This window comes from Erythrolamprus reginae, chromosome 13 (genome assembly GCF_031021105.1).
Source record: "Erythrolamprus reginae isolate rEryReg1 chromosome 13, rEryReg1.hap1, whole genome shotgun sequence".
NCBI classification, from domain to species: Eukaryota; Metazoa; Chordata; class Lepidosauria; order Squamata; family Dipsadidae; genus Erythrolamprus; species Erythrolamprus reginae.
Window position 1 is genome coordinate 6,577,934 of NC_091962.1, and position 121,626 is coordinate 6,699,559.

The 121,626-nt window shown below is 42.9% G+C and overlaps 4 protein-coding genes across 13 annotated transcripts in view; 1 reads left to right on the forward strand and 3 right to left on the reverse strand.

Annotated features, from left to right (window-relative positions):
- CFL1 (cofilin 1) overlaps positions 1-10,346 on the reverse strand; it is a 10,555-nt gene extending 209 nt beyond the window's left edge. Inside the window, exons 1-4 of the mRNA XM_070766336.1 lie at positions 10,061-10,346; positions 5,502-5,809; positions 3,411-3,487; positions 1-775 (exon numbers count right to left, since the gene is read on the reverse strand). The exon at positions 1-775 is cut by the window's left edge and continues 209 nt beyond it. Of these exons, the coding sequence (XP_070622437.1) occupies positions 663-775; positions 3,411-3,487; positions 5,502-5,809; positions 10,061-10,063 (501 nt within the window). The 5' untranslated portion in view covers positions 10,064-10,346 and the 3' untranslated portion in view covers positions 1-662. The remainder of the gene's footprint in view (positions 776-3,410; positions 3,488-5,501; positions 5,810-10,060) is intronic.
- Positions 10,347-31,321: 20,975 nt separating this feature from the next.
- MUS81 (MUS81 structure-specific endonuclease subunit) lies at positions 31,322-60,009 on the forward strand. Of its 5 annotated transcripts, none has more exons than XM_070766339.1 (16): positions 31,322-31,607; positions 34,400-34,580; positions 36,268-36,365; positions 39,729-39,827; positions 41,291-41,371; positions 42,167-42,255; positions 43,438-43,629; positions 45,646-45,750; positions 47,822-47,949; positions 48,065-48,168; positions 48,360-48,479; positions 49,656-49,751; positions 52,755-52,877; positions 56,583-56,686; positions 58,160-58,243; positions 59,513-60,009. In XM_070766339.1, exons 1-16 carry the CDS (start codon positions 31,494-31,496, stop codon positions 59,577-59,579), a joined length of 1,785 nt encoding a protein of 594 aa, XP_070622440.1. In that variant the 5' UTR covers positions 31,322-31,493; the 3' UTR covers positions 59,580-60,009. The 5 variants fall into 5 exon arrangements, with proteins under 5 accessions (XP_070622440.1, XP_070622442.1, XP_070622438.1 ...); XM_070766341.1 differs by lacking the exon at positions 59,513-60,009 and adding an exon at positions 59,212-59,333 and having other exon boundaries at positions 31,333-31,607; XM_070766337.1 differs by lacking the exon at positions 59,513-60,009 and adding an exon at positions 58,936-59,134 and having other exon boundaries at positions 31,333-31,607.
- A 2,570-nt stretch (positions 60,010-62,579) lies between these two features.
- Positions 62,580-89,336, reverse strand: EFEMP2 (EGF containing fibulin extracellular matrix protein 2). Of its 5 annotated transcripts, none has more exons than XM_070766346.1 (12): positions 89,236-89,336; positions 82,976-83,061; positions 81,354-81,402; positions 79,212-79,448; positions 78,331-78,453; positions 76,760-76,876; positions 74,592-74,711; positions 72,608-72,727; positions 69,997-70,123; positions 67,727-67,922; positions 64,862-65,048; positions 62,580-63,334 (listed from the first exon to the last, which is right to left on the reverse strand). In XM_070766346.1, the coding sequence occupies exons 2-11, from the start codon at positions 83,051-83,053 to the stop codon at positions 64,887-64,889; spliced, it is 1,329 nt and encodes a 442-aa protein (XP_070622447.1). In that variant the 5' UTR covers positions 83,054-83,061; positions 89,236-89,336; the 3' UTR covers positions 62,580-63,334; positions 64,862-64,886. The 5 variants fall into 5 exon arrangements, with proteins under 5 accessions (XP_070622447.1, XP_070622444.1, XP_070622445.1 ...); XM_070766343.1 differs by lacking the exon at positions 89,236-89,336 and adding an exon at positions 88,808-88,956; XM_070766344.1 differs by lacking the exon at positions 89,236-89,336 and adding an exon at positions 85,758-85,875.
- Positions 89,337-91,338: 2,002 nt separating this feature from the next.
- Positions 91,339-113,681, reverse strand: FIBP (FGF1 intracellular binding protein). 2 transcript variants are annotated; one of them, XM_070766078.1, is made up of 11 exons: positions 113,597-113,681; positions 112,504-112,655; positions 110,419-110,617; positions 106,647-106,773; positions 105,254-105,354; positions 100,848-100,981; positions 100,557-100,665; positions 98,448-98,511; positions 97,775-97,861; positions 93,468-93,565; positions 91,339-91,659 (listed from the first exon to the last, which is right to left on the reverse strand). In XM_070766078.1, the coding sequence occupies exons 2-11, from the start codon at positions 112,586-112,588 to the stop codon at positions 91,590-91,592; spliced, it is 1,074 nt and encodes a 357-aa protein (XP_070622179.1). In that variant the 5' UTR covers positions 112,589-112,655; positions 113,597-113,681; the 3' UTR covers positions 91,339-91,589. The 2 variants fall into 2 exon arrangements, with proteins under 2 accessions (XP_070622179.1, XP_070622180.1); XM_070766079.1 differs by lacking the exon at positions 113,597-113,681 and having other exon boundaries at positions 112,504-112,665.
- Between the last annotated feature and the right edge of the window lie 7,945 nt (positions 113,682-121,626).

Here is a 121,626-nt window from a genome sequence, read left to right on the forward strand (position 1 = left end):
GGGGGGAGGGAGCACAGTTGCCATTCCACACTTTCTCAGAGGAAAAACACGCAGACCCATTTTTTTTAGTAAAAAAAAAAAGAACAAAAAAACCCCTTTTTCCTTTTTTGTACAAACTGGAAAACTGACTTAATTCTGTGGAAATTAGGGTCCCCGTCGATCCCAACCATTGGCTGCTTACCGCCACCCCCCCTTGAAAGAGGAGAATTTGGAGGAAGCAGGTGGACCAAAAGAAAACCAAGGAGGAGGGCTGAGGAATGGAGACCCCTCCTTTTAGGAATGTCACCTCGAGGGTTTGAGGACGGGTGGGGAAGAGAGAGAGAGAAAGAAAGAGAAGGAAGCAAGGAAGGAGGCAAAGGGGCTGGGGAGGAGTGGAGGAGGGGGTGAGGGAAAGAAATAAGCTGTAGCACGTTTGGCAAATTTGAGCAGCAGGCTGCAGGCCAACTGCTGAGATGGGAGAAAAAAAGAGAGAGAGAGCACCAGGCGAGGGAAGATGAGAAGGCAGGGAAAACAAAACCAAAAAAAAGGAAATAATTGGAATGGAACTGAGAAAAGGACCCCCCACAACCCCACCCCACCCCCAACAGTAGCATGGGGCCATTAACATGGAAGCTCCAGAGTCACTGGCACGACAGGGGACCCGGGAACGGGAGGAGGGGCTCTCACACGGGCTTGCCCTCCAAGCTGATGACGCAGCTGCCTCCCAGCTTTTCCGCTAGACTCTGGCGGTCTTTAATGTCTTCTAGGCCGTTTGCTTGCCACTCGTGCTTGATCCCTGGTGGGGGGGGGGAAGAGAGAGAGAGGAAGGAGAGGTAAGATTTGATGGGGTACTGTACAAATCCAATAAATAAATAAATTTCTCTCTCGAGACACAATGAGACAAAACTCCTCACTGGCGACAGGAAGGGCATCCGGCCATTGAACACTCTGCTAGATGTATTCAGTAGCCCAGGCTCTACCTCATGTAAGGGATTATAGGGCCATTAAATGATGATGATGGAAGGGACCTCGGAGGTCTTCTAGTCCACCCCCCCCCCTGCTCAAGGCAGGATACCAGGGACAGGCAATTTATTTTCGCAAGGGGCCCACCGGAGAAATTGGGACTGTGGCAGAGCGCCATACCGAGACGGCTGAGAAATGGGTAGGCACGCCCGGGTGCACACAGACTAAATTATAAAAAAAATAAATTGCAGTGTCCTTTGTAATAAAAAGCCACCTACACAGACCAGACCAGAAGAGTTACATCTAGGCTGGGGTCATAGAAATGCCTTACAAAAAAGTATTTTTATTAAAAACTAAAAAGTAAAAAAAAAGTATTTTTATTAAAAACTAAAAAGTACAGGTAGCCAAGCCTACGTCCGTTCATTGAGTGATCATTCAAAGTTAGAACGGCAGTTTTAAGAAGTGAGCAGTGAACAATTTCTTTTTAAAATACTTTATGTCCGTTGTAGCATCCCTGTGATCAAAATTAAGACGCCTGGCATCTGACAAGTGGGGTTGCTAATGTTAACAATGGCGGCGATTCACTTAAGTGGAGCAAGAGAGGTTGGAAAAGCGGGGGGAGGGGGGGCAAACCCACTTAACAAATCCTTCACTACTTAGCAACAGAAATGTTAGGCTCAATTGTCATAAGTCGAGCACTACCTGTGAACCATGTAAGTCAATCAGGGCTGGACAGAGACAACCCGAGGGCCATAAAATACCTAGGTCTGCCTTATAGTAATAGCATTTAGACTTCTATACAGCTTCACAGTGCTTTTACAGCCCTCTCTAAGGGGTTTACAGAATCAGCCTGTTGCCCCCAACAATCTGGGGCCTCATTTTACCCACCTCGGAAGGACAGAAGGCTGAGTCAACCTTGAGCCGGTGGTGAGATTTGAACTGCTGAACAACAGCTAGCAGTTATCACTCTAACCACTGCACCACCTTGGCTCTTATACTCTTAGATTTTATATTATAAATACCATTATCTCCTCACTGGCTGTTGACCTCCTTCCCCCCCGCCCCCACCCCATCCCCACCCAGAGAACAGAATCCTGGCTGCAGAAAAAGCAAATTTAAAAGCTAGGAAAGCAAATTATTTTGAAGTGGCTTATATAATAACAGAGTTGGATGGGGCTTCAGAGGTCTTCTAGCCCACCCCCCTGCTTAGGTAGGAAAACCTATCCCGCTTTCTCCTCCGAGCACCAAAGTTTGCACTAGAAAGAAGGGGAGACAACTGTACCCCAGAACTTCCAGCGAGAACAGGAGATAATCCTAAATCATTTCCAATGTTAAACTCCCAGCATCTCCTGAGACCCTTTGGTATTGGGCAGCATAGAAGTTGAATGGATGAATGAATGGGGGCTGGGGTGTCAGAAAGATCCAAACTGGCTGAACAGCTGGTCCTCGACTTACGACACTGGGGACCAGGATTTTCCACCATTAAGCAAGCCCGCTGCTATAATTGTGCCGTGCCCGATTTTATGATTCTTGCCACAATTGGTTAACCATCCATGGTTGCAAAAGTGAATTGCCCGGTTGCTAAGTGAATCTGGCTTCCACCCACTCGAGTTTTTTGTCATTAAGCCACGCATATTGATCGCCATAGCCTTGAGACCCATGCGACGGCTGTAAATAAGTACACGCCGGGGGGGTGGGTGCCAAGTGGCTGAATTGTGGTGATCGCACGACCGCGCAGGGTGCGAGGACTGGCGCTTAGTGACTTCCTTTCAAATGCTGCTGCCATTTCAAACAAGTGAATGGTTATAAGTCGAGGACTTATAACCATTGCAGTAGCAATTCAACAGGGGGTGGGGAGGGAAATAAGGCGGCTCGAATGATTTGGATACTTAAAAGATCCCTCAGGTTTTGGGAAGACGGCTAAATTCAGAATTAGACATTTCGTCAGTTGTCAAAACCTCCCAGAGCCTTTTCTAAAATTAGTGGGTCTTAAAAGTCCAGAGGAATCGGCCCAATTTGAGATATCACAGGTAGTCCTCGACTTACGAGGCCCAAATTTATGCCACTGAAGTGGAACGTTTGCTAAGCGAGCTCTGCCCTATTTTACGACTTGTCTTGTCGCTGTTGTAAAGGGAACCCTTAGCATTTGTTAATAACCCCCATCGTTAAGTGAACCTGGCTTCCCCGTTGGTTTGGCCTGTCCGAAGATCGCAAAAGGGGATTGCATGACACTCCCCCCCCCCCCTTGGCTCAGTTGCCAAGGGTTCCAATTTTGATCCAGGTGACCAAGGGGTTGCAAATGTTATATAAGGGTGATAAACCGCCGCTTTTCATTAACGGTCATTAAATGAACTGTTGTGATTCAGGGACTGCCTGTAATTTCATTCCACTTGCTTCCCGTTTCTAACCGCTGGTGTCAGGGCCTCCCTCCAGCCAATGGGGATTTTCTCCCACCTGCCGGCTCTCACCTGGAAATTTCTTCTTGAGGGCATCCTTAGAGCTGGCGTAGATCATCTTGCTCTTCAAAGGAGCACTCTCGGGCGCCCTGCAGGGGAGAGAGAAAGCAGCTTTCACACAACCCAGGGACGGCCTCCCCACCCCCACCACTCTGCCATTTATTTTCATTTATTAAAGTGTTTTAAACTACCCTACGAGGGGACTTGTGTTGATGCTATGGAAGAAGCAGCTTTTTCCAAAAGGAAGCCAACGTGGAAGAGGTCATTCGTTAATAAATTCCCCCAAACAGAAATGTAAAACTTATGGGTCACTTCACAGTGCTTTACAGACTTCTCCTAAGCAGTTTACAGAGTCAGACCCCAACAATCTGGATCTCCAATTTTACCGACCTCGGGAGGACAGAAGGTTGAGTCAATTTGGAGCCAGTCAGGATCAAACTCCTGGCAATAGGCAATTTACTTGCAATATTGCATTCTAACCACAGGGAGGGGAGGGAGGGAGGGAGAGAAGGAGAGAAGGAATGAATGAATGAAGGAAGAAAAATGGAGGGGGGAAAGAAGGGAAATAGCACTTAAGACTTATATACCGCTTTACCGCCCTCTTTACACCGTTTAGAGTCAGCCTCGAACAATCTGGGTCCTTATTTTACCATCCTCAGAAGGACAGAAGGCTGAGTCAACCTTGAGCTGGTCAGGAATCTGGCAATCGGTAGTCGGGAGAATTAGCCTGCAATGCTGCACTACAACCACTGCACCCCCACGGCTCAAATGGGGGGCGGGGCATTCTCAGGAGGAGGAGGAGGAGCGCTTCACACGAACCCTGCACCTCCCATTAACCCAGCACTTTGAGTCTTGCTGCTTGGGGGATGTAACACGCGAAGGAGCCAAAAAGCTTCCCCATCATCAGACAAGGCCTCGTAACTGCGGTCAAAGAGGTTGACAGGAGGTGCACTTTTAAAATTCAATCGAAAGACTAGAGGACAGAAAGATGTGGGGCCTCCAACCTTAGCCATTTTTAACACTCGTGGACTTCAACTCCCAGAATTCCTCAGGCATCTTGAAATCCAAGCTGTCAAGATTGGAGACCCCGGGGTTTAGACCCTCCCCTGCACACTCTTTTCAGAAGGCCCCCTACTACGATGGCCGAGGAGCTGCAAGCCAGCCCAGCCCCAGACACTCTGTGTTTCCAAGTCCTCAATTATACAGATCATCCCAAGTTAATTATTGTTTTCTCGCCCCAGCTTAACACACTGGGAGCGAAGCAGCCGTCTAGAAGTCTATTCCCCAGCTACGGAGGTTGGCCGGGAGAGGAGATCGGGCGGGATAAGGGGCTTGTCTTCCCACGGTGCTTTTTAATTTTAAAGGTGGGGAGGAAAGCTCAATCTCACCCACACCCAGCTCTTTGCGCCCATCTGGGAGGGGCCGTATCCCACCCCACATGGTGATGGGAGCTAAATCGCCTCCTTAATGGCACACAGCCAACCAGCTTTGGTTACGGAAGGATGAAGCTGCCAATTCAGACAAGAGGCTGGTGATAAGGCGCCAGTCCTCATCCTCTCCCCCCCCCCATAAGGGAGCAGCCTAGGCAACTCAGAATAACAGAGTTGGAAGGGACCTTGGGAGATCTTCTAGTCCAACTCATGCCTCTAAAAGCAAGACTTGGTTGAATGAGCGGAATAGGGCAGAAAGAAGCTTTCCCTGTTCAGTATTCAGCCTTTGGCCACAGAGAAAAGGGTGTTTGAAAGGGAGAGTGGGTGTATAACCATACAGAAAGGAAGGAAGAAGGGAGGAGGAAAGAAGGACAAAGAACGAGGGAGGAGAAAGCAAAGAAGGAGAAAGAGGAAGGGAGGAGAAAGAGAGCAAGCAAGCAAGGAAAAAGAAACGAGGAGGAAGGGAGATGACAGACAGCAAGGAAGGACGGAAAGAAGGAAAGAGGTACAGCTTGATGTAATCGAAGGAAGGAAGGAAGGAAGGACAGAAGGAAGAACAAAGGAGAAAGGAAGGAGAAAGACAAAGAAGGAGAAAGAGGGAAGAAGTGAGGAGGAACAGAGCGAGAAAGAAGAGAAGGAAGAGACAAGGAAGGAGGAGGGAAGGGAGCCTCACCAGAAGAGGAAGACTAAATCTTCCTTTTTGCTCTCCTTGGTTTCATAGGTGGCGTCATAGAGGGCGTAGCGGCAGTCGCTGGGGGGCAGCATGGCGACGAAGTGCAGGTAGGGGTCATCGACGGTGTCTCCCAGGTCGCCCACCAGGATCTCCTTGCCGGCCTCCAGGATGATCTTCTTCTTGTCCTCGCTCAGGCAGAAGATGACGGCCTTCTTGCGCTTCTTCTGCTCCTCCTGGGGGGCGTGTTTGCGCACCTTCATGTCGTTGAACACCTGGATGACTTTGTCACAGACGGTGACCCCAGAGGCCTGGGGGGGGGGGGGGACCAAGGAGAGAGAAACACTCAGTAACTTGGGGGGGGGGGCAAGGAGGTTGACACAATACAGGAAGTCCACAACTTACGATCACAATTTATGCTGCCCAGTGAGCCTTTTATGAAATGAGCCCCGCCCCCTTTACAGCTCTCCTTCCCACATCTGCTGTGAATCACTGCAGGTGATCGAATTAGTCAGCTCACCTAGCTCACCCTTGACTTTGCAGGTAAAGGACGTTACAAAAAGGGGATCCCGTGACCCCGCCCACAACTGTCATAAAGGCGAATCAGGTGGCAAGCATCCCAGTGTAAATCACAGGACCATGGGGATGCTGCAACCGTCGTGTCCTAAATCCCTTTTTACACCTTTTCACTCTGGTCCTGGACTACCTGGAGTGAATGCACCAGTGCTGCTTCTCAACTGGGCAATGGGTGGACTTCAACTCCCAGAATTCCCTGGCTAGGCAGCCCTCGACTTCTAAGCATTTGTTCACAATGGCACGGAAAAAAGCGAACTACAAAAGCCAAAGTTTTTATACAAGTGCAGCAGCATCCCCACAAGCCATGTGACCAAAACTCAGGCCCCCTTGGCAAACGGCGTCTGTGACATGGGAGGGGGGCTGTCAGATGATTAGCATTTGTGACAGTCCCAGCCAGTTTCCGACAAGCAATGGGGGAAGCAGTGTTCCCTTGAACACCTGCAGTGATTCACTTCACCACCACGGCAGGAAAAAGGTTGTAAAATCAGACGTAATAAACCATATTTCGCTTCTAACAATGGGAATTCTAGCCTTAATTGTCATCCCAAGTAGGTGACCACAGGTACAAGATTACGACAGGTAAGGAAGGAGATTCCAGGCACATGCGAAGTTTTACCCATCACCAGATTCACATAATGGGCTAAACTAGAAAGCACAGCTAACAAACTAGTAGCCCGGATGCTCTTCAAATGCTCTATCCTATTTTGCACAATATTCTGATATTTGGGGAGGGTTGCCACAAAGAAGGGGGGGGGGTTTCCACCTATTCTCCAAAGCACCTGAAGGCAGGACCAAGAAGCAAGGGACGGAAACTAAGCAAGGCAGAAAAGCAGGGGTTGGACTAGATGACCTATAAGGTCCCTTCCAACTCTTGTCAAACTTAGACTAAGGAGAAATTTCCTGACAGGAAGGAAATTCATCAGGTTTGTCTCCAGAGATTGTGGGTGGAGGTTTTTATGAAAAGATATTTGACAGCTATTTTGAGCAGGTTGGACCAGAAGACCTCCAAGATCCCTTTCCAAGGGTTATAGGAAGTCAAGGAATGGATTGCCACAAAAGGCTGCACCGCCCCATCTCTGCCACTTCCTTCCCACCAGAGAGTGCGAACTCTGGCTGCGAAAAGGGAACTGATTTGACTGACTGCGGATGACCCATTTCAGGATAGTGGTGGCTAAGTCCGCACAACGTGTTAAAGTCGGATCGGGGCAGGAGCCCAGCCAATTGTGGCAACCAAGAAGCCGGAATTAGGGTTTGTGTGTTTCGGCATTGCATGTCACGGCAGCTCACCACCCCAGGGGCGGAGGGGCATAAAATCGTGATTACAGAGGCCAGGGAAACTTTGAAGAGTCTATTGAGAAAAAGCAGCAGGATGAAAGGGACACCTTCTTCAAGCCGGCTGCACCGTTTCATTAAAAGCAAGCCTTTCGGAAGGACACCGGCCGAAGAGGCAGCTCTTTCCCATCCAGAGGCAAACTCTGCTCTGACTGAAGGCAGGAGAGCTAGGCGTGGCATCAGCTCACAGAGAGAGAGAGAAAAGAAGGGAACCAAGAAATGCCTCTGGCAATCCCCTCTTCCAGATTTCCCTGGGAGGAAATCCTAGCTTGTTATATCGGAGCTTGTTGGGGAGGGGGAAAAAAGTACAAGCTGAAAAGAGCAGGTTGCCCAAAGCTGGACAGATGGTGCTCGGGCTGCAGCAGAAAGGGAAGTGGCGCCCTGCCGCAGAGAGGGGGGCGGGGAGGCTGGCAAACTGGCGGCTGCAAATGTTCCGAAATGGAAGAAAAGGTTTCAGAGGGAAAGAATTCTGGTCTGCAGAGTTGGAAGCAAGGGGGGGAGGGATTCACCGACCATGGGTTGGAAGGCACTTTGGAGGTCTTCTAATCCAACCTTTAGTCGACCCAGAAGCAAGGGGGAGATGGAAAGCGAGGGAGCACTGAAAGGGTGGAGCAGAAAATGGGGGGGGGGGAAATCAAGCAAAGGGAAAGGCCGGGAACCCCATCAGGAGAGACAACCCTAAGGGGGTCTTTTGGCAGGTAGGGACTGGGGAGAAAGGGAGAGAGGTGAAGGTGCAGAATGAAATGTGGGGAGGGAGAGAATGAGGGCTGCCACCCCCCAAATGTAGGCGGCTCCTTGAAACAATAGCATAGGTACATGGGTAATTCCATACTCTTTGTTCTCCTAAGCATGCTCACAAACACAGAGGGCTATTCTGTATTTCTTGTCTCTTCCCATATATGGACTTGTGAACTGTGATCCCCGTCAGAGATCTGAGGGAGGGACTCCCACAACTCACATCACACAGTGGAAGGCTGTGTCCTCCCTCAATTGTGACCGGGGCCTACAGTTCCCATCATCCCCTCCCTCTCCGCAGCAGCTCATGTTCCCCTCCTGCTCCCATTGTACGGCGCACAGCCCTTTTAAGAGGCGCAGACGCGCAAAGACAGCACAAGGGCCATCGTTTTCTCAGCCATGCGTGGCCGGAGATAAGGAGTCCCTTGTCTTCCAGCCATTTTGGGGGGGAGGCCAGTGAATCTCGGGGAAGGGAGTGGAAAATAACCCCAGCACTTTGCAGTAGGTGCCTGTATGAATATATACATACGCCCCAAAAGCCACCAGATTGCCCAAAAGCTAGTTAGCTTAGGACAAAACCAGACAAAATAAGACAGAGAAATGTGGAAGAGGGGAATAGCAGACCCCTTCCTCCCCATTTCAAAATGGAAGGGGGGGAATGAAGTCCCTAAGAGAGGTACAGCTGAGTTCAGTCTTTCCTAATTTTTTGGGAGGATGGTGGCTGGGGGAGAGAAAGAGAAGATGCCCCCCCCCCAAAAAAAGGGTGAAAAGAGGGTAGCTTTGGGCCAGGAAATATGATATGGGGGGGAAGCTTTCAGGTTTAGGAGGAACTCCCCCCCCCAAAGGGAGGATGAGAAAGCACTCCGCTTTGCTCTTTGGTCCTCATTGCTAGGAAGGCGTTACAGGGAGCTTGGGGAATCATTTCTTCTAGGGGGGGGGGGCAGAGGACTCGCATACCTCCTGACATTTGGGGGAAGGGAAAGAAACCCACCCACCCTCCAAATTGGGAGAAACAGATCCTGACAGGTTGAAGAGAAAAGGAACTCAAGATGAGGAAGGGAAGATGTACAACGGCTACGGGGATACGCCTATACGACCACCACCCCACTTCCTTGCGTTGAAATAAATGTGACCCTCCACACACAAAAATTGGGAGAAATAGTGGGGGGGGCACATATGTCCCCTCATATTTGGGAGAGACCCCCCCCAAAATTGGGAGAGAAAAGGCATTGAGGAAGATAATGGGGGGAGGGCACAGAGACCCTTCAGCCCCCTGACGTGCAAGGGGGGGGGTTGAAAGAAAGGAGACCTTCCACACAGAGAAATTGGGAGAACCGATGGGGGGGGGGGCACACATGTCCCCTCATATTCGGAAAACACCCCCCAAAAGTGGGAGAAAAGGCTTGAGGAAGATAATTGGGGGGGCAGCCCCCTGACAAGCAGGGATGTGTGTAAGAAAGGCGACCCTCCACACACAGGCAGTGGGGGGAGCACTGTCCCCCCCATATTCGGGAGACACCCCCCAAACTGGGAGAGAAAAGGCACTGAGGAAGATAATGGAGGGGCACAGCGACCCTTCAGGGTGAGGGGTGGTGGTGAAAGAAAGGAGACCCTCCACTACACAAATTAAGAGAAGCAGCTTTAAGAGGGGGGTAAGGGTAGAGAAAGAAGAGAAAAAAGGGGAATACAAAGGGAATGTCCGGGGGGGGGGCTTGATGAGAGAATGAAACGAATGAGAAACCCCTCAGAAAAGCCAGAATAGGGACCCCCCCGCCTCAAAGGGGGCGCACGACGGCCTCCCCCTCGCCGCCTCCCTCAGGAAGCCCCCACAAAATGGCGGCCGGGAGACAAGATGGCGGCCTAACGTGGGGTGGGGAGGATGTGTGGAGAAAAGGGGGGGGCAGAGCGGCGGGTCTTACCATGGCGCCGGGCGGTTGAGGCAACGAAAAGAAGGGAGGAGAAGAGGAGGAGGAGGCGGCGGTGCTCTTCGGCGGTCCGGGCTTAGGCGGCAGGCGCGGCTCGGTCGCCTCCTCAAGCACGGCGGCGGCTTAGACTGGCACTGCGAGACTGGCGAGGCCCGAAAGGAACTGCAGCCCCGCCTCGCCTTGGCCCTTCCGCTTTAAAGCCCCGCCCGAGAAGCAGCTTCCGGCCCGGCGCCGCGGAGCCCGTCGGGAAAGCGAGTCTAATCGTTCCCCGCCTTCCTTCTCTTCCTCATCTCCAGGCCGCTTTCTTGTTTGAATGGAGTTTTGGGCGGGGCGAACTGAGAGCATGTGGGCCTCGTTTCCATAGGAACGGGAAGCCATTTTCCCCGGGCCTTCTCATTTCCTTCATTCCAACATTTTTTTTAAAAAAAAAACCCAATTATAATCATTATTATTTTTCAAAAATCGATAATTCTGTATAAGTCTCGTCGGGGACAACTAAAAACAAAATATGTCTTTTGTCACGCGCCTATCTCCTCGTGGGCGCTTGAAAAGGCTCATGGGAAGTCCCGGGGTAGATGGAAAGTGTAGTTTTTAAAGGCGAGAAACGGGGGGGGAGAGTGAATTAATGAGATTTTTTTTTAAAGGGAGGGATATGTCACTCGAGGTTTATTTTTTTTAATGAAAGGCTTTCCGGATTATCTGCCAGTTTAATTCCCAAATCTTCATGTAAGGGGCACGGCTAAGCTTGTGCAGAACATTTTAACTGCTTTCCCCCCCCTTGCTAAATAATGCTTGATCTGATGCAAATCCCACCTTACAGAATTGTAATGGAGAAAAGAGGGAGGAAATATTTTTATTTTTCTTCTAGATCTTTGTTCACCTTTCCCCACCTTTGCAGGAATACTAGGAATAACAGAAAAAAAGGGGGGTGGAGAGGCAATTTCAAAAGTCGTAAAACAATTTTTTAAACTGGGTTGAGCTTCTGCAAAGCGCAGGATATATATTTTTTTTACATAAGAAAGAGAAAATTAAAATCATTTTCGTGATGATTTGAGCATAAGCAGTGTCTTCTCTGCTCCAAAAACTGGAACAGCTTTGGGGTTTTTTTTTTAAATTAAATGTCAAAAGGAAGTAGACTTTTATTGATTGTCTTGAATGATTATATTTCCACCAGCAACCTCAGGAGTGCAAAACAGCCCACTTGGCAATTTTTATCACTGCCACAGCTCTAGCTGCAACGAGAGCCGAAAAACCAGCTTCTGCATATTGACCCACCATTGCTTCAAAAGGAAAGCACTAAGCTAATGCTTAATCCAACTTAAATTGTTTTCAAGATTGCCTTGAAGCATAAATGCAGAAAACAGGCTGGGTTGAGGGGGGGGGGATAGTGGAAACCTTGAAAATATCCAAAGATATTTCACCAGAAGAGCCCTTCACTCCTCCACTCAAAACAGAATATCCTACGAAAATAGACTAACAATCCTGGGCCTAGAAAGCCTAGAACTACGGCGCCTAAAACAAGATTTGAGTATTGCCCACAAGATCATATGCTGCAACGTCCTACTGCTCAATGACTACTTCAGCTTCAACCGCAACAACACAAGAGCACGCAACAGATTCAAACTTAATACGAACCGCTCCAAACTTGACTGTAAAAAATATGATTTCAACAATCGAGTTATCGAAGCGTGGAACCCATTGCCGGACTCAATTGTGTCAACCCCTAACCCCCAACATTTCTCCCTTAGACTCTCCACGATTGACTTCTCCAGGTACCTAAGAGGCCAGTAAGGGGCGTACATAAGTGCACTGGTGTGCCTTTCGTCCCTTGTCCAATTGTCTTTCCTTTCTCTCACCTATCATATATATTTTCTTTCTTTCATATACTGTATCCTCTCCTCTAAGTTCACTTTACCCTTATATATATTACAGTACTACGTGCCTATTTTTCTTCCTATGTATTTGTGTATTGGACAAATGAATAAATAAATAAAAATAAATAAATAAACCCTAACCCAAAGCATGACTTACAAAAATGCATTTTGTAGGTTCTTTAGCAGTGATGTTTTGACTTACTCTAAGGGTAGTCCTCAATATACGACCACAATGGAGCCCAGCATGTCAAGTGAGACATTTGTTCAATGGATTATTCTCCATTTTACGACCTTTCTTGCCATAGTTGTTAAGGGAATCCCTGCGGGTGATTGGTTAGTAACCCGACTGTTGATGAATCTGGCTTCCACATTGACTTTCCTTGTCAGGGGATCAATGGGTTCTGGGATGTTGCAACCGTCATTGACAAGTGTCTGAATTTTGATGCTGGAAAGGAATACCTTATGTAAAATATCATAAGTCACTGTTTTTAATGCTGCTGTAACTTTGAACCGGTGATGAAATCCTATCAGTACAACCCAGTATGGGCGTACATATACAGTGGTACCTCTACCTAAGAACGCCTCAACTTATGAACATTTCTAGATAAGAACCTGGTATTCAAGATTTTTTGCCTCTTCTCAAGAACCATTTTCCACTTACAAACCCGAGCCTCCGAAACTGTAACCAGAAAAGGCAGGGAGAAGCCTCCGTGGGGCCTCTCTAGGAATCTCCTGGGAGGAAACAGGGCCGGAAAAAGCAGGGAGAAGCCTCCGTGGTGCCTCTAGGAATTTCCTGGGAGGAAACAGGGCCAGAAAAGGTGGGGATAAGCCTCTGTGAGGCCTCTCTAGGAATCTCCTGGGAGGAAACAGGGCATCCACCCTCCCTGTGGTTTCCCCAATCGCACGCATTATTTACTTTTACATTAATTCCTATGGGGGAAATTGCTTCTTACAGACTTTTCTACTTAAGAACCTGGTCATGAAACAAATTAAGTTTGTAAGTATAGGTACCACTGTATTTACCCTCTGCGCATGCACATGTGTGATGGTGGCAACAATGCATTATTATTATTATTATTATTAATAATATTAATAATAATAATTATTAATAATAATAATAATTAGATTTGTATGCCGCCCCTCTCCGTAGACTCGGGGCGGCTCACAACAGTGATAACATGGTAACAAATCTAATAATTAAAATCTAAAATAACAGTTTTACATTACAAAGTCTAAAAAAAAACAAAAACCCAGTGGATAAAATACATACACACAGTCATATCATGCACAAAGTTACATAGGCAGGGGGAGATGTCTCAGTTCCCCCAAGCCTGACGACAGAGGTGGGTTTTAAGGAGTTTACGAAAGGCAAGGAGGGTGGGGGCAGTCCTAATTTCTGGGGGGAGTTGATTCCAGATGTTCGGGGCCGCCACAGAGAAGGCTCTTCCCCTGGGTCTCGCCAGACGACATTGTTTAGTCGACGGGACCCGGAGAAGACCAACTCTGTGGGACCTAACCGGCCGCTGGGATTCGTGCGGCAGAAGGCGGTCTCGCAGATATCGTGGTCCGGTGCCATGAAGGGCTTTATAGGTCATATATGATGGTGCATAGCACGCATTTCCGAACTGGTATGGAAGGTAAGTAGATTTCACCGCTGCTTTGAACGGTCACTAAACGAACTGTTGCCACACACAAGGACTATTTAAATTTTGGAGAGGGGGGGGTTAGGAAAAAATAGGGAACTGGACTCTTTAACGGTGACTAATTCCTTCCAAATTAGAAACCTAAATAAAAAAAGGAAAGGTAAATAAATGCTAAACTGGGCTAGAGAGCACAGCAAGTTTGTCCAGTTTTCGTGGAGAATAGATGAGCAGTGGGTGAAAAGCCAAGGTTGCCCCAATGACCAGGTGTTCTGTCGGGCTCTCTGGCAGACTCCTCCCAAAAATTCACAGGTACAAATGTCAGACACACACACGTTTGAAAATTCAAAACAATGTTCTTTATAATGAAAATTCAGTTAAACCAAGCCCTCTTTTTGTATAGCACAGAGCACTCGTCTCCAAACAAACTGGTAATTTGTACAAGTCCCTTATCAGTCCTGTGATACTTAGCTTGCAGTGTGAGGCCATTCACAGTCCTTCTTCTTTCACAAAGTGAAACACACTTTGCTCTGGTTTAGTTTCAAAGCGGGGGGAAAATCAGCACACAAAAGGTCAAAGTCAGCAAAGCAGTCACGAAACACAAGGATCAGATAATCCTCCACAATGGCCAAACCCACAGGCTGCTATTTATAGCAGCCTCACTAATTACCACAGCCCCACCCAACCACAGGTGGCCTCATTTTCTTTGATAATAATCTCTCAGTTGTTGCTGCCTATGCATCGCTCTCCGCATGCGTGGCTGTATCATTAACTCTTGTTCCGAATCCAAGGAGGAGCTAGATAGTTGATCTCCTTCTGAGCTGTCTGCCCCACTCTCCTCCTCCCTGTCACTCATGTCTTCTTGGTCAGAGGAGCCTTCATCATCAGATTCCACCGGAGGCAAAACAGGCTTGCAGCATGTGGATGTCTCCCCCACACCCACAGTCCTTAGGGCAGGAGCTGGGCCAGAGCTAACCACAACACAAGGGTTGATCAGAATCCAGTAGAGGCAACTAAACCAGCTCTCCCGACGTTGCAGAGGATAGTTTGTAAAGTATAGAAAGAAAGGAGGTAGCTTTGCAATTTTAAACCCTTTTGCAAAATTCCTACAGCCAGAGACAAAGAAAGAGAGAGAGGATTACTAGATCTTAACAGAATAACAGAGTTGGAAGGGGCCTCGGAGGTCATCTAGTCCAACCCCACCTACACCCTTTCTGACAGTCCAATCTCTTCTTTAAAAGCCTCCAGGGATGAAGTTCTCACAACTTCTGTTGGCCAAGCTGTTCCATGGCTTGATTGTCCTCACTGCCAGAAAATTCCTCCTTATTTCCAGGTTGAATCTCTCTTTCTTCAGTTTTCCTCCATTTATTTTATTTACTTATTTATTTTGTCCAATACACAATGAGAGTTTTAGTGTGTGTGTGTGTGTGTGTGTGTATATATGTCACATGGGTTTTTTTTGCTGAATTTGAAAATTAAGGGAGACTAGGATAGATCTATTTCGGCCTTATTTTGGCCTCATCAGCTAGCCATACCCACTGGGACTTGAACCTGCAACCTTTGCCTTGTAAGGCAGAGAATTATCCTCTAGGCTACAGTATGCAATCCCTTCAGCTCTGCACCAGGGAAGGGTTACATATTTTTGTGTCGAATCACCCTGGTGTATTTGAAGGAACATCACAGCTCCTTATTTGCCTCTCGGCCCAACCCAGGGCCATTTCCAAGGCAGTTAATTTTATTGATAGCCGACAATTCTATCTATATGTGTCACATAGTGGTTTTTTTGCTGAATTTGAAAATTAAGGGAGACTAGGATAGATATATTTTGGCCTTATTTTGGCCTCATCAGCTAGCCATACCCACTGGGACTTGAACCTGCAACCTTTGCCTTGTAAGGCAGAGAATTATCCTCTAGGCTACAGTATCCAATCCCTTCAGCTCTGCATCAGGGAAGGGTTACATATTTTTGTGTCGAATCACCCTGGTGTATTTGAAGGAACATCACACCTCCTTATTTGCCTCTCGGCCCAACCCAGGGCCATTTCCAAGGCAGTTAATTTTATACACACACACACACACACACACACACACACACACACACACACAGTAAAATACATGATGAAGGTTATAGAGGAGATACTCATAGTAAAATATATCTATGAAAGAATAGAAAAGAAGGTATAGTAATAGAACACATCAATGAAAGAATAGAAGAAGAGATATAGGAATAGAAGGAAGGTATAGGAGATATAGGAGAGCAATAGGACAGGGGACGGAAGGCACTCTAGTGCACTTGTACTCGCCCCTTACTGACCTCTTAGGAATCTGGAAAGGTCAACCGTGGATAATCTAAGGGTAAAGTGTTGGGGGTTTGGGGATGGTACGCTGTGTGTATGTTTTCTTACATCATGGGTTTTTAGTTTTAATTATTAGATTTGTATTGTACATTGTTTTTCTATTACTGTTGTGAGCCGCCCCGAGTCTATGGAGAGGGGCGGCATACAAATTTAATAAATAAATAAATAATAAATAAATAAATAATAATAATGACACTATGGTAATGAGTTCCACGCTTCGACAACTCGATTACTGAAGTCATATTTTTTACAGTCAAGTTTGGAGCGGTTAATATTAAGTTTAAATCTGTTGCGTGCTCTTGTGTTGTTGTGGTTGAAGCTGAAGGAGTCGCCGACAGGCAGGACGTTGCAGCATATGATCTTGTGGGCAATACTTAGATCATGTTTAAGGCGTCTTAGTTCTAGGCTTTCTAGGCCCAGGGTTGAAAGTCTAGTCTCGTAGGGTGTTCTGTTTCGAGTGGAGGAGTGAAGGGCTCTTCTGGTGAAGGATCTTTGGACATTTTCAAGGGTGTTGATGTCTGAGATGCGATATGGGTTCCAAACAGATGAGCTGTATTCGAGGATGGGTCTGGCAAAAGTTTTGTAAGCTCTGGTAAGCATCTGGCCTTCGGGTGCCTGGGAAAATAGCTTGACCTCCTCCTCTCTGTGGCAGCCCCTCAAATATTGCAAGACTGCCATCAGCGGTCTTCTGTGTTTTATTTTGGAAAAAATAAAACCAAAAGACATTCTTTCAGACAGGGTGGGGAGGGAGCAGGCACTCATAAATTATATGCCCTTTTTAGGGTGGGGACAGACAGAGAAAAGAGTCCTGGTTTGCCAGCAGGGAAAATGCCCAGCTTAAAAAATGCGCGAAGCCAGAAACACAGCATACCCTAAAATATTTTGACTGGGTTCTGCCCAAATTCACCGAAACCCTGCTTGATATCCATCTAGCTGCATCGTTCTGTTGGGGTTTCCTTAGTTAACTCTTCTTTTCCACGTTTCATCACTCTTCGAATCAGGACAGAAGAGGGGAGGGCATTGGAGATGGGGTAGATGCTTGGAACAAACTTCCAGCAGACGTGGTTGGTCAATCCACAGGGACTGAATTTAAACACGCCTGGGATAAACACAGATCCATCCTAAGATAAAACACAGGAAATAGTGTAAGGGCAGACTAGATGGACCACGAGGTCTTTTTTCTGCCGTCAGTCTTCTATGTTTCTAAGATATCTGTGTTTAACCTAGTTCAAGGCTCAGCTGCTGGCGCCACACAAGTGGGCTGAAACCTTGTAGGGTTGCAATCTTGGGCGCTTTCAAGATGTTATGCAAAACCAGCCGTCTTGGTTCCTTGATGGTTCAGGCTGTTTTCTGAAACCAGGAAGTGGGGTAATTCAGGAACCGAGTTAAGGTATTTGAGCCTTGCTGTGCAATCATTTCTTTCCTAAGCTAGCTATGGCCTCTGCCCAGTTTATGAGCCTGGGTTTTTTTTCACCGAGGTTTTATTCCTTCTCTTCTTTCCTTTCCTCTTCTATCCTCTTCTCTTCTCTCCTCTCCTTTCCTCTCCTCTCATCTTCTCACCTTCTATTTATTTATTTTATTTATTTACTTTACTTTACTTTACTTTAATCAGATTTGTATGCCGCCCCTCTCCGCAGACTCGGGGCGGCTCACAGCAATAACAATACAATGTAAAACAAATCTAATATTTAAGTTAATTTAAAAAACCCCAATTTAAAACCAATCATACATACTAGCGTACCATGCATAAATTTTATAAGCCTAGGGGGAGGGGAAAAGTCAATTCCCCCATGCCTGACGACAGAGGGGGTTTTTAAGGAGCTTACGAAAGGCTAAGAGGGTGGGGGCAACTCTGATATCTGGGGGGAGTTGGTTCCAAAGGGTCGGGGCCGCCACAGAGAAGGCTCTTCCCCTGGGTCCCGCCAAACGACATTGCTTAGTTGACGGGACCTGGAGAAGGCCAACTCTGTGGGACCTAACTGGTCGCTGGGATTCGTGCGGCAGAAGGTGGTCCCGGAGATATTCTGGTCCAGTGCCATGAACCGTAGATAACCAACACTTTGAATTGTGACCAGAAACTGATCGGCAACCAATGCAGACTGCGGAGTGTTGGTGTGACATGGGCATACCTGGGGAAGCCCATGATAGCTCTCGCAGCTGCATTCTGCACGACCTGAAGTTACCGAACACTTTTCAAAGGTAGCCCCATGTAGAGAGCATTATTTTGTCCAATACACAATGAGGGTTTCAGTGGGTATAGGTATATCTATATACACATAGTAAAATACATGATGAAGGTTATAGAGGAGATATTCATAGTAAAATATGTCTAAGAAAGAATAGAAAAGAAGATAAAGTAATAGAACATATCAATGAAAGAATAGAAGAAGAGATAGAGGAATAGAAGAAAGGAATAGGAGATATAGGAGAGCAATAGGACAGGGGACGGAAGGCACTCTAGTGCACTTGTACTCGCCCCTTACTGACCTCTTAGGAATCTGGAGAGGTCAACCGTGGATAGTCTAAGGGTAAAGTGTTGGGGGTTTGGGGATGACACTATGGAGTCTGGTAGTGAGTTCCACGCTTCGACAACTCGGTTACTGAAGTCATATTTTTTACAGTCAAGTTTGGAGCGGTTAATATTAAGTTTAAATCTGTTGTGTGCTCTTGTGTTGTTGTGGTTGAAGCTGAAGTAATCGCCGACAGGCAGGACGTTGCAGCATATGATCTTGTGGGCAATACTTAGATCTTACCTTCTCTCGTCTTCTCCTCTCCTTTTCCCTCCTTCTTTCCTGTCTTTTTTCCTCTTTCTTGACTTTTCCCCTTTCCTTTCCGCTTATTCAACCCCCCACCCCACACGTTTCCTTTGTTTCAGCAACATTTTAATGGAAAAGGGGACCGCCTTCTGCCGCACGAATCCCAGTGACCGTTTAGGTCCCACGGGTCCCGTCGACTAAGCAATGTCGTCTGGTGGGACCAAGGGGAAGAGCCTTCTCTGTGGTGGCCCCGGCCCTCTGGAATCAACTCCCCCCCCCGGGAGATTAGAACTGCCCCCACCCTCCTTGCCTTTCACAAGCTCCTAAAAACCCACCTATGTCGCCAGGCTTGGGGAAGTGGTATGTTTGTGTGTATGCTTGCTTTTAATAGTGGGGTTTTTAGTGTTTTTTAAATTATTAGATTTGTTCTTACATTGTCTTTGTTATTGTTGTGAGCCGCCCTGAGTCTTCGGAGAGAGGCGGCATACAAATCTAATTAATAATAATAATAATAATAATAATTATTATTATTATTATTTAGAGGTTGGGGTTTTTCGGCCACAGGTAAACAATTTGAAAACCATCTCCTGGCCCACTTCCCCAAGGCTGAAGCACAAAGGAGAGAAAGAGAGAGAGAGAAAGAGAGAGAGATGCATCCTGCAATTATTTATTTATTTATTATTTATTTATTTATTAGATTTGTATGCCGCCCCTCTCCATAGACTCGGGGCGGCTAACAACAACAATAAAAACAGCATATAACAAATCTAATATTTAAAATAACTAAAAACCCTTATTAAAAACCAAATTAATGTTCAATTTGCTGCCCCACAACAAAGGCAGGGGGCAGAGCCCTAATCCCCTTCCCCTTTAACCAGCCCCGAGTCCAGGGAGAGGGGCGGCATACAAATCTAATAAATAATCATCATCATCATCATCATTGCAGTTTTCTAAATAGTCCCGTCGACTAAGCAATGTCGTCTGGTGGGACCAAGGGGAAGAGCCTTCTCTGTGGCGGCACCGGCCCTCTGGAACCAACTCCCCCCGGAGATTAGAACTGCCCCTACTCTTCCTGCCTTCCGTAAACTCCTTAAAACCCACCTTTGCCGTCAGGCATGGGGGAACTGAAACATCTCCCCCTGGGCACGTTTAATTTATGCATGGTATGTCTGTGTGTGTGTCTGTTAGCATACGGGGTTTTTAAATAGTTAAATATTTTAAATTTGTCTGATTGCTTATGATTTGTTTCTACATGTTGTGAGCCGCCCCGAGTCTTCGGAGAGGGGCGGCATACAAATCTAAGTAATAAAAAAAAAATAAAAAAAATAAAAAACGGTCCTAAGCACGTTTACCATGTGGGGGGGAAAAGTCGCAAGTCGCTTTTTCCAGGGCCGTTGTCGCTTCGAAGGGTCGCTAAATGAACCCGTCGCAAGTCGAGGACAAGCTCCATTCAGTTCCTTATTTGTCACCGACGTCTGGCCCCCACCGTCGCCCCTTAGAAACTCACACTGACCAACCAACCCTTCCAAAAAGTGCCCACCGCGCAAACTTCGGGCATGTAGGGTGAAACCCGGCCCATCCGTGGGTTGATGAATCAGCTCATTGTGCGACCGCAGCAAAATGGAGGCGTTCAGCAAGCCGCCTAGCTTTTGTGGGGAGGGTGACTTCAACGCGCCGAAGGGACTTTTTAATTTTTGCTTCCATTCGTTCCTTTATTGTCAAAACCGCCCCCCCCCCCCCACACACCATCGTGCAATGCCTAAGAAGGTATTTCGCTGCAAAACCTTGTTGTTCCTTCCCGCAACACCGCTAGAAATAAAAATAGAACAGACGGCACCAGCGAAGGAACGGAACCCCCCCCCCTCCGCCTATCGCTTTTCAGTTAAAAGAGCGTTGGCTTTCCTGGTGGTGCTGGATTCTTTCCTACAGAGCTCCACTGTCCACTGTCTCCAATGAGGTTAGTTGGGGGAAAGATGAGAAGCAACATGAAAAAAAAAAATGAAATGTTTTTAATAGGAAAGTGAACCCAAGAACAAGGGGGGCACAATCTGAGGTTAGTTGGGGGGGAAATTAGAAGCAACGGGAGAAAATATTATTTGACTGAAAGAGTAGTAGATGCTTGGAACAAACTTCCAGCAGATGTTGGTCAATCCACAGTCACTGAATTGAAACATGCCTGGGATGAACATAGATCCATCCTAAGATAAAATACAGGAAATAGTTTAAGGGCCGACTAGATGGACCAGGAGGTCTTTTTCTGCTGTCAATCTTCTATGTTTCTATGTCCCTCCATCTCTCTCTCTCTTTTCGTTGCAAATACAGTGATACCTTTGTCTTACAAACTTAATTGGTTCTGGGACGAGGTTCTTCAGGTGAAAAGTTGGTAAGACGAAACAATGTTTCCCATAGGAATCAATGGAAACGCGATTAATGCGCGCAAGTCCAACATTCACCCCTTTTGCCAGCCGAAGCGCCCGTTTTTGCGCTGCTGGGATTCCCCTGAGGCTCCCCTCCATGGGAAACCCCACCTCCGGTGTTTTTTCGATGCTGCAGGGGAATCCCAGCAGGGGTTTCCCAGCGAAGGGAGCATCAGTGAAATTGCAGCATCACTGAGGCTCCCCTCTCTGGGAAACCCCACCTCCAGACTTCCGTTGCCACCGAAGCGCCCGTTTTTGCGCTGCTGGGATCCCCCTGCAGCATCACAAAAACACGGAAGTCCGGAGGTGGGGTTTCCCATGGAGGGGAGCCTCAGGGAAATCCCAGCAGCGCAAAAACGGGTGCTTCGCTGGCAACGGAAGTCCGGAGGTGGGGTTTCCCAGCGGCGGCGGTGGGTTTGTAAGGTGAAAATAGTTTGTAAGAAGAGGCAAAAAAATCTTAAACCCCGGGTTTGTATCTCGAAAAGTTTGTATGACGAGGGGTTTGTAAGACGAGGTATCACTGTACATATACATTTTCCTCGCACTCCTGCCAAGCTATAAAGGAGGTGGGCTTCTTTTCTGGAAGTATTCGGCCCCCCCTCCCTCAAAAGGGGCCTTGGGTTTCCATTCTTGCAGAAAAGGCAACATATGTCTTGAGTTGTGAGTTCTTGAGTATCTCCTCTATAACCTTCATCATGTATCATGGAGGATGGGAGGATGAAGGGAGTGAGGAAGAGAGATGGATGGAGAAATGGAGAGATGAAGGGAAGGAGGGAGAGAGGGAGAGGGAGGGATGGAGGGAAGAAAGACGTAGGGAGGGAAGGAGACATGGTAAGATGAAGGGAAGGAGGGAGAGAGGTGGGTGGATGGATGGAGAAGTGGAGGATGGGAGGATGAAGGGAAGGAGGGAGAGAGATGGATGGAGAAATGGAGAGATGAAGGGAAGGAGGGAGAGAGGGAGAGGGAGGGATGGAGGGAAGAAAGACGTAGGGAGGGAGGGAGACATGGTAAGATGAAGGGAAGGAGGGAGAGAGATGGATGGAGAAATGGAGGATGGGAGGATGAAGGGAAGGAGGAAGAGAGATGGATGGATGGAGAAGTGGAGAGATGAAGGGAAGGTGGGAGAGAGGGAGAGGGATGTATGTATGTATGTTACTGTGTGTGTGTGTGTGTGTGTGTGTGTGTATATATATATATAGAGAGAGATTGTTCTGAGTTCGGGTTTTGCAATATTTTGAGTGTCTATGTGACGTTTCGGTGAAATCACATTCACCATCATCAGGCTGAAGTTATAAGCTTCGTGCTGCTGTAAATCTAAACTATATTTACAGCAGCACGAAGCTTATAACTTCAGCCTGATGATGGTGAATGTGATTTCACCGAAACGTCGCATAGACACTCAAAATATTACACGGGGCAAAACCCGAACTCAGAACCATCTACATACATATACCCGTGAAAATCTACGAAAACACACACACACACACATATATATATATATATATATACCCACTAAAACCCTCATTGTGTATTGGACAAAATAAGTAAGTAAATAAATAAAATAAATCGCACACACACAAACACACACAGCTCACAACCCAAGCTGCCCCATTGATTCTCCGCCCCGTTCCTAACACCCTAATTTGTGGGTGCTCCATCACTGCAGGCTTTGAAGAAGAGATCGGACAGTCACTTGTCTGAAATGGCACTATAGGGTCTCCTGACTGAGCAGGGGGCTAGACTAGAAGGCCTCCCCAGGTCCCTTCCAACTCTGGTTCCTTGGATGCTCAAAAGGCCCCGAAGGAATTGTGCAAAGTTGCACAGTGGGGAGACTGGGTTCACACATTAACGCTAAAGCTAAACCCCCTTCGCACTCTTCCTCGATGGAGTGTGTGCAAAAGATGGGCAGGAGTGTGTTGAAGGAGGGAAAGAGAGAGAAAGAGGGAGGGAGAAAAAGAGGGGAAGGAGAGAAAGAGATAGAAAGGGAGAGAAAGAGACAGAAATAAAAAGACAGAAAGAGAAGTTCGGGAAAGTGATAGAAAGAGAAAGGGAGACAGAGAAAGAGGGAGAGAGACAGACAGAAAGAAAAAGAGAAAGGGAGACAGAGAGAAAAGAGGGAGACAAAGAGAAAGACAATGAGAAAGAGAAGGGGAAAGAGAGAAAAAGAAAGAGAAAGACAGAGAAAGAGAAAAGGGAAAGAGATAGAAAGAAAGGGAGACAGAGAAAAGCGGGAGAGAAAGAGAAAGACAGAGGGAGAAAGAGAAAAGGGGAAAGAGAGAGAAAAAAAGGAAGACAGAGAGTGTGAGAGAGAAGGGGAAAGAGATAGAAAAAGGGAGAAAGAAAAAGGAGAGGAAGAGAAAGACAGAAGGGAGATAGAAAGAGAAAGGGAGACAGAGAGAGAAAAGAGAGAAAGATAAAGGGGAAAGAGATAGAAAGAGAAAGGGAGACAGAGAAAAGAGGGAGAGAAAGAGAAAGACAATGAGAAAGAGAAGGGGAAAGAAAGACAGAGAAAGAGAGAAGGGAAGGAGATAGAAAGAGAAAGGGAGACAGAGAAAAAAGGGAGAGAAGGGAAAGATAAAGAGATAGAAAAGAGGAAGAGAAAGAGACAGAGGGAGAAAGAGAGGAGAAGGAAAGAGAAAGGGAGACAGACGGAGAGAAAAGAGGGAGAGAAAGAGAAGGACAGAATGAAAGAGAAAAAGGGAAAGATGGAAAGAATGAGAGAGAGGGAAAAGATGGAGAGAAAGAGAAAGACAGAGGGAGAAAGAGAGAATGGGAAGGAAAGAGAAAGGGAGAGAAAAGAGGGAGAGAAAGAGAAAGACAGAATGAAAGAGAAAAGGGGAAAGAGATAGAAAGAATGAGAGAGAGAAAAGAGAGAAACAGAGAAAGACAGAGAAAGAGAGAAGGGAGAGAGAAAGAGAAAGGGAGACAGAGAGAAAAGAGGGAAAGAGAAAGACAGAGGGAGAAAGAGAAAGGGAGAAAGAGAGAGAAAGAGAAAAGAGGGAAAGAGAGAGGCGGGGGCGGGAGGGGGCTTGTGCAACCCGAGCAGCGGGGCAGGCGAAGAGCGGGGCGGGCGGGGACACGCTCATCCCAGCCCGAGTCGAGGCGGCCGGAGCGCCGGGCGAGCGCAGGGGCGGGAAACAAAGCGGGGCCGGGCGGGGAAGGTGCCGCGCGTCCGCCTCCCCCCACCACCTCCCTCCCCGCCAGGCTGCGCAGTCTCGAGTCCAAATAAGGTGCGCTGGAGCCCCGTCCGCGCCTCCTTTTCCCCGCAGCCCGATTTGCCCTTATATGGGCATTTGAAGCGAGGGCGCGGAGAAGGAGGAGGAGGAGGCGCAGCGCCTGGCACACGGGCGCCCTCCGGCCGCCTCGCCCGGGTACCGCAGTCGGCAGGGCGGGCAGCGCGCGGGTCGGAGAGGGCGGCGAAAGGAAGGGCGGGGAGGTAGCGAGGGAGAGATGGATGGATGGAGAAACAGAGGGAGGGAGAGATGAAGGGAAGGAGGGGGAGAGATGGATGGAGAAAGGGAGAGATAAAAGGAAGGAGGGAAAGAGGGAGAGAGAGATGGATGGATGGATAGATGGAGAAAGGGAGGAGGGAGAGATGAAGGGAAGGAGGGAGGGAGATGGATGGAGAAAGGGAGAGGTAAAGGGAAGGAGGGAAGGGAGAGAGATGGATGGATGGATGGAGAAAGGGAGGGAGAGATGAAGGGAAGGAGGGAGAGAGATGGATGGAGAAAGGGCGAGATAAAAGGAAGGAGGGAGAGCGGGAGAGAGATGGATGGATGGATAGATGGAGAAAGGGAGGAGAGAGAGATGAAGGGAAAGAGGGAGGGAGATGGATGGAGAAAGGGAGAAATAAAGGCAAGGAGGGACAGAGGGAGAGGGATGGATGGAGAAAGGGAGGATGGGAGGATGAAGGGAAGGAGTGAGAGATGGATGGATGGAGAAATGGAGAGATGAAGGGAAGGAGTGAGAGAGATGGATGGGAGGATGAAGGGAAGGAGGGAGAAGGATGGATGGAGGGAGGGAGAGAGGGAAGAAAGATGTACGGAGGGAGGGAGACATGGTAAGATGAAGAGAAGGAGGGAGAAAGATGGATGGATGGAGAAAAGGATGGAGGAAGGGAGAAATGGAGAGAGGGAAGGAGGAGAGCTTATGAAATGAAGGGAGGAGGATGGAGAGAGGGAGGGAGATGGATGGCTAGACAGGGATGGAGGGATGGATAAATGGAGAGAGGACGGATGAAGAATGAAGGAAGAGAGATGTGGAGGTAGAGGAAGAGAGGAATGGCAGCTCAACTCCCAGAATCCTCCAGTAGGTTCACTTGAAGATGGGTGGACTTCAACTCCCAGAATTCCCTAGCCCTCATGCTTTAAGATGGGCGGAGTTCACCTGCTTAATGACCACCTCATTCACTTAACAACTGCTGGGAACCCAGGCACAAAAAGTTGTAAAACTGGGCACAATTTACTTAACAGCCGCCTTGGAAAAATTTACCATACAACCCCCCCACCCCATGACTCCAAATGCTAATAATCGCTGATCCCCATTTTTTTTTTTTTAAAGTAAGATTTATTATTATTATTTAAAGGCAGAAGTGGGCATTTTTCCACCCCAGAGATCGGACTGGGGGCAAACACAGTGCAAAGGTGGTGAATTTTGGCAGCCTTGCTGGGGGAAAGCATTCTCGACAGGAAATCAAGCGTGTTAGTCTACCGTATATTATTTAAATTGAGAAATAGACTGAGACGCTCCGGCAGGTTTCTCGGGAGAAGAGAAAGCTGCAGGGGGAATGACAGCTGTCTGAAAGGCGTCTGTGTCAAAGATGGGATGGATTTGTTCAGACCTGTTCCAGAAACCCAGGAAACCAGTTTCAATTACAGAGGAAGGTGATTTTGGGTGAGAAGTACAGAAGAACTGCTTCAGGGGATAGGGCTGTTCACCGGCGGAACTGCCTGCCTCAAGAGATAGTGGGGTCTTCCTTGGATGGAGGCCTTGGACAGAGGGGCTGGGTGTCACTTAGAGGTGGCAAATTTATTTGTATATTTATATTTATTTGTATATTTATATTTATATTTATATTATTTATATTTATATTTATATTTATATTTATTTATATTATTTATATTTATTTATATTATTTATACAGTATTTATATTTATTTATATTATTTATATTTATATTATTTATATTTATATTTATATTTATTTATATTATTTATATTTATATTTATTTATATTATTTATATTTATATTTATTTATATTATTTATATTTATATTATTTATATTATTTATATTTATATTTATAGGATTTGTATGCCGCCCCTCTCCGTGGACTCGGGGCGGCTAACAACAGTGGTAAAAACAGCATGTGACAATCCAATACTAAAACAGCTAAAAACCCTTGTTATAAAAACCAATCATACATACAAACATACCATGCATAAATTGTAGAAGCCTAGGGGGAAAGAGGATCTCAATTCCCCCATGCCTGACGGCAGAGGTGGGTTTTAAGGAGCTTACGAAAGGCAAGGAGGGTGGGGGCTATTCTAATCTCTGGGGGGGAGTTGGTTCCAGAGGGTCGGGGCCGCCACAGAGAAGGCTCTTCCCCTGGGTCCCGCCAAACGACATTGTTTAGTTGACGGGACCCGGAGAAGGCCCACTCTGTGGGACCTACCTGGTCGCTGGGATTCGTGTGGCAGAAGGCGGTCCCAGAGATATATTTATATTTATTTGACTTTTATTTATATTATTACATATCTATTCTCTTCAATGTGTATTATGTATTGGACAAAATAAATAACTAAAAAATAAAAATAAATAAACTATCCGTACGGATCTCTCTTCCTCTCTCTGCTTTTTTTAAAAAATTGCCTGACTCTGTTTTTGTTCTACTTGCATTAAATCCAACCCCATATCCCAGTTCCTGAAAAAGGCACTCCATTCCATTTTTTTGGGGAGGGGCTAAACTTTGCATTCTTCACCTCATCACAATTGCTGTCCTGAAAGTAAACACACAAAAATAACAATGGGGAAAAATTTGTCACACAATTTCTGTTGGGTTTTTCTTTTTGAGCCTTTTTTTATAGTTAATTAGGCATTCTGGTTTCAAAATTGGTTGTTAGTTTTCTTCTACCACGTCAAGTTTTTTTCTCTACATCTTAATTATTATTATTATTTATTATTTATTAGATTTGTATGCCGCCCCTCTCCGAAGACTACGTAATCCTACATAGCATCTGCTATGGTAATCTCACACTACTAACCAGAGCATACAAAACTTTTGCCAGACCAATCCTTGAATATAGCTCATCTGTCTGGAACCCGCACCACATTTCGGACATAAACACCCTAGGAAATGTCCAGAAAATGTTGTTTTATTGTACGTTGGAAGAAAAATAAAGAAAATTTTATACCCCCCAAAAAAGAAAATGTCCAGAAATACTTTACGAGAAGAGCCCTCCACTCCTCCACTCGTAACAGAATACCCTACGCAACTAGACTTACAATCCTAGGTTTAGAAAGGTTAGAACTACGTCGTCTTAAACACGACCTAAGCATAGCCCATAAAATCATCTGCTACAACGTTCTTCCTGTCAACGATTCCTTCAGTGTCAACCACAGCAACACACGAGAACACAACAGATGAAAACTTAAAGTAAACTGCTCTAAACCCGACTGCAGGAAATACGACTTTAGTAACTGAGTAGTTGATGCGTGGAACTCATAGTATCATCACCTAACCCCCAAAACATTACCCTTAGACTATCCACTGTTGACCTCTCCCAATTCCTAAGAGGCCAGTAAGGGGCCTGCATAAATGTACCAGAGTGCCTTCCATCCCCTGTCTTAATGTTTCTCTCTTACTAGTATCATGTATATAAATATTATCTCTTTGTATATACAGTATTTGTATATATTTCTGCATATTTAGATTGTTCTGAGTTCGGGTTTTGCCCTGTGTAATGTTTTGCATGTCTATGCGACGTTTCGGCGAAATCACATTCACCATCATCAGGCTGAAGTTCCAATCTTTGTGTTGTTGTAAAAATGGAATATTTGTATATATATTTGTTATATCTTTGTATACCATACCTATGTGACAAAACAAACAAACAAACAAATATAGTTAATTGGGAACATGAGCATCAAACTGCATTTTTTATACAGCCATCTTGCTAACTTACCAGAAAATTTTGGTGCTGTCAGTGATGAGCAGGGTGTGCGATTCCACCAAGATTTGAAAGTCATGGAGGCATCGTATCAAGGTACATGGGATGTACATAGGATGTCTGGCTGTTGTTGGAGCATCAAGCGAGAATTTCCACAGATTTCCAGAAAAAGCTATAAGTGAAATTTTTTATCTTAATATGTATAATTATTGTTCGATAAAAAACAACTATTTGTAGGAACATAATTTAACTTGCAGTAATAATAATAATAATAATAATAATTTGTATACTGCCCCTCTCCGAGGACTCGGAGCGGCTCACAACAATAATACAACATGTACAAATCTAATGTTAAAAAACAGTTTAAAACCCCTTATTATAAAAAGGAAAACAATCACATAACCTAACAAACCATACATAAAACCATAGTAGCTGGAGGTATATTAATTTCCCCATGTCTGGCGACATAGGTGGGTCTTCAGGAGCTTTCGAAAAGCAAGGAGGGTGGGGGCAGTCCTAATCTCTGGGGGGGAGTTGATTCCAGAGGGCCAGGGCCACCACAGAAAAGGCTCTTCCCCCCGGTTCCCGCCAGATGGCATTGTTTAATCGACGGGACCTGGAGAAGGTCAATTCTGTGGGACCTAATCGGTTGCTGGGATTATATGCTTTCCATTATATGCACAATTTGTATGACCTTTGAGGGTATCCTGTAGCTTAGAAACTTGATGTGATAGACAAAAAAATGTGGGTATTTTTGGATCCAGAGGCCAAAAGCTAATTGAAAACAAGTCACAGTTTTCAGACAATGAAATTGCTATTCCCCAGTGTAACCCATCCCTCTTTTTCGAGCCCACAAGCAATTTTCACTCATAATCCCTTTGCGGAGTTTTTAATTTTCCCGTCGGGCTGGATAATCCCATTTCCCCCCCAAATCACTTCTAGGGTTAAGCAGATTTAACGCCAAGCCGGTGCCCCTCTACGGAAGGAAATATCTTGTGCCAGGAAACTTTGGTAAATGTGATTTCTGGCAACGCCCTCCCACCAAACTTTTAAACTTTAGTCACTGCCCAAACCGATGAAAACATGTTTTAAACAAGGCAGATTAAAACCGAACAGGGCAAAAAAGGCCAAATATGGAGAAATTCTACTAATGTTGGGCGTGGCTGTGAAAGAGTTAAAAGCATAATTGCTCTCAGGGGGAAAAAACCTGGTGTGCCAGTAAACAGGGGCTTAGATTTCGTAATGGTTAATAATCCAGGTTGGCTTTAAATGTGGATTTTTCTCCCAAAGTACAAATTGGTAGAGCTTAAGGCACTAAATAAGATCAAAGGCCGGATTTAGTCTAACATGCTGTTTCGGTAATAGTAGTAGAACTAGTTTACAAAAGCTGGTTAAAGCATAACTAATCTGTAACTGGAGAATCTGTGGGGGAACAGAAAAAGGGTTATTTTAGTGAAAATGCTTGGAATAATATTTCTTATTTGTGGTTTGTTCAGGATCTTTTAGCAGGTGATGGGAAAGAGACCTATCTGCTGAAGGGTATAAATAGATTTACTATTATTACGAACAGGAACAAACAGCTATGCTTTTAACCAGGGTAAGCAGCTTAGCCCAAAAAAACCTTCTCATTCCATCCCATAGTTACTGTTTGTCCAGAATATTGCTAATTCTGCAAATTGGCTCCACATTTTTGAAAATACAATATTTAACGCAGACATTTTAGCGATTGAAAAAAATAGAAATATACAGTACATATAGAGAAATATATGGCAGCTTTGCTCTCTAAACTTGTTTAGTTTCAGTACCAGATTGGGTGACACCATCTGCAGGACTTTCTTGTCCTCTTCTCCTTATTTTATAAATTAGTATTTGAAGCAGAAATTTATTTCCAATAGGAAAGCAACGCGTGCAAAAATATTTGATGGAAGGGAATGTGACTTTTACCATTTATATGTTCTACCTGTCAATGACTACTTCAGCTTCAACCGCAACAACACAAGAGCACGCAACAGATTCAAACTTAATATTAACCGCTCCAAACTTGACTGTAAAAAATATGACTTCAGCAACCGAGTTGTCGAAGCATGGAACTCATTACCTGACTCAGTAGTGTCAACCCCTAACCCCCACCATTTTTCCCTTAGACTATCCACGATTGACCTCTCCAGGTTCCTTAGAGGTCAGTAAGGGGCATGCATAAGTGCTTCCGCCCCCTGTCCAATTGTCTCTCCTAATCTCATTTATCTTTTTTTCCTTTCAAATTTGTTCACCTATACTTTTTTTATCTTTTCTTCTATTCGTTTCTTTAGTTATATTACTACATATCTATTCTCTTCAATGTGTATTATGTATTGGACAAAATAAATAAATAAAAATAAAATTCTAGAGCAGAGAAAATAGCTTTACGTTTTGATTATGGGCAGACGTGTTTATATGAAGTAGCTACTTTAAACTGTTGCCCATCGTAAATATTGAACATCCCTCTAAGGCTAGTATTTTAAGCAAAAAATTCAAAATTCAACTCCCAGAATTCCCCAGCCAACATGCCTTAAGTAGTATGAACTGATTCCCAGAATTCCCATGCTGGTTTGGGAATTCTGGGAGTTAAAATCCATTCATGTTAAAAGTCGCAGATTGAGAAACACTGATTTAAGATCCTGAAATAATTACCAAATGCCTGTTTCCCAGAATGCCCTGCTTCAGTGTGACATGCTGCTTGGGAATTCTAGGATGTGTGTGTGTACTACTCAAAAAAATAAAGGGAACACTTAAACAACACAATATAACTCCAAGTACATGAAACTTCTGTGAAATCAAACTGTCCACTTAAGAAGCAACACTGATTGACAGTCAATTTCACATGCAATTGTGCACATTCAACTTCGTACAGAAGTATTCAATGAGAATATTTCATTGATTCAGATCTAGGATATGTTATTTGAGTCTTCCCTTTATTTTTTTGGAAAAGAGCTATTTAGAGATTGTCAAAATCAGCAAGGCCCTCTCTAGTTTGTCTCTATGGCTCCCTCCCACGGAAGAACTGCGCCTGCGCCGTCCAATCCGGCGGACAAATTACGCCTGCGCCGACAGCCGCTCTGCCCGCCTGCAACTCTTTGGTGCAACCCCCCCCCACCCACCCACCCCATGATTTCCTGTTTTTAAAAGAACGAGAGCGCGAAAAGGAGAAGAAAAGAAAGCCGCCGCCGGCCCTTTAGAGATGCCGAAACCGTCGCAGGAAGGGCCGAACCCTTTATTTACGAGATGGCTGGAAGAATGGCGCGACCAGGCCGGGGAGAACGGACGCCTCAAGAGCCAACGCGCCTATGAACGTGTAAGCCCCGCCCACCGCGGCAAGCCCCGCCTCCAATGAATGTCTCCAATGTTTGATTTCCTCTTAAGGCTGCAAAATAATGAGCAAAACTCTTAATAATATAGCAATTATTAGAAAAATATTAAGAATAAAAATGCAATAATTAGCCCAGCTTTTGGTACAAGGTCATTGACAGTAGTTGTCACTATAGAAATCAATGTAATTATGCAGGAATTAGCATATCTATCAATACCATTCGCTGAATAAGAGCAGAATTTTGAGTTTGAAAGTAGCATAACTGTTTTAATTAGTGTATTAATTAGATGGGTCATGAGAATTGGTCGTCCTGCTTATATTATCACCATTAAGCCAATAATTAGCAATGTGTTAATGTTCATGGTTCATAATAACTGATGTCAGTGTGGATCAGAAAGGCAGGGCTAATAGAATAATGGTGATACATAGATGACTGCTTATTAATCATGAAATTAAAATTCATTAAGTGGGATAGGGTTACCTGCCTAAGCAGTGAGTCGGACTAGAAGACCTCCAAGATCCTTCCAACCTTCTCTACTCTATTTCTATTCCTATTCCCATTCCTATGCTTCTATAATTCTCCATGGCAGTTTATTATTATTAGGTCCCACAGAGTGGGCCTTCTCCGGGTCCCGTCAACTAAACAATGTCATTTGGTGGGCCCCAGGGGAAGAGCCTTCTCTGTGGCGGCCCCGACTCTCTGGAACCAAAACCCACCTTTGTCGTCAGGCATGGGGCAACTGAGGCATCTCCCCCGGGTATATACAATTTATGCATGGTATGTTTGTATGTATATGTGTTTAGTAAATGGGTTTTTTAAAATCAAACCGGGTTTTTTTAAATATCTTAAATTATATTTGGATTTGTTATAAATTGTTTTACAGTATTCTGTTGTGAGCGGAGAGGGGCGGCATACAAATCTAAATAATAATAATAATAATAATAATAATAATAATAATAATATTGTTGTTGTTGTATGCCGCCCCTCTCCGTAGACTCGGGGCGGCTCACAACAGTGATAAAAACAATACATAATGACAAATCTAATAATTAGAATCTAAAATAACAGTATTACATTTAAAAAGTCTAAAAGCAAGAATATAAAAAGCATACATACAGTTATATCATGCACAAAACTACATAGGCAGGGGGAGATGTCCCAGTTCCCCCACGCTTGATGACAGAGATGGGTTTTAAGGAGTTTACGAAAGGCAAGGAGGGTGGGGGCAGTCCTAATCTCCAGAGGGAGCTGGTTCCAGAGAGTCAGAGCCACCACAGAGAAGGCTCTTCCCCTGGGTCCCACCAGACGACATTGTTTAGTCGATGGGACCCGGAGAAGACCAACTCTGTGGGACCTAACCGCCCGCTGGGATTCGTATGGCAGAAGGCGGTCTTGCATATATCATGGTCCGGTGCCAGGAAGGGCTTTATAGGTCATGAGTTTAATGTGAAGGATTACCTTATTAGGAATTAATCATATATTTGTGAAATATTATTCTATTCTATTCTAATTCTTGGCTCAATGACAGTTTAATGTGAAGGATTAATTAGATTTTTTTGAAATATTATTCTATTCTGTTCTGTTGTTTCTATTCTATTCTATTCTTTTTTTTTAAAAGTTTTTTTTAGAGTTTTACAGAATAAAGTATATACCTCACAATATTTTTTTTTCCACAGATCTTACCCATTTTATTATATTTCTTACGTTATATTTCTTACGTTTCCATTTTTACATACATAATATAATAATAATAAATAGTAATAGTAATAATAGTAATAGTAATAATAATAATAATAATAATAATTTATTAGATTTGTATGCCGCCCCTCTCCGCAGACTCGGGGCGGCTAACAACAACAATAATAATAACAATGTGAAATGTAACAAATCTAATATATAAAAGAAAGTATCTAAAAACCCGACATTTAAAAACCATACAACAGAAACATACCGTACATAAAACTATATATTATACTTGCATTTATATACCTATTTGTTTATATTTACCTTTACGTAGTATTTATTGCGTTATATATGTTGATCTGTTTTTGTATGCCGTTTACACATTATATCACTATACCTTGTTTCTAGTCTCCATCCACTTGTACCATAAATTCCAGATATAGAAACATAGAAACATAGAAGTCTGACGGCAGAAAAAGACCTCATGGTCCATCTAGTCTGCCCTTATACTATTTCCTGTATTTCATCTTACAATGGATATATGTTTATCTCAGGCATGTTTAGATTCAGTTACTGTGGATTTACCAACCACGTCTGCTGGAAGTTTGTTCCAAGCATCTACTACTCTTTCAGTGAAATAATTCAGTGAAATAATATCGTAATATTCCCTTGATTTCCATGGTCATTTTCTATTCTATTCTCATTCTGTTATTCTATTCTGTTCTGTTCTCATTCTGTTATTCTATTCTATTCTCATTCTGTTATTCTATTCTATTCTGTTCTCATTCTGTTATTCTATTCTATTCTCATTCTGTTATTCTATTCTATTCTACTGTATTCTCACTGATAGTTTAAGGAAGCCAGCTACTTCAATGCACTAACTAGGAGCAATTTTACGGATCCTTAGTGATCCCAATTATCTAGAGCAGGGGTGAGCAAAGTTGGCTCTTCTATGACCTGTGGACTTCAACTCCCAGAATTCCTGAGCTAGCATGATTGGCTCAGGAATTCTGGGAGTTGAAGTCCACAAGTCATAGAAGAGCCAACTTTGCCCACCCCTGATCTAGCGTTTACCTCTCTTTGTCGTACGCAGGCACTGAGCTCCCTCCGCAAGTATCCCCTCCCTTTGCGCAGTGGCCGCGAGGCTCGGATCCTTATGTATTTCGGGGAGAAGATCTGCCGTCAACTGGATGAACAGCTGGAGAGACACCGCAGCATCCAAGATGGCACAGCCCTGGCCGGTATGGAAGGAGAGAGGCCTGTGATCGCATTAGGTAGTTCTCAACTTACGACCACTTGCTTAGTGACTGTTTGCTACTTATGCCCCAGATTCAGACATACAGTATACGTAACCATATCGAGGTGATTGTATTTGGGGTGCTTGGCAACCAACCACGTTTATGGCAGTGTGCCAGTCTCGTTCGGTTGCGATGGATGGATTTTGTCAGCTTTAATTTTTAATATTGAGGCACTTTCTAAGTGCAGGTCACTGAAATGGTTAGCCAAGAACAAAACAGCCTTTCAACTAGAAAAATACCGGACAATGAGTCTGACTCAATACCATAGGACAGCACTCAGTAGAGCAAGATTTGAGCAGTTAGATTCTATGGTCAAATATGGACGATTTCCACCAAGTACCATATTTTGAGAGAACATGCATTTGCGGTGCACCAGAAATTATTATTATTATTATTATTATTTATTAGATTTGTATGCCGCCCCTCTCCGCAGACTCGGGGCGGCTCACAACAAAACAAAACAATTCATAACAAATCTAATAATTATAATTTAAAATATTTTAAAAACCCCATTTACTAAGCAAACATACATACAAACATACCATGCATAAATTGTATATGCCCGGGGGAGATGTCTCAGTTCCCCCATGCCTGACGACAAAGGTGGGTTTTAAGGAGCTTACGAAAGGCAAGGAGAGTAGGGGCAGTTCTAATCTCTGGGGGGGAGCTGGTTCCAGAGAGTCGGGGCTGCCACAGAGAAGGCTCTTCCCCTGGGGCCCGCCAACCGACATTGTTTAGTTGACGAGACTCGGAGAAGGCCCACTCTGTGGGACCTAATCAGTCGCTGGGATTCGTGCGGCAGAAGGCGGTCTCGGAGATATTCTGGTCCGAAATAGAAGACATTGCACATGTGCTACTCAATGGTAAAATATACTCCTCAGTAAGACCTCAGTATTTACAGCCCCTACTTGACAAAATCATACACTGGGACTGTAATAAACAATTATCATATTTTCTTCAGGGTACAAATATATATGAAGTTTCTAGAACCGCTAAGTTTATAGTCAGGGCTGTTCAGATGAGAATACGTTTTATAGAACATATTGGGGTGGCATGCAAAGGAGATGAACTCACTTAAGAATATTTTATATCAATATCTTAGATTTGTTTAATATAATCCTTTGCACGAGTTATATTCTCATGTTTTACTACTCAATTTTAGCATATTATACTGCATTTTAACTTATAATTTACTCAAATTCCCTCTATTTTAGCCAATTTTATTGTATTTTAACCAGTCACAGTTTTATGACGACCGATGTGGTCCTTTTCCTCGCTTTGATATGGTCGATTGACTAATCAAATAAAGTTGCTATTGCTATTGATTGATTGTCAGCTTTAATTTGAATTAAATTAAAAGCCATTTTAATTTTGACTTATGAAGGCTTTATAAAGCTCACTTAACCAACGTCTCCGTTAGCGACACAACCTTTGGGCTCCATTGTTGTCCTAAGTCGAGGACCACCTGAAATAATAATAATAATAATAATTATTATTATTATTATTATTATTATTATTTATTAGATTTGTATGCGGCCCCTCTCCGAGGACTTGGAGCGGCCTTTGTGCTCCTTTTTAACCTTCTTTTTAATGAGCTTGAATAAGAATCGCATATCTCCTGGCTCAGAACCTCAATTGAAAGAGCTTGCAACATCCATTCCAGGTGAAGAGGTTGACGATCCAACATACAGCGATAGGCTGATGCCACAACCTGCCCGGTCCTCTCTAGAACCAGCCCAACACCAAGAGCAACACGCAAAGGTGAGAACGTCGGTATGGATAATTTTTGTCCATTCTTTTTTTTGGGGGGGGGGTGCTTGCCATATTTTGTACGTGCAGGTAATTCTTGGAGGACAGGGGAGAAAGGAGGAGAAAACTTGGAGCCTCCTGAACCCCGACATGGGCGGCAAATAAATTTTATAACCACAACGGGCATCTTGTGTGCAACCCTAAAATGACTGGAGCGCCTCTTGATCACAGTTGGGCTAGGGGTGGTTGGACCAAGAAGCCAAATCTTGTACACAAACTAATTTATTTATTTATTATTTAGATTTGTATGCCGCCCCTCTCCACAGACTCGGGGCGGCTCACAACAAAGTGTAAACAATTTACAACAAATCTAAATTACTGTTTAAAATTTTTTTAAAACCCCATTTTCTAAACACACATACATACAAACATACCATTCATAAATTGTATATGCCCGGGGGAGATGTCTCAGTTCCCCCATGCCTGATGACAAAGGTGGGTCTTAAGGAGCTTACGAAAGGCAAGGAGAGTAGGGGCAGTTCTAATCTCCGGGGGGAGTTGGTTCCAGAGGGCCGGGGCCGCCACAGAGAATGCTCTTCCCCTGGGGCCCGCCAACCGACATTGTTTAGTTGACGGGACCCGGAGAAGGCCCACTCTGTGGGACCTAATAGGTCGCTGGGATTCGTGCGGCAGCAGGCGGTCTCGGAGATATTCTGGTCCAGTGCCATGAAGGGCTTTAAAGGTCATAACCAACACTTTGAATTCTGACCGGAAGTTGATCGGCAACCAATGCAGACTGCGGAGTGTTGGTGAAACATGGGCATACCTGGGGAAGCCCATGACTGCTCTTGCAGCTGCATTCTGCACGATCTGAAGTTTCCGAACACTTTTCAAAGGTAGCCCCATGTAGAGAGCATTACAGTAGTCGAACCTCGAGGTGATGAGGGCTTGAGTGACTGTGAGCAGTGAGTCCCGGTCCAGATAGGGCCGCAACTGCTGCACCGGGCGAACCTGGGCAAACGCCCCCCTCGCCACAGCTGAAAGATGGTTCTCTAATGTGAGCTGTGGATCGAGGAGGACGCCCAAGTTGCGGACCCTCTCCGAGGGGGTCAATAATTCCCCCCCCAGGGTAATGGAAGGACAGATGGAATTGTCCTTGGGAGGCAAAACCCACAGCCACTCCGTCTTATCCGGGTTGAGTTTGAGTCTGTTGACACCCATCCAGGCCCCAACAGCGTCCAGACACCGGCACATCACTTCCACTGCTTCGTTGACTGGGAGTAGCGGAGACATTGGCAAAAGGAGACTGGTCAATGTGGTCTGGGAACAAGAGAATTAACTCGGTGGAGTTACAAGCGGTGTGCCACAAGGGTCTGTTCTGAGTCCTATTCTTTTTAATATGTTTGTGAGTGACATAGGGGAAGGTTTGGTAGGGAAGGTTTGCCTATTTGCCGATGACTCTAAAGTGTGCAATAGGATTGATATTCCTGGAGGGGTCTGTAATATGGTAAATGATTTAGCTTTACTAGATAAATGGTCAAAGCAATGGAAACTGCAGTTTAATGTTTCCAAATGTAAAATAATGCACTTGGGGAAAAGGAATCCTTAATCTGAGTATTGCATTGGCAGTTCTGTGTTAGCAAAAACTTCAGAAGAGAAGGATTTAGGGGTAGTGATTTCTTACAGTCTCAAAATGGGTGAGCAGTGTGGTCGGGCGGTAGGAAAAGCAAGTAGGATGCTTGGCTGCATAGCTAGAGGTATAACAAGCAGGAAAAGGGAGATTGTGATCCCCTTATATACAGCGCTGGTGAGACCACATTTGGAATCCTGTGTTCAGTTCTGGAGACCTCACCTACAAAAAGATATTGACAAAATTGAACGGGTCCAAAGACGGGCTACAAGAATGGTGGAAGGTCTTCAGCATAAAACGTATCAGGAAAGACTTAATGAACTCAATCTGTATAGTCTGGAGGACAGAAGGGAAAGGGGGGACATGATCGAAACATTTAAATATGTCAAAGGGTTAAATAAGGTTCAGGAGGGAAGTGTTTTTAATAGGAAAGTGAACACAAGAACAAGGGGACACAATCTGAAGTTAGTTGGGGGAAAGATCAAAAGCAACATGAGAAAATATTATTTTACTGAAAGAGTAGTAGATCCTTGGAACAAACTTCCAGCAGACGTGGTTGGTAAATCCACAGTAACTGAATTTAAACATCCATCCTAAGATAAAATACAGAAAATAGTATAAGGGCAGACTAGATGGACCATGAGGTCTTTTTCTGCCGTCAGTCTTCTATGTTTCTATGTTTCTATGAGTAACCCACATGACCTCCGATTCGGATTTCTCACAGATGTTCCAATCTGGCTCTGCTAATAAATTGGAACTTTGAGGAAGATTATACCTTGGATTCTGATTTAATTTTGGATGCAATTTGGAACCCTGGCACCAGTGGCAAGTAGTTTCCCTGGTTCATTGTGGTCACCGTCAGGAAATTTCTCCTTAGTTCTAGCTTGGTTCTCGATCGATAGATAGATGGATGAAAAGTGCCACATGCAATCTAAATATGTGGAAAAAACAAAAGTCATAACAATGCCCAATTGGATAGTTGAAATAATTGCCTGTAAATTTGAATAGACGCACAATTTTTTTAATACCTATCCCAAACCAATTAGATTAAATCACGCCTCGAATCACAAATGGGATAACATACTTAAGGACTTAATGAACTCCATCTGTACAGTCTGGAGGACAGAAGGGAACGGGGGGGGGGACACAATCGAAACATTTAAATATGTTAAAGGGTTAAATAAGGTTCAGGAGAGAAGGTTTTTAATAGGAAAGTGAACACAAGAACAAGGGGGCACAATCTGAGGTTTGTTGGGGGAAAGATCCGAAGCAACGGGAGAAAATATTATTTGACTGAAAGAGTAGTAGATGCTTGGAACAAACTTCCAGCAGACGTGGTTGGTAAATCCACAGGGACTGAATTTAAACCTGCCTTGGGATAAACATAGATCCATCCTAAGATAAAATACCGGAAATAGTATAAGGGCAGAGTAGTTGGACCATGAGGTCTTTTTCGCCCGTCAGTCTTCTATGTTTCTAATTATCGATGTGCTATCTAAATTGATCTCTCTTGCACTTATGCTTTCTGTACATGTGTTTCGTTTAATGTATGCCTACTGTTTTTTTTCTATTTTTTCCTTTTCTCATTTCTCTTTTTTCTTCTTTTTACCCTTTGTTGTGTATTGTATTGTTTTTAATGTATATATTTAATAAAGTTTAATTTAAATAAAAAATAAAATAGCAGTGCCCTTTAACTATCCCAAAAGACATTCCTGATATTTTTATTTATTTATTTTCCTTTGCAGAAAAAGCAGACCGTTCCACGGCATCGGGCTCGGGGTTACATGCCGACTCTGCGATCTCCAGCTTATGCTGTTCTGTTGGCACTCTATCACAACTCTGCGGTAAGACCCAGCCGATGCCAACCCCGTTGGTCTGCAGAAACGTTTGAGGGCTCCAAGCAGCTGGTTGCAAACTGGATCTAAGTTAGAATAGGATAGGATAGGATAGGATAGGATAGGATAGGATAGAATTCTTTATCGGCCAAGTGTGATTGAACACACAAAGAATTTGTCTTTGGTGCATATGCTCTCAGTGTACATAAAAGAAAATATACACTTGTCAAGAATCATGGGGTACAACACTTAATGATTGTCATAGGGGTCAAATAAGCAATGAAGAAGCAATCAAGATTAATAAAAATCTTAGGATATGTTCTGCAGGGCTCTCTGGTATGAGCCTCCCGAAAATTCAAGGGTACAAATTTCAGACACACACATGTTTGAAAATTCAAAACAGTGTTTTTTATCACAAAATTCAAAAGAAACAAAGCACCCTTTTTTTGTATTGCAAAGAGCACTCGTCCCAAAACAACCTTGTAGGCTGTACAATCCCCTTAATCAGTCCTAGCAGCTGTGAAGAAACGTCACAGCCCTCCTTCTTCCAACGAAGTGAGACACACACACTTTGCTCTGCTTTGGTTTCAAAGGCGTGAAAAATCAACAAAGTCCGGAAAACAGCAAAGCACGGCCCCGAAGAACTGCGATCAGATTATCTATCTATCTATCTATCTATCTATCTATCTATCTATCTATCTATCTATCTATCTATCTATCATATCTATCTATCTATGTTTATCATATCTATCTATCTATCTATTTATCTATCTATCTATCTATCTCTCTATCTATCTATCTATCTATCTATCTATCTATGTTTATCATATCTATCTATCTATCTATTTATCTATCTATCTATCTCTCTATCTATCTATCTATCTATCTATCTATCTATCTATCTATCTATGTTTATCATATCTATCTACCTATCTATCTATCTATCTATGTTTATCTATCTATCTGTTTATCTATCTATCTATCTATCTATCTCTGTTTATCTATCTATCATTGTTTATCTATCTATCTATCTATCTATCTATGTTTATCATATCTATCTATCTATCTATCTATCTATCTATGTTTATCTATCTATCTGTTTATCTATCTATCTATCTCTGTTTATCTATCTATCATTGTTTATCTATCTATCTATCTATCTTTATCTATCTATCTATCTATCTATTTATCTATCTATCTATGTTTATCATATCTATCTATATATCTTTTTATCTATCTATCTATCTATCTATCTATCTATCTATCTATCTATCTATGTTTATCTATCTATCTATCATATCTATCTATGTTTATCATATCTATCTATCTATCTATCTATCTATCTATGTTTATCATATCTATCTATCTATCTATCTATCTATCTATCTATGTTTATCTATCTATCTATCTGTCTATCCTATTTATTTGTTTGTTTGTTTGTTTGTTTGTTTATTTATTTCTTTATTTCTTAGAAACCTGAATCCCGGGGTTATCTGACCAAACCAGAACTGCAGAAAAATGCTCAGACCCTCTGTGATAAATCCTTTTATCTGGTAAGCTGATCTTCTCCCTGCTTGTTACTACACCAATAAATGAATAATTAATTGATTAAATTGTATTGAAAATTGGTTGATTGATTGATTTTGTGTGTATATTGTGTGTCTTCAAATCAGTTTTTCTCTGTTGGTGGCCACTTGGAGTAATCCCTATAATTTCTTTGGCAAGGTTTTTTGGTTTGCCATTGCCTGCTACCTAGGGCTAAGAGAGAGGGACCGGCTCAAAGTCATTCAATTGGCTTTGGGCTTAGGGAGAAACTAGAACTCACTGACTCCATGTGATTGGCCCAATGGGCTTTCATAGCTAAGGTGGGACTAGAACTCACCCTCTCCATGTGATTGGCCCAAAGTCACCCAATGGGCTTCATACCTAAGGCGGGACTAGAATTCACCGTCTCCTGATCGGCCCAAAGTCACCCAATGGGCTTTCATATCTAAGGCGGGACTATAATTCACTGTCTCCTGATTGGCTCAAAGTCACCCAATGGGCTTTCATACCTAAGGTGGGACTAGAACTCACCATCTCCTGGTGATTGACTCAAAGTCACTTGATGGGATTTCATATCTAAGGCGGGACTAGAACTCACCGTCTCCTAGTTTCTAACCTGATGCCTTAACCACTGGACCAAACTGATTTGTTTGATCACCGGAATAGCATTATTGTATGATATTGTATTAGTCTCTTGGGATTGGGATTGGGCGTCATAGAAGTTGAATAAATTAGATTAAATTAAATTAAATTAATAATTATATTGCTATTTAGCAATTCACATGTGGATTCCTCCATTACAGGCCGATCCTGGAAGTAAGAACACTGCCTGGTCTGCCGTCAGCACTCTGATTCGCAAGGAGCTAGTCCTCAAGACTAACATTCCAGCCAGGTGGATTATGTTATTGTAAAGCGTTTGGGGGAGGTTGGGGGATCTACCTGTACCCCATTGATTCTCTTGAACTCAGAGAGAGGTGGTGTTTTAAAAGAGTTGGCGCAGTTGTTGACCATCTATGGTTTTAAGTCGAAGAGTGAATGGGGAGATGGATGGATGGATAGATAGATGTAAGGATGGATGGATGGTTGGATGGTTGGAAGGAGAGATGGATGGATGGATGGTTGAAAGGACAGATGGATGGATGGAAGGATGGATGGTGGATGGAAGGAAGGAAGGATGGATGGATAGATGGATGGATCGATCAATCAATCAATTGATGGAGTGAGGTTTTCGAAGCCTCAAGAAGATTGTTGAAAGTTCCATCATGAAAGAAGCCCCAATGTACAGTTATATTTGCTTTAGGATTATATTTATTCCCCCTTTATTTAATTAATGTTATTTATTAAAGTTCTAGACCAGTGTTTTTCAACCAGTGTGCCGTGAGACATGGTCAGGTGTGCCGCGAAGTTCAGAGAGAGAAAGAAAGCAAGAGAGAAAGAAAGCAAGAGAGAGAGAAAGAAAGAAAGAAAGAGAGAAAGAGAACAAGAGAGAGAGAAAGAGAACAGGAGAAAGAAAGCAAGAGAGAGAGAAAGAGAGGGAGGGAAGGAGAGAGAGAGAGAAAGACATAGAGGGAGGTAGGGAGGGAGAGAGAAAGAGAGCAAAAAAGAGAGGAAGGAAGGAAGAGAAAGAAAGAGGGATGGAGAGAGAAAGAAGGAAGGGAGAGAGAAATAGAGTGAAAGGGAGGAAGAGAGAGAGAGAATTTTTTTGTCCAAACTTTTTTTAGCCCCCACCCTCCCCCCCGCTCAATGTGCCCCAGGGTTTCGTAAATGTAAAAAATGTGCCGAGGCTCAAAAAAGGTTGAAAATCACTGTTCTAGACAACCCCCACTCCCCCATCTCTCCTAAGTGACTTTGGTTGGCTTACCATAACATAACACATAAAACCTTGCAAGCCCTCAATGAAAAGTTAAAATCCCAATTAAGAGCAAGGTGTATACCAATGCACACGTTAAAAGTGAAAAATCAAAGTTTAAACATTCGGAAGGCCAAAAATGGCAGTGGCAGTTGAGAGTCGAGATTTCAAGAGAATTGCTCCCCCCAAACCCAATTTTGACGTTGGCAAACTCTTTCCAACCAGATATTCTCTGACCGAAGCAGGGCTGGATATAGCCCGGGAATTGTGCGCCTCCCAAGAGCTGAAGGAAAACAATTCCAGCACCCCAAAAAATGCAGCACCCCAAACTGAAGGAACCGTTGAGCTTTTGGAGGAAAACAGCGGAAGCTCATTGAGCTCAGAAAATTCAGACTGCAGCCCCACCAGCAAATGCAGGTCACTGTATTTTTTAGACATTCACTTTTTGTGTCTCCCAAATGGGGTGAAAATATCTGTGTATCTTACGGGCTGAATATTACCGAAGTCCCACCAATGTACCAGCCATGTTTTGGCCTTTGCACACTCCATTTTTGGGGTTTTTTAAAAACCTTTTCCAGGGATTTTTCCCGGCCCTTTTGGGGGGCTTTTTTTGGCTTGCTTTTGAGGCTTTTTTTTCCCAGCCCATTTTTTCAGCTTGTTTTTTTTCTGAAAGAAACAAGCAAAAAAGCTTCAAAAATGGGCTGAAAAAACCCCCGTAAAAGACAAAAAATGAGCCAAAAAACTAGACTGAAAAAACTCCCCAAACAAGCTGAAACCTTCCCCCCAAAACAGGCTGAAAAAAGCCTCAAAAACAGGCTGCAACAAGGCCCAAAATTGGGCTCACAGAGGCCAAAAACGTTTTGCTGTTGTTTTCCTCTCCAAAATGTAGGTGTGTCTTATAGTCTGAAAAATACGGTAATCATAGAAACATAGAAGACTGAAGGCAGAAAAAGACCTCATGGTCCATCTAGTCTGCCCTTATACTATTTCCTGTATTTTATCTTACAATGGATATATGTTTATCCCAGGCATGTTTAAATTCAGTTACTGTGGATTTACCTACCACGTCTGCAGGAAGTTTGTTTCAAGGATCTACTACTCTTTCAGTAAAATAATATTTTCTCACGTTGCTTTTGATCTTTCCCCCAACTAACTTCAGATTGTGTACCCTTGTTCTTGTGTTCACTTTTCTATTAAAAATACTTCCCTCCTGGACCTTATTTCACCCTTTAACATATTTAAATGTTTCGATCATGTCCCCCCTTTCCCTTCTGTCCTCCAGACTATTCAGATTGAGTCCATGAAGTCTTTCCTGATACGTTTTATGCTTAAGACCTTCCACCATTCTTGTAGCCCGTCTTTGGACCCATTCAATTTTGTCAATATCTTTTTGTAGGTGAGGTCTCCAGACCTGAACACAGTATTATTCCAAATTGATTTACAACTGCAAGCGGAATTTCCACAGCAAAGAATTTCCATATTATAATCATTAAAAATTCCATACCGAAAAATTTCCACGGTTTATCGGCAAAAAAATTACCCCTCTCCGGAACCAAACAACCGATTCGCTTTAACGTCCGTGGCATTCGACTTACACTTCGCCCATGGTAGCGATTTGCTTAAAAATGACAACAAAATAAAAAAGGCCGCCGCATTGGAGCCTATTTTATGATCATCACTGTCCCCATTGTGGGCAGGTCTCAAAATGGGTGAACAGTGCAGTCAGGCAGTAGGGAAAGCAAGTAGGATGCTTGGCTGCATAGCTAGAGGTATAACAAGCAGGAAGAGGGAGATTGTGATCCCACTATATAGAGTGCTGGTGAGACCCCATTTGGAATACTGTGTTCAGTTCTGGAGACCTCCCCTACAAAAAGATACTGACAAAATTGAACGGGTCCAAAGACGGGCTACAGGAATGGTGGAAGGTCTTAAGCATAAAACGTATCAGGAAAGACTTCATGAACTCAATCTGTACAGTCTGGAGGACAGAAGGGAAAGGGGGGACATGATCGAAACATTTAAATATGTTCAAGGGTTAAATAAGGTCCAGGAGGGAAGTGTTTTTAATAGGAAAGTGAACACAAGAACAAGGGGACACAATCTGAAGTTAGTTGGGGGAAAGATCAAAAGCAACATGAGAAAATATTATTTTACTGAAAGAGTAGTAGATCCTTGGAACAAACTTCCAGCAGACGTGGTAGATAAATCCACAGTAACTGAATTTAAACATGCCTGGGATAAACATATATCCATCCTAAGATAAAATACAGAAAATAGTATAAGGGCAGACTAGGTGGACCATGAGGTCTTTTTCTGCCATCAGACTTCTATGTTTCTATGTTTCTATGCCTATTGCCGTCGTAAGTCGAGGACTATCTTAAATTTCCCCTTGCCCGGCGGTTATCTCTGCTATTGTTGTTTTTTGCTTTCTAGATCGAGCTGCGAAGGGCGTAACTCGGGGCTGTCAACCCCCCAGTTTGTTCTGCAACCTGGACAGTTTGATGTGATTCTTTGCGTGGATTTCATCGAGACCACAGGGTAAGCAGCTGAGACACCAAAGCCGCATAACGTGGTGGTTTTAGGAGGTGGGCATGGCTAGTTTAGTGAAGGGAAGGACCAGGGGAGACAGGATAGCAGACATCCAATATTTGAGGGGCTGCCACAGAGAGGAGGAAGGCGGTCAAGCTATTTTCCAAAGCCCCCAAAGGCCAGACAAGGAATAATGGATGGAAAAGTGACCAAGGAGAGATTCAATCTGGAAATAAGGAGAAATTTTCTGACAGTGAGAACATAGAAACATAGAAGAGTGACAGCAGAAAAAGACCTCCTGGTCCATCTAGTCTGCCCTTATACTATTTCCTGTATTTTACCTTAGGATGGATCTATGTTTATCCCAGGCGTGTTTAAATTCAGTTACTGTGGATTTACCAACCACATCTGCTGGAAGTTTGTTCCAAGCATCTACTACTCTTTCAGTCAAATGATATTTTCTCACATTGCTTCTGATCTTTCCCCCAACTAACCTCAGATTGTGCTCCAGATTGTGTTCACTTTCCTATTAAAACACTTCCCTCCTGAACTTTATTTAACCCTTTAACATATTTAAATGCTTCGGTCATGTCCCCCCCTTTCCCTTATGTCCTCCAGACTGTACAGATTGAGTTCATTAAGTCTTTCCTGATAAGTTTTATGCTTAAGACCTTCCACCAATCAACCGATGGATTGGAAATTGGACTACACTAAACTTTTATCAGTAAGATAATGGAGTGTGCTGAATTGACAAAAATGACACTAGAATTGCAAGACAAAGAAGAGACACAGTTTTATAAATCTTGGGAAAGATGGTATACTTGTTTAGATTTTAAAAAGCACCAAAAAATACAATTAAATTACAAAAGAAATTATCATTTGAATTTGGACTCCAGAAATCCATTGATAATGACAAGCCAAGATTGGTAAATTTTGTAATACAACAGAATATAGTATTAGAATAGAACCTTATAACCACGATATTAAAACCGAAGATTAATAAACCAAACATTAGTAAATCTAAATAGAAAATAGTAGAATTGTAAAAGAACATGTACAATAAATTACCGAGGCTGTATGACAGGATAGTCAACAGAGAGGTTGCCATCTTTGAAATATACTGCTCAAAAAAAATAAAGGGAACACTCCAATAACCCATCCTAGATCTGAATACTTTGTTCTGTACAAAGTTGAATATGCACAACAGCAGGTGAAATTGATTGTCAATCAGTGTTGCTTCCTAAGTGGACAGTTTGATTTCACAGAAGTTTGATTTACTTGGAGTTATATGGTGTTGTTTAAGTGCTCCTTTTATTTTTTTGAGCAGTGTAGATAGATGTACATACAGTATGTATATATCTTTGATTCGTCTTTAGGTCTTTAATTTCTTTTCTTTTTCCTGATATTTAATACTTATGTAAGAGGCTTAATGCAAAAATTACATATTTGTATTCGTCTATACGTTTCTCTATTTTAATTCTTCTTGTTTCCTTTCTGTATTTACTTTCCATAAAGCTTTATTTTATTTTTTTTAAAGAAGAGATTGGACTGCCATCTATCAGAAATTGTGTACGGTCTCCTGCTTGGGCAGGGGGTTCGATTAGATGACCTCCAAGGGTCCCTTCCAACTCTGTTTTCTTCTTCTTCTTCTTCTTCTTCTTCTTCTTCTTCTTCTTCTTCTTCTTCTTCTTCTTCTCCTTCTTCTCCTTCTTCCTTCTTCTTCTTCTTCCTCCTCCTCCTCCTCCTCCTTCTTCTCCTTTTCCTTCTCCTTTCTTCTTCTTCTTCTTCTCCTTCTTCTCCTTCTTCCTTCTTTTTCTTCTTCCTCTTCCTCTTCTTCTCCTTCTTCTCCCTTCTTCTTCTTCTTCTTCTCCTTCTTCTTCCTTCTTTTTCTTCCTCTTCTTCTTCCTCTTCTTCTTCCTCCTCCTCCTCCTCCTCCTCCTTCTTCTTCTTCCCGCTGATATTTCCTGGTTGGGTCCCAAAATGTCTGCAAGAAAGCAAAAACCTCACTTCAGGGGGGATGGAGAAAGTAATTTCCCTTCAAAATAGATTGTGAAAAGTGTTTTTCCCCTCTCGTGTTCAGCGGCCCTGCGTCGCGTAAACAAGAGTTGGTGCGCGAACTTCAACGTCACAACGTCCCGTTTAGTATCCGGAAGCTCCACGTAGGAGATTTCCTCTGGGTCGCCAGAGAGAGGAGTCCCCATGTGGCAGGTGGGTTGAGAATTCAGGGGTATGGTGGACCCAAACATTGATTCCTAAATGGAGAACGCTCCACCTCCTGTGCTTCCCGGAAGATTAAAATCTTGTCCTAATCTCCCTTTTCCAGAGCAGCTGCTGCCAACCGAGCTGGTTTTAGACTACGTGGTGGAACGGAAACGGATGCCGGATTTATGCGGCAGCATCATTGACGGTCGCTTTCGGGAACAGAAGGTAGCGGCTTCCAAACTCCGGATTTTACACAGAGTCAGAATTTTAAATTTGACGTAGAATTCAATTCGAGCTGGACGTCATTCCGTCGCTAGCATTTAAGGCAAGGGGTTGTATTTGGGTAGTTCACACCGGTTTGGGTGAGCCTGTAGTAGCGACCCCTCCTTCTTTCTTTTGTCATGTCTCGAATCCAGTTCCGCCTGCGGCAGTGCGGTCTTTCCCACCCCATCTACCTGGTAGAAGATTCTGCAAATTCCGCGCAGCACCTTAGCCTTCCCGAAAAGACTCTCCAACAAGCCATTACCAACACTCAGGTGAGGCTTACCTGCAAAGGTAAGAACAATGTTTCTTTGTCTCTGCGCATGACCACCCTATATGATAAAAGGTGCCTTGTTTTGGGCCATGTTTCCAACAGTTTTGGTTCCAGGTTAGAAACATAGAAGACTGACGGCAGAAAAAGACCTCATGATCCATCTAGTCTGCCCTTATACTATTTCCTGTATTTTATCTTAGGATGGATCTATGCTCATCCCAGGCATGTTTAAATTCAGTCCCTGTGGATTTACCAACCACGTCTGCTGGAAGTTTGTTCCAAGGATCTACTACTCTTTCAGTGAAATAATATTTCCTCACGTTGCTTTTGATCTTTCCCCCAACTAACTTCAGATTGTGTCCCCTTGTTCTTGTATTCACTTTCCTATTAAAAACACTTCCCTCCTGAACCTTATTTAACCCTTTAACATATTTAAATGTTTCGATCATGTCCCCCCTTTCCCTTCTGTCCTCCAGACTATACAGATTGAGTTCATGAAGTCTTTCCTGATACGTTTTATGCTTAAGACCTTCCACCATTCTTGTAGCCCGTCTTTGGACCCGTTCAATTTTGTCAGTATCTTTTTGTAGGTGAGGTCTCCAGAACTGAACACAGTATTCCAAATGTGGTCTCACCAGCGCTCTGTATAACGGGATCACAGTCTCCCTCTTCCTGCTTGTTATACCTCTAGCTATGCAGCCAAGCATCCTACTTGCTTTTCCTACTGCCCGACCACACTGCTCACCCATTTTGAGACTGTCAGAAATCACGACCCCTAAATCCTTCTCTTCTGAAGTTTTTGCTAACACAGAACTGCCAATGCAATACTCAGATTGAGGATTCCTTTTCCCCAAGTGCATTATTTTACATTTGGAAACATTAAACTGCAGTTTCCATTGCTTTGACCATTTATCTAGTAAAGCTAAATCATTTACCATATTACAGACCCCTCCAGGAATATCAACCCTATTGCACACTTTAGAGTCATCGGCAAATAGGCAAACCTTCCCTACCAAACCTGTTTGGATAGATTTTTAATTTTAAGGCCGGCTACTTCTCCATATTTCTCTCTTGCCCTTAATAAAATTTGTCCTGTCTCATTTGGCACTTCCATAAAAAAATACTAGGTTGTATTTTTTTTATATGAACCTCCTGGAGACATCTTTATTTCCTGCAGGTGGTAGATGGTTTCTTCGTCAAACGTACCAGTGACATTCGTGAGTCCGCTGCATATCTGACTATCATGACCCGTCAGTTGACCAAACAGTATGGGGTAAGTTTGGAGCAATATGGACTCTTGAACCTCATGAGGACTAGCACCTTGCCTTTATCCTTTTTTTTTTTTAAACTCCGCATTAAGACTTCTACTTTGGGCATGAAACCTTTCCAGTTTTTTAATCACTTCTTTTTCAGTGCCATTGTAATTTCAAATGGTCACTAAATAGAAGTGTTGTAACTCAAGGACAATGGTCTGGTTTTTTGAGCGAAGCCCATTTCTACAGATTTCTTGTAAAACTATGACGGGAAAATAAAAAAACGAGGGTTTGCTAATATTAAATTAAATTGATTGAAACAATATTTTAAAATATGAGATCATTTGAACAGAAAGTAATAAGGATAGAATAAAGTACAGGATAGAATATGGGATAGAATAGAGAATAGAAATAAGAATAGAATAGAATTCAGAGTAGGAGATAGAGAATAGAGAAGAGAATGAATAGAATAGAATAAGGAATAGAATAGAATAGGGAATAGAGAATAGAAATAAGAATAAGAATAGAATAGAATAGGAGATAGAGAATAGAGAACAGAACAGAATTATTAGAAGAGAGTAGAGAAGAAGAGAAGAGAATTCAGAATAGAATTCAGGATAGGAGATAGAGATCCAAGAACAGAACGGAATAATTAGAATAGAATAGAAAAGAATGGAATAGAAATGTATAGAATAGAGTAGCGCAGAATGAAATGAAATGGAATGGAATATAATAGGATTCTGAATAGAACAGAACAGAATAACAGAATGGAATAAAATGACTATATCCTCTTGTATCATTAAATTGATTTTATGTTTAAGTTTTTCTTTTTCTTGACCTCTGACCTATGTTGTTCTGTGGATCGTTTTGTAGTTTAATTTCAAGTTTTTTAAATTTGTTCTTGTAGTCCTTGTAGTTTTTGATTTTTATTTCTATTTTTCCTACTTGCGTAAGAAATTGTTAGACCCCCTAATATAAGCCTCAGTAGTATCCCAGACGTTTTGTAAAGTAGTGTCCTTGTTCCAATGGTCTTTTAGGAAGAATGTCAGTTCTTTCGTCGTGTATTTTATATACTGTATTCCTTATCCTTTATTACATGCTTGTCTTTAAATTGCTTGTTTGCATTGTCCATCGTTTATGTGCTTGTTCGTTTGTATTGTCTATTGTTTATATGTAAATAAAAACTTTTTTTTAAAAAAAGAGTGGAATAAAATGGAATGGAATGGAATAGCATTCAGAATAGAATAGAATAGAATAGGTCGGAAGGGACCTTGGAGATCTTCTAGTCCAATCCTCTGCTCAAGCAGGAGACTCTATACTTATACAGTGATACCTTGTCTTACAAACTTAATTGGTTCCAGAACGAGGTTCTTAAGGTGAAAAGTTTGTAAGACAAAACAATGTTTCCCATAGGAATCAATGGAAAAGCGATTAATGCGTGCAAGCCCAAAATTCACCCCTTTTGCCAGCCGAAGCGCCCGTTTTTGCACTGTTGGGATTCTCCTGAGGCTCCCCTCCATGGGAAACCCCACCTCCAGACCTCTGTGTTTTTGCAATGCTGCGATTTCACTGAGGCTCCCCTCGCTGGGAAACCCCACCTCCGGACTTCCGTTGCCAGCGAAGTGCCCGTTTTTGCGCTGTTGGGATTCCCCTGCTGGGATTCCCTTGCAGCATCACAAAAACACGGAAGTCTGGAGGTGGGGTTTCCCGTGGAGGGGAGCCTCAGGGGAATCCCAGCAGCGCAAAAACGGGTGCTTCGCTGGCAACGGAAGTCCGGAGGCGGGGCATCCCAGCGGCAGCGGTGGGTTTGTAAGGTGAAAATAGTTTGTAAGAAGAGGCAAAAAAAATCTTAAACCCCAGGTTTGTATCTCGAAAAGTTTGTATGACGAGGTGGTTTGTAAGACGAGGTATCACTGTACTTAATTCTAAACCTAAACCTATACTATATTTTATTTTCTCTCCCCCCCCCCCCCGTTTCAATTATCAATTGCTTTTAATATAAATGCAAAATTCAGAGAAAAGAGGAGGAGGGGAGAGAGCACTGAAGTTCAGCTATTTCTCTGTATAAATCAATTTATTTATTTATTTATTTACTTACTTACTTACTTACTTACTTACTTACTTACTTACTTACTTACTTACTTATTTACTTATTTACTTATTTATTGGATTTGTATGCCGCCCCTCTCCGTGGACTCGGGGCGGCTAACAACAGTGATAAAAACAGCATGTAACAATCCAATACTAAAACAACTAAAAAACCCTTATTATAAAACCAGACGTACATACAGACCTACCATGCAGAAATTGTAAAGGCCTAGGGGGAAAGAATATCTCAGTTCCCCCATGCCTGACGGCAGAGGTGGGTTTTAAGGAGCTTACGAAAGGCGAGGAGGGTGGGGGCAATTCTGATCTCTGGGGTGAGTTGGTTCCAGAGGGCCGGGGCCGCCACAGAGAAGGCTCTTCCCCTGGGTCCCGCCAAACGACATTGTTTAGTCGACAGGACCCGGAGAAGGCCCACTTTGTGGGACCTAATCGGTCGCTGGAATTCGTGCGGCAGAACGCGGTCCCGGAGATAATCTGGTCCGGTGCCATGAAGGGCTTTATAGGTCATAACCAACACTTTGAATTGTGACCGGAAGCTGATCGGCAACCAATGCAGACTGCGGAGTGTTGGTGTGACATGGGCATATTTAGGGAAGCCCATGATTGCTCTCGCAGCTGCATTCTGCACGATCTGAATATTTCAATAAATCAATATTTTGCAACCGCTATAAGACCACACGTTTTAAGACTTTCAAATTCAAGAATTCCCAACTAGGCTGCTTTAAGGCGTGTGGATTTCAACTCCCAGAATTCCCCTTGGGGAGGGGGAGACAAATAAGGCATAAGACAAGGACCAATTGTAAGTCAGCCGTAAAGACTGCTTGTAAACATGCAGAGCAATGGTGGAGAAAAAGACAAGTTTAAAGATAGGAATTTCTCTCTTAAGAATTATTATTTTTCCTATTTTTCCCCTGTAGGACAAAATGCTTTTGAGCTGCACCAAGGAGGAGCTGGAGGACGAGCGCCCCCTGCAGCCCAGGGAAGGTACCTGCAGGCTTCTGACATTTGCTGAATTTAACGAAGGAGCTATAAAGAACAAGGTGAGAATAGGTGAAATTATAACGACGGGCAGGACCTCAATATTTATTTATTTATTTATTTATTTATTAGATTTGTATGCCGCCCCTCTCCGCAGACTCGGGGCAGCTAACAACAGTAAAAAGACAATATCAACAAATCTAATATTAAAAGTAATTTTAAAAAACCCGATTTAACGAACCAATCATACATACAGACATACCATGCATACATTTTATAAGCCTAAGGGGAAGGGAATATCTCAATTCCCCCATGCCTGACGACAGAGGTGGGTTTTAAGAAGCTTACGAAAGGCAAGGAGGATGGGGGCAACTCTGATGTCCGTGGGGAGTTGGTTCCAGAGGGTCGGGGCCGCCACAGAGAAGGCTCTTCCCCTGGGTCCCGCCAAATGGCAATGTTTAGTCGACGGGACCCGGAGAAGGCCCACTCTGTGGGACCTAATTGGTCGCTGGGATTCGTGCGGCGGAAGGCGGTGCCGGAGAGATACTACTAAGGCTTATATTAGGGGTCTAACAATTTCTTACCCAAGTAGGACAAATAGAAATAAAAATATGCTTTCCATGTGCAAAAGCCAAGATTAAACAGAAAAATACAGATTATCCTCAATTTGCGGCCATTCATTGAGTGACTAGCCCTTCAGTGACCGTTTGAAGTTAACAACGGGGCTGAAAAAAATTGATTTATGACCCTTTTTTTTTCAAAACCTTACGATTGTTTCCTGCTCCTGTGATCACTTGATCAAAATTCCATCGCTTGGCAACTGACTCGCCTTTATGACGGTCGCAGTGTTATCCTGGGATCCCGGGATCCTGCTTGTTTTATTTTTTATTTTTGGTTACCTTCTGACAAGCAAACACAAAAAATATCAAGGGGATCCACTGAAAATCAGCATAATTAGGTCCCACAAAGTGGGCCTTCTCCTGGTCCCGTCGACCAAACAATGTCATTTGGCGGGTCCCAGGGGAAGAGCCTTCTCTGTGGCGGCCCCGACCCTCTGGAACCAACTCCCCCACGGACATCAGAGTTGCCCCCACCATCCTTGCCTTTCGCAAACTCCTTAAGATCCACCTCTGTCATCAGGCATGAGGGAATTGAAATATCTTCCCCAGGCCTATACTGTTTATGTATGGTATGTTGTGTGAATGTTTTTAAATTATGAGTTTTTAGCTTTCTAATTATTGAATTTGTATTTTACACTGTTTTTCTGTTGCTGTTGTGAGCCGCCCCGAGTCTGTGGAGAGGGGCGGCCTACAAATTTAATGAACAAACAAACAAATAAACAAACAAATAAATAAACAAATAATAGTTTTGTCAGGGTTCCAAATAGCATCAGAAATTAAATCAGTGTCCGAGGCAAACCCATTTATTAGCAGAGCCATGTTGGCACATATGGGAGAAACCCTAATCTAAAGTTACAGAGGTTTCTCCACCCAGTTTAAAGTTCATTTCCCTTGTTCTCACACGCACAAGTTCATCACGTTGACCCGTCTCCTTCATGCCAACGTGTCCGTTACTCCCACCAGCTTCCGGGCAGGTGTCGAACAAAGGATGACCTTGACAATCTAGAAGGAATTTGCTACGGCTACATCTCTACTTTCCTCATGCAACAGCCCCTCCCAGGTTCCCTATAAGCGAGATAGATATTTGTTAAGCGAATTTTGCTCCGTTTTTACGACTTTTCTTCTCACCGTTGTTAAATTAATAACACGGTCATTAAGTGAATCCGGCTACCCCTTTGAGTGTTTGTCAGGGGATCACTTGCCAAACGTCTGAATTTTGATCACACGACTGTGAAGCAACGGTCGTACGTGTGAAAATTGGTCACAGGTCACTTTTCTCAGAGCTGTTATAACTCCGAACGGTCACCAAATGAACTGTTGTAAGTCAAGGGCTGCCCCTAGACTGACCCTGGAGAATTTTTGTGTCTGAAAGGATGGGTTTATTACACATTAGCCCTAGCTTTCCGTAAATCCTGACCATGATTTGTTTGCAAACCACAGTCTTGCAGCTCATTGTGGTTTGTTAGCCCGGGAATCTTAGTCAAAACAAACAAAGTTAGGTCAGAACCTGAGCTATGAATAGCAAAAGTGCAAATAGCAAAGCCGATTCTCTATCTGCTTTTTTCCAGTCTGCAAACCTAGTGAGTAACAAACCTAGACAGAAATTTTCAACTTTTCCAGGATGCTTATTATTTACGGTATATTTATTTTGTTTTCTTTCATTTGGTCAGGCCTGATGGCCTGGCTAAGCCCTTGCTTGGACTTTATTCTTTGGAAATATTTTTAAATTGGGTTTGTCATTGCCTCCTTCCTGGGGCTATGAGAACGTGGCTGGCTCGAAGCCCCGAAGGCAGGATTTGAATTCAGGGTCTCCCAGTTTTTCACGAAGAGCCGAGGTGGCGCAGTGGGTCGAGCGCAGTACTGCAGGCCACTAAAGCTGACCGCTAGATCTGTAGGCCAGCGGTTCAAATCTCATCACCGGCTCTAGGTTGACTTAACCTTCCATCCTTCCGAGATGGGTCAAATGAAGACCCAGATTGTGGGGGGCAAATACACTGGCTCTGTTAAAAGGGGCAATTGCTAACATGTTGTAAGCCGCCCTGAGTTTAAGGAGAAAGGACAGCATTAAAAAAAATCAAATAAATAAAACAAAATAAATAAATAAATAAATGTGAATTTAGTCCAGATATTTAACCAAAAAGCAAAGGTAGGGAAGGTTTGCCTATTTGCCGATGACTCTAAAGTGTGCAATAGGGTTGATATTCCTGGAGGGGTCTGTAATATGGTAAATGATTTAGCTTTACTAGATAAATGGTCAAAGCAATGGAAACTGCAGTTTAATGTTTCCAAATGTAAAATAATGCACTTGGGGGAAAGGAATCCTCAATCTGAGTATTGCATTGGCAGTTCTGTGTTAGCAAAAACTTCAGAAGAGAAGGATTTAGGGGGAGTGATTTCTGACAGTCTCAAAATGGGTGAGCAGTGTGGTCGGGCAGTAGGAAAAGCAAGTAGGATGCTTGCCTGCATAGCTAAAGGTATAACAAGCAGGAAGAGGGAGATTGTGATCCCCTTATATAGAGAGCTGGTGAGACCACATTTGGAGTACTGTGTCCAGTTCTGGAGACCTCACCTACAAAAAGATATTGACAAAATTGAACGGGTCCAAAGACGGGCTACAAGAATGGTGGAAGGTCTTAAGCATAAAACGTATCAGGAAAGACTTAAATGAACTCAATCTGTATAGTCTGGAGGACAGAAGGAAAAGGGGGGACATGATTGAAACATTTAAATATGTTAAAGGGTTAAATAAGGTTCAGGAGGGAAGTGTTTTTAATAGGAAAGTGAACACAAGAACAAGGGGACACAATCTGAAGTTAGTTGTGGGAAAGATCAAAAGCAACGTGAGAAAATATTATTTCACTGAAAGAGTAGTAGATCCTTGGAACAAACTCCCAGCAGACGTGGTTGGTAAATCCACAGTAACTGAATTTAAACATGCCTGGGATAAACATATATCCATTGTAAGATAAAATACAGGAAATAGTATAAGGGCAGACTAGATGGACCATGAGGTCTTTTTCTGCCATCAGACTTCTATGTTTCTATGAGAAGAAGATTCCCTCTTCCTGAACCGGGTTGCGAGCTGCGTTCGCCACAATCGGCCAACCGGCTTCCTTTTAAACTCCATTTTTGCTTCTATTTCCCCAGGCACAGACGGTGTACGAAGTCTTTGCGCGGCAATTGATGCAGATCAGCGGGCTCAGCGGAGAAAAGGCGGCTGCCATTTTGGAAAAATACAAAACGCCCGACAGGTATGTTAGTTCCGTTAACCGGGATTGCGCATAATGTGAGAACTAAACTAACACCTACAGTTTTCCACACTCCAGGGAACAGCGAAAAGAGCTCGGCTGTCCACAATCACCTCCTAAGGCTGTTTATTTTAAAATAAATTTTATTTATTTTAATAATAACAGATACATGTTACCTAAAGCACCCAACGTCATTCTTTCAGAATGAGGGTGTACTTTTTAATATTATTTTAAGCCAAGAACATCACCATATTTACAAATTATAGAGTTATTCCAGTTTATTCTTTATAATCTCGAATTCTACTAACCATAAAACTTCTAACCCTGTCCCATCTTCCCATCAGTTCTTTCACTTTATTTTCATTAATCGTATTCATCTTTGTATCCGTAATTTCAAAGTGAATGTTTTCCACCATGTACTGGTACCAGTTTTGTATTGTCCATTTTGTTCCATCCTTCCAACCTAAAACAATTACAGGAGGGAGGGAGGGAGGAAAGGGAAGGAAGGAAGGAAAATAGCAATACTTTACAGTACTTTATAGCCCTCTCTAAGAGGTTTAGAGTCAGCCTCTTGCCCTTAACAATCTGGGGCCTCATTTGACCCACCTTGGAAGGATGGATAGATGGATGGATGGAAGGAAGGAAGGAAGGAAGGGAAAAAAATAGCAATAGACATATACCACTTTACAGTACTTTATAGCCCTCTCTAAGCGGTTTACAGAGTCAGCCTCTTGCCCCTAACAATCTGGGGCCTCATTTGACCCACCTTGGAAGGATGGATAGATGGATGGATGGAAGGAAGGAAGGAAGGAAGGGAAAAAAATAGCAATAGACATATACCACTTTACAGTACTTTATAGCCCTCTCTAAGCGGTTTACAGAGTCAGCCTCTTGCCCCTAACAATCTGGGGCCTCATTTGACCCACCTTGGAAGGATGGATGGAAGGAAGGAAGGAAGGAAGGAAGGAAGGAAGGAAGGAAGGAAGGAAGGAAGGAAGGAAGGAAAAAATATGTATACCACTTTACAGTACTTTATAGCCCTCTCTAAGCGGTTTACAGAGTCAGCCTCTTGCCCCCCAAAATCTGGGTCCTCCTTTGACCCACCTCGGAAGGATGGATGGAAGGAAGGAAGGAAGGAAGGAAGGAAGGAAGGAAGGAAAAATATCAATAGACTTATATACCACTTTACAGTACTTTATAGCCCTCTCTAAGCGGTTTAGAGTCAGCCTCTTGCCCCCAACAATCTGGGGCCTCATTTGACCCACCTTGGAAGGATGGAAGGTTGAGTCAACCTTGAGCTGAACAACTGAACAACAGCTAGCAGTTTAGCTGTAGTAGCCGGCAGGGCTGTGCTCTAACCACTACGCCACCCCATCTCATCATGTATGATGAAATAAGGGAGGGATTCCTCCCCCCGGCCCTTTGGCATGTCGACGTTGGGGGTTGATGACCTTTCCTATCATTCTTCATTCCTAGCTTGATGAAAGCTTATGCCGCGTGTCCGGATGCAAAAAGCCAAGAGCATCTACTGAGTAGCATCAAGTGTGGCCAGCTGCAGAGGTGAGGATTCGAACTCGTGGTCTTTCTTCCCTTCTCCCCTTCTCCTCTTTATACAAGCTCCTTCAGCCCCCCCTCCCCTAAATAGGGGTAATCTGCAACCAGTGAGTGGTGGTCACTTACTTTCTCTACGGGTTTGCAATAGGAGGACATAGCACCCGCAGGTCGCTACTGTCCGAACTGGGTGAATATTTATTTATTTTATTTATTTATTCGGGGTGGAAAAGGTGCGTCATATACTGTACTCCAAAAAATACGATATGTGCCAGTTTGCTAACCCTCCAAAATGTGGATCGTGTGACTTCGGGTTTTTCAGCCAAACCACGCCTGCGGTTTGCATAACGACTTCCACATTTGCTTAACAACCGCCACAAAAAACCCCTCAGTCCTAAAATCGGGTCGCTTAGGTGACACAATTTAACGACCACAATGCATAAGCTCCCATCGCGGTTCCAAATCCAGGACTACCAGTCAACCGATGGGGGATTGTTAAAGTTAACACCTAGTCACGGCTGAATTGTGAATTGACTTGGTATGTGTGTGTGTTGGATTCGATAGTCCGCTAGGGTTTTATAATGGGCTTTTTATTGTTTTTTTATTATTTAGAAACATAGAAACATACAAGTCTGACGGCAGAAAAAGACCTCCTGGTCCATCTAGTCTGCCCTTATACTATTTCCTGTATTTTATCTTAGGATGGATCTGTGTTTATCCCAGGCATGTTTAAATTCAGTGACTGTGGATTTACTAACCATGTCTGCTGGAGGTTTGTTCCAAGGATCTACTACTCTTTCAGTAAAATAATATTTTCTCATGTTGCTTTTGATCTTTCCCCCAACTAACTTCAGATTGTGTCCCCTTGTCCTTGTGTTCACTTTCCTATTAAAAACACTTCCCTCCTGGACCTTATTTAACCCTTTAATATATTTAAATGTTTCGATCATGTCCCCCCTTTTCCTTCTGTCCTCCAGACTATACAGATTGAGTCCATGAAGTCTTTCCTGATACGTTTTATGCTTAAGACCTTCCACCATTCTTGTAGCCCGTTTATATTTATATTTGACTTTTGCATCACTGGATTGCATTTATTGTGGTAAGCCCTGACTGCCATGGGATTGGGCGGCATTGAAGTCAAATGAATAAAAAAGAGAGTTAATTAATTAATTAAATTAATTCAAGAGAGTTGTGTGATTGAATGAATAAACAAACAAACAGATTATGCTCGGAGTTTTAAGAACAATCCCTGCCTGTCTTTTTTCCCCCCCCCTACAGAAACCTGGGTCCTTCTCTTAGCAAGACCTTGGCTCAATTGTACTGCACGCCTGGACCGCTGCCTTGAACATCGACAGGTTGTTGTGACAAGTGTGCAGTTGGCTCTGTGTGTTTGTGAGAAAGAGATAAAATAATGACGTTTCCTGGGCTGCCGATGAAGAAAGTCACCCGCAATTCCTCCCCGTTTTGTAAACCAGGAGAGGAGCGTGCATCAAGTCACGTAGGCAAGGGTTGTGGTGGTTTTTTTTTTGCCAGATTGCAGTTTCTTGCACAACCTGGAAGAGTTGTGCCTGCACTCAATCACGCACACACATATACACTTTCCCCAGCAAAGGGTTTGGACACATGCCCGTCATTGTCAGTTCCCTTCAAGTAGTTCAATCCTGCCTAACTTGGTTTTGTTTGACTGAAAAGAGCCTAAGGAATGTATTTACCTCTGATGTTAAAATCACAATTGTCCTGGTACTCCAATAAAGTTTCTGGTGGTTTTTTAAAAAGAGTTCTCACTTTTCTGCCTGCCATCCTCCCCCTCTTTCCTTCCTCCCTCTCTCCCCCTTCCTTAATAATGTCTCCTTCCTTCCTTTCCTGCTTTACTTCCCACAAATTCCTTCCTTTCCTTCTCACAAATATCTTCCTTCCTTCTTCACTCTTTCTCTTCCTTTCTTCCCTCCCTCTCCCTTCCCACAATTTCTCCTTCTTTCCTTCCTTCTCCTTTCCTTCCCACAAAAACCTTCTTTCCTTCCTCCCCCCATTCCTCCTTTTCTCTTCCTTTCTTCCCAGTCTCCTGCCTTCCTCCCTTCCTCCCCATTTCTCCTTCCTTCCTTCTCTTCCTTCCCTTCCCACAAATACCTTCTTTCCTTCCTCCCCCATCCCTCCCTTTTTCTTCCTTTCTTCCCAGTCTCCTGCCTTCCTCCCTTCCTCCCAATTTCTTCTTCCTTCTCTTCCTTTCCTTCCCACAAATACCTTCTTTCCTCCATCCCTCCCTTTCTCTGCCTTTCTTCCCAGTCTTCTGCCTTCCTTCCTTCCCAGAATTTCTCCTTCCTTCTTTCTCCTCCTTTCCTTCACACAAATAACTTCCTTCCTTCCTGGCTCCCTTTCTCTTCCTTTCTTCCCACAATGTCTCCTCCCTCCCTCCCTCCCTCTCCCCTCCCACAATTTCTCCTTCCTTCCTTCCTTCTCCTTTCCTTCCCACATATATCTCCCTTCCTTTTTCCTCCCTCGCTCCCTTCTCTTCCTTTCTTCCCACAATTTCTCCTTCCTTCCTTCTCCTCCTTTCCTTCCCACAAATATCTTCCTTCCTTCCTCGCTCCCTCCCTCTCCCCTCCCACAATTTCTCCTTTCTTCCTTCCTTCTCCTTTCCTTCCCACATATATCTTCCTTCCTTTCTTCCTCCCTCGCTCCCTTCTCTTCCTTTCTTCCTACCATGTCTCCTTCCTTCCTTCCCTCCTTCTTTCCTTCCCACAAATATCTTCCTCCCTTTCTTCCCACAGTGTCTCCTTCCTTCTTTCCCTCCCTTCCTCCCTTCCCACAAAGTCTCCCTCCCTCCCAATTGCAGATATTTTGGTCCTAAATTGAGGATGACCTCTGCAGGGAAAGAGAATTCCTGGCATAACCCAGATGGGCCCTTTTCCTACAGTGTGCTCAACCATCATGGGTGAAGTCAGTCAACCTAGGCTTTCTTTCAGGGATATAAATGCTACCGGTTTGGGACGGTTCAGTGTTTTAGGATCTCCAGTAATATTCAGATCGAGTCCTTTGTCTCCTTGATGCTTTCAAATATTACAGGTGGGAAGAAGAGCAAAAATAAAACAGCTCCCAATCCTTCGTTAGCCCCGTGACCACTGGAAGAATTTAGACTATCCAAAAGGCAAATATTATTATTATTTATTTAATTGCTAACATCTGTTTTTAGTCATGATGCTCTAATTCCACCCAGGACTTTCCATACTTGGGGAGAGAAGAAAATAAATTGAGGCTCCAAGGCTATTTTGAGTTCACCTCTTAAAAGTTGACTCCTGAGCCCTCATCGATTCCAAAATAGCAGGCCAGGAATCTATGAAGTCAGGTTAACAGAGTTGGAAGGGACCTCGCAGGTCATCTAGTCCAACCCCTTGCCCAAGAGCACCAGTGATGGTGAATTTATGGCACAGGTGGCACGCGAGCCGTTGCCCTAGCTCAGGGGTAGGCAAAGTTGGGTCTTCTATGACATGTGGACTTCAACTCCCAGAGTTCCTGAGCTAGCATGATTGGCTCAGGAATTCTGGGAGTTGAAGTCCACATGTCATAGAAGAGCCAACTCTGTCTACCTCTGGTCTAGGGCAACTCCAATGTGCATGTATGTGCCGGCCAGCTGATTTTTGGCTCATATGGAGGCTCTGGGAGGGCGTTTTTGGCTTCCAGAGGACAGGGGAGGGCGTTTTTACCCTCACTCAGCTCCCAGGAAGCCTTTGGAGCTTGGGGAGGGCAAAACATGAGCCTACCGGGCCCATCAGAAGTTGGGAAACAGGCCTTTCCCGGCCTCCAGAGGGCCTCCGGGGATGGGGGGAGCCGTTTTTGCCCTCCCCAGGCATTGAATTATGGTTGTGGGCACTCGGGCATGCGGGGTAACATGCGCCCGCGCTCTTTCGGCACCTGCGGTATCGCCATCACTGCCCTATACCATTTCTGAAAGACGGCAGTCCTCGACTTACAGATTTGGTGAAGATTTTTGTGAGGTGAAGTGAGTTGGGCCTCATTTTATCACCTTTCTCGCTCTGGTGGTTAAGTGAACTGCTGGGGTTGTTAAGTGAATCAGGCGGTCGTTAAGCAAATCCAGGCCCGCCCCACCCCTCCGTTGACTCTGCTTGTGGGAAACCCCCAAACCAGCCAGCGACGCAGACCCCACAAATCCCCTTGTTCGCAATCTTTCCTTTTCCAGCAAAGAAACTTTTACTAAACCTTGTTTGTTTCCTTTTTTTCTTCCCTTCCTTCCTTCCTCCCTCTTTCTTTTTCTTTCTCTTTCCTTCCTCTTTCTTTCCTTCTTTCTTTCCCTTCCTTCTTTCCTTCCTTTTTTCTTTCTCTTCCTTCCTTTCTTTCTCTTCCTTCCTCCCTTTCTTTTTCTTTCTCTTTCCTTCCTTCCTTCCTCTTTCTGTCTTTCTTTCTTTTTCTCTTCCTTCTTTCCTTCCTTTTCTTTTTTCTCTTCCTTCATTTCTTCCTTCCTTCCTTTTTCTTCCTTCTTTCCTTTCTTTCATTCTTTGTCTTCCTTCCTTCTTTCCTTTTTTTCTTTCTTTCTCTTCCTTCCTTCTTTCCTTTCTTTCTTTTCCTTCCTTCTTTCCTTTCTTTCTTTCTCTTCCTTCCTTCTTTCCTTTTTCTTTCCTTTTTTCCTCTTTCTTTCTTTCCTTTCTCTTTCTTTCTTTCTTTCTTTCTCCTCTCACTCTCCCCTCCCTCTCTCTCATCTTCTCTTTGAACCAGAGAAATTAAAAAAAACCAGAACTCTAGTGTAAGGTTCAAATGTCCACCCCAAGGGCAGGGATGGGTACTTCTATCCCCGCTTCACAAATCGTTCTTCCCACAAGGTTGCATTATTGGCCAGTGTTACGGGGTTGAAGGAACGGTGCCAAGAAAGGGTGGGTTGGATCCAGGATGGCTGAACAAACATCTTTTTAAGCTACGGGTTTGGTTCTGTGTGGGATGGGTCCAGATCTGGCAATGGGGGGGATTCTGGTAGACAGTTGTTGTTGGCGGAGAATCCAGGAAAGCATCTGACTCCGTTATTTTTTTTCCACACCTGTAGAATTGTGTCCCTTTGTGGGTTGATTGTTTCTCCGGCTTGGACAGATGTTTCTGCAAGAGAGAAAGGTAGAAAAAGCAACCAGTCAGACTCCACATACTCCGAACTAAATTTATTTTGTCGATGTAGAACAGGATGCGCAGGTAGAACAGCTGGCCTCCAGAAGTTGCAGGGGCTCCGTCACTGGAGGTTTTAAATAGCAGTAGCAAAAGCATTTAGACTTATATACCGCTTCGTAGTGCTTTTGCAGCCCTCTCTAAGCGGTTTACAGAGAGTCAGCCTCTTGCCCCCAACAATCTGGGTCCTGATTTGACCCACCTCAGAAGGATGGAAGGCCGAGTCCACCTTGAGCCGGTGGTGAGATGGGAACTGCTGAACTACAGCCAGCAGTCAGCTGAAATAGCAGTCTGCCCTGCTGCACTCTAACCGCTGCGCTACCATGGCTTCTTCCACCAGTCTTCCTTCCTTCCTTCCATTACTTCTAGCTGTACCTCTTTCTTTCCTTCCTTCCTTCCTTCCTTCCTTCCTTCCTTCCTTCCTTCCTTGCATTACATCAAGCTGTACTTCTTTTTTTGCTTTCCCCTCCCTCCCTTCCTTCTCCCTCCTTCCTCCCTCCCTCCCTTTCTCCTTCCTTCCTTCTCCTCCCTCCCTTTCTCCTTCCTTCCTTCTTCCTCCTTCCCTCCCTCCTTTTCTCTTTTCTTTTCCTTCGATTACATCAAGCTGTACCTCTTTTCTTGCTTTCTCCTCCCTCCCTCCCTTCCTTCTCCTCCCTCCTTCCTTCCTCCCTCCCTTTCTCCTCCCTTCCTTCTCCTCCCTCCTTCCCTTCCTTCCCCCCTTTCTCCTCCCTCCCTTCTCCTCCTCCCTCCCTCCCTTTCTCTTTCCTTCCTTCTTCCCTCCCTCCCTTTCTCCTTCCTTCCTTCTTCCTCCTTTCCTCCCTCCCTTTCTCTTTCCTTCCTTCCATCCTCCCTCCCTTCTTCCTTCCTTCCTTCGATTACATCAAGCTGTACCTCTTTTCTTGCTTTCTCCTCCCTCCCTCCCTTCCTTCTCCTCCCTCCTTCCTTCCTTCCATCCCTCCCTCACTTTCTTCTTCCTTCTCCTCCTTCCTTCCCTCCCTCCCTTTCTCCTTCCTCCCTTCTCCTTCCTTCTCCCTCCTTCCTTCCCTTCCTCCCTCCCTTTCTCCTTCCTTCCTTCTCCTCCCTCCTCCCTCCCTCCCTTTCTCCTTCCTTCCTTCCTTCCCTCCCTCTTTCCTTACTTCCTTCTCCCTCCTTCTTCCCTCTCTCCTTCCTTCCTTCCATCCTCCCTCCCTTCTTCCTTCCTTCCTTCGATTACATCCAGCTGTAGCTCTTTTCTTGCGTTCTCCTCCCTCCCTTCCTTCCTTCCAGGTTTTTAAGAAGAGACTGGACAGCCATTTGTCTAAAACGGTATAAAGTCTCCTGCTTGAGCAGGGGGCTGGACTAGAAGACCTCCAAGGTGCCTTCCAACTCTGACATTGGGCTCTGTTCAAATCACAGACCCTAACTCCAGGTGCCTCTTCTCCACTCCACAGTCCTCCTTCCACCCGATTCCCAAAGCCGCCTTACCCTTTTTTCCTTTGCCACGCCACCCCTAGAAGGGATGAGCCCCCACGAAGACGGTGAGGCGGAGCACCGAGCTGGCCTGGTAGCTCATCAGGTTATTGACGGTCACCATCTCTAAATCCAGCACAAACTCCCGGGGACCCACGACGGCGCGAGACAGAACCAACATGGCGCTGATGTTGCTGATTTGCTGCGGAGGAAACGGGAGGCGAAAAGCGCGTTGTGGTTTCCGGAGAGAAGAATTTTTAAGTTTCAATCATCCAACCAACCGAAGCTCACCCACCAGCCCACAACAATAGAATAGAATAGAATAGAATAGGTGTATGAATAGAATAGAATAAAAGAATGAGTGGAGTGGAGTAGAATGGAATGGAATAGAATAGAATAGAATAGGTGTATGAATAGAATAGAATAAAAGAATGAGTGGAGTGGAGTAGAATGGAATGGAATAGAATAGAATAGGTGTATGAATAGAATAGAATAAAAGAATGAGTGGAGTGGAGTAGAATGGAATGGAATGGAATAGAATAGAATAGGTGTATGAATAGAATAGAATAAGGGAATGAGTGGAGTGGAGTAGAATGGAATGGAATGGAATAGAATAGGTGTATGAATAGAATAGAATAAGGGAATGAGTGGAGTGGAGTAGAATGGAATGGAATGGAATAGAATAGGTGTATGAATAGAATAGAATAAAAGAATGAGTGGAGTGGAGTAGAATGGAATGGAATGGAATAGAATAGGTGTATGAATAGAATAGAATAAGGGAATGAGTGGAGTGGAGTAGAATGGAATGGAATAAATAGAATAGAATAGGTGTATGAATAGAATAGAACAGAATAGAATAGAATAGAATTCCTTATTGGCCAAGCGTGATTGAACACACAAGGAATTTGTCTTGGTGAACATGTTCTCAGTGTACATAAAGGAAAAGATAAATTCGTCAGGAAGGAAGGTAGGTAAGAAGGAAGGAAAAGAGAATGAGAGGAATAAAGGAAGTAAGGAAGGAAAAGAATGGAAGGAATAAAGGAATGGAGGGAGGAAAAGAACAGAAGGAAGGAAGGAAAAGAGAACGGAAGCAATAAAGGAAGGAAGGAAGGAAAAGAGAACGGAAGGAATAAAGGAAGGAAGGAAGGAAAAGAGAACGGAAGGAATAAAGGAAGGAAGGAAAAGAGAATGGAAGGAATAAAGGAAGGAAGGAAGGAAAAGAGAATGGAAGGAATAAAGGAAGGAAGGAAAAGAGAACGGATGGAATAAAGGAAGGAAGGAAAAGAGAACGGAAGGAATAAAGGAAGGAAGGAAGGAAAAGAGAATGGAAGAAATAAAGGAAGGAAGGAAAAGAGAACGGATGGAATAAAGGAAGGAAGGAAAAGAGAACGGAAGGAATAAGGGAAGGAAGGAAAAGAGAACGGAAGGAATAAAGGAAGGAAGGAAGGAAAAGAGAACGGAAGGAATGAAGGAAGGAAAAGAGAACGGAAGGAATAAAGGAAGGAAGGAAGGAAAAGAGAACGGATGGAATAAAGGAAGGAAGGAAAAGAGAACGGAAGGAATAAAGGAAGGAAGGAAAAGAGAATGGAAGGAATAAAGGAAGGAAGGAAAAGAGAACGGATGGAATAAAGGAAGGAAGGAAAAGAGAATGGAAGGAATAAAGGAAGGAAGGAAGGAAGGAAAAGAGAACGGAAGGAATAAAGGAAGGAAAAGAGAATGAAAGAAATAAAGGAAGGAAAAGAGAATGAAAGGAATAAAGGAAGGAAAAGAGAACGGAAGGAATAAAGGAAAAGTGGAAGGAAGGAAGGAAGTAATGAGAGGGAGGGAGGGTCTGAGGGAAGTCCTGCCATAGCACTTGCTGACCACAGGTGCCCCCAATGAGTGACGTTTAGTTGGCCAAGCCCACCCATCCCAGTCGCCCGGCGGTCAAATAACCCTGATGTGTTTGACTCCCTCGCTCTAAGTCTTCCTACGCGGGTTACTCCTCGAGTTACAACCGAAAGGCAGTCTAAGTTGCAAGTCGTCAAATGAGCTGGCCATAGGACTGACCTGATTTTATGATGGGTTTTTATGGGTTTTGGTCCCAGCTGTGGTTTTACCAAAAAACAACAACGGAAGAAACATCATTCATTGAATAAACGCCTTGCTTAGCAAGGAATACTCTGGTTCCAATTATGGTCGTAAATCCAGGACTACCTATAATCTGAACATTTTTCCCCTAAGGATGCGGGGGGGGAAAACCCCTCCCAACAACCCAGAAACTTTGCGATAAACATTGTTTGATTAAGAGCTGACCAAATTATTATTATTATTATTATTATTATTATTATTATTATTATTAATTAGATTTGTATGCCGCCCCTCTCCGTAGACTCAGGGCGGCTCACAACAATAACAAAGGCCATGTAAGAACAAATTCTCATACCATGGTGGTATGAGAAAGCCAAATTAAACAATTGAACACTTAAAATCTATCAATAATCCTAAAACAAGGGGGTTCTTCAAACTCGGTAACTTTAAGACTTGTGGGCTCCAACTCCCAGAATTCCCCAGCCAGGGGGAATTCTGGGAATTAAAGTCCACAAAATTTTGGCTGCCATGTTTGGAGATAATCATAATTATAATAATAATAATTTATTGGATTTAATAATAATTTATTGGATTTGTATGCCGCCCCTCTCCGTAGACTCGGGGCGGCTAACAACAATGATAAAAACAACATGTGACAATCCAACAATAAAACAACTAAAAACCCTTATTTATAAAACCAAACATACACATCCCTGAATCTAAAGCATCAGCGTTTGGAAGCCGGGTACCAGAGTAAACCTACCTGCAGAAAATGGACTGTGATTGGCTGTTGCTAGGACACGGACTTACCCGGATGTAAAACTCTCCATCCTCATTGCCTGAACGGATCTGGAAGGTGTTGTAGGCTCCTGGGTAGAAGGTGGTGGCTTGAATTTGGAAAATATCCGAGGGCACCGGCCGATCCGCCAAGATGCTCATATACCGGTAGATAACGGAGGAAGGTTTCTCATGGCAAAGGGGGTTCGTGTTTGGGCACAAACAGCGGCTAGAAGAGGAATAAACTGGTTGAAGGAGGCAGGCTGGGGTCGACCTTGCGCTGCGCTCCCTCAGCCGGTTGCTAAACCTGGGTTTCTCTTTCTTTTTTTTCCGATCACCAGTCAGACATTTATTCTTTGTTGATTATTTTTCCTGCCAATCACAAAATAACCTTTTCTCCTAACCTAGGCATGCATTATAACTTTCATCAGTTCACTTCCGAATGATTCAGAGTACATCCACATTTTTATAAGGAAATATTGGACATGATGCAGTATTATTCTATCTATCTACGAGACCGCCTTCTGCCACACGAATCCCAGCGGCCGGTTAGGTCCCACAGAGTTGGTCTCCTCCGGGTCCCGTCAACTAAACAATGTCGTTTGGCGGGACCCTGGGGAAGAGTCTTCTCTGTGGCGGCTCCGACCCTCTGGAATCAGCTCCCTCCAGAGATTAGAACTGCCCCCACCCTCCTTACCTTTCGTAAACTCCTTAAAACCCACCTCTGTCGTCAAGCGTGGGGGAACTGAAACACCTGCCCCTACCTATGTAGTTTTCTGTGTATGATATGACTGTATGTATGTTTTTATATATTGGGGTTCCTTGTTTTTTAGACTTTTTAAATGTATTATTGTTATTTTAGATTCTAACGATTAGATTTGTCATTATATATTGTTTTTATCATTGCTGTAAGCCGCCCCGAGTCTACGGAGAGGGGCGGCATACAAATCTAATAAATAATAATAATAATATTCATTCCTTCGGCAAACCTTTGCCTCTGGTTTGGTTTAATTTAAAAAATAATAATTCAGAGCTTGCATTAATTTCTCATTGCCTGTGACAGAACACTTGAGCAAGAAAAATGTGTTCACTCAGGCATTTATACCTATCAGTCTTGTTAGTGATATAGCATGGTGCGCATAATATTTCACTTCCTTTATATCATTTATTTCCACAACTTAACAATGTGGGATGTTATTATTCCCATCAGAATGGATAAGGAATAATGACTGGGGGGAAAAATCACTATGATTTGCACAATCCATTTTTTTTTTTAAAATGATGAAAAGGATTCCAAAGATGCCTGGAATACTCTGGTTCAGATCGTATAAATCTTTCGCCTTTTGCAGGTAAACCTGGGTTTCTCAAACATGGCTGCCTTGGGATGAATGAACCTCAACTCCCAGAATTCCCCAGCCAGCATTCCTCAAGATGGGAGGGGCTTCAACTTCCAGACTTCCCCAGCCAGCTTGATTTAAGACAGATAAACTTCAATTCCCAGAATTCCCCAGCCAGCTTGATGTAAGATGGATAAACTTCAATTCCCAGAATTCCCCAGCCTGCATTCCTTAAGATGGGAGGGGCTTCAACTCCCAGAATTACCCAGCCAGCTTTTTTTTAAGATGGATAAACTTCAATTCCCAGAATTCCCCAGCCAGCATTCCTTAAGCTGGGAGGGGCTTCAACTCCCAGAATTACCCAGCCAGCTTTTTTTTAAGATGGATAAACTTCAATTCCCAGAATTCCCCAGCCAGCTTGTTTTAAGATGCATAGAATTCACCTCTCAGAATTCTCCAGAAAGCATGATTGAAGATGGAGAAATTTCAATTCCCAGAATTCCCTAGCGAGCATACTTTAAGATAACTGGACTCAACTCCCAGAATTCCCCATCTAGCATGCTGACTGTCCAGTTATCTTAAAAGTACGCTGGTGGGAGAATTCTGGGAATTGAAGCCCGTCCATCTTACAATTGCAGAGGATGAGAAAAAGTGGTTTAAAAGCAACCCAGGTAATTTTATTCTTATGATCTTTCATATGAACGTGGGAGATTATTATACAAGCACCTGGTTTTCTGAACCTGGGTTCTGGACGCTGTGTGAACCCATTTTATGGGATGTAGGAGTTCTTCTTCTTCCTCATTCTGCAAAGTTAGTTAATCACGGAACGGCGTTTACAAATTGCTGCGTCGGCTTGACTGCAGGCGGTATAAAGGAACCTCTATGCCCCAATCTAAGCCCAACCAGGTTTGTTTATAATTCCACTCCCTCCTCTCCTCCCAATCCTCCAGACCTCTCCCCACTCACTTCTCGGAGACGTGGACGTAAGGCTCTTGGCAGAGTTTCTTCTCCACACACCGATACCCTCCGTGAAAGTTCACACAGTTCTGGGACTCCGTACACTGATTGGTGTCGGATTCGCATTCGTTAATGTCTGTGGGGGGCAGAGATAGACAGAGGGAGGAAGGAAGGAAGGAAGGGAGGGAAGGAGGGAGGGAGGGAGGGAAAGAAGGAAGGAAGGAAGGGAAAGAAGAAATGGAGAGAGGATGAGGGAAGGGAGGAAGGAAAGAAGGAATTAGGAAAAGAGAAGAAAAGGGGGAAGAATGATGAAAGAAGGGGAGGAAAGAAAAGAGAAGAAATGGAGGGAGAATGAAGGGAGGGAGGGAGAAGAAGGAAGGAAGGAAGGAAAAAAATTGAGGGAAGGAGGATAAAGGGACGGAGGAAAGGAAGAAATGGAAGGAAGGAGAGGGATTGGAGAGAGGGAAGAAAGAGTAAGAATTGGGAGGGAAGGAAATTGAAAGGGAGAGGAAAGAAGGGAAAAAGAATTGGAATGAAGGAAGTTAGGAAAAGGGAAGAAAAAGAGGGAGGGAGGGAGGGAAGGAGAGAGGGAGGGAGGATGAAGGAAAGAAAAAGAAGAAACAGGGAGGGGGGATGAGGGATGGGAAGAAGGAAGGAAAAAATAGGGAGGATGAAGAAATAGAGGGAAGGAAAGAAAGAAAGAATTGGGAAGGAAGGAAATTGAAAGAGGGAGAGAGGAAGAAAGAAGGGAAAAAACAATTGGCAGAGGAAGGAAGGAGAAAATAAGGAAAAGAAGAAGAAGAAAGGAAGGAAGAGGAACAGAAAAGAGGCAAAGAAGAGGAGGATAGGAAAGAAGGAAGGAACGTTTTAAACCCAGCCTTAAAATGCTGCCAACATTATTTTGGCCCTGCCTTTGTTTGGCATTTTTTCAATAAATATTCCCCAGCCACCATTCTCGGATTTTCTCTTGAGGTTCCTTCCCTAAATGGTCCCAGTCCAGCTGAACCCTGGGGCAGAAAGAGCCACAAAGATCTCAATACCGGACCATCAAGCATTTTGATCTGAAGAGGAGAGGCTTCGTTTATTTTTTAAATTGCAAAAACCCAAGTGGTGCCAAAACGAGGGCCGGGTTGGCTCAAATAGGGCATCTCCGCCCCACTCCAAAATTCCCTTTTCTTGCTTTGGCACCCCAAACTGCCAGCAGCCCCCCACAGCCAAATCTCCCCCCCCCCCGGTCTCCAACCCACGCAGACTCCTCTTTCAAATTATGTTTTGCAAACTTCAGGCATTCCTTGCCAAAAATATTCTCCTGCTTGGGCTATAAAGGTTCTCTTCTCTCTTCTCTTCTTTTCTATTTTCTATTCTTTAATTTAATTTATACATGGTATGCTTGTGTGTGTGTCTGTTAGTATAAGGTTTTTTTTAAAGTTTTAAATATTTTAACTGATTGGATTATTTATGATTTGTACTACTTGCTGTGAGCCGCCCCGAGTCTTCGGAGAGGGGCGGCATACAAATCCAAATAATAAATAAATAAATAAATAAATTCTATAGTCTATTCTATTTGCTGTTTTCTATTTTGTATTATTTTCTATTTTCTATTCTATAGTCCATTCAGTTCTATTCTATTCTAATTCTTCAATTTTATTTTCTATTTTCTATTCTATATTCTGTTATCTGTTCTATTTTATTCTATTCTATTCTCTGTTCTATTATTCTATTCTGTTCTCGTCTATTCTCTATCTGCTATTCCATTCCATATTTTCTATTTTCTATTAGTTTTCTATTTTCTATTCTATATTCTATTCTATTCAATTCTAATTCTTCAAATTTAGTTTCTATTTTCTATTCTCTGTTCTGTTATTCTATTCTGTTGTCGTCTATTCTCTATCTTCTATTCCATCCCATATTTCCTATTTTTTATTAGTTTTCTATTTTCTATTCTATATTCTATTCTATTCAATTCTAATTCTTCAAATTTAGTTTCTATTTTCTATTCTCTGTTCAATTCTATTATTCTATTCTGTTCTCGTCTATTCTCTAATCTTCTATTCCATTCCATATTTTCTATTTTCTATTAGTTTTCTATTTTCTATTCCACTATTCTATTCAATTCTAATTCTTCAAATTTATTTTCTATTTTCTATTCTCTGTTCTATTCTATTTTCTGTTCTGTTTTATTATTCTATTCTATTCTCGTCTATTCTCTATCTTCTATTCCATTCCATATTTTCTATTTTCTATCTTCAATTCTATATTCTATTCTATGCAATTCTGTTCTAAAATTTAATCAATTTTATTTTCTATTTTTTCTTCTATATTCTATATTCTTTTATATTTTCCATCCTCTGTTCTATTCTAGCCTATTTTCTGTTCTATTATTCTATTCTGTTCTCGTCTATTCTTTTATCTTCTATTCCATTCCAGTCCATATTTTCTATTCTTTATTCTATTATTCTGTTCTGTTCTCTATTCTCTATTTCCTATTCTATTTCCTCCTTCTCCTTCCCTTTCTTCTTTTCTCTCCAAACAGATTCAACTGGGTCCTGGTACCTGGGTTTAATTTTGTTTTTCCATCCACCCTGGTTCCCCGGTGCCAACCCCAAATCTGGCCAGTTACCTTGGCAAAGCCGGGTGTTCACGAGGTTGTAACCTTGAGGACACACGCAGGAGAAGTGACCGGGTTCATTCACACACTCGTACTGGCACAAATAATTTGAATAGCTGCATTCATCCACATCTGAGCAGAAGAGGGAGGGAAAAGGAAGATCGTTACAGGTGGCTTTCTTTCTTTCTTTCTTTCTTTCTTTCTTTCTCTCTTCCTTTCTTTCTCTCTTCCTTTCTTTCTCTTTTTCTTTCCTTCTCTCTTCCTTTCTTTCTCTCTTTCTTTCTTTCTCTTTCTTTCTTTCTTTCTTTCTAGGGTGTGTTCGTTGAGTGTTCCCTTTATTTTTTTGAGCAGTGTACATCACACAATCCTAGACGCTTGGGAAGAGTTTGACTTGTGATATTGTGATACAAAATCCAGCATCCAATCAATCTTAGAAACATAGAAGACTGACGGAAGAAAAAGACCTCAGGGTCCATCTAGTCTGCCCTTATACTATTTTCTGTATTTTATCTTAGGATGGATATATGTTTATCCCAGGCATGTTTAAATTCAGTTACTGTGGACTTATCAACCACGTCTGCTGGAAAGTTTGTTCCAAGCATCTACTACTCTTTCAGTCAAATAATATTTTCTCACGTTGCTTTTGATCTTTCTCCCAACTAACCTCAGATTGTGTCCCCTTGTTCTTGTGTTCACTTTCCTATTAAAAACACTTCCCTCCTGGACCTTTAACATATTTAAATGTTTCGATCATGTCCCCCCTTTTCCTTCTGCCCTCCAGACTATACAGATTGAGTTCATGAAGTCTTTCCTGATACGTTTTATGCTTAAGACCTTCCACCATTCTCGTAGCCCGTCTTTGGACCCGTTCAATTTTGTCAATATCTTTTTGTAGGTGAGGTCTCCAGAACTGAACACAGTATTCCAAATGTAGTCTCACCAGCGCTCTCTATAGCGGGATCACAATCTCCCTCTTCCTGCTTGTTATACCTCTAGCTATGCAGCCAGGCATCCTACTTGCTTTCCCTACCGCCTGACTGCACTGTCCACCCATTTTGAGACTGTCAGAAATCACTACCCCTAAATCCTTTTCTTCTGAAGTTTTTGCCAACACAGAACTGCCAATACAATACTCAGATTGAGGATTCCTTTTCTCCAAGTGCATTATTTTACATTTGGAAAAATTAAACTGCAGTTTCTATTGCTTTGACCGTTTATCTAGTAAAGCTAAATCATTTACCATATTACAGACGCCTCCAATCTTGTTTGCTGTGTATTACTAGTTTTTGTGATAATGAATAATAATAATAATAATATAATATAAAAATAATAATAATTTTTTCCAAACGCCATCACTCTACTAAACAAATAATTCCCTCAACACTGTCAGACTTTCTACTAAATCTGCACTTCTATTCTACTAGTTTTTCTCATCATTCCTATCACCCATTTCCTCCCATGTTGACTGTATGACTGTAACTTGTTGCTTATATCCTAAGATTTTTATTAACATTGCTTCTTCATTGCTTATTTGACCCCTATGACAATCATTAAGTGTCGTACCACATGATTCTTGACAAATGTATATTTTATTTTATGTACACTGAGAGCGTATGCACCAAGACAAATTCCTTGTGTGTCCAATCATACTTCTATTCTATTCTATTCTATAATAATAATAATAATAATAATAATAATAATAATAATAATAATAATAAATTAGTTGATTAATACACTTGGTTGATACCTAAAACACTGGCAGCAACCATTTGCACCAGTCAGTGGTATTTGTGACACTTTTTAAAATGGTTCAGCTGTCCAAGTTTCATGTTTAATGAATAAAAGAGATAATAAATACATTAATACTAACTCAAGGCAGCAAATTTATCCTTTTTGCCTTCTTCCTCCTCCTGTTTGACAGTCAAGAGCAAAGAGGCAAAGGGGAGGAGCTTTGTGGGAAGGGCAAAAGGGAGGGGCTAAACTAAGCCCCGCCTACCTTTGCAGGTAAAGCCGTTGCTGTCCAGCTCGTATCCTTGGTTGCACCGGCAGATGAAAGTGCCATAGGTGTTGAAACAGCGTTGCTTGCAAGGGGCCCCCATTTCGCACTCGTTCACGTCTGGAGAGGAGGAGTGGCAAAAATAATTTAGAGTTTGCAATGCATCCCATAATACCTACTCAACCCATTTTCCAGGGGCCCTGAGGGTAGAACAAGGAGCAACGAGTGGAAAGCTGAACAAGGAGAGAAGCAACTTAGAACTAAGGTGGAATTTCCTGACAAGTTAGAACAAATTAATCGGTGGAACAACTTGCCACCAGAAGTTGTGGATCCTCCAACACTGGAGGTTTTTAAGAAGATGTTGGATGACCTTTTATCTGAACTAGTCTAGGGTCTCCTGCCCAAGCAGGGGGTTGGACTAGAAGACCTCCAAGGCCCCTTCCAACTCCGTTATTATTATACTTCACCCTGAGCTAGGAGTGAAATTTTATTATTTATTTATTTATTGGATTTGTATGCTGCCCCCCTCTGTGGACTCGGGGCGGCTAACAACAGTGATAAAAAACAACATGTGACAATCCAATAGTAAAACAATTAAAAACCCTGATTATAAAACCAAACATACATACAAAACATACCATGCATAAATTGTAGCAGCCTAGGGGGAAAGAATATCTCAGTTCCCGCATGCCTGACGGCAGAGGTGGGTTTTAAGGAGCTTACGAAAGGCGAGGAGGGTGGGGGCAATTCTAATCTCTGGGGGGAGTTGGTTCCAGAGGGCCGGGGCCGCCACAGAGAAGGCTCTTCCCCTGGGTCCCGCCAAACGACATTGTTTAGTCGACGGGACCCGGAGAAGACCCACTCTGTGGGACCTAACTGGTCGCTGGGATTCGTGCGATAATCTGGTCCGGTGCCATGAAGGGCTTTATAGGTCATAACCAACACTTTGAATTGTGAATGGAAATACCTCCGGTTCGATTGTGCTTGTTGGTCGTCGGAGAGCCGGTCGCGAAGGGAGCATGAGGCTTCACCCACCTGCCCGGACACCGCCATTTGGATGCTTTTAACCTCTGCACATGCGCAGATTACTTAGGGGACCGCCTTCTGCCTCAGGAATCCCAGCAGCCGGTCAGGTCCCACAGAGTTGGCCTTCTCCAGGTCCCGTCAACCAGACAATGTCGCTTGGCGGGGCTTAAGGGAAGAGCCTTCTCTGTGGCAGCCCTGGCCCTCTGGAATCAGCTCTCTCCAGAGATTCATACTGCCCCCACTCTCCTCGCCTTCCGCAAGAGTCTCAAGACTCACGTAAGTCGCCAGGCTTGGGGCAATTAGATCTAGACTCCATGATGTATGGTTGGGATTGAATTGGTTGGTTGATTTTAATATGTTGGGTTTTTAGCTTGTAGTTTTTAACTAATTAGATTTGTTTGTACGCATTGTTTTATACAGTGGCACCTGTACTTAAGAGCGCCTCTACTTAAGAACTTTTCTAGATAAGAACCGGGTGTTCAAGATTTTTTTTGCCTCTTCTTAAGAACCGTTTTCTACTTAGGAACCCGAGCCCGGAAAAATATTCCAGGAAATTTGAGAGCGGCACAAAGGCCCAGCCAGTTTCCTACCATTAATCCTGGCCATCTTGGGTTTTTCTGGGCTGCCAGAGGAGCCTTTCGGTGGCGCTTAAGGAGGCTTTGGCAGTGCAGAGCAAACAAAGCATTTTCCTTTCTCTGGGCGCTTGGAGAGGGAATAAACCTCTGCCAGTGGCCAGAAAAAAGAAATGCTCCCTTTGCTCTGGGCAGCGACTGTCCACTTCCTCTTCTCCCTCCTCCTCCTCCCACCCAAATTCCGAGCTTTTATTTCTTTCCTAATGGGTTTGCACGCATTATTTGCTTTTACATTGATTCCTATGGGGAAAATTGCTTCTACTTACAAGCTTTTCAACTTAAGAACCTGCTCACAGAACGAATTAAGTTCTTAAGTAGAGGTACCACTGTATTGTATATTGTGAGCCGCCCCGAGTCTTCGGAGAAGGGCAGCATGCAAATCTAATTTATTTATTTATTGGATTTGTACCCCGCCCCTCTGCGAGGACTCTAATAAATCTAATAAAATCTAATAAATGTATAAAGCGTTTTGCGCACGTGCCAAATGGCGACGGGTGGATTTTCGCTTACCCACACAGGAGCGGTTGTTACTGGCGAGCTGAAATCCGGATTCACACTGGCAGGTGAATGATCCTGGGGAATTGACGCAACGGTGTTGACAATAACGGTAACGACATTCATCGATGTCTATGGCGGAAAAGAGGGGCGGGGGGGAGAACGAGAAGTGATTTCTGAATTGTAAAATGGTATCGACCCTGTTCTGAACATCAGAAGAGCCCTGCTGAATCAGGCCAAAGCCCATCGAGTCCAGCATTCTGTGTCACCCAGTGGCCCACCAATTGTCCATGGGGATCTTGAGCAGAAAGAGAAGGCAAGACCCTCCCTTTCCCCTGACCCCCTAACACAAGGGAACCCTGCCTGCCTCAACCAACATAGAGGCGGCACATGGACATCCGTTTCAGTAACCACCTATGATACACTTGATACACTTGGCATCCCTGAATCTATCTAATCCTGCCTTGAAGCTATCCAGGCTGACAGCTGTCACGACCTCTTCTGGAAGGGAATTCCATCAACCAAGGACCCTCTGGGTGAAGAAATATTTCCCTTAGAAACATAGAAGACTGACGGCAGAAAAAGACCTCATGGTCCATCTAGTCTGCCCTTATATTATTTTCTGTATTTTATCTTAGGATGGATCTATGTTTATCTCAGGCATGTTTAAATTCAGTGACTGTGGATTTATCTACCACGTTTGGTGGAAGTTTGTTCCAAGCATCTACTACTCTTTCAGTAAAATAATATTTTCTCACATTATTTCTAATCTTTCCCCCAACTAAACCTCAGATTGTGTCCCCTTGTCCTTGTGTTCACTTTCCTATTAAAAACACTTCCCACCTGGACCTTATTTAACCCTTTAACATATTTAAATCTTTCGATCATGTCCCCCCTTTTCCTTCTGTCCTCCAGACTATACAGATTGAGTTCATGAAGTCTTTCCTGATACGACTGATTTGTCCTCGCTTTCTTACCTGTGAGCTTTAGGGAGGGCCCCCTCGTCCTAGTATTGTGGGATCGAGAAAATAATTTTTCTCCGTCCACCTTTTCTATCCCATGCATGATTTTATACACTTCGATCAAGTCACCCCTTCAACGCCGTCTTTCAAGACTGAAGAGACCAAGGCGTTGCAACCTGGTTTCATAAGGGAGGGGCTCCATTTCCTTGATCATTCCTGTTGTCCTTTTTGGCACCTTTCCCAGTTCCTTCTTGAGGTGCGGTGACCAGAACTGTACACAGTACTCCAAGTGTGGTCTCACCATCGATTTGTACAGATGCAATACAACACTTACCGACTTGAGAGTTTTGACTTTCTTCTCTGAGAAACTGACTTAATCCATTTCAGATTTGGGGCTTTGGGGTTGGTTTTTTTTTTTTTAGTAATTAAAATACACGCAGCTTTATCTGCTCTGGAGGCCATATGGCTGGCGAGCCACACCCACAAAATAAGCCATGCCCACAGCGTGGTAGTAAACATTTTTGCTGTAAATATAGGCAGTTCACCAGCTCTGACAAGCAGCGAATGACACAACCCCATTTCATCTGGGGCCAGTGTGTGTGTTTGTGTGCGAGACTCACTTACCTACACACTCTGTGCCGATCTTCCGGTAGCCCTCCGGACACTGGCAGTGGAAACCACCGACGGTGTTGATACACTGCTGGCTGGGCTGGCAGTCGTGCAAATCGTATTCACATTCATCCACATCTAGAGGGGACACAAAAGGCAAAGCGAAAATTGAAAGAGCGCGAGGAAGAGAATGGGGGCGAAAAGTGAAGGCAATGGGGAAGGGGAGTAAAAGTTTCCAGGAATCTATTTTATTTATTTATTTTATTCATTTGTTTTGTCCAATACACAATAATACACATTCTTAATTTTTTTCGTCCTCCTTTTCATGGTAAAAAAAAATTGGTCACCTTACTCATCGGACCAGAATACATCCGGGACTGCCTTCTGCCGCACGAATCCCAGCGACCGGTCAGGTCCCACAGAGTCGGTCTTCTCCGGGTCCCGTCAACTAAACAATGTTGTCTGGTGGGACCCAGGGGAAGAGCCTTCTCTGTGGCGGCCCCGGCCCTCTGGAACCAGCTCCCCCCGGAGATCAGAATTGCCCCCATCTTCCTTTCCTTTCGTAAGCTCCTTAAAACCCACCTCTGTCGTCAGGCTTGGGGGAACCGAACTACCCTTTTCCCCCTAGGCCTATACAATTTATGCATGGTACGTTTGTGTGTATGTTTGGTTTTAAATAAGGATTTTTAATTACAGTATTTTAAACATTAGATTTGTTATATGTTGTTTACTACTATTGTTAGCTGCCCCGAGTCTACGGAGAGGGGCGGCATACAAATCTAATAAATTAATATTATAATTATTATTATAAACGTGGAGTAATTATTTTTTATTATTATTATTATTATTTTAAAAAACATCTGTATTTCTTGGAATTCAGGGCCCTGGTAACTCACCCACACATGATCCATAGCGGTCGGGCTCATAGCCCTGAGAGCAAGTGTGAGGTTGGATGGAGGGCTGGACCGGCGGAGGAGGTCTCAACCTGGGGGGGCTGTCGAGAGGGGCCCGTTCGGCATTCACATCGTTTATGACGGAGGCGGAACGGGGGAGGCAAAGGTATCCCCCATAATGGTTGATGCATTTCATTTCCCCTTTGCAGGCATGGTGGATGGTCTCGCATTCATTGATATCTAGAGAGGGAGAGAAACCAGTCTGAAGTTAAGAGCTAAAAAGTAAAAGAATTGTCCACTTGCAGTGATTCCGCCTTTGCGGAAGGGGGGCGCGGTGGTTGGAATGCGGTATTGCAGGCTGGCTCTGCCCATCGCCAGCAGTTCGATCCTGACCTGCTCAAGGTCGAGTCAGGCTTCCGTCCCTTCTGAGGTTGCTGGTGTATAAGTTTAGCATTTAGCATCTAGACTTGTATACAGCTTCAAAGTGCTTTACAGCCCTCTCTAAGTGGTTTGCAGAGTAGGTATAGTAAGTAAGTAAGTAAGTAAGTAAGTCAGTAAGTAAGTAAGTAAGTAAGTAGGGAAGGAAAGAAGGGAGGGAGGGAGGGAGGAAAGAAAGAGGGAAGGAAGGAGGGAAGGAAGGGAGGGAGGAAGGGAGGGAGGGGAGGGAAGGAAGGAAGGAAGGGCAATAGCACTTAGACTTATAAGTGTTGGTTATGACCTATAAAGCCCTTCATGGCATTGGACCAGAATATCTCCGAGACCACCTTCTGCCGCACGAATCCCAGCGACCGGTTAGGTCCCAAAGAGTTGGCCTTCTCCAGGTCCCGTCGACTAAACAATGTCGTTTGGCGGGACCCAGGGGAAGAGCCTTCTCTGTGGCGGCCCCGACCCTCTGGAACCAGCTCCCCCCGGAGATTAGGATTGCCCCCCCCCTCCTTGTCTTTTGTAAACTTCTTAAAACCCACCTCTGTCGTCAGGCATGGGGGAACTGAGACATCTCCCCCAGGGCCTATACAGTTTATGCATGGTATGTTTGTGTGTATGTTTTCTTTTTAATAAGGGTTTTTTAGTGACTTTTAATTTTTAGATTTGTTATATATTGTGTTATTGTTGTTGTGAGCCGGCCCGAGTCTACGGAGAGGGGCGGCATACAAATCTAATAAATAAATAAAATAAACAAACAAACAAATAAATAAATACAACTTTATAGTGCTTTACAGCCCTCTCTAAGCTGTTTACAGAACCAGCATGGAAAGAAGGGAAGGGAAGGGGAGGGAGGGAGGGAGGAAGGAAGGAAGGAAAGAAAGAAGAAAGGAAAGAAAGAAGGAAGGAAGGAAGGAAGGAAGGAAAGAAGGAAGGAAGGAAAGAAGGAAGGAAAGAAGGAAGGAAGGAAGGAAGGAAAGAAGGAAGGAAGGAAAGAAGGAAGGAAAGAAGGAAAGAAGGAAGGAAGGAAAGAAGGAAGGAAGGAAGGAAGGAAGGAAGGAAAGAAGGAAGGAAAGAAGGAAGGAAGGAAAGAAGGAAGGAAGGAAAGAAGGAAGGAAAGAAGGAAGGAAGGAAGGAAGGAAGGAAAGAAGGAAGGAAAGAAGGAAGGAAGGAAAGAAGGAAGGAAAGAAGGAAGGAAAGAAGGAAGGAAAGAAGGAAGGAAGGAAAGAAGGAAGGAAAGAAGGAAGGAAGGAAGGAAGGAAGGAAGGAAGGAAGGGGGAGAGGAAGAAGGTAGGAAGGGCAATAGCAATAGCACTTAGACTTAAATACCACTTTATGGTGCTTTACAGCCCTCTCTAAGCAGTTTACAGGGAATAAGTATATTGCCCCCAACAATCTGGGTCCTCATTTTACCAATCTTGGAAGGATGGAAGGCTGAGTCAACCCTGAGCCAACTGAGATTCGATCTGCCAAACTGCTGGCAGCCGGTGATCAGCAGAGGTAGCCTGCAGTGCTTCACTCTAACCACTGCACCGCCTTTGCCTTTGGAAGTTGTGGGGGCTTCATCCCTGGAGGCTTTCAAGAAGAGACCGGACTGCCATCAGTCAAAAACATTGTAGGTCTTCAGCTTGGGCAGAGGGGCTGGACTAGATGACCTCCAAGGTCCTTTCCAACTCTGTTATCTGTATCTATTTTTCACTGTTTCGGGGGGCTGTGTTTTACCTTTGCAGTGCTGGGTTTCGGCGTCCCACTGATAGCCGTCGGTGCATTCCTACAGCGGGGAGAAATTGGAAAAGAAATTAGAAAGAAACTGGTCAGATTACTGGATCTAGGGTGGGATTGCAGCCATTTTTATCCTTTTTTTAAAAACATAGAAGATTGACGGCAGAAAAAGACCTCACGGTCCATCTAGTCTGCCCTTCTACTATTTCCTGTATTTTATCTTAGGATGGATCTATGTTTATCCCAGGCAAGTTTCAATTCAGTTCCTGTGGATTTACCAACCACGTCTGCTGGAAGTTTGTTCCGAGGATCTACTACTCTTTCAGTCAAATAATATTTTCTCATGTTGCTTCTGATTTTCCCCCCAACTAACCTCAGACTGTGCCCCCTTGTTCTTGGGTTCACTTTCCTATTAAAAACACTTCCCTCCTGAACCTTATTTAATCCTTTGACATATTTATATGTTTCGATCATGTCCCCCCTTTCCCTTCTGTCCTTCAGCCTGTACAGATTGAGTCCATTAAGTCTTTCCTGATAAGTTTTATGCTTAAGACCTTCCACCATTTTTGTAGCCCGTCTTTGGACCTGTTCAATTTGATCAATATCTTTGTGTAGGTGAGGTCTCCAGAACTGGACACAGTATTATTCCAAATGGGGTCTCACCAGCGCTCTATACAGCAGGATCACAATCTCCCTCTTCCTGCTTCTTATACCTCTAGCTATGCAGCCAAGCATCCTACTTGCTTTTCCTACCGCCCGACCACACTGTTCACCCATTTTGAGACTGTCAGAAATCACTACCCCTAAATCCTTCTCTTCTGAAATTTTTGCTAAAGCAGAACTGCCAATACAATACTCAGATTGAGGATTCCTTTTCCCCAAGTGCATTATTTTACATTTGGAAACATTCAACTGCAGTTTCCATTGCTTTGACCACTTATCTAGTAAAGCTAAATCATTTGCCATATTACAGACGCCTCCAGAAATATCAGCCCTATTGCACACTTGTGCTGGATTCAGAGTTTGCAGATAGTCCTCGAACGAATCGGGACGAGCGTTTCAATGACCAAGCGAGGTGGTTTGCTCAGTGAATCACGTGCCGCCTTTTCACAAGCTTCTGCAGCTGAAGTTGTTAAGTGAAGCATGCAGTCATTAAGCAGATCCAGATTCTCTCCATTGACTTTGCTCATCCGAAGCCAGCAGGGAAGGTAAAAAAAAATAAAAAAATAGCAATCGCATGATTTCGGGGTGCTGCAATTTTCATAAGACGCATACCAGTGGCCAAACAGCTGGATTTGGATCACGTTGTTGTGACCCACCAACAGCCCGTGCAGCTGGTAGCGTATCCCATCCGTGAGAAGGCCGAGGAAGTGATGCGCGAGTGGCCTGTGCAGTGAAATGGCTGGCGAGGAATCTCCAACCACCTCTTGGCAGTGATGAGTAAGAAAAGGAGGAGCCTATTTTTTAATGCACGAGTGCGCAGAGTTGCCAATAGACAGGAATGGCTACTCAGGAGGAGGAGGTCTCCTCGAGAGTAGGGCTAGGGGCTAATTGGCCATTCCCCAAGCCTACTTAAGGAATAACGGAGATGGGGAAAAAACAGATTCGGCCCCTTTTATTACCGTGTAAGTGTTGGGGTCTTCTTGCGCGAATGCAGCTTTCAGCAGCGTGGCCAGGAAGATGCAGGAAACCACCTTCATTTTCACACCTGGGAGCGGAAGAAGGAGCCATGAAAATTGACGTAGATATTAGGGGCGGGTTCCAACTTACCTCGCTTCCTCAAGGTGGCGACCGCATGCACAGTGCCAGAAACTCGGCTTCTGCATGCGCTCAGGAGATACACAAAATAAAAATAAATAAATAAAATTAAAATAAACGATAATAGTAAGAAAAGAAAGCTGAAAACAAAATTGCAACCACATGGACAATGTCGGAAACTTGGCTTCTGCACATGCTCAGAAGAAAAAAAAATTCAAAAAAATTATAAATTTTAAAAAGATGCTGCCCATGTACTGGCACTAACCGTCCAGTTCAGTGACATCATCATGATATCATCAGCAGGTGGCTACCCGTTGGAGCGAACTGGTCCGAACCCACCCCAATATATATACTCATCACCTCGAGGTTTGACTACTGTAACGCTCTCTACATGGGGCTACCTTTGAAAAGTGTTCGGAAACTTCAGATCGTGCAGAATGCAGCTGCGAGAGCAATCGTGGGCTTCCCTAAATATGCCCATGTTACACCAACACTCTGCAGTCTGCATTGGTTGCCGATCAATTTCCGGTCACAATTCAAAGTGTTAGTTATGACCTATAAAGCCCTTCATGGCATCGGACCAGAATATCTCCGAGACCATCTTCTGCTGCACGAATCCCAGCGACCGTTTAGGTCCCACAGAGTTGGTCTTCTCCGGGTCCCGTCGACTAAGCAATGTCGTTTGGCGGGTCGCAGGGGAAGAGCCTTCTCTGTGGCGGCCCCGACCCTCTGGAACCAGCTCCCCCCAGAGATCAGAGTTGCCCCCACCCTCCTTGCCTTTCGCAAGCTCCTTAAAACCCCCTCTGTCGTCAGGCATGGGGGAATTGAAATTTTTTCCCCTTCCCCCTAGGCTTATAGAATTTATACATGGTATGCTTGTATGTATGAGTGGTTCTTTAAATTGGGGTTTTTTAGATTGTTTTTAATATTAGATTTGTTTACATTGTCTTTTTATATTGTTGTTAGCCGCCCCGAGTCTTCGGAGAGGGGTGGCATACAAATCTAATAAATACAAATACAAATACTGCTCAAAAAAATAACACTTAAAAGAATACATCCTAGATCCGAATGAATGAAATATGCTCATTGAACACTTTGTTCTGTACAAAGTTGAATGTGCACAACAACCGGTGAAATTGACTGTCAATCAGTGTTGCTTCCTAAGTGGACAGTTGGATTTCACAGAAGTTTGATTTACTTGGAGTTATATGGTGTTGTTTAAGTGTTCCCTTTATTTTATTTTTTGAGCAGTGTGTATATGTTTTATACACAATACTAATAACAATGATAATACTTTTTAGATATATACTGCTCAAAAAAAAAAAAAAGGGAACGCTTAAACAACAGAATATAACTCCAAGTAAATCAAACTTCTGTGGAATCAAACTATCCAGTTAGGAAGCAACACTGATTGACAATCCATTTCATTCACTCAGATCCAGGGTGTGTTCTTTGAGTGTTCCCTTTATTTTTTTGAGTAGTGTACACAATAATAATCTTTCAACTTCTAACATTTACCTATACAGTGATACCTCGTCTTACAAACGCCTCGTCATACAAACTTTTCAAGATAGAAACCCGGAGTTTAAGATTTTTCTGCCTCTTCTTACAAACTATTTTCACCTTACAAACCCACCACCGCCGCTGGGATGCCCTGCCTCTGGACTTCCGTTGCCAGCGAAGCACCCATTTTTACGCTGCTGGGATTCCCATGAGGCTCCCCTCCATGGGAAACCCCACCTCCGGGACCTCCGTGTTTTTGTGATGCTACAGGGGAATCCCAGCAGCGCAAAAATGGACGCTTCGCTGGCAACGGAAGTCCGGAGGTGGGGTTTCCCATGGAGGGGAGCCTCAGTGAAATCGCAGCATCGCAAAAACACAGAGGTCCGGAGGTGGGGTTTCGAGGACTTTGGTGTTTTTGCGATGCTGCGATTTCACTGATGCTCCCCTCGCTGGGAAACCCCACCTCTGGACTTCCGTTGCTAGCGAAGCGCTTGTTTTTGCGATGCTGGGATTCCCCTGCAGCATCACAAAAACACAGAAGTCCAGAGGTGGGGTTTCCCATGGAGGGGAACCTCAGGGAAATCCCAGCAGCGCAAAAACAGGCGCTTCGGCTGGCAAAAGAGGTGAATTTTGGGCTTGCACGCATTAATCGCTTTTCCATTGATTCCTATGGGAAACATTGTTTCGTCTTACAAACTTTTCACCTTAAGAACCTCGTCCCGGAACCAATTAAGTTTGTAAGACAAGGTATCACTGTACATTGTTATTTTATGTAAAAGTAAACATAATAATCTCTGCCCAATTTCTACTTTCTACCTCTTTTTTCTAACCCCTAATAAGACAATTCCCGTCTTGAGAGGTATTAGGTATCTGTCCGTCATCGTCCCAATTTTGATCACGCGACACCCCCTACCACCACACGCACAACTGTTGTAAGTGTGAACAAAGGCCACAATTCCTTTAGCGCCGCCTTAACTTTGAGCAGCTACGGCTGACCTGTAGCGAATTACCTGTTGCAGGTGTAACATACCAGGCTGAGCAAAATCTCCTCCGATCCCAAACTCGTTCTGAGATTTTTATTTTTTTGACAGCGTACAAAAAGTTAAAGAAAGGAATTAAAAAACAGACCCAATTTAGCTTTACCCGAAGAGATAACGGTGGGATGCCTTCTTCCAAAACGCTAGTTTTAAATCGGTTTCCTCTACCTGGATAAACCTGAGGACATTGGATTGCAAGAAAACACCTCGGGCGACGTAGGAAGGCGTGTATGTATATTTACCCAAAAGAACTACTGTCTCCAAGGGAGGCTAAATACAGCCTTTGTGTCAGACAAACGTACACAATCTATGTCGAAGTCGACCTGCCACTTAACGTTTTGTTCTTATTTTAAAACCCTGCCATCCCATCCTCCCCTGGCTTAAAGCAGCTTGACAATTATGACAATTCATTTAGCGTTTCCTTCCCTCCCTTGTATTGTTGTTATGTTGTGAGCTGCCCCAATCTTTGGAGAGAGGCGGCATACAAATCTAATAAATTATTATTATTATTATTAGTATTATTATATCATCATCATTATTACTATTATTATTATTATATCATCATCATCATTATTATTACTACTACTACTGTATTACTATTATGATTATTATTTCAACAATACAACACAGCAAACGAGATCACCATTCTGGACTTCGTATTTCATCACCAGTCAGGCGCTTCATGATCATCACCCCCATCATCTATATCTATCTATACCTATCTATATTTATACCTATCTATCTATCTATCTATCTATCTATCTATCTATCTATCTATCTATCTATCTATCTATCTCTATATTTATCTATCTCTATATTTATCTATCTCTATATCTATCTATGTATCTATGTATCTATCTATCTATCTATCTATCTATCTGTCTGTATCTATGTATGTATGTATGTATGTATGTATGTATGTATGTATGTATGTATGTATCTATCTATCTATCTATTATCTATCCTATCTCATCTATTTCTATCCATCCATCATCTATCTATCTATCTATCTATCTATCTATCTATCTATCTATCTACCTACCTACCTACCTACCTACCTACCTATCATCTATCCTATCTCATCTATTTCTATCCATCCATCTATTATCTACCTACCTACCTACCTATCTATTACAGTATATATATTCTTCAAGGTATATATCACTTTAAAACAGGAATATTTTAACAGCAGGATTTTTTAATATACAGGTAGTCTCGCCTAGGTGAGCCTAAAATTTCTGTGCCTAAGCAAGACGGTTGTGAAGTGAGTTTTGCTCCATGTTACGACCTTTCTTGCCACAGTTGTTAAGTGAATAGCTGCAATTGTTAAATTAGGATCACGGGTGTTAAGTGAATCTGGCTTCCCATTGGATTTTGCTTGCCAGAAGGTTACAGAAAGGGGTCACATGACCTCAGGGCACTGCGACCGTCATAAATGTGAGCCAGTTGCTATGCATCTGGATTTTGGCCACATGTCCATGGAGGTGCTGAAATGGTCACATTATATACAACAGTGTGAAAAAATGGTCATTAAGTCACTTTTTAAGTGCACTTTTAAATGCCATTGATCACTAAACAAAGTATTGTATGTTGATCTCTCCCTCTCGCTCTCTCTCTCTTTTCTCTCTCTGTCTCTTTCTGTCTCGCTCTTTCACTCTTTTTTCTCTTGTCTTTCTCTTTCTCTCTCCTGCTTTTTCTTCTCTCTCTCATTCTCTCTTGTCTTTCTTCTCTTTCTCTCTGTCTCTTTCTTTTTCTCTCTGTCTCTCTCTGTCTCTTCTTTCTCTCGCTCTTTTACTCTTTTCTCTCTTCTGTCTTTCTCTTTCCTGCTCTTTCTTCTCCGTCTCATTCTCTCCTCTGTCTTTCTTTCTTTCTTCTCTGTCTCTTTCTTTCTCTCTCTTTTCTCTCTGTCTTTCTCTTTCTCTCGCTCTTTTACTCTTTTCTCTCTTCTGTCTTCCACTTTCTCCAGCTTTCTTCTCTTTCATTCTCTCTTCTGTCTTTCTTTCTCCTCTCTTGCTCTTTCTCTCTTTTCTCTCTCTCATTCTCTTCTCTGTCATTTCCTTTCTCTTCATTTCTTCTCTTCTCTCTCTGTCTCTTTCTCTCTTCTGTCTTTCTTTCTCTCGTCTCTCTCTCTGCGTTTCTTCCTTCCCCTCTCTCTCTTTCAGTCTCTTCTATGTATCTGTTTCTCTCTTTGTGTCTGTCTCTTTCCTTCTCTCTTGCACGCTCTTTCTTCTTTGTGACTTTCTGTCTCTCTCTCTTCTCTCTCTGTCTCTCCGTTCCCCCTCGTCTCTCTCTCTCTCTCTCTCTCCATGTATGCATTTATATATTATAAATGAATGAGTGGAACCCTGAACAATCTGGAAAAGGGCCGCTTAGGTGCAGATGAGGTGAACTAAAACAGTTTTGGGATATATAAACCCAAAGTAACACGGATATCTACCTACGGCAGAGATGAATAAAATCTTGACCAATAAACTTTCGATAGCCGTCAAACTTTCTAGCTTTTGAACCAACGTGTGGCCGAGAAGGAAAACGATGGCCCGGAGCAGAACCAGAACAAACACCAGTTCTAGATTTATAAACATTTCCTCGCAACGACACGCATTCCAGTTTGCTGGCAGGTTTTAAGAGGCTCTCGAGGGGGTACCGAGGCACCCGAGGACTATCCAGGCCTCGGTGCAATATCTACAAATGCCCCCCCAAAACAATTTGGGGGAAGGGGGGGGGTACAGGCCAGTTCTCTCATTTCCCCCAAACTCATCTAAACCATTCGGGGAGCAAAACAAACCAAGATTGGCAAAGATCGTGGCTTAGAAGAGCTGGTACACAAAATTAAGGCCGCGGAAATATATTTCTTCCTTCTCTCCGGTGCAGAAAAATATAAAGAAATCAGAATTGAGCAGGGGCACCCCTAATTATTTTTTCCTCCGGGGCCTGGAGCCCCAGGACAAGGAGTGAAGCCCCTTTGGAGCAATATTTGCGCCGCTTACGAAAATCTTCCATCAACGCCAGAATTTCTTTCCTTCCTTCCTTCCTTCCTCCCCTTCTCAACTCCGGCTCCTTCTCCCAGGCCCTGGTTTGTCCTTCTAGCCCCCCTCTCATTTCCCCCTTTTTCTAAGCCCCCAGCCCCACGCCAGAGAGAAACCTCCCATCACTCACTCCTTTTGACAAGCGCTTGGCACGGCCTCTGGCACCCCGTCTTCACGGTTTCTCTCCGGGAGAACACCCCCCTATTCTGGCTGGGTGCAGAGAAGAGAAAGAGAGAGAGACTGGACGGGTGTGCCCTGGGAGCTCAGCCCCCCCACCCCGAATTCTTGGCCCCGATACAAGCAGATGTTGTCAAAGGCTCGCAGCCAACATCTGTTTTCGCTTAGCTCGCAGTAAAAACACCCTTTCGGGGCCAGCCGTTTGCATCGGGGGGCCGCTCCAAAGTAGCCTTTGTCCCATACCATTTGCTGCACCCCCATATATTTGTCGAGACCCCTCTGGGAATGGAAGACCACCACCTCCTTGTATGGTGGCATTTTGAGAATCTGAGTGTTGGTTTTTTTGGGGGGTAACTCCAACAAATATGCCATATTACATACCTTCCGTCCTCAATTACATTACAATAATTCGTATCTTTTTACATTCGGTGTTCAGCGTCCATCAAATGCTGCCTCCTTTTATTTTTGACACCTGGATTATCAAAAAGATTGTTTTAATTTCCTATTCGAATTTAAAATACTCTTAGCTAATGCATTTTTAAGCTACTTTCTCTCTAATCTCATCTAATACATTTCGGCCGTGTGCTTCAATCCTCTCCATCCATCGTTCCATCCTTCCTTCCCTCCCTCCCTCCTTCCTTCCTTCTTTCCTTTCCTTCCTTCTTTTCTTTCTTTCCTTCCTTTCCTTCCTTCTTTCTTTCCTTCCTTTCCTTCCTTCTTTCTTTCCTTTCCTTCCTTCTTTCCTTCCCTCTTTCCTTTCCTTCCTTCCCTTCCTTCTTTCCTTCCTTCCTCTCTCTCTTTCTTGGATTTGTATGCCATCCTTCTCCAAGGATTCCAGGTGGCTATAATTATAAGAATTATAATTTCATGTATATTTCTTAACCCCAATTAATATAATAATTAAAAAGAAAAAAACCCTAATTATATATCTTCAAACATTCCCATTCATATCAACTAAATCCTAAATTACATCTAACCATAACAATAATATTATGGGGAGGGGGGTTCAAAACTATATCAATTCAAGGGCATAAATCCAATTAATTTCTCATACTGATTAGCATATAGGTATGTGGGGTTTAATCGTGGTGCATCTTCAGCAGTCAGGCCTTTCTATCTCAATTAGCCTGATTAATAAGAATTCCTTTTAGTAGGTAAGAAAATTTGATAGTATCCTGCTCTATTTGTATTTTTTACTGTAAACACAGTGTAATCACCATGTCCTAGTCTATTTTATATCACTGTAAACCCAGTGTAATCATCATGCCCTAAACCAGGGATAGGCAAAGTTGGCTCTTTTATGACATGTGGACTTTAGTTCCCAGAATTCTTGAGATAGCATGGTTGGCTCAGGAATTCTGGGAGTTGAAGTCCACAAGTCATAGAAAAGCCAACTTTGCCTACCCCTGCCCTAGTCTATTTTATTACCACTGTAAACTCAGTGTAATCATCCTGCCCTAGTCTATTTTATATCACTGTAAACCCAGTGTAATCATCCTGCCCTAGTCTATTTTATATCTATTCTGAAAGCGATAGAATAGCCAAATGCAGAGTTTGAAGGCAACTTGGGGGCGTCATCTACTCCAACAACCTGCTCAGGCAGGAGATCCTCTACCATTTCAACAGCAGGGTTACTCTAAACATTTTGAAAGGGAGGTAGTGGGGAGGGGGGTATTTGAGTCAAAAATTGGAGGTTTTCAAAGAGGGGGTGGACGGGTAGGTGAATGGAAAGGTTGGATATGAAGAGGTCAGGGTGATTAAGGTAGTGATTTTTCAACTCAGGTGGGGTGGACTTCAATTCCCAGAATTCCCCAGCCGTCATGTTAAGAGTTGAAGTCTACCCATCTTGAAACATGCTGGCTGGAGGATTCTGGGAGTTGAAGTCCACCCCTCTTAAAGCATAATTAATCATAAAACACTGGCCATGATTAGGATAACGTAGAATTGAAAAGGAAATTTCGATGATAGAAACATAGAAGTCTGGCGGCAGAAAAAGACCTCATGGTCCATCTAGTCTGCCCTTATACTCTTCTCTGTATTTTATCTTAGGAGGGATATATGTTTATCCCAGGCATGTTTAAATTCAGTTACTGTGGATTTACCAACCACGTCTGCTGGAAGTTTGTTCCAAGGATCTACTACTCTTTCAGTAAAATAATATTTTCTCAGGTTGCTTTTGATCTTTCCCCCAACTAACTTCAGATTGTGTCCTGTATTAGTGTATTAGTGAAATTGTATTTTAAGAATTTGTGTTTTACATGTGCATTTTTCTTAATGTTTTGTCCTTTGTGTTTTTACGTTGCGTTGTTAAAATTGGAAATTTCAATTTAATTTTTTTTAAAAACAAAATTCAATTTAATTTTTTTTATTTTAATTTTTTTAAAAAAATTATTATTATTAATTTTATTTATATATATATATATATTAAAAAGACTCAGTGCTTCTAATTCAACCGGGCAGCCAAAAATCAAGCCATGGGCCAGCTTGAAACGAAACAGATTCTTTATTTCATCCAAGCAAAAACAAAAGAACCGACAGCTCAAAATAATTGACTAGTCCTCATTGTCAAAATGAAGGGGAACAAAAAACATGATGGGGAGGATGAGCTTGGGGTTACGGGTGCGAGGAGAGCAGTCCCAGAGGAATGCTTTGGCCTTGAGCGTGCCTCTCCTGAAATAAATATTAATATCTTTTTTTATTTTTTTAAAAAATAAAAAAAATAAAAATTGTGGGGTTTAATCGTGGTACATCTTCAGCAGACAGGCCTTCAGAGTGCTCATGTATCGTTCCCAAAGTACTTGATGCCTGCAAGAGGAGAAAGCCAGAGGTCTGAAAAAGTTGGGAGAATTGAAAACAAATGAAACTAGTCCTCGACTTACAACAATTCATTGAGTGACCATCCAGAGTTACGACAACGCTGGGGGGGGGGGGGATTGACATATTACCATTTTTCACACTTAACAATTATTGCAGCTTCTCCAGGGACACCTGGTCAAAATCCAGATGGATGGCCCCGACTCACATTTATGACGGTTGTGATGTCCCAGGGGGATCACTTGAGTCCCCTTTTGCGACCTTCCGACCAGCAAAGTCAATGGGGAAACCAGATTCACTTAACGTAGTAATTTAACAGCGGCCAGAAAGGTCGTAAAACAGAGCCCAAACCCCCCTCACTTCGCAAGTGCCTTGCTTAGCGTCGTACATTTTGGGCTCGGGGTGGTGGTGGTCGTAAGTCAAGATCTAGCTACGAAAAACAACTTTTGTTTGACCGAAGAAAAATTCTGCCTGCAAAGCAGGGCTTGACTTGCAAGCGACTGTTCAAAGTTATGAACGCCGTTGGGAAAAAAGTGACCAACCGCTGGTCCTCGGACTTATGACCGCCGATGCATCCCTCTGGTCATGTGACAGTGGGATGCTGCAAAATGATTGTACATGGATTTCATGGCTGCAGAGGGGGCCTGCCCTCCAGGACTTTGAAACTGTGTCCTAAGTCCCCTTTTTCGGGGCGAGTCGTAACTTTGAACGGCCGCTGGATGACCAGTCGTTAAGTCGAGGACTTCCTGTGACACAAGAAGCTGTGCCAATACAGATAGCGCTGAATTTGATTGATTTTAAATATACAGTGATACCTCGTCTTACAAACTTAATTCGTTCCGTGACCAGGTTCGTAAGACGAAGCAATTTTCCCCATAGGAATGAATGTAAAAGCAAATAATGTGTGCAACACATCCCAAAATCACACCTTTTGCCTTGCGCCGCTGGGAATCCCCGCCTCCGGACTTCCGTTGCCAGCCGAAGCGCAGAGATTCCCCTGAGGCTCCCCTCGCTGGGAAACCCCACCTCCAGACTTCCGTTGCCAGCCATTTTTGCGGGCGCTGCTGTGAATCCCAGCGAGGGGAGTCCCAGGGGAATCCCCGCGCTTTGGCTGACAACGGAAGTCCGGAGGCGGGGCATCCCAGCGACGGCGGCTCGGGTTCGTAAGTTGAAAATAGTTCGTAGGAAGAGGCAAAAAAATCTTAAGCATCGGGTTCGTATCACGAAAAGTTCATATGAAGAGGGCTTCGTAAGACGAGGCATCACTGTATTGGGTTTTTTAGCTTACATAGTTTTTTAATTAATTAGATTTGTCTTTGTATTCACTGTTTTATATTGTATTCTGTGAGCCGCCCCGAGTCTTCGGAGAGGGGCGGTATACAATAATAATAATAATAATAATAATAATAATAATAATAATAATAATAGTCCTTGACTTACAACAGTCCATTTAGTGACCGTTCACAGTTAAAATGGCACCGAAGAGAGTGACTTGTGACTATTTTTCACATTTGGGACCGTTGGAGCATCGCCGAGGCCAACGTGATTGACGTTCGGATACTTGTCAACCGACTCACACTTACGATGGGTCGCAGACAGTGTCCCAGGGTCATGTGACCCCCTTTGGCGACTTTCGGACAAATCCAGTTTAACAATGGCACCAATTCGCCCCTTAACAAATGGGGTCTCGCGCAAACAAAACTCGCTTTAAAAACAAGGTCACACTCGATGGGAATTTTGGGGCGAGGAGTACCTATACCGTGTCAATGCGGTGTGCAAAAGGCTTTTTTTTTACCCACCTGAACACTTCCAACGAGTGTGCGCAGGCTGTGTAGTGGGTCAGGAACAGTTGCACATCGTTGGAGGTCCATTTGTCGGACCGAAACGGTTCTACAAACTTTGGAATTAAAAAAAAGAAAATTTATTTAGTTATTATTATTTATTATTTTATTGGATTTGTATGCCGCCTCTCTCCGCAGACTCAGGGCGGCTAACAACAACGATAAAAAACAGCATGTACAATCCAATTAATAAAACAACTGAAAACCCTTATTATAAAAAAACCAAACATACACACAAACATACCATGCATAACTTGTAATGGCCTAGGGGGAAGGAATATCTTAACTCCCCCATGCCTGGTGAATCTTGAGTAATTTGCGAAAGACAAGGAGGGCGGGGGCCGTTCTAATCTCAGGGGGGAGCTGGTTCCAGAGGGCCGGGGCCGCCACAGAGAAGGCTCTTCCCCTGGGGCCCGCCAAACGACATTGTTTGGTCGACGGGACCCGGAGAAGGCCAACTCTGTGGGACCTTATCGGCCGCTGGGATTCGTGCATTAGAAGGCAGTTCCGGATGTATTTTTTTAAAAAACTTTACTTTCCTCATAGGAAAAGTGATAAGAACTTGTTGAAGGTATATAACTCAGTCAGCATTAAAATATTTCAAGATGATCTGAATCGACTGAAATATTTTAACGTTGATTGAAACAAGGCGGAACAAGTGTATATATAAAATTAATAACCAGGACAAATTCTTTACACCGACTGTCAGAAATAAGTTTATTTCTGAGATAATACAGTAGAACCCCTAGATACGAGCATAATTCGTTCCATAAGGGAGCTTGTATCGTATTCTGGAACAAATAACTTTTTTCCCTTCCGAGATCACCAAAAGCAAGGATTCTTGTGCCACCTAGTGGATGCTCGGCTCGTATCCCAAATTTGAGCTCGGAACTAGAACAGAAATGTCTCTCCCCTCGTGGCTCGTATCTTGAAATACTCGCATGTAGAGCAGCTCGTATCTAGAGGTACTACTGTATTACAATTCAAGAAAATGGTTGGTAACCATTTATTTATTTATTTATTAGATTTGTATGCCGCCCCTCTCCGTAGACTCGGGGCGGAAAGGCTAGTGTAAGCCATAATAAGTATGCAATCATGGGTTTGCAAATTGTGCTGCAACCTGATTGGCTGTAACCTATATATAAAGAGTAACACCCTTGCATGGGTGTGGTTTGTGCTTTGGTGGTTTGTGCTGGGTGGTTTGTTCTAGTGGTTGGTGGTTTGTGAGTTGAAACATAGGAACATAGAAGACTGACGGCAGAAAAAGACCTCATGATCCATCTAGTCTGCCCTTATACTATTTCCTGTGTTTTATCTTAGGATGGATATATGTTTATCCCAGGCATGTTTAAATTCGGTTACTGTGGATTTATCTACCACGTCTGCTGGAAGTTTGTTCCAAGGATCTACTACTCTTTCAGTAAAATAATATTTTCTCACGTTGCTTTTGATCTTTCCCCCAACTAACTTCAGATTGTGTCCCCTTGTCCTTGTGTTCACCTTCCTATTAAAAACACTTCCCTCCCGTACCTTATTTAACCCTTTCACATATTTAAATGTTTCGATCATGTCCCCCCTTTTCCTTCTGTCCTCCAGACTATACAGATTGAGTTGGTGGTTTAGTGCTTAGTGGTTTGTGAGTGGTTGCAGTGATGGATATAGCATTGTGATAGTTTATTTAGGGAGACCTTTTCTGCTAAGAAAATAATAATAATAATAATAATTATTATTATTATTATTATTATTATTATTATTATTATTATTATTATTATTATTTATTAGACTTGTATGCCGCCCCTCTCCGCAGACTCGGGGAGGCTCTCAACAAGAATAGTAACAATATAACAATGCAACAAATCTAATATTTTAAAAACCTCTAAAAAACCCATCATTAAAACCATACAACACAAGCATGCATAAACTATATAAGTCTGGGGGAGGTGTCTCAATTCCCCCATGCCTGGTGATACAGGTGGGTCTTAAGCAATTTACCAAAGACAAGGAGGGTAAAATGTATTTTTAACAAGAAAGCTTGCTGTAGTGTTTCTCATTAAACACGTCAACTAGGTATAGTTGTAAACTGTGGCTAGTTGGTGAAGTTAGCGCAAAACTCTCCCCCAACAGTAACAGCCGTAAAAAAGCCTTCTCTGTGGCGGCCCCGACCCTCTGGAACCAGCTCCCCCCTGAGATTAGGATTGCCCCCACCCTCCCTGCCTTTCGTAAACTCCTTAAAACCCACCTCTGTCGTCAGGCATGGGGGAACTAAAACATCTCCCCCTTGCCCATGTTGTTTTGCCGTTTGATTGATTGACTATGTGCCTGTTTTTATATATATTGGGATTGTTTTATGAATTTTTTTAAAACTTAAAATTGTAATTAGATTGGTGGGCATTGGATTTGTGACTATGTACTGTTTTTATTATTGTTGTGAGCCGCCCCGAGTTTGCGGAGAGGGGCGGCATATAAATCCAATAAATCCAATAAATCCAATCTAATCTAATCTAATTATTTTCTCACGTTGCTTCTGATCTCTCCCCCAGCTAACCTCAGATTGTGCCCCCTTGTCCTTGGGTTCACTTTCCTATTAAAAACACTTAGAAACATAGAAACATAGAAGATTGATGGCAGAAAAAAGACCTCATGGTCCATCTAGTCTGCCCTTATACTATTTCCTGTATTTTTATCTAAGGATGGATCTAGGTTTATCCCAGGCATGTTTAAATTCAGTCACTGTGGACTGAAATATTTCAACTTCAATACCTTTTTTCTATTTTTTCCTTTCTTTCCCCCCCCTGTTGTTCTGTAGATGTGCTTGTGTTAATGTTTGTTTGTGTGTTGTATTTGTGTATATTATTTGTGTATGGTTGTAAAAAAAAAAGTGATCATTTACGAGCACTGAAAAGCAGCAATTGGGCTCAGACACTATCGCCCCGCCCCGCAGTTTAGGTTTGGAAAAGGGGCAGGGGCTGTGTTCCCAGAAAGAGGAGGAGACTTGGAGAAAGACCCCGGATCCCAGGAAATCAGGGGCCACCCAAAACGAGTCCGGGTGGATTCGACGCAGGGCCTAAAGGGGCCTTTGGGTGGGTTAAACATCTTCTCTTACTTTCATATGAATATTTAAATTATATTTAAAGCCGCCCTGAGTCTGCAGAGAGGGGCGGCATACAAATCTTAATAATAATAATAATAATAATAATAATAATAATAATAATAATAATAATAATAATAAATCCTGAATGAATTGGAGGAAGCCTCATCCGCAGTTTCTGAGATCCTGTGATTCTCTGGGAGAGTATTTCTCAATCTTCGCAACTTTTCCGATGGGTGGACTTCAACTCCCAGAGTTCCCTAGCCAACTGTGTTGACTGGAGATTTCTGGGAGTTGAAGTCCACCACTTTAAAGCATGCTGGCTGGGGGATTCTGGGAGTGGAAGTACACCCATCTTAAAGCATGCTGGCTGGGGGATTCTGGGAGTTGAAGCCCACCCATCTTAAAGGATGCTGGCTGGGGGATTCTGGGAGTGGAAGTCCACCCCTTTTAAAGCATGCTGGCTGGGGGATTCTGGGAGTTGAAGTCCACCCATCTTAAAGCATGCTGGCTGGGGGATTCTGGGAGTGGAAGTCCACCCATCTTAAAGCATGCTGGCTGGGGGATTCTGGGAGTTGAAGCCCACCCATCTTAAAGGATGCTGGCTGGGGGATTCTGGGAGTGGAAGTCCACCCCTTTTAAAGCATGCTGGCTGGGGGATTCTGGGAGTTGAAGTCCACCCATCTTAAAGCATGCTGGCTGGGGGATTCTGGAAGTTGAAGTCCACCCATCTTAAAGCATGCTGGCTGGGGGATTCTGGGAGTGGAAGTCCACCCATCTTAAAGCATGCTGGCTGGGGGATTCTGGGAGTGAAAGTCCACCCATCTTAAAGCATGCTGGCTGGGGGATTCTGGGAGTGGAAGTCCACCCATCTTAAAGCATGCTGGCTGGGGGATTCTGGGAGTGGAAGTCCACCCATCTTAAAGCATGCTGGCTGGGGGATTCTGGGAGTTGAAGTCCACCCATCTTAAAGCATGCTGGCTGGGGGATTCTGGGAGTGGAAGTCCACCCCTTTTAAAGCATGCTGGCTGGGGGATTCTGGGAGTTGAAGTCTGCCCACAATGTTTAACCAGGCCAGACGGGGAATCCTGAGAGTTGGAAGTCTAGTTCTAAAAAGTATAAAAGTTAGGCCGCTCTAAACCCACCTTCCCAGGGCCAGGGAACTGACTCACGCTACCTTTTCCACGAGGTCAATGAAAAAATCCCGGACGTCTTTGCTGTGGGTGAGCTTCGAAGCGATGTTGATCAAAGCCCGACTGAGATTCTGTAATGAGAGATGGGCAGCTATATAAATTTGATTAAAATAACAAAAACAAAATAAAACAAAGTGAAATAAAAATAACATATAAAATAAAATATATGTACCAATGCAAATAAAATATAACAAATGTAAACTAGGACAGTGTTCCCAAACCTTAGCAATTTAGAAGATGAGTGGACTTCAACACCCAGAATTCCCTAGCCAGCCAATGTTGGCTGTGGAATTCTGGGAGTTGAAGTCCACTCACCTTAAAGGATGCTGGCTAGGAATTCTGGGAGTTGAGGTCCACTCACCTTGACACATTGCAGCAGAAAACCCTTTTAAGCGTTTTTGTTTTTAATCTTTTCTACAAAATCCACATTTTGTGGTTCAACTGAAAGATGTTTTCCGCACCTCCCCAAAGCACAATGGCTCCCCCATGTGGCCGGTCGATAAATAACAGCTAGCAAGCGTTTTTTGATTTATATGATTCTGGAGAAAAACTCAGGTCCTCTCCAGTTTTTTCCCCTCTATTACCTAACAAGGAGGTTGTAGAAACAAAATGAGGTGTTAACAGGATTCAAACCCTGGGCCTGGAAGCAGAACCCACCTTAAAATTGGCCTCCATCTCACTGAAGACCGAGATTTTCCCTCGCAGGGCTGTGCACACGAGGCTGCAGAGTTAAGTATAAAAAGGAAGAAGTAGGAAGAATTCAGGAAATTTAAGAGAACCCCCTCCCCAAAGTGCCTATTTCAAGGCTGGAGGGGACCTTGGAGGTCTTCTAGTCCAGTCCCCTGCTCACGCAGAAGATCCTGTATAATTCCAGACAAATGGATGTCCACTCTTTTCTTAAAAAAACTCTAGTGATAAAGCACACGTAACTTCTGGTGTCTAGCCATTCCACTGGTTAATTATTTTAAAACTATTTTAAAACTAAACTATTTCAAAACAAAACTATTCTAAAACTAAACTACATTCTGAAACTATTCTAAAACTAAACTATTTTAAAATTATTTTAAAACTATTTTAAGACATGACAAGCTTCTTCCCAAAACATGTAACCCTCCGAGATGGCAATTCTCCCCCAGCAAAGATTTAAAGTGAAAAATATAGGGAATCCTCAAGTTACGACTGTAATGGAGGCTGCCCACTTTGGCTGTAAGTCGAAACAGTTGTAAAACGGGGTTGACCAGAGGACCAGCAATGATTTTATAATGTGTTTGGGGTCTTGGCATATTCGGGTTTCTTCCCGTGTAGGATTTGGAAATTTCTGGCGACGTTTCGACGAGGTCCCACTCGTCATCTTCAGGCTGGTGCTTCTGTCCTTGTTCTAGGGCGAACACAGCGAGACCTGAGCTGCCTTCCTTCTATAAATACTGGTGGCTGGGTGTGGGCAATTGTTGAGCCATCAAACCACACCCAGCCACCAGTATTTATAGAAGGAAGGCAGCTCAGGTCTCGCTGTGTTCGCCCTAGAACAAGGACAGAAGCATCAGCCTGAAGATGACGAGTGGGACCTCGTCGAAACATCGCCAGAAATTTCCAAATCCTACACGGGAAGAAACCCGAATATACCAAGACCGTCATACCTGTACCTGTGAAAATCTACGAAAACATATATACCTGTCATACCTGTACCCGTGAAAATCTACGAACACATACATACATACACTGTATATTACTGTACATTATATAATAATATAATGGGTTTGTGAGCAAGGCCATTGTTTCTTAAGATGTGATTTTGCTGAAAATTGGAAATTAATTGTTGATTATTTGGCATAAAAACTGTGGTAAAACACAATGGCTCAAATGCTGGACGGAGAAAATGACCATACAGACGGCTTCATTGCTCAGCATTCAAAGGGTAACCCTGAACGGGTTGATAAAAGGACCAGCCATTAAGTCGAGGAGTTCGACTAGGCTTCTGCTCCTTCTCTCTCCAAATTGAGGGACAAGGTGCTAGTCCTCAGCGTTCTCCGAGGAATGAGACTGCCCTTAGCTTTGCTGTACCTCATCAAAGGAGCTTTGTTGCCTCCCTCTATGGCTGAGGGTTAACTGCTCAAAAGTCTTGGGACAGAATGAAAAATTGTATAAAAATGATATTTAATTCATAGCACATCCGGTTAGCTCCTAACAAACATATTTGCTTGCCTTGCAGGACAAGTGTAAAACTCTATAATTACTGTGGCCTGCCAGTGGGCCTTGCAGCTGATAGTGATGAGCCTTTATTCTGCTTCGTCTATCTTATCAAAAAAAACTTCTAGGCATTTTGCCAGGCATTTGAAACTTCTGGACACAACCATAAATAATTGCACTGGTCCGATTTAAGGCTTTGCTGAGGGTTGTTGGAGGGGTTTTTTGGTAAAAGATTGCTTTGAGATTTGTGTGTCTCTCCACTCCTAAGCCAGTTATTAGCAGTGGTTTATTGATTGAATTAAGTCCGTCCAAAAACGTTCGTCATGCAAAAATGCACGGTATGTTTGTGTGTGTGTTTGTTAATAAATGGGATTCTTTTTAAATCTTTTTAAATCTTTTAAATTTATTTGGATTGGTCACGATTTGCTGTATCTTGCTGTGAGCCGCCCCGAGTCTGCGGAGAAGGGCGGCATACAAATCTAAATAATAAAATAAATAATAAAATAGATAAAAATATTAATTTGCCTTGCGCCAAAGCTTTGAATATTCGGCCGAGCCCCCTTCCCAGGACCCGTATACCTCTTGTGCAGATCTAAAAGATCTTTGTCCGCAATCAGAACTTTTAACTCTTTCAGGCCCTGCAAAAATTCTTTATCCAAGTCGACGTCCATGTCGTCTACGTTGGTATCTGCCAGGGCGAATAAAAATGAGTCACTGATTGGTCTGTTTGTTTGTTTCTGCCTTTATTGCTTTATAAAGAAGCCTACAACATCGCTGTGGGTGTAACAGGCCCTGAATTCCCACTGGAGAATGGCCTACTCTACCCCCAGGTTACTCCCACCCCATACCCTGAAGGATCTGCCCTCTTACCCATCGCCCCCAAAGTCCAATTCTCGATCATCTGTTCAGCACAGTAAGCAAAATCTTCAAAGCTCAAATATTGTAATTTCTTCTTCCCAGTCTCAAAACGGCTGTTGGCGAAGAATACGATGGCGGCGTAGTCCCTGCGGAGGTTAGCGGGGTGGAGAAGATTTGGGGGGTTAAGCCAGGGTGTGTTTTGTGGGTGCGTGGCACACAAAAGCTGTATTTTTTTGCTCAAGAGGCAAAATGGCCCTCCCTCCAAGCTGAAGTTTAGATTAGGGGGAAAAAAATATTTCCTTATTTTATTTCTTTGGTGTTGTGGTTAGCTCTGGCCCAGCTCCTGCCCCAAGGACTGTGGATGTGGGGGAGACATCCACATGCTGCAGGCCTGTTTTGCCCCTGGTGGAATCTGCTGATGAAGGCTCCTCTGACCAAGAAGACATGAGTGACAGGGAGGAGGAGAGTGGGGCAGACAGCTCAGAATGAGATCAATTATCCTCCTTGGATTCAGAACAAGAGTTAATGATACAGCCACACATGCGGAGAGCGATGCATAGGCAACAACAACTGAGAGATTATTATCAAAGAAAATGAGGCCACCTGTGCTTGGGTGGGGCTGTGGTCATTAGTGAGGCTGCTATAAAGAGCAGCCTGTGGGTTTGGCCATTGCGGAGGATTATCTGATCCTTGTGTTTCGTGCCTGCTTTACTGACTTTGACCTTTTGTGTGCTGATTTTCCCCCGCTTTGAAACTAAACCAGGGCAAAGTGTGTTTCACTTTGTGAAAGAAGAAGGACTGTGAATTGCCTCACAGCTGCAAGCTAAGTATCACGGGACTGATAAGGGACTTGTACAAATTACCAGTTTGTTTGGAGACCAGTGCTCTTTGCTATCCCAAAAGAGGGCTTAGGTTAAGTGACTTTTCATTATAAAGAACATTGTTTTGAATTTTCAAACGTGTGTGTGTGTGTGTGTCTGAAATTTGTACCTGTGAATTTTTGGGAGGAGTCTACCAGGGAGCCCGACAGAACATTTGGGAGTGGGCCTTTGTCCACAACTTTGGGGGTGGTTTTTTGCATTCTGGACGTGCTCAGGAGCCCCTCCTCTAGCACGGAGGCCCACTGCTTTCAAATCTCTGCGTTCAGATTTCATGTTATGCCAGAGAACGGCATACAGTGAGGGGTTATGCGGACAAAAATTGTGTTTATTCTTTACCGAGATCTGTCCTCGTCTAATGGTGGGATCTACATCATTGTTATTATTTTTTATTATTATTATTTATTAGATTTGTATGCCGCCCCTCTCCGTAGACTCGGGGCGGCTCACAACAATAACAAGAACAATGTAAGAACAAATCTAATAATTATAAAAACGCTAAAAACCCCTTATTAAAAGCAAACATACACACAAACATACCATGTATAAACTGTATAGGCCCAGGGGAGATGTCTCAGTTCCCCCATGCCTGACGGCAGAGGTGGGTCTTAAGAACTTTACGAAAGGCAAGGAGGGTGGGGCAGTTCTAATCTCCGGGGGGAGCTGGTTCCAGAGGGTCGGGGCCGCCACAGAGAAAGCTCTTCTCCTGGGTCCCGCCAAACGACGTTGTTTAGTCGACGGGACCCGGAGAAGGCCAACTCTGTGGGACCTATCTGGTCGCTGGGATTCGTGCGGCAGAAGGCGGTCCCGGAGGTATTGTGTCTTAACCTTGGCAATGTGGACTTCAGACACCCAGAATTCCCCAGCCAGGAAGACTAGCGGGGAAGAAGAATTCTGGGAGTTGAAGTCTGCAGAGCTTAACAGTTGCTAAGAGTTGAGAAACATTAGGCCAGATCCATTTTTAATAACGGTGGACCTCAACTCAGATGCAGGCTAGGGGATTCTGGGAGTTGAAGTCCACATATCTTAAGGATGAGAGATACTGCTGGTAGTGTGTGTATGTGTGAGGCAGTGATGGGCTCCTACAAATACTGTCAGGTATGCAGAACCAGTTTGGTGCTGCAACCCAACAGGACCGACACAGACTTCAGAGGAGAATCAGAACTGCAGAAAAAACAATGGCTGCCAACCTGCCTTCCTTTGAGGACCTGTAGACTGCACGAGTCAAAAAGAGGGCGGGGAAAATATTTACTGACCCCTCACATCCTGGACACAAACTGTTTCAACTCCTACCCTCAAAACGTCGCTACAGAGCACTGCACACCAAGACAACTAGATACAAGAACAGTTTTTTTCCGAACGCCATCACTCTACTAAACAAATAATTCCCTCAACACTGTCAGACTTTCTACTAAATCTGCACTTTTATTCTACTAGTTTTTCTCATCATTCCTTTCACCCATTTCCTCCCATGTTGACTGTATGACTGTAACTTGTTGCTTATATCCTAAGATTTTTATTAATATTGCTTCTTCATTGCTTATTTGACCCCTATGACAATCATTAAGTGTTGTACCACATGATTCTTGACAAATGTATATTTTATTTTATGTACGCTGAGAGCATAGGCACCAAGACAAATTCCTTGTGTGTCCAATCACACTTGGCCAATAAAAATTCTATTCTATTCTATTCTAGAAATATTTTTATTTTTTTTTATTTTTTTCCCCTTCTGTACTCCGAGTATGTTTTTCCTACCGCAGTAAATGAGGTTGAATGTGTATAATTTCAGAAGAGCTGTGCGTGTGTGTGTACATACGCATACAGTTTATATAGTAGATAATGTATATTTTTGTGTGCCTGATAGTGTGTTTGATAATGTTTTGGCCTTAGATAATGTTCGACTTCTTTTTACCACTTTGTATTTATTTATATCGCACTCATATTGTTGTTGTAAGTCGCCTCGAGTCCTTCGGGATTGGGCAACATAGAAATTATTTTATACAACTTTAACGTTACTTCGCCTACTTTTCTTTTTTACAAACTACTCCTTTTATTCTATTTACTATCATTTATTATCTTTATAGGTTTCAATTAATATGGTAAGGCATACAAATGGAACAACAAGATATATATTATTATTAATAGTAATAAGATATAAATACTAACAATCAAAACAGTGAATTTTTGTTACAACGTAAGATATACAATTTTGAAATGTCATATCATGTAACAAATACCCCCACCTTTTTGATTTTATGTACCCCCCTTTTTTCTCCCCCCTATTTACCCCTTGTTATTTAATAAACTTTATTTATAAAAAAAGATAAAAGAAAATAAAAGAAATCGAATAAATAATAATAATAATAATACGTATGTACCCATATGGCATATATATATATAGAATTAAATAGTATAGTTTGGATGTTCAGTAATAGCAAATAGAGAGGGAAATTGTTTGGAAACTTCAGATCGTGCAGAATGCAGCTGTGAGAGCAATCGTGGGCTTCCCTAAATAGGCCCATGTTACACCAACACTCCGCAGTCTGCATTGGTTGCCGATCAGTTTCCGGTCACAATTCAAAGTGTTGGTTATGACCTATAAAGCCCTTCATGGCATCGGACCAGAATACATCCGGGACCGCCTTCTGCCGCACGAATCCCAGCGACCGGTTAGGTCCCACAGAGTTGGCCTTCTCCGGGTCCCATCAACTAAACAATGTCGTTTGGCGGGACCCAGGGGAAGAGCCTTCTCTGTGGCGGCCCCGGCCCTCTGGAACCAACTCCCCCCAGAGATTAGAATAGCCCCCCACCCTCCTTGCCTTTCGTAAGCTCCTTAAAACCCACCTCTGCCGTCAGGCATGGGGGAACTGAGATATTCTTTCCCCCTAGGCTGCTACAATTTATGCATGGTATGTTTGTATGTATGATTGGTTTTATAAGGGCTTTTAGCTGCTTTAGTATTGGATTGTCGCATGTTGTTTTTACCACTGTTGTTAGCCGCCCCGAGTCTACCGAGAGGGGCGGCATACAAATCCAATAAGTAAGTAAGTAAGTAAGTAAGTAAGTAAGTAAGTAAGTAAGTAAGTAAGTAAGTAAGTAAGTAAGTAAATAAATAAATAAATAAATAAATAAATCTCTTTGAGGCAAGGAGAGGCCAGGCACCCTAACCCTAACCGTTGACGTGAATGACATCAAGTTAGCCACCTTTAAGCCAGTCACATGACCTTTAAGCCCTGTCACATGATCGCCAAGCTACTCCCACCTGGTCACATGGCCGGCAAGCCACACCCACAAAACAAGCCACACCACAGTGTAGTAGTAAAAAAAAAATTGCAGTCCTTCAATGAGAGGGAGTGGAGGAAAAGAGAAGGAGGTAGAATGTGCGAGAAATCACAATGAATTCTATAGTGGATTGAATGTCCAGAAATTGTGATTCATAGAATCTTAGGGCTGGAAGGCACCTTAAAGGTCTTCTAGTCCAACCCTCCCAATAACTCTACCTTCAGCACACTACATCATGCAGGCTTATTTTCGTACCTGGCTAACCGATCGGAAAGCAAAAAGTGCTGCTGGATATTTTCTACTAGCGACCCGCGTAGTTCCTCCACGGCTTTGAAAACGCGCTTGAAATTGTCAAACTGAAATGGAAGGAGAGGGGGAAACCAATAATTGAAGCCATCGTGGGAGAGAAATCATACTAGCCTGGGGTTGCAAAAATAGATAAGATCTATAATAATAATAATAATAATAATAATAATAATAATAATAATAATAATAATAATAATAAATTTACTTATTTATTAGAAACCAGTAATTGAAGCCATCGTGGGAGAGAAATCATACTAGCCTGGGGTTGCAAAAATAGATAAGATCTATAATAATAATAATAATAATAATAATAATAATAATAAATTTACTTATTTATTAGAAACCAGTAATTTAAGCCATCGTGGGAGAGAAATCATACTAGGCAAAAATAGATAAGATCTATAATAATAATAATAATAATAATAATAATAATAATAATAATAAATTTACTTATTTATTAGAAACCAATAATTTAAGCCGGAGACAAATCATACTAGCCTGGGGTTGCAAAAATAGATAAGATCTATAATAATAATAATAATAATAATAATAATAATAATAATAATAATAATAATAATAAATTTATTTATTTATTTATTTATTTATTTATTTATTAGAAACCAATAATTTAAGCCAGAGACAAATCATACTAGCCTGGGGTTGCAAAAATAGATAAGATCTATAATAATAATAATAATAATAATTATTATTATTATTATTATTATTAATTTATTTATTTATTAGAAGCCAATAATTTAAGCCGGAGACAAATCATACTAGCCTGGGGTTGCAAAAATAGATAAGATCTCTAATAATAATAATAACAATAATAACAATAATAATAATAATAATTATTATTAGTTAGTTAGAATCTAAAATAACAATAATACATTTAAAAAGTCTAAAAAACAAGAAACCCCAAATACAGTATATGAAAACATACATACAGTCATATCATACACAAAAAAACTACATAGGCAGGGGGAGATGTTTCAGTTCCCACACGCTTGACGACAGAGGTGGGTTTTAAGGAGTTTACGAAAGGCAAGGAGGGTGGGGGCGGTTCTAATCTCCAGAGGGAGCTGATTCCAGAGGGTTGGAGCCGCCACAGACAAGGCTCTTCCCCTGGGTCCCTCCATCTAGAGGTTTTTGTCGGTAGAGGTGCCACTGTATTTTGTAGATTTCTACACACTTGTACTGTATTTATTATGTTGTAAGATGCCCCGAGTCGGTTGAGAAAGGAGGCATAGAAGTCTAATTAATTAATTAATAAAAATAAATAAATAAATAAATATTGAAAACAGACAAAAAGCTAGTTTTGGGAAATTGGGCGCCAACTTACCTGCCGGCGGCAACTTTTAAGCGTCACCCCAGTTTTGGCACTGATGTCATCCAGATCCTTCTTGGTTCCTTTGGATAGCTTTTTCCCCAGCACTTCACGGACAAAAGCAGCGTTGAAGGCATAGTACCTGGGAAGGAATAAAAACATGGCCACTGCAGGGGGTCCTCAACTTACGACGGTTCGTTTAGTGACTGGTTCATACTTACGACCGTTACTGTGGCCCAAGCAAAATCAACGGGGAAATCAGATTCGCTTAAACAGCTATGTTGCTAATTTATCAATTGCAACGATTCACTTAAACAACAGTGGCTAGAAGGAGGGTATAATGGGGCAAAAACTTAAAACAAATGTTTTACTTAACAAGAGATGTTTTGGGCTCAAGGGGTAGGACGGTGATGGCGAACCTTCTCTGAAAGAGCCTTCTCTGTGGCGGCCCCGTCCCTCTGGAATCAACTCCCCCCGGAGATTAGGATTGCCTCCACCCTCCTTGCCTTTCATAAATTGTTAAAAACCCATCTATGTCACTAGGCATGGGGAAATTAATGTACCCTTAGCTGTTTCGTTTTATGTATGGATTGCTTGGGTTGTATGATTGGTTTTTTTTAATAAGGGTTTTTTAAATTGTTTTAATATTGGATTTGTATATGATGTTTTACTTGTGAGTCGCTCCAAGTCCTCGGAGAGGGGCAGCATACAAATCTAATAAATTATTATTGTTGTTGTTATTATCATTATTATTATTATTATTGATTATATGATTGGGTTTTTTTAATAAGGGTTTTTAAAATTGTTTTAATATTGGATTTGTATATGATGTTTTACTTGTGAGTCGCTCCAAGTCCTCGGAGAGGGGCAGCATACAAATCTAATAAATTATTATTGTTGTTGTTATTATCATCATTATTATTATTATCATTGATTATATGATTGGGTTTTTTTAATAAGGGTTTTTTAAATTGTTTTAATATTGGATTTGTATATGATGTTTTACTTGTGAGTCGCTCCAAGTCCTCGGAGAGGGGCAGCATACAAATCTAATAAATTATTATTGTTGTTGTTATTATCATTATTATTATTATTATTGATTATATGATTGGGTTTTTTTAATAAGGGTTTTTTAAATTGTTTTAATATTGGATTTGTATATGATGTTTTACTTGTGAGTCGCTCCAAGTCCTCGGAGAGGGGCAGCATACAAATCTAATAAATTATTATTGTTGTTGTTATTATCATTATTATTATCATTGATTATATGATTGGGTTTTTTTAATAAGGTTTTTTTTAATTGTTTTAATATTGGATTTGTATATGATGTTTTACTTGTGAGTCGCTCCAAGTCCTCGGAGAGGGGCAGCATACAGATCTAATAAATTATTATTGTTGTTGTTATTATCATTATTATTATTATTATTGATTATATGATTGGGTTTTTTTAATAAGGGTTTTTAAAACTGTTTTAATATTGGATTTGTATATGATGTTTTACTTGTTGTGAGCTGCTCTGAATCCTCAGAGAGGGGCGGCATACAAATCTAATAAATTGTTGTTGTTATTGCGCATGCGCGAGTGCCCACACCCATAATTCAATGCCTGGGGAGGGCAAAAATAACTTCCCCTGCCACCCGTTGGCCCTCTGAAGGCCGGAAATGGCCTGTTTCCCAACTTCTGGTGGGCCCAGTAGGCTCATGTTTCACCTTCCCCAGACTCCAAAGGCTTCCCTGGAGCTGGGGAAGGATAAAAATACTTTCTCTCATCCCCCCGGAGGCTTTCTGGTAGCAAAAAACGCTCTCCCAGAGCCTCTGTGCAAACCAAAATTTAACTGGGCGGCATACATAGAATGCAGCTACGAGAGCAATCATGGGCTTCCCCAAATATGCCCATGTCACACCAACACTCCGCAGTCTGCATTGGTTGCCGATCAGTTTCCGGTCACAATTCAAAGTGTTGATTATGACCTATAAAGCCCTTCATGGCACCGGACCAGAATATCTCCAAGACCGCCTCCTGCCGCATGAATCCCAGCGGCCGATTAGGTCCCACAGAGTGGGCCTTCTCCGGGTCCCGTCGACCAAACAATGTCGTTTGGCGGGACCCAGGGGAAGAGCCTTCTCTGTGGCGGCCCCGGCCCTCTGGAATCAACTCCCTCCAGAGATTCGAATAGCCCCCACCTTCCCCGCCTTCCGTAAAATGCTCAAGACCCACTTTTGTCGCCAGGCGTGGGGATAATTACCATCTTTCCCCTTTTTATTATATTTTTGGCCTTGCTGCATGATAGATTAGGTTGAATGTGTGTGACTGCATAGCTAGGGGTTTTATTATGTTATTAATGTCTTTTAAATGGATCCAATTTTTTATTGTTAGATTTGTAATGTATTGTATTATTGTTATGTTGTGAGCAGCCCCGAGCCTTCGGAGAGGGGCGGCATACAAATCTAATAAACAATAACTACCAGGCATTCCCAAATCATATGCATAAACACTCCCTTATCTTGACACCCATGCCAATAGATATTCTTAACATTCTGCTGGGAGTATGCAAGTTGAACGGGTGTGTGATACCACTTATGTAGTATTTTCCTTCTCATTTCCCTAACCCTTGTATTCTTAATTTTCCTTACATTCTCCACTATATTCTTCATCTCTTGCACATCTACTTGTAATTCACCCTGCCACCACTTAGTCAATCCTTGGATCACACACCCGTCTGCCTGCGAAAACATCTTAGAAACATAGAAGACTGACGGCAGAAAAAGACCTCATGGTCCACCTAGTCTGCCCTTATACTATTTTCTGTATTTTATCTTAGGATGGATATATGTTTATCCCAGGCATGTTTAAATTCAGTTACTGTGGATTTACTAACCACGTCTGCTGGAAGTTTGTTCCAAGGATCTACTACTCTTTCAGTGAAATAATATTTTCTCATGTTGCTTTTGATCTTTCCCCCAACTAACTTCAGATTGTGTCCCCTTGTTCTTGTGTTCACTTTTCTATTAAAAACACTTCCCTCCTGGACCTTATTTAACCCTTTAACATATTTAAATGTTTCGATCATGTCCCCCCTTTGCCTTCTGTCCTCCAGACTCTACAGATTGAGTTCATGAAGTCTTTCCTGATAAAGTTTTATGCTTAAGACCTTCCACCATTCTTGTAGCCCGTTTTTGGACCCGTTCAATTTTGTCAATATCTTTTTGTAGGTGAGGTCTCCAGAACTGGACACAGTATTCCAAATGGGGTCTCACCAGCGCTCTATATAAGGGGATCACAATCTCCCTCTTCCTGCTTGTTATACCTCTAGCTATGCAGCCAAGCATCCTACTTGCTTTCCCTACCGCCTGACTGCACTGTTCACCCATTTTGAGACTCTCAGAAATCACTACCCCTAAATCCTTCTCTTCTGAAGTATTAGCTAACACAGAACTGCCAATACAATACTCAGATTGAGGATTCTTTTTCCCCAAGTGCATTATTTTACATTTGGAAACATTCAACTGCATTTTCCATTGCTTTGACTGTTTATCTAGTAAAGCTAAATCATTTACCATATTACAGACGCCTCCAATCTTGTTTGCTGTGTATTACTAGTTTTTGTGATAATGAATAATAATAATAATAATAATAATAATAATAATAATAATATCTTATATATCTTACTTGCTTGTGCCTTGGTGCCCTCACTCGTTTCTATTATTATTTTCTCTAATTCTATCTCCTCTCTAGGTAGTGCGTTTTTCATTCTCCCTTTCATTCGGATATTTGCATGCTAGCCCACCTTTCAATCAGCATTGTCTGACGGCACGGCGGGATCTGGAAAAGCAGCTGGTTCAGCAACTTGGGGGGAGAATGGAGAAGACGTTCCAGCATGTAGAAGGTGCGGTAGTGGTCCATGGTGTCGCTCTGGAGGACGTCAACTGTGGTGCCGGTTTGCTCCAAGATGCCCGAACGCAGCCGAAGAGAGACGGCATCGTCGACTGAGGAAAAGCCAAGAGGGTAAAAGTTTGTCTCAAGAAGTGAGGATTCGCACCAGGGGAGATTTGTGGATTGCAAACATTTGTGCCTGGCTTGAAAGGCTAACGTGACCAATCGCACGGGTGGCTCAGTGGCTAAGAAAGCTGAGCTTGTCAGGCGAAAGGTCGGCAGTTCGAATCCCTAGTGCAGTGTAAGGAACTCCTGTGACTTGGCCCAGCTTCTGCTAACATAGCCGTTCGAAAGCATGTAAAAGTAGACATGTGTTACAAGCTTTGGTGGGAAGGTAACGGAGTGTTCTGTGCGCCTTTGGCATTTAGTAATAGCGGCCACATGACCACAGAGATGAGCACTGCCCCCTAGAGTCAGGAACAACTAGCACATATGTGCAAGAGTAATCTCTACCCGTACCTAACCCATCACAGCTGAGAAAAAGCATGCACCGAGCCACAATGAAACACATGCAACAATCCAGTTCATGTTTTCTTAGGTTGCCAGGATTGGGAATGGAATGGAATAGAATAGAATGGAATAGAATAGAACGGAATAGAATTCTTTATTGGCCAAGGGTGATTGGACACACAAGGAATTTGTCTTTGGTGCAGATGCTCTCAGTGTACATAAAAGAAGATACAGTTGTCAAAAATCATGAGGTACAACACTAATGATTGTCATAGGGGTCAAATGAGCAATCAGGAAACAATCAAATTAATAAAAATCTTAAGGATACAAGTTACAGTCATACAGTTATAAGTGGGAGGAGATGGGTGATAGAAATGAGAAAAAAATTAGTAGTAATAGTAGTGCAGACTTAGTAAATAGTTTGACAGTGTTGAGGGAATTATTTGTTAAGCAGAGTGATAGCATTTATGAATAAACTGTTTTTGTGTCTAATTGTCTTAATGTGCAGTGCTCTATAGTGACATTTTGAGGGCAGGAAATCATTTAACTCCAGAGTTTCTCAAACGTGGGGTGGACTTCAACACCCATTCAATCCACCCCCCAATTCCCTAACCAGCATGCTCTAAGATAGGAAGACTTGAATTGCTAGCTGGAGAATTCTGAGAGATAACGTTCGCCCATCTTAAAGCATGCTGATTGGGGGATTCTGGGAGTTGAAGTCCACACGGCTTAAAATTGCCAAAGTTGGGAACCCCTGCCTTAGATCAGGGTGTCACAACCTTGGCAGCTTTAAGATGAGCCAGCATCCTTTAACAGGGTTAGACTTCAACCATAGTTCCCTCTAAGCTGAGCAGTGAGCAATCGCTCACTTAAAAATCATCATCAACTCAGAGTTTTCCAAACCTGCCCAGAAGCCGAGAGGGAAAGAGTGAGAGGGAAGGAGAGAGAGAGGAAGAGAGGAAGAGAGAGAAACAGATAGAAAAAAGAGAGGAAGGAAAAGAGAAAGAAACAGAATGGGAGTAAGGAAGAGAGAAAGAAAATCAAAATCTAGTTTGAAACTAGCTCAACTATTTAAGTGGCATTTTGATATTGATAGAGTTGCCCTATTATGAGATCACTGTTATAGACACAGAGTACAGTATTTTATTTTGAAATTCTCTGAGGCAAAACAGGGTGGGTTTTTTATTTGTTTGTTTGTTTATTTATTTATTATTTCTGTGCCGCCCAGACCCGAAGGGACTGCCGCTCAGACACTATACTTTTCCGCCCACTCCCAAAAACAATTAGAGGGAACACTGACTTCAACTCCCAAAAATGCCCAACTAGGGGATTTTAAGATGGGTGGATTTCAACTCCCAGAGTTCCCCCAACCAACTCAGGAATTCTGGGAGTTGAAGTCCTCTCACCTTTTAAGTTAGGCTGAGAAACAGCGTTTTGTATTGTATTTTTCATGAGAAACAGACAACAGATGTGAAGGACTGAGGCTTACCAGAATATCCATCTAGCCACAACTGATAGACTTCTTCATCGATCAAGGTGGTGTTCCCCACAAAAATGTCGAGATTGCTGGTCATGATTAATGGAGTCCCTCCCTTCTGGACTGGAATCTCTTGCTACCACCATCAAGCTGCACCTCACAACCTGCAAAGAAAGCAGAAGAGTCAAGTTTCTAATCCATAAGCTCTTTTCCACCTCTGATACCTTGGCAGCCACAGCAAACTCTACCCAATAATTCTTCCCTCATTCGGAGTTTTCCCAGCATGGTTGTAAGTTCTTGTGTTTTATGGTGTTTGGGGAAATAGCCAGATGCCCACAAAATATTGAATGGAAGGATTGGATTTAAAAACAAAACCACTCCAGTCTCCACAGAAAGGAAGATGGGAGAATAGTTAAACCCCTGTCCGAAAACAAACGTAAATGTTGTCGCAATGTATAGAATGCATTATTATTTTTCATATTTATTTAAAATGGGGCATTGTCAAAATCCTGCTCAGTTTTGTCACATTTTGGGGGGGAGGGTAGAACCCTTTAAACAAAATAAATTATTATTATTAATATAATAACTTTTTATAAAAGTTTAAAAACGTTTTCCAAAGAAAAGGATGGGGATTCAATCATAGGAAAGAATGCACTCTAGGAAAAGCACAGGACTTATTTTTAAATGTTATTTTGATAAAATGTTATTTTATCAAAAATCCGATTAATATTCATAATAGCATTAATTATAAAATTGTATTTCATTATTTATAATCAAATTTATGACTATAAAATTAATAATAACATGTTGCCCTCTTTTCTTGAATGCCCTTCTTGTGCTTTTATTATCCCTTCCTCGTTTTACAGGGTTGCCAGCCATTCTGCTCCCTTGAGGGAGGGAAGAAGCGAGGCACTCTGTACATGCTCTGAGGCACCCAAGCCTTGGAAGACAGGAAACCCGCCCCCCCTTGCTGGATAGAGCTTCCCCGTTTCTTTCCGGCTCGTTCAGCGGCCCATCTCCACCCAAAAAGCCCGGGCAGCCAAGCCCCAAACGGCCCCCCTCGATATCCATCCATTTCTCCCCTTTTCAGCTGCAAAAAACCCACCAGCGGCCATTTGCAGCTATTTTAGATAGAGCCCTTTCACGTGACCAACTCAGGGCAGAATCTCTTCCGGGTCGCAGCCTGCCTGGATGGAATCTACGCATGCGCCACCTTTTCTTCCCCTCTTCTCCCCGCCGGCCGTATTCTCAGTTTCCATCTTTACCATTGGCACAGGCGGCGGGTTGACGACGACCACTTAGGCGGCGTTTGCCAGTGGTAAAGATGGAAAGCGAGACTCCGGGGTGAGAGGGGAGAAAAGGCGGCGCATGCGCAAATCCCATCGATATCTATCATTCATATATGGGACATACGCCCATCGTGGGGCTTATGGGAGTTGTGGTCCGATGCATTTCTGACGAGGCTTCCTTAGGGTAGTTAAGCCTTCTGGAAGGCGCAGCATAAAATAAAGTAAGTACTGTATACTGGCACATTTGGAGGCCTAAAATGGGACTGGAAAATAACTAAGGACTAGTAACATGATTAATGAGTTTTGTGCACTTCTTTTTTTTATAAAAACCGATTCCTTTGGGCTTTGAGGACTGGAAATAGTGCTGAAGCTGAAGGCTAGAAACTTGATTAATTCAGTGCTGTGTGCCTATAAAAAGTGGATCCCTTTGGACTCTGGAAATCATGTTGAAGCTGAGGACTAGAAACATGATTAATTCAGTGTTGTGTGCCTAGAAAAAGGTGGATCCCTTTGGGCTTTGGCTTTGAAGACTAGATATAGTGCGGGAGCTCAAGACTGGAAGCATGATTAATTCATTGTGCATATAAAACAGTGAGATCCCTTTGAGCTTTAGGGCTAGAAGCTGAGGACTAGAAGCATGATTAATTCATTGCTTTGAATATTGAAGAACATCAATCCCTTTGTGCTTTTAAAAATAAAATCGCATTTATTCATCTGTTATTCTGCCGTCTCTTAGCATCCGGAGTTTTGGCTATTTACATTATAACCAAGTATTACATTTGTAATCCACGGAGTAAGCACCTTTCTTTTCAGAGTTCTCTAACTACCAAGCCACTCATCTTCCCTGAGACAATGACAAATTCCTTGTGTGTCCAATCACACTTGACCAATAAAGAATTCAATTCCATTCTATTCTACTCTATTCTATTTTACTCTATTCTATTCTACTTTACTTATTATTCTATTCTATCCTTTCATTCTCTACTCTATTACTCAATTCTAGTCTATCCTTTTATTCCCTACTCCAGCGGTCCCCAAACTACGGCCCGTGGGCCGCATGCGGCCGGGTGAGGCCATTTATCCGGCCCGCGGGTGAGTGACACAACAGTGTTCCATCTAATTTTCTATGAATAAAATGCGGTATTTTGTTAGTAACTAATATCAATCATCAAAAAAGTTATACAAGTTTTTTTTTCTAATTTTGTCATCCAGTTGCATTCATTTTCTTTTAATTAAATCCCCTCCTTAATGTTCCTTCAAAAAGTACACCAATTATATTTCTAACTTATTAACCATTATGCCAAAGTGCTTCCTTCTTTCTTTATACATTTTTCTATAAGCCAAGAAAACCTACAATCAGATGTTAACAAAAGAAAATTAAAAACAAAACATAAACATATATGAATTTCAGACTTCTTCCCCCCCTCTAAATAGTACATTCCCATTTTGTTTTTTACTTTAAAATAAGATATGTGCAGTGTGCATAGGGATTTGTTCATAGGTTTTTTTAATAGTCTGGCCCTCCAACAGTCCAAGGGACAGTGAACTGGCCCCAGGTGTAAAAGGTTTGGGGACCCCTGCCCTACTCTACTCTACTCTACTATTCTACAATCTACAGTATTTATGTGGCCTCTGGCTGTGTGTGTGGCTTTTAGTTATCCATTGGAGTGTTGATGGAGCAAGAGAAAACATGTTGAATAAACACAGCCCAAGCTTTCCTTTGGTTGGACCATCTGCAACCTTCTCCCTTTTGCAGCAAAATTGGGGTTCTCCTTGTTTTGAAAATCCCACCTCCCAGCGCCTGCAAAATTCATCCAAAATTCATCCTTCCTGCTTTTCTTTGATTGCCAGAACTGTCAAATAATAATAATAATAATAATAACAACAACAATCATCATCATCATCACGCAGTCCTAGGTGCTTGGGAAGCGCCCGACTGGTGATGAAATACGAAATCCAGCATAGTGATCTCATTTGCTGTGTTGTATTGACATAATAATAATAATAATAATAATAATAATAATAATAATATTTTCTTCCTTTTCATATTTTCTTTCTTCTCTTTTTCATATTCTTGTTCCTTCCCCCCTTTACCTATCTTTTTTCCTACAAATCTGATACCTTTCTCTCTTTACTTTTTACATTTAGAAAATATTCCCATTTATTTGCTATTACCTAATATATATAGATACATATGAATATTAGCAATTGATAAACTATTGAAACGAGATGTAACATTTATGATTAAAATTTAAGATAATTTTTGATAATACTGTACTAAGGATATTGTTTATTTACTGTTTACTTACATTGTTTAAAAAACACAATAATGATATTAAGAAATATATGCATTATGATTTACAATCTACAATGTACAATCTTATCACTTACCTGAACCCCTTGATTTTGTATTTCCCTTCCCCATCCCCCCTTTTTTATCCTTCCCTTTTTTTCCTGTTCATTCCTTCCTACCCCCCTACTTCCCTTTTTCTTTTTTCTTATATTTATAAATAAAGTATATGTTTTTTTTAAAAATAAAATAATAAAATAAAATCCCTTCCATATTAAAAAAATAAAAATAATAATAATAATAATTTATTAGATTTATATGCCACCCCGTCCGCAGACTCAGACCCTCTATAGTCAAAGGTAACCAGGAAGACACCTTTATTTGATCCATCTCTACTTGGCATGGCACCTAGGCAGGAAAAAAAATGAATTTTTCTCTCCCCCTTTAAGGTTTCTGGCCTGGCTCGCATCCTCTCCAACTTGGCAACCCTGGAGAAAAACAAATTAAAGGTGTCTTAGCCTCTGCATCTCAGCTATCTGTCTTCCCCACCTCTGACAATGGGGGTGGGAGGGGGGAATGGGGAATTTTGTAGAGCGTTGGCAAGTGGGCTAAGAATTGAGGCCAGGTTTTGGAGGATTGCAGAGAGGAGCACAGAGGAACCCCAGGGTGAACTTTAGGTTCCAGCGTGTGGCAGAAAACTCAACTTACAACCACGATGGAGTCCTGATGTTCCTGTTGCTAAACAAGACATCGGAGGAGTTGAGTTTTGCCCTGTTTTGCGACCTTGACTCAGCTTTCCATCCTTCCGAGGTGGGTCAGATAAGGACCCAGATTGTTGGGGGTAAGAGGCTGACTCTGTAAACCACTTAGAGAGGGCTGTAAAGCACTGTGAAGTGGTATATAAGTACAACTAAGTACCACATTGACTTTCCTTTCTTTTTTTCCTTTCCCTTCTGTTCTGTCTGGGTCACTCCGGAAGCTATGACCAACCCAAAAAGAGAAGCCAGACACACTGGTAAAAGGCAAAGGCCGTTTATAAAATTCAAGAAAAACACAGGTAACAGAAAATGTTCTTACAAACAGGAAAACGCTGGAACTTCAAATATATACACGAAGTCAATAGTCCATGCAGCAATACAGGATTCTTGCTGCCAAGACGAGGCTGTAGATAGCAGACATACACCTCCCACGGGTCTTCCAGACTGCTGGGCCACAAGCCAAGAACAGAGACGCCGAGAAACAAAGCAGGTCACCGTAACTCCAACTGATAACACTCCACATGGCTTCAAGGCCTTGCCTGCCTTTTAAACCCTGCTAATGAGGATCACACCCAAGCCCTGCTGTTCCTAATTCAATGCTGGTAATATTTCTTTAATTGCTCCTTCCTTTGCTCTGAATGTCTCTGTCGCATGTCAATGACAGCTTGTGCTTCATCACCTAATGACTCCAAGCTACTGGCTGTGGAGAGCCCCCCCCCGGGCTCTCATGCTGTTCTTCCTCGTCCCATTCCTGACTGTATGCTCCCCCATCCGACTGCTCAGCCCCCTCCTCTGCGCTGTCATCCTCCTCCGGGCATGGAGCCAGCAGAGACGCAGCTGGTCCCTGAGCAGCCTCAGGCTGAACCATAACACCTTCCAATTTTCCTTTCCTTCAATAATAATAACAACAACAACAATAACAACAACAACATTTATTTATAATGCCCTTTTAGCAAAGGGCATAACAACAGGCCATACACAATTGATAAAGACAGAGAATAACACTTCTTAGATAATAAGTGTTGTTAAAATTGCTATTTAATCTTTCAGGTATGTAGTCAAGTAATTGGACCTAATATAAGACTTTGTGTTTATTTTGTAGGTTCATACAATTTGGAAAATTCTTTTTTGAATTATTTGTTGTACAGTTTTATTTAATTTATTTAACTAGATTTCTATGCCGCCCTTCTCGAAGTAATATTTTCAGAAGTGGCGTGCAAGTAACTAGGACTAAGGCAAAGTCACTGGCCCAAAATTATCCAGCTATTGTCTATCTCTTACTTAGAATTACCAACAAAGGTAATATGTTTTGCGGTGCGAAGGGGAATGAATGATTTTAAATGTTAAATGTTTTAAAGTTTTTTTCCAGTGAAATTAATTGAATTTTTAGATTTGTATATTGTTTGCTTTGTTGTGAGCTGCTCCGAGTCCTCGGAGAGGGGCAGCATACAAATCCAATCAATCAATCAATCAATCAATCAATCAGTATGTATGTATGCATGTATGCATATATACATACATAAATATATACTGTATATATATATATATGTATGTATATACAGTATATATTTTCTGTTAATTTTAAAAATTCAGCAAAAACATGTGATATATATATATATATACTGTATATATTAACTGCCTTGGAAATGGCCCTGGGTTGAGCTGAGAGGCAAATAAGGAGCTGTGATGTTCCTTCAATACACCAGGGTGATTCGACACAAAAATATGTAACCCTTCCCTGGTGCAGAGCTGAAGGGATTGGATACTGTAGCCTAGAGGATAATTCTCTGCCTTACAAGGCAAAGGTTGCAGGTTCAAATCCCAGTGGGTATGGCTAGCTGATGAGGCCAAAATAAGGCCGAAATAGATCTATCCTAGTCTCCCTTAATTTTCAAATTCAGCAAAAAAACATGTGACATATATATATATATATATATGTATATGTATATGTATATATATATATATATTAATTACAATCCCACATGTTGGTGTCTGAAAAATCCAAAGGCTGGGCCATCCCAAGGCAGGTTTAGCTTGATGGACGAGTGGATCAGAAATAAACTTCCCCTTAAATCCAATTTTCCATGGGTCTGTTTGAATCCTACATGGGAACAAACCTGAATATACCAAGACCGTCATATATATATATATATGACGGTCTTGGTATATTCGGGTTTGGATTTAAGGGGAAGTTTATTTCTGATCCACTCGTCCGTCAAGCTAAACCTGCCTTGGGATGGCTCAACCTTTGGATTTTTCAGACACCAACATGTGGGATTGTAATTCCTGCAAACCAAGACAATGCTCACTTTAGCACAAAGGTTGCCGGGCAGGATGTGTGAGAGCGAGCCAGCCGATGATTCAGAGACGGTTTCCCACAAAATGCAAAGGAAATTACTTCTCCAGAGCCGAAGGCCAGCAACTTCCTTCCTTAACCCCTTGACAAGAGTTCACACGACCCCAAGCCAGAATCTGCAGAAAGTGGCAACCTCACCCTTTTCTGCAACCACTTTCGGGGACCCGAGCCCAGAAACATAAGCGCACTAGAGTGCCTTCCGTCCCCTGTCCTATAGTCTCTCCTATATCTCTATATCTCTTATTTCTTCTCTACTAGATCCTCTATAACCTTCATTGTGTATTATTGTGTATTGGACAAATTAACTAGACAATGTCGTTTGGCGGGGCCTAGGGTAAGAGCCTTCTCTGTGGCGGCCCCGGGACTCTGGAATTAGCTCCCCCTGGAGATTCGTACCGCCCCCACCCTCCTCGCCTTCCGCAAGAGTCTCAAGACTCATTTATGCTGCCAGGCTTGGGGGTCATTAAACTCTAGCCCCTTGGCTTAAGGAATGCAATGTATGTTCACTGTGTAAATGGTAGTGACTGATTTTAATATTATTGGGGGTTTAGATTAATTGTTTTTAAATTAATTGGATTACGATGTTGCATTGCTTTTATATGTGGTGAGCCGTCCCGAGTCCTCGGAGAGGGGCGGCATAGAGGTCTGATAGATAGATGGATGGATGGATGGATAGACAGACAGACAGACAGACAGATACAGACAGATGGATGATAGATAGTTAAGATAGATAGATAGATAGATAGATAGATAGATAGATAGATAGATAGATAGAATGGATAGATGGATAGATAGACAGACAGACACAGACAGATGGATGATAGATAGATAGATAGATAGATAGATAGATAGATAGATAGATAGATAGATAGAAAGGTGGATAGATGGATAGACAGACAGACAGACGGATGATAGATAGTTAAGATAGATAGATAGATCGATAGATAGATAGATAGATAGATAGGAGAGATGGATTGATATAGAAAGAGAGAGAAGAGATGGATAGATATAGATAGATAGATAGATAGATGATAGATAGAATGGATAGATAGATAGACAGACAGACACAGACAGATGGATGATAGATAGATAGATAAATAGATAGATAGAAAGATGGATAGATGGATGACAGATAGATAGATAGATAGATAGATGATAGATAGATAGAATGGATAGATGGATAGATGGATGGATAGATAGATAGATAGATAGGCAGGCAGGCAGGCAGGCAGGCAGATGATATATAGTTAAGATAGATAGATAGATAGATAGATAGATAGATAGATAGATAGATAGATAGATAGATAGATAGGAGAGATGGATTGATATACGTAGATAGATAGATAGAGAAGAGATGGATAGATATAGATAGATAGATAGATAGATAGGTTAGATAGATAGATAGATAGATAGATAGATAGATAGATAGATAGGAGAGATGGATTGATATAGATAGAGAGAGAAGAGATGGATAGATATAGATAGATAGATAGATAGATAGATAGATAGATAGATAGATAGATGATAGATAGAATGGATAGATGGATAGACAGACAGATACAGACAGATGGATGATAGATAGATAGATAGATAGATAGATAGAAAGATGGATAGATGGATGATAGATAGATAGAGTCTTCTTTTTTAAAATAGTTTTTATTGAATTATTTACATTAAAAACAGAACATAAAAAACCCGCAGACAAACAAAACAGACAAACAAAAATCTAACGATAAATTATTTTGTACATATCCATCAAACACATCTTAGAGTAAGTCAATTTAATGGCTGATAGGAGCGATAATGTAAGAAAACTCGCTTGGCCCGCTTCCTTCCTTCCCCAGCAAAACCGAATTCACACCAATTGGCACCAACTCCTCCAAGTCCAAGCCGCACCCCCATCCCTACAAGCCAACACTCCCATCCCCTGGACCCCCGGTCCTTCCCCAGGCTCCCCTGCCCCCAACCCAGCATCCCTGCGTGGGAACAACGGTGGGGATGGATGGAATCCCTTTGCCCGGGTCTGTCCAAGCTGTTAGAAGGCTGCCAGACCCCCAGAGAAGACGGGGTGGGTCGAGAAAACCCCTTAATCCGGATTGCAACCATGGAAAGGAGCGCACAAATCCCACCCACCCCATTTTCCCAGCTAAAACCTCAGAGCGGGCGGGCGGCTGCAGGAGAGACCCCTTAATCCGGATTGCAACCATGGAAAAAAAGCATGCAAGACAGATTTATCCACCCACCCACCCAATTTTCCCAGCTTGGGGAGGTCCCTGAGCCCAGAATGGGCGGGCGGGCGCAGGAGACCCCTTAATCCGGATTGCAACCATGGGGAAAAAAGCGTGCAAGGCAGCTTTTTCCACCCTTAATCCGGATTGCAAGCGAGGAAAGGGCGCAAAACAGCTTGCAAAAAAAAATTCCTAGCTTGCCAATATATATACT

Coding starts and splice junctions, on each gene's coding strand:
- MUS81 (XM_070766337.1), top strand. CDS start 31,494: ATGCCGAAACCGTCGCAGGAAGGGCCGAACCCTTTATTTACGAGATGG. Junction 31,608..34,399: donor GCCAACGCGCCTATGAACGT/GTAAGCCCCGCC, acceptor TGTCGTACGCAG/GCACTGAGCTCCCTCCGCAA. Junction 42,256..43,437: donor AAGACTAACATTCCAGCCAG/GTGGATTATGTT, acceptor CTTTCCAACCAG/ATATTCTCTGACCGAAGCAG.
- EFEMP2 (XM_070766346.1), bottom strand. CDS start 83,053: ATGAAGGTGGTTTCCTGCATCTTCCTGGCCACGCTGCTGAAAGCTGCA. Junction 78,454..79,211: donor CCGCTATGGATCATGTGTGG/GTGAGTTACCAG, acceptor TGTCCCCTCTAG/ATGTGGATGAATGTGAATAC. Junction 65,049..67,726: donor ATGGAGAGTTTTACATCCGG/GTAAGTCCGTGT, acceptor TTTCCTCCGCAG/CAAATCAGCAACATCAGCGC.
- FIBP (XM_070766078.1), bottom strand. CDS start 112,588: ATGACCAGCAATCTCGACATTTTTGTGGGGAACACCACCTTGATCGAT. Junction 110,618..112,503: donor GTGGCTAGATGGATATTCTG/GTAAGCCTCAGT, acceptor GCTTTTCCTCAG/TCGACGATGCCGTCTCTCTT. Junction 105,355..106,646: donor TTAAAAGTTGCCGCCGGCAG/GTAAGTTGGCGC, acceptor CTTCCATTTCAG/TTTGACAATTTCAAGCGCGT.